The 144,179-nt window shown below is 44.2% G+C and overlaps 1 protein-coding gene and 1 long non-coding RNA gene across 4 annotated transcripts; both read left to right on the forward strand.

The window, feature by feature from the left end:
• Window positions 1-11,874: 11,874 nt before the first annotated feature.
• Window positions 11,875-100,097, forward strand: VWCE (von Willebrand factor C and EGF domains). 3 transcript variants are annotated; one of them, XM_040410485.1, is made up of 28 exons: window positions 11,875-11,984; window positions 12,284-12,483; window positions 25,400-25,494; window positions 33,895-33,984; window positions 34,069-34,104; window positions 46,317-46,436; window positions 47,849-48,004; window positions 68,665-68,790; window positions 68,869-68,985; window positions 71,449-71,571; window positions 76,521-76,649; window positions 80,331-80,450; window positions 80,542-80,951; window positions 81,028-81,118; window positions 81,286-81,368; window positions 86,279-86,366; window positions 88,043-88,128; window positions 88,218-88,335; window positions 88,861-88,946; window positions 91,148-91,244; window positions 91,685-91,767; window positions 91,877-91,967; window positions 92,042-92,124; window positions 94,735-94,825; window positions 94,984-95,066; window positions 95,215-95,290; window positions 95,362-96,204; window positions 99,666-100,097. In XM_040410485.1, exons 2-28 carry the CDS (start codon window positions 12,353-12,355, stop codon window positions 99,788-99,790), a joined length of 3,777 nt encoding a protein of 1,258 aa, XP_040266419.1. In that variant the 5' UTR covers window positions 11,875-11,984; window positions 12,284-12,352; the 3' UTR covers window positions 99,791-100,097. The 3 variants fall into 3 exon arrangements, with proteins under 3 accessions (XP_040266419.1, XP_040266418.1, XP_040266420.1); XM_040410484.1 differs by lacking the exon at window positions 11,875-11,984 and having other exon boundaries at window positions 12,037-12,483; XM_040410486.1 differs by lacking the exon at window positions 11,875-11,984 and having other exon boundaries at window positions 12,037-12,483; window positions 95,362-96,015.
• Window positions 100,098-100,818: 721 nt separating this feature from the next.
• Window positions 100,819-104,919, forward strand: LOC120981030. Its single transcript, XR_005774608.1, has 4 exons — window positions 100,819-101,841; window positions 103,405-103,528; window positions 104,164-104,342; window positions 104,626-104,919. It is a non-coding gene; the product is annotated as an uncharacterized LOC120981030 (long non-coding RNA).
• The last annotated feature ends 39,260 nt before the right edge of the window (window positions 104,920-144,179 follow it).

Raw genomic sequence — 144,179 nt, forward strand, 5'->3', positions numbered from 1 at the left:
TACGGAACGCAAAAAACGGCCCGTAAACGGGGGGGAAAAAACGGTCGTGTGAAAGAGGCCTTAGAAAGTGTCTGAAGGTGTTCCATAGTGCATGGAATTGTAGGAGGACAGGACAGATTAAAAAATACCAAAAAAGTTAGAAGTCGGCTGTAGCTTTTGACCAGTGCTGGTCTGGTGTCCTCAGCTTCACAGCCGAGCCTGTGGACCCCTCTCTGGTACCGGACTTTGTGGAGGGATTAGCTGCCAATAGTAACATTCAGTGGATTCTAGACACAATGTAGATATGAGAGTGGAGAGAGAAATATCCTTTCTACATGTTTAGAGTAGAAGTATAATTTATCGTGATCTCACCGCATCCTGATCGTGTTTTGTTATGATTTGCGACAGGACATTAAACAGAGGATCAGAACAATGCTTAAAAGGACAAACTAATTGAAGAGCAAGATAAATGTACACGCCACAGTCCTCAGGGAACCCAGCAAAGAGAAACCACTCACAGATGGAATGGAACTAAGCACAACATAGAAAAATAACATGTCTACATATTATTAAAGATGTACACTAGGAGTACAGAGAGGCATTGGAGAGAATCCATTGTGTCCAAAACTGCCCTGCTAAGTTATTTTGCAGTTAATATCAGGAGAAGTAAAGATTTCTAAGACCACAAAACGCTCAAATGTGACATATCATCTATACACAAAGAGGTTCTGCAGAAGACGTGGTTGTGATGTGGTAAAACTGGAGCATGATTAGGCAAGGTCCCTGATGGTGACTGTCTGGCAGGGGGGATAGTTCTTAACACAGTAAAAAAAAAGGCTCATTGAGACGGCCGTATGCTGTCCGCAAAAATGCAGATCCGTTTTTTTGCAGATTAGATGCTGTCCCATTCACTTCTATGGGGCCCTTTTCTTCCATTGCAATGCTCAGCAAAAAAAATGAAACATGTCCTATACTTGTCAGTGAAAATCAGGACATGGCCCTATTGAAGTCTATGGATCAGCAAAAAAACTGAATGCAATATGTTTTTTTTTGCGGACATACTGAACTGTCCGCCAAAAAACGGATCCGCATTTTGAGGACAGCATACGGCCGTCTGAATAAGCCCGAACATAGTTCAGAAGGCTGAATAAAGACATCCGTCAATCCAGTTAGGTCGTCGTGCAGAGGCTCGTAACTCTGTACCCCAAAACCTCAATAACCTGATGGCTGCCCTTCAAGAAGAGTGGGGTGCCATGCCTCAGCAGACAATAAGTAGACTTGTGAACAGCATGAGACGTCGTTGTCAAGCTGTAATTGATGCTTAAGGCCACATGACAAGTTATTGAGACACTGACATTTTTGTGGCGGTATACCCAGCACTGGTGTTGGCTTTTGTTTCAATACATTTTTTGAGATGAGGAAATCACCATTGCTGCTTCTACTCAAATGCCGGACTTTCATGATATAATATCACTAGAGCGTGAACTTTTTACGTTTTCCATAAATTTCACCCAAAAGCCAAATATCCCTAACTTTTTGTGAGTACTGTATATTGAAGAGAATAGGGCCCAATACTTACCCCTGAGGTACCCCACTAGTGACAGTGACCCAATCTGAGTGTGTACCGCTAATAACCACCCTCTGTTTTCTATCACTCAGCCAGTTACTTACCCACTTACAGACGTTTTCTCCCAGTCCGAGCATTCTCATTTTATATACTAACCTTTTATCTGCTTTGGAGAAGTCCAGATATACGACATCCATTGACTTACCCTGGTCAACTAAGCAACTAAGACCCAAGCACAGCTCAGTTCTTCAACTCAGCTCACTTTTACTCCAAGGAGCAAGGTGGTTACTCACAAAGGAAGGATATGCTTATTGGTTTCACAATGGGGAGAATTCTTGGTTGTAGGTTCTTGCAAACACCTAAAGTGGTTGGCTGTGGTGTCCTCCCCTTTAAATGGCTCTCTCGCAGTCTCTGGCTGCAGCTTGTCAATACCCAATACTCACAGACAGGGGTTTGATGACTCACTTACACCCAGCATGGTATCACCTTGAGTCTTGTTAATGACTTCAGCTTCCTTCAGTCTGTGTCTTAGGTCACACAGCCTTCCTTACACTACTGCGGCCTCAGATGTCTTGGCCCACTCCTGGCATGTTCACCTGACAACACTTTACAGTCTTTGCTACTTCTCTGGATCAGCACAATGCACCCCAACCTGCTGCCACCTGGTCTGCATCACAGCTACTCCCTGACCCAGCTGCTACAGAGGCTGCTTTCCACCGCATGTATAGGACCAGTCATGTCTGGCACCAAGGGCATCTGCTTTTGTAAACTACAGTTGGTCTTGTCTCCTGAATATGCAAATGTGATGTCCTCTTGTCTGAAAACTCCACACAAAGTATACAATGCTGCTTCAGAAATGCATATAGGGCCATTGGCAAGAGACAACCACCCCAGGCTGTCTACAGCAGCATGCCCTGTGTCTCTCTCACTTCAGGACCTCTTGAGGAAGAACATATGTAGTGCCCTGGAGCAAGGGTACTTTGAAGTATGGACATTTGCTTATTTTCCCTGTGCAAAGTCATCAACTCCTAACTTTATTTCACTTTAACGTCTTAACCTGCATTGACTTATACTATGTAATATAGGTCAATGCTGAATTTTATATGTATGTTGTGATATATATCCTGTTCATTTGCACTGTATTTGCGAGGCTCTGTGGAAAGAGTTAATGAACACTGAGAGACTTTTGGGACTTTCTAGCTAATAATGAGACGCTAGTAATTTTCCACAGCTACCATAGGGTTTAAAAAAGAGCATGTTTTGGAGGAAAAAAGCCAGACTTGTTTACCACCAAAGTCTCGTTTAGCTATATTTTTGTGTCTGAAAACTTGTTTGTGTCTGGAAAAACTGCTGTGTCATTGTCACTGAGTATCATTGAAGCTCTAATGTAAGCCTATGAGAGACAGAAAGTGTAACAATGTATCTGTTTGTGCTGAGTTTCTCCACTCCTCCCACTAGAAGAGTCTAGTTCAGCCAGAAAGTTTATATAAGGAGAGCAGTCAGAGCCCCTAGTGTTCTGCAGTTATTGATTAGTGCTTGGAGGGGAAGACTCTGCCAATCTGCATAAGTAACTTGAAGAAGACTCTGAGATGGGGACACTGAGCCACAGACCATGGGTCACCAACCCTGTGACCAAGGAGCCACCTGGACTACTGAGGTACAGACCGTGGGCCTCCAGCCTTTGGCCAGGGTACCAACCTTCTGAAAGAGAAAGAGGGACAGCTAGCTCAGACCTTTCCCCAGCATCAAACCTTTCTTCTGCCCGGGAGGAGACTGGAGAAGCCAGCCCTGTGCCTCGCCTGGATTGCTTTGCACCTGAATTCCTCCAACATAGAAGCACACTAGTTTACTGCAAACCCTAACTCTCTGGGCTTATTTCCCATTGGGATGCACAGTGCTTTACCGTCCCTTCCGGAGAGCAGCAACACATGGTGACACCTCAACGGTGTCGGGGGGACCCAGCGTAGCGTTGGGGCCACCGCAAACCTCGCCACTGGACATGTAACCACAGGTCCTGAAGCATATGACACAATAGTATCACATCTAAACATGCAATGCAACAGGGGCATCTAGTGGCCAAAGTGAAACACTGCAGCACATACAAGCATCAGCATTATTAAAAGGAGTCTGTCACCAACCTGACCAGTTTTAAACCAATCACATAGTTCAGTGGGACACAAAGACATGACACAGATGTTACCTTTGTTTAGTTTTTCAGATCCTCCACATTGCCAAAAAAGTAATTTTTATCATATGCTAATGAGCCATCGCAAGTGCCCAGGGGCAGAGATTTTGCTGCAAGTGCCCAGCCCTGTGTCTGTGTGACATCATATTTCCCTGTAGCCCCTTCACGCATCACCCCCGGGCCCGGTTATGCAGTGCACATGTGCCAGTTACTGATGCAAATTTGGAGTGACAGAAGTGGTGCAGCACGAGCAGACAGCGGTAACCAGCGCATGCGCACTGCATATCTCTGTGCCTCTGTCCACAGTGGGCAGTGCACTGCGCATGCCTGGGCCTGGCCGTGATGCACAAAGGGGTTATAGGGAAATATGATGTCACACAGACACAGGGCGGGCCGGAGAACACTGAGGGGTGGAGATAGGCACGAATAAGGCAGGGGTGCACTTGCAGCAAACTCTCTGCCCCTGAGCACCTGCGATTTGGAGGATTTGAAAACCTAAATGGCAACATCTGTGTCATGTCTTTTTGTCCCTTGAACTATGTGATCGGTTTAAAACTGGTCAGGTTGGTGACAGACTCCCTTTAAGCTCTTTTGCTGAAGCAAAATAAAGGGGTTAAAGGGGTATGCTGGCTGTCTGAAGTTTTCCCCTACCCACAGCACAGGGGATAACTAGGTGCATGGAGGGGGCGATGCAAGCATTTTTTAGCGGGCATCTCGTTCTCCCTGGCTGTGAGCTATCCAATCATAGCGGACCGCGTCACAGCCAAGAAGAAGGTGAGCTGTTTTTTTCTTAATGGTTTTGACGTGGCCCACTGTGATAGGATAGCTCACAGCATCCGACAGAATTCATATACTCCCCAAAAGGCATTTGGGGGGCATGTAAATTTATTAGTGCTCCTAAGGGCTCATGCACACGAACGTATTTTTTTTCCGTGTCCGTTCCGTTTTTTTTCAATGGGTCCGCAAAAAAACCGGAAGTTACTCTGTGTGCATTCCGTTTCCGTATGTCCGTATTTCCGTTCCGCATTATGGACAAAGATAATACAGTTCTATGAAGGGCCAGCTGTTCCGTTCCGCAGACCGCAAAATACATACGGTCGTGTGCATAAGCCCTAACACAGTATTGCTTATTTATGCCACAAAAAGTTTACTGTTTTTATCACATTAAACTAGTCTCTTGGGGCTAATGGGTTGCAAGAAGGGGCCCTCCCCTCTATTTATACCCCTAAACAAAAGGTAATACATATGCATTTAAACCAATAATTACATTTTAATATATATACACATGGGAAGAGTTATCAATGCTTTTACACTACGACAGTGGTGCACAAAAAAGTCACAAATTATATTTGCTGCATAATTTGTGAGATTTTGAGCTTCTCGACACTTTTTAATAGTGTTGTGGAAAGGTGCAGGTCTACCACGGCCTGCCAGATTTACTATTAGTTACCCCAGAAACTGGCATAAATTGTAGCTTAAAGGGGTTATCCCATGATTAATGTAAAAAATGAGAATCAGATATCATACAGGGAGTGCAGAATTATTAGGCAAATGAGTATTTTGACCACATCATCCTCTTTATGCATGTTGTCTTACTCCAAGCTGTATAGGCTCGAAAGCCTACTACCAATTAAGCATATTAGGTGATGTGCATCTCTGTAATGAGAAGGGGTGTGGTCTAATGACATCAACACCCTATATTAGGTGTGCATAATTATTAGGCAACTTCCTTTCCTTTGGCAAAATGGGTCAAAAGAAGGACTTGACAGGCTCAGAAAAGTCAAAAATAGTGAGATATCTTGCAGAGGGATGCAGCACTCTTAAAATTGCAAAGCTTCTGAAGCGTGATCATCGAACAATCAAGAGTTTCATTCAAAATAGTCAACAGGGTCGCAAGAAGCGTGTGGAAAAACCAAGGTGCAAAATAACTGCCCATGAACTGAGAAAAGTCAAGCGTGCAGCTGCCAAGATGCCACTTGCCACCAGTTTGGCCATATTTCAGAGCTGCAACATCACTGGAGTGCCCAAAAGCACAAGGTGTGCAATACTCAGAGACATGGCCAAGGTAAGAAAGGCTGAAAGACGACCACCACTGAACAAGACACACAAGCTGAAACGTCAAGACTGGGCCAAGAAATATCTCAAGACTGATTTTTCTAAGGTTTTATGGACTGATGAAATGAGAGTGAGTCTTGATGGGCCAGATGGATGGGCCCGTGGCTGGATTGGTAAAGGGAAGAGAGCTCCAGTCCGACTCAGACGCCAGCAAGGTGGAGGTGGAGTACTGGTTTGGGCTGGTATCATCAAAGATGAGCTTGTGGGGCCTTTTCGGGTTGAGGATGGAGTCAAGCTCAACTCCCAGTCCTACTGCCAGTTTCTGGAAGACACCTTCTTCAAGCAGTGGTACAGGAAGAAGTCTGCATCCTTCAAGAAAAACATGATTTTCATGCAGGACAATGCTCCATCACACGCGTCCAAGTACTCCACAGCGTGGCTGGCAAGAAAGGGTATAAAAGAAGAAAATCTAATGACATGGCCTCCTTGTTCACCTGATCTGAACCCCATTGAGAACCTGTGGCCCATCATCAAATGTGAGATTTACAAGGAGATAAACAGTACACCTCTCTGAACAGTGTCTGGGAGGCTGTGGTTGCTGCTGCATGCAATGTTGATGGTGAACAGATCAAAACACTGATAGAATCCATGGATGGCAGGCTTTTGAGTGTCCTTGCAAAGAAAGGTGGCTATATTGGTCACGGATTTGTTTTTGTTTTGTTTTTGAATGTCAGAAATGTATATTTGTGAATGTTGAGATGTTATATTGGTTTCACTGGTAAAAATAAATAATTGAAATGGGTATATATTTGTTTTGTTAAGTTGCCTAATAATTATGCACAGTAATAGTCACCTGCACACACAGATATCCCCCTAAAATAGCTAAAACTAAAAACAAACTAAAAACTACTTCCAAAAATATTCAGCTTTGATATTAATGAGTTTTTTGGGTTCATTGAGAACATGGTTGTTGTTCAATAATAAAATTAATCCTCAAAAATACAACTTGCCTAATAATTCTGCACTCCCTGTATAGTACATAATGATCTCTTTCTACAAAGCTAGAACCAGCCCTGTACCTCACACGGATCCAGAGATCTCCTCATTCATTGCTCCAATTTCTCTGCTAGATTTATTCCATGCTGGCAGTTCAGGTATTGTGCACTTTTTCAGGGGGTTTATCCTGTCTGATGGAGCTGGTGGCAGTAAAAGGATGGAGCGGAGCATGTGTGTCCACCTCAGGAAGGTGGACAGAGTAATGAGGAAAAGAGCCAACAACAGTTGGCGCTATACAGATAGATTTCATTGAATAACTGTCACGGCGCCGTCTAGGAGGCGGGCACGTCCGGAGCGCGCGCGCATCATCAGTGCGTCCAGCGTCACCCGCGCTCCTGATAATACTATGTGTGCATCTATCTGCATTCATGCTAATGGTTTTAGGACTGAGCACCGAGCTGATCACTCGGTGCTCGGCTGTGTTGTCTGTGTGGAGTCATGTGACGCTGGCCACGTCACATGACCCTCACTCCCCACTATAAATACAGGCAGCCTGCTGGCCACAGATTGCCTGTTATTTAGGTTCCACCTGCGATTTTGTCTTTCCTGGCGTACTTGCCTCCTGCTGAATTCCTGACGATCCTCTGCCTGCTCCTTGTGTACTTTGCTGCTCTCCTGGTATTCTGACCCCGGCCTCCTCCTGACGATCCTCTGCTGACTCCTTTGGTACTTCACGACTCTCCTGGTATTTATGACCCCGGCTTCTCCTGACAATTCTCTGCTTGCTACATTTGTACTTTGTAGCTTTCCTGGTATTGACTCGGTCCGTTCACGTTCTGTTGTTTGTCTGTCTGTCATCCCTGCACTTATTCCAAGCTAGGGATTGCCGTCCAGTTGTCCCCTGTCATTAGGACTCGCGAGGCAAGTAGGCAGGGCCAGGGGTAAGGGTGGAGCGCAGTGGTCACTTCCCTGCCCCTGTGTGTGTGTGTGTACGTGACCGTTACAATAACTCAGTGGCTATGCTACATTTCTAATCACATGCAAGCATTCCTTCCCAACAATCTGCTGATCACTAGCGGAGAAGACCACTGCATTTACATGCAACAATCTCCTCCAGCTCCTCCAAAGTATGGGGAGGAGCGATCGCTACAGACATACAGACTCATTGTTTCCTGGCAGCAGGTCATGTTTACACAGCATGATCTCCCACCTGGAAGCAAGGATTTTTTGTGCACAAACGATCCAATTACCCAATGAACGAGCGTTTCACTCGTTCATCGCGTAATCGACTGTGCATTTACACCGCCAGATCATCGCTAACGAGCGTACTATGATCTGTTCAATTCTCGTCCTGTGTAAAGGGCCCTTTAGGGATAGTTAGTTAACATAAACAAAGCCATTGTTCTGGGTCAGATAACCACCAGGCCACATTCCAGAGTGGTTAACTCAAAAGACATGCATACTCCACACTGGACATCCTTAGGAGGAGGGGCTATAAGGTGTAAACCTTTGTGCCCAAAGACAAAGAACTCAGCTCCAATGAGAACATCCTCCAGGTAGGATGTTGTAGGTCACTATCTCTCTCTTGTATTACCATGGGACATCAGCCATGTATTACGTGGATAACGTGGCGATAAGAGCTCCCCCATTGTGTTGCAAAGCCAGGTGATTGATTCTTATTCACCTTTACTATTCTGTATGTGATTTGTCTGTTTTATATATTTAACCAAACTTAGTAAATATTTTTATCACTTAGCCTGTCTAAGCCTATTTATTTTCAAATCCTCAAATCCATGTTAAAACAGTACATGGTCCCATTCATTTCTGTGGGTCAGCAAAAAACATGGACAGCACACGGATATCACTCATGTGCTGACCACATCTGTGTGGCCATTCTGAAAAATATAGAAAATATCTTTTTTTTAGGAAAAATAGCCAGTTCTAAGGAAGGGAGTTGGAAAATGGTGGCATGCATCCGTATTTTGCAGAAATGGCTTGTGGACCGCAAAACAGATATGGTCGTGTGCATCTAGCCTTAGGCATATATCAGGTAAAAACAGCTATGTGTGCATCTTAAAGTCCACAGCACACATAACCGGTCTGCAATCCTACACGTGAACTCAGCCTTTTCCATGTCTTGGCTTTCTTTCTTCAGTTATAGATAATGAGACCCTTTTATTGCTTTTTTTTTTTTCCCTAAAGACATCTGCAAAACATTCTCAGCATGCTTACCCAGAGATACAGCACCCATTTTGTCTGTCTATATGGATACCGCCATACAATCGAGGTTTTGTATTGTGTGTATGTGTGTAATTGGAGGGGAAGGGGGGGTGCAAAGCCGGAAGGCCGAAAATAGGTTTAGTTAAAAGCCTCTTGTGTGGACACTGCGTGATCCACACACTGAGAGCAAGGACTGGGCTGGAGTTCATTTTACCAGTTGAGTGAAATGGGGTCTGCAACAAGTACAAAGGATAATGCCTGGAGCAACGGCCTGCTGATTCCTTCCAGATGTGTTCCCAAGCAAACAAATAGTAAAAAGTGATCATGGTAGTAAGTGCAGAGAGATGGGGGGAGGGGATGACTTCTCTCTCTACCATAACAAACCTTACAGCCAAGTGCAGATAGCGTCGGAGCCCTTGAGACCTGGCAGAACATCATAACCTTATAGGATGCAGCATGACCATGAACACAAATATGGCTCTTCGTATTGTGCATCTACTATGAGCTGAAATAGCTTCAGGGACCACATAACTCAAAGATTTCAGCAATTTAGGATGATCTCAGATCACTCAGTCATTTCTATCTCACACGTATGGGCAGGGTTCTTTTCTAATGTTTCAAGCCTACGACGTAGGTCAGGGCCAGATGTCAAATGTAGACATACAGTACATTCGTGCATCGACCAAGTGATGTCAGGCTGGACTTTTTTCAGGTTTCAGGTTCAGGTTTCCATCATTTGGCAATTTGTGCAAGCCCACCGTGTTGGTTTTTTGGCCGATCATAATCTTTTATGGAAAATAAATAGGTTGAATCAATAGATGACTTAAAGGTGTTATCCCATGATTAATGCAAAAAAAATTAAAATCCGACATCATACAGCACATGACTATCTCTTTCTAACAAAGCTAGAACCAGCCCTGTACCTCACATGGATCCAGAGATCTCCCCATTCATAGCACCATTTGAGGTGCTAGGTTTATTTCAGGTTGGCAGCTCAGGGGGTGTGGCCTGTCTCAGGGGACATGTTCTATGCTGCAGCTCTTTCCCTATCATAGCTCATCCAAACATGTTGGACTTTGTCGTAAGTCGCATGTTGCCCGCGACATTTACTCCATTGACTTCAATATAAGTCACGTGTGGCATGCAACTCACCTGCGACATGCCTGCAACTTGCACGTGACAGCAAGCCGAAGACAAGTCGCACATACTTTTGTGTCGTGTAGGGCTGTGTAGCCCCAGCTTGTCACAACATCTAACGGAAGACATGGCTGGTGGCAGTGACGAATGAAACTGAGCATGTGCGACCACTTCAGTAGTGGACAGAGAAATACAGAAAAGAATAAACAGTAGGTGGCACTGGCACTATACAGTTGCATTTCATAGAATTAATGAATGGCTATACTAAGTTTTTAATTACATTCTAATACAAAAAGTGTTCAGATCCAGATGCAGGTTTAAAAAAATATAATATTTTTTTGGGGGACAACCCCCTTAGGCCTCTTTCACACGACAGTATGGGTTTTTCAGTGTTTTGCGGTCCGTTTTAAACGGATCCGTTGTTCCGTTTTTTGTTTCCGTTGTGTTTCCGTTTCCATTCCGTTTTTCCGTATGGCATATACAGTATACAGTAATTTCATAGAAAAAATTGGGCTGGGCATAACATTTTCAATAGATGGTTCCGCAAAAAACGGAACGTATACGGAAGACATACGGATGCATTTCCGTATGCATTCCGTTTTTTTGCGGACCCATAGACTTTAATGGAGCCACGGAACGTGATTTGCGGCAAAATATAGGACATGTTCTATCTTTCAACGGAACGGAAAAACGGAAATACGGAAACGGAATGCATACGGAACACATTCCGTTTTTTTTGCGGAACCATTGAAATGAATGGTTCCGTATACGGACTGCAAAAAACGGCCCGCAAAACGAAAAAAAAAAATGGTCGTGTGAAAGAGGCCTTAAAGGGATATTCTCATCTCATACATTTGAAACATATCCACAGGATATGCCTTAAATGTCCGACAGCTGCGGGCCCCAATTATGGGATCTGTACCTACCTCAAGAACGGGGCTCCGTCTTTTGGTCTCGCTGACATATGAGGCCGTCTAAACAGATTCTGTATGGGGACAAATGATGGCATTAGCGATCGCTCCTCCCCATACCGTGGAGGAGACCTCTGCATGTAAATGAGGCTGTCTTCTCCACTGACGAACAGGCGCTGGCCGGGAAGGAATCGCCTGCTAAATTGACCTTTATTTAGCATTATCAATGGGGGACAAAACTGAACTGAACGAAATGGAGAGCACCAGTACGTACGAACGCGCTGTAAAATGCCCTACGCCCCAAGAAGTACAGGAGCTTCTTTGGGGACGTATGGTCGCGCGTTCCCGTACATAGACTTCCGGGAACGCGCGACAATGGGCGTTTGCTTGTTGCCGGCCTCGAATAGGAACGCCCGATAAACTCGTGCATACAGAGCGCTCCATACAGTACGCTCAGGTGTGAACCCAGCGTAAAACATAATAAAGAGGATAGGTCATCGGTAGAAAAAACTCTCCGAAAATCCCTTTAAACTCGAGCAATTACTATTTAGCAACAAGAAAGCAACCTCTAACCATTTTTGTTTCTCTGCAGGAGGTAACTTTTTAGGTTTTCAGTGTTAAGGATACTTGTTTGTGTTACATTAGTTCAGTGATGGAAAGTTTCGAGGGGGGATACAAAGTCGCACACAATCATTTCTAAACACGCACTACATAGAAGCACAAACACACACACACTTGCGCAGAACAGATAGAGACACACGCAATCTTGGCACATCGGAGAGTGTGACATCTGGGAGCGGAGAGAGAGATCTGCATCTGGCAAAGCTTTCTATCCGTTCCCAGATGTCACTGTGGGGCCACTTCCTTCTTACTATGATGTGAGGGGCTCCTATCCCATCAAATTCATCAGCAGCAGAGCAGAGAGAGGGAGAAAGTGAGTCAAAGGAGGGAGAGCTGAAGAGAGGGGAGGATGGAGAGTTTTCGAAGGTGATAGTTTGGGATGGGACGCCGCTAAGGACACGCATTAGGGAAAAAGGGAGGCTAGAAGAAAAAAAATATCTAATTAGAGATAGAGAGAAGACAGAAGGTGGCTGAGAGAAGGCCAGAGTCAGGACCGAGTCAGGACACAGGAAAGGGGTCAAGGAAGCTCAAGCAAGAAGCAGAAGTTCTGTAGGTTTCAGAGAGTGGACAGAAGTTTTTTTTTTTTTTCCTTTTTTGTTTTTTGGAGTAAAGGTGACAGACCCAGAAAAGAGAGGAGAGACAGCGGACGGAGATCCCACTCACTATTGGTCTCTGCTGGATATGGGGCTGGTTCGAGGGCTCATCATGATCCCATTTTGGATGAGGCTGTCCTGCATACTCCTCCTAACTGCTGGAAAAGAAGGGAGAATTTACAACGGGAGGAAGAAGCCGCCAGCACTGACAGCACAGAGGTATATTGACACAGCAAGACTGACTCAGAGAAATTCTGAGACGAGTATCCCCGGGCATGCGCAGAGACCGAGGGGGGCTGCATTACATGAGGATGGTGCTTTCCACTCGTGCAGTGCACTACACCCAGACATGGCTGCGCTAAGGGCATTGTACCTCACTGGAACCATCCATGGTATTATAATACATTGCATCATGTACAGAAAAACGACATTACAGGATGATGGGAGCAGGAGACCTTCTACCATATAAATTCCTGTGACTGCTTGTGTTATGGGGGGACTCTGGCTTGCACAATGTACTGTAGCTGCTACTGTGACTAGGGGTGCTGTGTTCTGGCATTGCTATCCTTGCAGGCACTGTTTTGGGGCCACTGCAATGAGGACACTGTAGCCGATACTGTATAAAGAGCTCTGTTATTGGGTGCACGATAGGTGACTCTTTGGAGGGGGCTATATTGCACTGTGGCTGATGCTATAGCAAGGTAAACTGTGGCTGCAATGTTACTAAGCATGGTAGCTGGTTCGGTGGCTGTGACCAGCTGCTGCTGTTATGGGGCACTGTGGTTGGTACTGTTATGGGGGTACTATGTCTGGTAATAGCATTTAAGCACAATGACTGGGACCTTAGCAAGAGGAAATGTGGGTGCAATGTTAGGCGCTTTTCACACGGACGAGAATTCCGCACTGGTGCAATGCGTGAGGTGAACGCATTGCACCCGCACTGAATCCATACTCATTCACTTCAATGGGGCTGTGCACATGAGCGGTGATTTTCACGCATCTCTTTGCGTGAAAATCGCAGCAAGCTCTATATTGTGCGTTTTTCACGCAACGCAGGCCCCATAGAAGTGAATGGGGCTGCGTGAAAATCGCAAGCCTCCACAAGCAAGTGCGGATGCGGTGTGATTTTCACTCATGGTTACTAGATGACGATGGGATGGGGACCAGATCTGTATTATTTTCCCTTATAACATGGTTATAAGGGAAAATAATAGCATTCTTAAAACAGAAAGTAAATTAGGGATGGAGGGGTTAAAAAAAATAAAAAATAATTAAACTCGCCTTATCCGCTTGTTCGCGCAGCCCAGCTTGTCGTCTTTCTTTTTCTTTGAGGACCTGGGAAAAAAGGACCTTTGGTAACGTCACTGCACTCATCACATGGTCCATCACCATGGTGATGGACCATGTGATGAGTGCAGTGACGTCACCAAAGGTCCTTTTCTCCCAGGTCCTCAAAGAAAAAGAAAGACAAGCCAGGCTGCGCGAACAAGTGGATGAGGTGAGTTTAAAATAAAAAAAATTTTTAACCCCTCCATCCCTAATTTACTCTGTATTAAGAATGCTATTATTTTCCCATATAACCATGAAAATAATAAAATCTGCACAACACCGATCCCAAACCCGAACTTCTGTGAAGAAGTCCGGGTTCGGGTACCAAACATGCCGATTTTTCTCGCATAAAAACGCTTTGCACTCGTGCGGAAAAATCGCGCATTTTTCCCCGACCGTGTGAAAGAGGCCTTACAAAGCATGGTACCTGGTGCTGTGGCTGTAACTATTAGGAAGTACAGCTGCTGCTGCTATGGGGCACTGTGGTTGGTACTGTTATGAGGGTACTATGTCTGGTAATAGCATTTAAGCACTGTGGCTGAGATTTTAGCAAAAAAATGTGTCTGCAATGGGGCTTGTTATCTGGCTTGTGTTAGGTACTGTAACTGTTCCTATTGTGGGGTGCAACGGCTGTTCTTATGGGGCACTGTGAATCAGACTTTTATGGCAGCACTGTTATCTGCGCTGTTACAGGGGCACTGTGGCTGCCACTGCCATGTACCACCGTAGCTGGCAATATTAGGGAGCAATGGATGGATGCACAGTGCATGGCCCAGTCATGAGAGCTATCTAGCTGGCATGTTAGGAGCAGTACTGTGGCAATGTTATCTGGGCACTTTTGCTGGCTTTCATATTATCACTGTATATGCAGGGGTGCACCACCAATGAGGCCAGGTGAGGCGATCGCCTCAGGCCGCACCAGGTAGTGTTACGGCTGAGGGTGGGGGAAACCCTCAGCCGTGCGGTATCAAAGATAAGGGTAGCTGCTTGGCCAGGACGACAGGATCAGGTCACCTCCTAACGCGTCCCTAATTCTGACCCTGACTCCTAACTGTATGAGCCGACCCTGATGGTAGGAGGGCTCATACTCCGGAACCTAGGGTCCCTACTAGCCCTCAGGATAGCCCTGTGCTCGGAGCAGGGTAAGACAACCTGTTCCTCCTAGGCACGGACGAACAGGTGTCTCACTGGCCAAGCTGCACAGGAAAGGGGAAACATAAACAGCATATGGCAATGGCAGGTAGTCAAACTAGTACCACAGCTACCTGCCACAGACACACAGCCTGGAACCCATGCATAAGTGCTGCAGTCCACAACAACATAAACGGACACAGCACACACCACACATCACACAGGAAGCCAGGACCATAAGCTGCAATAAACATAAAGACACCACAAGACATAGCATAACATCAGAACATCTATGCCTAGACATACTTATAACCACAAGGGTGGCCCTCACTGGACAGGTGGAGTAATACCAGGAGGATGACTTCAGCAAACAGCATAGGTGGAGTACCCCTCAGCTACTGGCATCCAGCAGGAGCTAAATAGCCCCAAGTAGCCACACCCACACACAGACACACCCAGTGTTCACACACAAAGAAGGGAGTTAACCCTTCCTACACCAGGCAAGGAACAGAAAGCACTTAAAGGGAAAAACACCCATAAACCACACAGACAAAAAGCACACCTACAAAGACAGGTTGCCAGGAGCAACCTCGTGCACTTCACAGCAAGCTGCCTAGCAACAGCTCAGGCTGCTATGCTGGGAATAAAATCATGTTGCCAGCGGCAACCACACGTGAGGCAAGATACTAGGAGCCCTCACCATGTGGTTGACAAGAAAACCAAAACCGCAGGCAACTGCATGCGGGTCCAGGAGTCACGACCATGACCATGGTCGTGACAGGTAGGGGCAAGAGGGGGGCAGCTGAATGGCCATGGACTGAAGGGAAGGGGTTAGTTAAAGGAATTGGCATTGGGAAGGGGAAGGGGAGGCACCATTTCAGTTTTTGCCTCAGGCAGCAGAAAGGCTAGGTGCACCTCTGTGTATATGCCACTACAATTAGGGCACTGCGCCTGGCATTTATACAGGACACCATGGAGACACCATGGCTGAGGATATTACAGGTGTTTTGGGGCAGGCATTGTATACAGGTGCAATGTGTACGTCTGCAATGTTATGAGGGCACTGTGGCTGTATAGGAGCACTTGTTTACTGCTGTGAATAACTCTGGCTGGCACTGTAATGGGCACTGTAGCTGATTCTGTAGGGAGACTGTGGCTTGCATGGTGCACAGGGACAGGCTGTGATAGCTGAAAAAATGCTATAGTGCACCTCCAGTAAATTTCCAGTAGCAATGATGTCCTCCACTAAGTCCTACTACATGCATGGAACTATACCTATACTGCCATATACATACCTATTACTACAGACTGGTGCATACATACAACCAGGCACTGTATAGACACTACCCTACAGCTGCCCATACACAGGAGATTTTGATTAATTGTGGTTGGCATCATTTGTACAACCAACTTCATCAGCAATATTAAAAACGGGGGTGCTGTCATCATGCCATACACTTCAACCGTCTAGGGACGAAATTTCCAGCCTGACAAATTAAAGGGGTTTTTCGGGATTCATATGCTGATGGCTTATCCTCAGGATAAGTCATCAATATCTGATTGGTGAAGGGGTCCAACTCCTGGCACGCCTGCCAATCAGTTGTTTGAAGAGGCCACGGCCTCTTCCTAGGCCAGTGGCATCACATTTTTTGGTCACATGGTCTATGTGCAGCCCAGTCCCATTTAAAGGACTTGTGTCAGGAAAAAAAATCTTCTACATTTTTCAAACCAGCACCTGGATCTGTGAGCGCTGTATCCCTTCCAAATAGCTGATCGGCAAGGGTGCTGGGAGTCTTACCCTCACCGATATTATGTTGATGATCTACTCTGAGGATAGGCCATCAGTATTGTATTCTCGGAAAACCTCTTTACATTTTGGCAGACAGAAAACAATGGTTAAAGATAGCCCACCAAAATGTCCAAAATCATCTGACTTTTATCTCATGTGTATAGAAAACTTAAAAATGTCATTGTAATCAGGTCTATACGTACCACATTGTGTGGAAGATATGAGTTTGCTTTTCAAAGTACGGCACAATCCAAAGTCAAAGATCTTGCAATGCACGGTGTGGCCGTGGCTTAAAGCTGCTGCTCGACGATCCTCAGTGGTGCTTCCCAATGAAATAAATAGGAGTCTGAAAGGACGCGGCCACCGGTGAATTTAAGCACAGCGGTCCGTGACAGAATTCCGCTGGAAAATCGTCGTATGATCGTCTCCTAACAATTCACATCGCAAGCATGGCGCAAAATGACGCATCTCCAGTCGTGTCCCTTTTACCACCCCTTTTCTGCTGAGCCACTCCCCCTCGGTAGTAACACTATATGATACACAATACTACACATTATACACCTATATATAATACATAGTAACATAGTTTATAAGGTTGAAAAAAGACATTTGTCCATCCAGTTCGGCCTGTTATCCTGCAAGTTGATCCAGAGGAAGGCAAAAACCCTGTGAGGTAGAAGACAATTTTTCTCCCTTTAAGGCTGGGTTCACACGAGCGGATGCCGTGCGTGCCATCCGCTCCGTGAAAGAGTTCCAAGACCCGATGCAGACTGCAGAGGCACGGAGCATTAACATGACTGATAATGCTCTGTGCCTCTCTGTGATCTCTTTACTACGAAATCACAGTGAGATAAAGTTGTCACTGTGATTTCGTAGTAAAGAGATCACAGAGAGGCACAGAGCATTATCAGTCATGTTAATGCTCCGTGCCTCTGCAGTCTGCATCGGGTCTTGGAACTCTTTCACGGAGCGGATGCCACGCACGGCATCCGCTCGTGTGAACCCAGCCTTAAAGGGAGAAAAATTGTCTTCTACCTCACAGGGTTTTTGCCTTCCTCTGGATCAACTTGCAGAATAACAGGCCGAACTGGATGGACAGATGTCTTTTTTTTAGTCAGGCATCAGACTAACTCCCTGGATCAACGACCCCTCTCTAGTAGCTATAGCTATAGTAATATTACACTCCAGAAATACATCCAGGCCCCTCTTGAATTCCTTTATTGTACTCACCATCACCACCTCCTCAGGCAGAGAGTTCCATAGTCTCACTGCTCTTACCGTAAAGAATCCTCTTCTATGTTTGTGTACATAATACTGTACATCTTTAAATACACATACACATGTAGTACACACTCATACATACTCACTGAACTAGAGATGAGCAAATCAATTCTAACGCATCATCTCTACACATGACACACATATACACTCACCTAAAGAATTATTAGGAACACCTGTTCTATTTCTCATGAATGCAATTATCTAGTCAACCAATCACATGGCAGTTGCTTCGATGCATTTAGGGGGGTGCTCCTGGTCAAGACAATCTCCTGAACTCCAAACTGAATGTCAGAATGGGAAAGAAAGGTGATTTAAGCAGTTTTGAGCTTGGCATGGTTGTTGGTGCCAGACGGGCCGGTCTGAGTATTTCACAATCTGCTCAGTTACTGGGATTTTCACGCACAACCATTTCTAGGGTTTACAAAGAATGGTGTGAAAAGGGAAAAACATCCAGTATGCGGCAGTCCTGTGGGCAAAAATGCCTTGTGGATGCTAGAGGTCAGAGGAGAATGGGCCGACTGATTCAAGCTGATAGAAGAGCAACGTTGACTGAAATAACCACTCGTTACAACCGAGGTATGCAGCAAAGCATTTGTGAAGCCACAACACGCACAACCTTGAGGCGGATGGGCTACAACAGCAGAAGACCCCACCGGGTACCACTCATCTCCACTACAAATAGGAAAAAGAGGCTACAATTTGCACGAGCTCACCAAAATTGGACTGTTGAAGACTGGAAAAATGTTGCCTGGTCTGATGAGTCTCGATTTCTGTTGAGACATTCAAATGGTAGAGTCCGAATTTGGCGTAAACAGAATGAGAACATGTATCCATCCTCTGATGGCTACTTCCAGCAGGATAATGCACCATGTCACAAAGCTCGAATCATTTCAAATTGGTTTCTTGAACATGACAATGAGTTCACTGTACTAAAATGGCCCCCACAGTCACCAGATCTCAACCCAATAGAGCATCTTTGGGATGTGGTGGAACGGGAGCTTCGTGCCCTGGATGTGCATCCCTCAAATCTCCATCAACTGCAAGATGCTATCCTATCAATATGGGCCAACATTTCTAAAGAATGCTATCAGCACCTTGTGGAATCAATGCCACGTAGAATTAAGGCAGCTCTGAAGGCAAAAGGGGGTCCAACACCGTATTAGTATGGTGTTCCTAATAATTCTTTAGGTGAGTGTATATACACATTACACATACATATACAGTAGAAACACATCACACATACTTACCTTACCTGTCACAGTGGGGAGGAATCTATGGTGAGCAGATCAAAGCCCACTTCCTGCCGGAGCTGCTCTCTGCACCTCCCCCTCCCTCTCCTGTCTGTTACAACAGAGCTGCTGCAAAAATCAAGTTACAACAGCCGGTAAGATGCTCTGGCAGAAGAGGAAGGAGAAGAAGGGGGAAGGCAGGAATTTCAGACAACTTCATCCTGTGCTCCTCTCTATATCCCTACCTCACTATGTCCAGGGCTAATGCCCAGCCTGGCCCTTCCCCCTTGGTATGTGTCTGCCCAGTGGTCATGCTGATCATATTAATAGCGTTAATACGGAGTGTCTACTGTTTGGGTCTTTCGGCTTCTCAAAAGCACATAGGACGGTTTCTTTCTTTTTGTTGATGACATTTTAAATGGAGGCCTCCTCCCCAAATATCATTAATCAGATAATTTTTATTAAAACATTTTACAATGAACACAATTCTCCCTTTAAACATACAGTATATAGTTAATATAGCGTTGACATATTTTGCAGCGTTTTACAGACATTTCATCAATTGCTGTCTTCATTTGAGCTCACCATCTAAGTTCTCTATCAGTATGTCTTTGGAATGTGGAAGGAAACTCATGCAAAGACCTCTTTCAGACGGTCAGTATTTTTCCATCAGTATTTGTAAGCCAAAAACAGGAGTGGGTCCAAAACACAGAAGAGGCACAAATATTTCTATTATACCTTTTCTCTGTAGGTTCCACTCCTGGTTTTAGCTTACAAATACTGATGCAAAATACTGACGGTGTGAAAGAGGCCAATCACTGGGAGAACGTTGTGTTGGATTTGAACCTAGGACACCAGCACGGCAGGGCACTAGTGTTAACTACTGAGCCTCCTTGTTGATATACTGTATATGTATTAGATATAATGTTAAAACCGCTGACTGGTAAAGTAACATTGATTATCTTTTGACAGTCAGCTATTGAAGTTGATGTTTTGGAAGTAGGAAAAATGGGCAATCGTAAGGATCTGAGCAACTTTGGCAAGGGCTAAATTGTAATGGCTAGACTTGGTCTGAGTACCTACAAGATGGCAAGATTTGTCAGCGGTTCCTAGTACCTTCCAAAGCTGTTCAATGAAGTACAATCTGTGAACAAGTGACAGGGTCATGGGCACCCAAGGCTTATTATTGTGTGAATCATATGAATCAATCCGTCTCATCAACAAGAGTTCTTCACCTAAAAAGAGCTGTTACCACGGGTGAAGAAGCTTCCGCTTGATTGACAGGACCAGACATCCTGTCCAGCCCTGAAAATCGGGCTCCTGCGTAAAGCGACCTGAAGGGGAAGGATGGGAGGAGTGGTCGTGGCTATAATGGTGGTAGTAGTAATCATGGTGGCAGTCCTCACCCTAGCCATGCAGTGAATGGAGAGCGCCATCTTTCTTCCCTCAGGGCACACCTTTGACTTGGGGTTCCTCCTCGGTGTAAGGTGAGGTGCCCTTGATGATGAACGGTTGGCAGGGTTCAAAAGGGTACGTGTAGGGCTGGCAGATGGTGGAGGCAATGACCAGACCCAGTTTAGTGATAACAAAGAACAATGTCTTTACTGAGGATGATGAGAGTTGCAGTACAGATAGCACTAGCAGCAACAAGCACAATTGTGAGGTTTGACACAGAGCTTACTTTTCCCAATGGCTGTGTACAGGCAACAGCAATGATGGTAGTAGTAGTCACTGAGTCTTTCTATAAACGCTTTACAATCTTCCCAAATTACAACAGGTGCGATATTCGGTTCATGTTAACCCTTTCTGCAGTTCCCAGGCTGAGAGGTGCAGCATTTAGATCCAGATGGCCAGTATGTCTCAAAGTGTGGTGACGGTGGCAATATATACCCTTTCCACAGCAGTAAAGTCTTTCTGTCATAAACAAGCAAATACCTTGCTGTCCTTGTCGTATCCTTGTATAACCCTTATGGCTCTGGACCCTCTAAGTCTCTTTCCTCCAGGGGTACTCTGATAAAGTTGCTTCTTTGGCAGCTAGAATCTCAGAGAGAAGGGTTCTCCCAACTTAGGCCTTGGGTCTGCAAGAGCCTTCTCATGAAGATCTTGTCTATAGCTCTGCTAAAACTCTCCTTACTTGCCCCCAGGAGGACCTGGTCTATCACCCTGTTAACCTAACTAGTCTGAGAGTATTAACCATAAATTGCCCATGCATTGCTATTTAGGATACACAGTACATAAAGAAAGAAGTACTTCAACAACAAATCACAACATTTGAAGAGCACTTGTCAGCAGGATCCACTCTATTAAGCCAGGCATACTATCTTGTAGGGTTGATTCTGCTGATTAAAATGATACAAGTCTTCTGAAAATCGATTGTGGCATCCCCCCAAAAAATACTTTTATGCTTTATGCAAATAAAGTGCACTTAGGGGAGTGGTCTAGTACCAGCTCCTCAGATTTGCAATGTTGGCCACCCCCTTGGTGCATTGAAGCCCTCATTTGCATAAGGAATAAAAGTCTTTTTTTTTTTTCTTGGGAAGCCTCAACCGATTTTCACAAGACAGGTATCATTTTAATCAGCAGGATCAACTCTACCAGGCAGTATGCCTAGTTTAAAAGGATTGATCCTGCTGACTGAAGCAACATTAAAGTACCTCTGCTTAACCCTATCCATTGCTGTATACATTGGTTCTTGCCGGAACCCAGCACTCATGTTAGAAAGCGGTTAGCAACAATATCCAACTACACCAGATACGGTGGACTCTGGCAGTCTTTTTTCTGCCAGATCAGTTAAAGGGAGTTGTGACCCTAACCCAGTGGCATAGCTAGAAATGACTGGGCCCCACAGTATATTTTTGAATGGGGCCCCCCCAGGGATGGACTGGGACAATAAAGTGGCCCTGGACTTCAGCCAGACCGGCCCACTTTATTTTTCCCAAACACACTCAAAAAAGGGGTTATGTCTCTTCAGCAAGTGGCATTTATCTTGTAGAGAAAGTTAATACAAGGCACTTACTAATGTATTGTGATTGTCCATATTGCTTCCTTTGCTGGCGGGAGTCATTTTTCCATCACATTATGCACTGCTCGTTTCCATGGTTTTGACCACCCTGTAATCCAGCAGCGGTGGTCATGCTTGCACACTATAGGAGTAGCCGGGATTGTGGGAGTGCACATAGTTTGGTGCTTTTTTCGACCACCAATGCTGGATTACAGGGAGGTCGTAACCATGATGACGAGCCATGTATAATGTGCTGGGAGACATTTTGTCTCTATGGCACTATCTGCCCTAATAGTGATACAGTGCCCACATAGAGCACGATAGTGCCCTCCTATTCACAGAAAAATAGCGCATTTGTACCCATATAGTACCTACCTAGGTGCATAGAAAGTGCCATACTTTGGCTCTATGTCGGCACTGTATGACTGTGGCCAAAGTACTGTAGGTTTTCACTTTAGGTAGGTACTGTATGGCACCATAAGCAAGAAATACACCATTTATCTGTGCATAACATGGCGCTATCTGAGCACTGTATGACCGTGGGAAGACCTGGGCATACTATGCTCAGATAAGTTGTGTATTTAGTGTCTACAGTGCCCACAAAGTGCCATATCATACCTACCTAGAGCTAAAACGTGGGCAGAAAGTGCCATACTTTGCCTATAATTATACTCTGTCTACACAAGTATGGCGCTTTCCGAGTATGGGTTCTATATGGCACTATGTGGGCACGACAGGCACTAAATGCGCCATTTATCTGTGGATAGTATGGCACTATCTGCCCACAATCATACAGTGCCCACATAGAACCAAATATCGCTGTACCCACACTATTATATGGCAGTGCCTAGAGCGCCATATGTTGACTATGTGGGCAGATAGTGCCCTACTATGCCCAGATAAATAGTGCCCTTAGTGACTGCAGTGCCACACTGTACCCACCTAGAGCCAATCTGTGCACAGAAAGTGCCATACTTTGTCCACAGTGACAAAGTGCCCTTTCTGTGCACAGTCTGGCTCCAGGTAGGTATTCTACTACACGTGGGGGCACAGCGCTCATCTCTTTAGTAAAGAGTCTTTACTACCTTACATTCAGCTCCCGCCTCCAGCCTCCAGTAACAAGTGCGGGCGGCAGCGCTCACTCACTGACGTCACGCGCCTGCGCCGCCTAGTGGGAGGAGCAGGCGTGTGACGTCAGTGAGTGAGCGCCGCCCCCACACTGCCTGCTGTTACTGGAGCTTTACCCCCCTGATGGCGGCCCTGGCCGGCCCATAATTCGATCGGCCCACCGGTATTCTCCCGGTACTCCCGATGGCCAGTCCATCGCTGGGCCCCCCTCCCCAGGAATTTTTTTCGCAACTCCTTCCTTTCATGCCGCCCCATTCCTGTGGCTAGTAAAGATCGCTCTCTCAGACCAGGCCCGGCAGCTGTTCCATCCGTTTTATACACTGTCTATACTTTTATTGCGTAATACTGTTGAGGGGGCCCTGACAAAATCTTTTTAGTCCTCCTCCTCCTGGATGGGCCCTTTTGGGGTCAGGGCCCCAAAGCAGCTGCTTCCCCTGCTTCCCCTATAGTTACGCCCCTGCCCTAACCCTAATGGACACGTGAGTATCCGTTTCTGGACCATACAGCAGTGGAAGAAGGTGAGCTGTTCTGATAAATCATGTTTTCTTCTTCATGATGTCGACAGCTGGGTGCATGTGCATCACTTTACTGGAGAAGAGTTGGCACCAGAATGTACTATGGAAGGAAATGTTCAGTTAAAGGGGTTGTCCGAGTTATTTTTTTGTTCTTTATATGCTCCTAACTAGGCAAATATAACAACTTTACAATTAACTCACTTTATCTGCCGTGCCTGGTTTATCAGATTTGACTGAGGGTCACATGACCTGTGATGTCAGCATCTCTCCCTGCTCTGATAAAGTTTGTTTACAAGCCTCTAAATGAGACATCACTGTGCTGGCCACGCGCCCCTTCACTGCCGGGCTGTCTGTTCTCTCCTAGGATTCTTAACCCCTTCAGCTGCACAGACTGTGTAGCTGCAGGCAGTGACAATTCTGGGCACAGGAGCTGACAGACTAGAGAGAGCATTGCACAAGAAGGTAGGGGGAAGATCCTGTGTGTATTAGCAGTGTCATTATACAGATGGGACATGTAGTTCTACACTTACAAGTTGCTGTTGATTCTCCCAGCACTCAGGACAGCTCTTGTATCCACTCCCTCAGCACTGTAATTATACAGCTGGGACTTGTAATCCTACACATACAACATGCTGCTGATTCTCCCAGCAGGCAGAAATGTCACTCAGGGCAGCTCTTGTATTCACTCCCTTAGCAGAGCAGGGGGAGGGGCAGAGATTGTTTTTATTGCATGTAAACAAGGGCCAGAAAAGAACCAGGGAAATGAGGAAATATATTTTTTTTTTTGCATAAAACTTGCTTAGCTTAGTTATATATTGCTGCCCATCAGATTTTCAGTACTATATATATATTTTTTTTATAACCCTGTCAACCCCTTTAAGAATCCATGGATCCTGGCTCCACATAGATGTTGCTTTGACCCAGCTCCAATGCCCTTCAGAAATGGAGTATTGTGGATGTTTGGTAGCTTGCTTGTCAGTGATAGTCTGCATACTACAGTTCACATTGCCACACTTTTAGAAATCTATGGTTTGTCTATTGCTTATTGATATTACTTTTTGAGTGTGTTATACTTTATATCTGTGTGACCATATAATCACCATGACCAGAGCTTGAAAGGCTAGCACATTAACAAAGAATACCAGCATTGACTGTCATGATCACATGGGTTAAAGGCTATGTCGCAAACAAATTCTTATTATCGTCCCAATGCATCTAAATTGAAACATGCAGCAACTTTACAAGAGGTTTTAAGTAAAAATTATCCATTGTTTTGTTTTATTTCTAGATTCACTATTGTTTTGTTTCCACGCCCCTCTGCAGACCTATGTGTCTCCACGGTAACAGACAACAAACAAACCTGGTAGTCTGATCCTGTAGACATAGTCACTTCCATCGGTTCTCTACTTCTACCTAACATACTAAATGTCAAAAAAATGTTGGCAACAGATGGAAGGGAGTATAATCTCAGGACTAGTAGCATGTTAGCTAGGAGATACATAGTTCTGCAGAAGAGCTGTAGCAACAAAACAATAGTAGATTTAGAAAACCTATTGCAAATTTGATTTATGCTTTCATTTTAGATGCATTGGGGCAATACAAGATTGGCTTATGAAGGTAGACATGTCCTTTCAGGAAGACATATCAAGTAGCTAAAGTAAAAAATATTTTTCTAATAAAAATTCATATCTGTTTTTTTTACAACTATTTTATTTCTTCCTCTATTCTACAGAATGCGTTCTGGACCTCATGTGTGTTTCTCAGCTATGGGAAGTGGGTGTTGTCCAGGTTGGACATTATCTCCAGGCAATGGACTTTGCCTCCAGCGTAAGTCTCCTGCGATTCAAGATCACTAAATGTTTTGTCAAAGATATATATTTATAGTTCAAGAAAAATGGCGGCACTGGTTTAAATGAATGCAAAAATAGGGTGCACGTCCCAAGGGGAGTAGGCTTCTTCCCCTAAAGTACAAATCCGGAAAAACGAGCGGCACTCCAATAGATGTAAGTAAGTGAACCTTTATTCACCCAGGTGGTGCAACGTTGATTGGAGAGCCGAAACGTTGCACCACCTGGGTGAATAAAGGTTCACTTACTTACATCTATTGGAGTGCCGCTCGTTTTTCCGGATTTATATATATATATATATATATATATATATATATATATATATATAAAATGTAAAAACGGGCAGCACTCCAGGAGATAAAAAATAGAAAAATACTTTATTTACCCACAAAGCTCATGCAACGTTTCGACTCTATACAGGAGGAAGGCTCCTGTATAGAGCCGAAACGTCGCATGACCTTTGTGGGTAAATAAAGTATTTTTCTATTTTTTATCTCCTGGAGTGCTGCCCGTTTTTACATTATATATATATATATATATATATATATATACAGTACAGACCAAACATTTGGACACACCTTCTCATTCAAAGAGTTTTCTTTATTTTCATGACTATGAAAATTGTAGATTCACACTGAAGGCATCAATACTATGAATTAACACATGTGGAATTATATTCATAACAAACAAGTGTGAAACAATTGAAAATATGTCATATTCTAGGTTCTTCAAAGTAGCCACCTTTTGCTTTGATTACTGCTTTGCACACTCTTGGCATTCTCTTGATGAGCTTCAAGAGGTAGTCCCCTGAAATGGTTTTCACTTCACAGATGTGCCCTGTCAGGTTTAATAAGTGGGATTTCTTGCCTTATAAATGGGGTTGGGACCATCAGTTGCGTTGAGGAGAAGTCAGGTGGATACACAGCTGATAGTCCTACTGAATAGACTGTTAGAATTTGTATTATGGCAAGAAAAAAGCAGCTAAGTAAAGAAAAATCAGTGGCCATCATTACTTTAAGAAATGAAGGTCAGTCAGTCAGCCGAAAAATTGGGAAAACTTTGAAAGTAAGGGCTATTTGACCATGAAGGAGAGTGATGGGGTGCTGCGCCAGATGACCTGACCTCCACAGTCACCGGACCTGAACCCAATCGAGATTGTTTGGGGTGAGCTGGACCGCAGAGTGAAGGCAAAAGGGCCAACAAGTGCTAAGCATCTCTGGGAACTCCTTCAAGACTGTTGGAAGACCATTTCAGGGGACTACCTCTTGAAGCTCATCAAGAGAATGCCAAGAGTGTGCAAAGCAGTAATCAAAGCAAAAGGTAGCTACTTTGAAGAACCTAGAATATGACATATTTTCAGTTGTTTCACACTCGTTTGTTATGTATATAATTCCACATGTGTTAATTCATAGTTTTGATGCCTTCATAGTCATGAAAATAAAGAAAACTCTTTGAATGAGAAGGTGTGTCCAAACTTTTGGTCTGTACTGTATATATATATGTGTAAAAACGGGCAGCACTCCAGGAGATAAAAAATAAAAAAATACTTTATTTACCCACAAAGGTCATGCAACGTTTCGGCTCTATACAGGAGCCTTCCTCCTGTATAGAGTCGAAACGTCGCATGACCTTTGTGGGTAAATAAAGTATTTTTCTATTTTTTATCTCCTGGAGTGCTGCCCGTTTTTACATTTTTGTTTATCTGGATTGGCTTATATCCATATTGGGCCCGTGCACCCTTTACATGTTTACACCAAGCACGGTGCTTTTTATTATATATATATATATATATATATATATATACACTGCTCAAAAAAAAAAAGGGAACACAGAAATAACACATCCTAGATCTGAATTAATTAAATATTCTTCTGAAATACTTTGTTCTTTACATAGTTGAATGTGCTGACAACAAAATCACACAAAAATTTTAAAATGGAAATCAAATTTTTCAGCCCATGGAGGTCTGGATTTGGAGTCACACTCAAAATTAAAGTGGAAAAACACACTACAGGCTGATCCAACTTTGATGTAATGTCCTTAAAACAAGTCAAAATGAGGCTCAGTAGTGTGTGTGGCCTCCACGTGCCTGTATGACCTCCATACAACGCCTGTGCATGCTCCTGATGAGGTGGCAGACGGTCTGCTGAGGGATCTCCTCCCAGACCTGGACTAAAGCATCTGCCAACTCCTGGACAGTCTGTGGTGCAACGTGACGTTGGTGGATAGAGCGAGACATGATGTCCCAGATGTGCTCAATTGGATTCAGGTCTGGGGAACGGGCGGGCCAGTCCATAGCATCAATGCCTTCGTCTTGCAAGAACTGCTGACACACTCCAGCCACATGAGGTCTAGCATTGTCTTGCATTAGGAGGAACCCAGGGCCAACCGCACCAGCATATGGTCTCACAAGGGGTCTGAGGATCTCATCTCGGTACCTAATGGCAGTCAGGCTACCTCTGGTGAGCACATGGAGGGCTGTGCGGCCCTCCAAAGAAATGCCACCTCACACCATTACTGACCCACTGCCAAACCGGTCATGCTGGAGGATTTTGCAGGCAGCAGAACGCTCTCCACAGCGTCTCAAGACTCTGTCACGTCTGTCACATGTGCTCAGTGTGAACCTGCTTTCATCTGTGAAGAGCACAGGGCGCCAGTGGCAAATTTGCCAATCTTGGTGTTCTCTGGCAAATGCCAAACGTCCTGCACGTTGTTGGGCTGTAAGCACAACCCCCACCTGTGGACGTCGGGCCCTCATATCACCCTCATGGAGTCTGTTTCTGACCATTTGAGCAGACACATGCACATTTGTGGCCTGCTGGAGGTCATTTTGCAGGGCTCTGGCAGTGCTCCTCCTGTTCCTCCTTGCACAAAGGTGGAGGTAGCGGTCCTGCTGCTGGGTTGTTGCCCTCCTACGGCCTCCTCCACGTCTCCTGATGTACTGGCCTGTCTCCTGGTAGCGCCTCCATACTCTGGACACTACGCTGACAGACACAGCAAACCTTCTTGCCACAGCTCGCATTGATGTTCCATCCTGGATAAGCTGCACTACCTGAGCCACTTGTGTGGGTTGTAGACTCCGTCTCATGCTACCACTAGAGTGAAAGCACCGCCAGCATTCAAAAGTGACCAAAACATCAGCCAGGAAGCATAGGAACTGAGAAGTGGTCTGTTGTCACCACCTGCAGAACCACTCCTTTATTGGGGGTGTCTTGCTAATTGCCTATAATTTCCACCTGTTGTCTATCCCATTTGCACAACAGCATGTGAAATTGATTGTCACTCAGTGTTGCTTCCTAAGTGGACAGTTTGATTTCACAGAAGTGTGATTGACTTGGAGTTACATTGTGTTGTTTAAGTGTTCCCTTTATTTTTTTGAGCAGTGTATATATATATATATATATATATATATATATATATATATATATATATACAGTCCTGATCAAAAGTTTAAGACCACTTGAAAAATGGCAAAAAATCATATTTTACATTGTTGGATCTTAACAAGGTTCCAAGTAGAGCTTCAACATGCAACAAGAAGAAATGAGAGTGAGACAAAACATTTTTTGAGCATTCAATTAATTGAAAAATTGAAAATAACGATTAAACTGAAACAGGCTGTTTTTCAGCTGATCAAAAGTTTAGGACCACATGCCTTTAAATGGCCAAATCTGTGCAAAGATGTGGATTCATTGTCCTTTTCTGTCAGGTAGTCACACATTGTGATGGCAAAGGCAAAAACACTCTCCCTTTTTGAACGTGGTCAGTAGTGTTGATCACGAATATTCGAATTGCGAATTTTAATCGCGAATATCGGCACTTTGAGAATTCGCAAATATTTTGAATATCGCAAAATATATTCGTAATCGCGAATATTCGATTTTTAAAAAAATACCAGTTCTTAGTACCAGAGTTTTATGCGAATTTTCGCAATCAAGAAAATAATGCCTGGAGATCATGAATTCGCGAATTCTCGAATATATTTGGCGAATATTCGCCCAACTATTCGCGAAATATCGCGAATTCGAATATTGCCCCTGCCGCTCATCACTAGTGGTCAGGTTGTTGAACTGCATAAGCAGGGTCTCTCACAGCACGCCATCGCTGCTGAGGTGGGACGCAGTAAGACAGTCATTTGGAATTTCTTAAATGATCCTGACGGTTATGGAACATAAAATTCAAGTGGAAGACCCAAAAAAATTTCACCAGCACTGAGCCGGAGGATCCAATTGGCTGTCCGTCAAGACACTGGACGATCCTCGACCCAAATTAAGGCCCTTACTGGTGCTGACTGCAGCCCCATAACCATCAGATGGCATCTAAGACTGAAGGGCTTCAAAAACAAAAAACGTCTTCAAAGACCTCGTCTCCTTGAACGCCACAGAACTGCTCGTTTGGACTTTGCAAGAGAGCACCAAACATGGGACATTCAAAGGTGGAAGGAAGTTTTATTCTCTGATGAGAAAAAATTTAACCTTGATGGTCCTGATGGTTTCCAACGTTACTGGCATGACAAGCAGATCCCACCTGAGATGATTTCTACGTGCACAGTGGAGGGGGCGGCATAATGGTCTGGGGTGCTTTTTCCTTCAGTGGAACAATGGAGCTTCAGGAAGTGCAGGGGTGTCAAACGGCCGCTGGCTATGTCCAGATGTTGCAGAGAGCATTCCTCATGACTGAGGGCCCTCGTCTGTGTGGTAACGCCTGGGTTTTTCAACAGGACAACGCTACAGTACACAATGCCCGCAGGACAAGGGACTTCTTCCAGGAGAATAACATGACTCTTTTGGCCCATCCTGCGTGTTCCCCTGATCTAAATCCAATTGAGAACCTTTGGGGATGGATGGCAAGGGAAGTTTACGAAAATGGACAACAGTTCCAGACAGTAGATGGCCTTCTTGCGGCTGTCTTCACCACTTGGAGAAATGTTCCCACTCACCTCATGGAAACGCTTGTATCAAGCATGCCGAAACAAATTTTTGAAGTGATCAACAATAACGGCGGAGCTACTCATTACTGAGTTCATATTTGGAAGTTGGATTTCTGTTTTGGGGTTTTTTTTTTTTTTTTGGAGGTGTGGTCCTAAACTTTTGATCAGCTGAAAAACAGCCTGTTTCCGTTTATTCGTTGTTTTCATTAAATTGAATGCTCAAATTTTTTTTTTGTCTCACTCCCATTTCTTCTTGTTGCATGTTGAAGCTCTACTTGGAACCTTGTTAAGATCCAGCCATGCTAAATATGATTTTTTGCCATTTTTCAAGTGGTCTTAAACTTTTGATCAGGACTGTATATATATATATATATATATATATATATATATATATATACACACACACACAATTTTCAATATATTTAATTCTATGTGTATATATATATATATATATATATATATACACTGCTCAAAAAAATAAAGGGAACACTTAAACAACACAATGTAACTCCAAGTCAATCACACTTCTGTGAAATCAAACTGTCCACTTAGGAAGCAACACTGAGTGACAATCAATTTCACATGCTGTTGTGCAAATGGGATAGACAACAGGTGGAAATTATAGGCAATTAGCAAGACACCCCCAATAAAGGAGTGGTTCTGCAGGTGGTGACCACAGATCACTTCTCAGTTCCTATGCTTCCTGGCTGATGTTTTGGTCACTTTTGAATGCTGGCAGTGCTTTCACTCAAGTGGTAGCATGAGACGGAGTCTACAACCCACACAAGTGGCTCAGGTAGTGCAGCTTATCCAGGATGGCACATTAATGCCAGCTGTGGCAAGAAGGTTTGCTGTGTCTGTCAGCGTAGTGTCCAGAGCATGGAGGCGCTACCAGGAGACAGGCCAGTACATCAGGAGACGTGGAGGAGGCCGTAGGAGGGCAACAACCCAGCAGCAGGACCGCTACCTCCGCCTTTGTGCAAGGAGGAACAGAAGGAGCACTGCCAGAGCCCTGCAAAATGACCTCCAGCAGGCCACAAATGTGCATGTGTCTGCTCAAACGGTCAGAAACAGACTCCATGAGGGTGATATGAGGGCCCGACGTCCACAGGTGGGGGTTGTGCTTACAGCCCAACACCGTGCAGGACGTTTGGCATTTTCCAGAGAACACCAATATTGGCAAATTCGCCACTGGCGCCCTGTGCTCTTCACAGATGAAAGCAGGTTCACACTGAGCACATGTGACAGACGTGACAGAGTCTGGAGACGCCGTGGAGAACGTTCTGCTGCCTGCAACATCCTCCAGCATGACCGGTTTGGCATTGGGTCAGTAATGGTGTGGGGTGGCATTTCTTTGGAGGGCCGCACAGCCCTCCATGTGCTCGCCAGAGGTAGCCTGACTGCCATTAGGTACCGAGATTAGATCCTCAGACCCCTTGTGAGACCATATGCTGGTGCGGTTGGCCCTGGGTTCCTCCTAATGCAAGACAATGCTAGACCTCATGTGGCTGGAGTGTGTCAGCAGTTCCTGCAAGACGAAGGCATTGATGCTATGGACTGGCCCGCCCGTTCCCCAGACCTGAATCCAATTGAGCACATCTGGGACATCATGTCTCGCTCTATCCACCAACGTCACGTTGCACCACAGACTGTCCAGGAGTTGGCAGATGCTTTAGTCCAGGTCTGGGAAGAGATCCCTCAGGAGACCGTCCGCCACCTCATCAGAAGCATGCACAGGCATTGTAGGGAGGTCATACAGGCACGTGGAGGCCACACACACTACTGAGCCTCATTTTGACTTGTTTTAAGGACATTACATCAAAGTTGGATCAGCCTGTAGTGTGTTTTTCCACTTTAATTTTGAGGGTGACTCCAAATCCAGACCTCCATGGGTTGAAAAATTTGATTTCCATTTTTTTATTTTTGTGTGATTTTGTTGTCAGTACATTCAACTATGTAAAGAACAAAGTATTTCAGAAGAATATTTAATTAATTAGTGATCTAGGATGTGTTATTTTTGTGTTCCCTTTATTTTTTTGAGCAGTGTATATATAATATATATATTATGGTCATGCAGGTGGAATACTGGTGGAAGGAAGGTATATTTCACCCAGATTTCTCACCTGGGTGAAGTAAGTGTAATCTAGGAAGTGCTGTGGCCTGAACAAACTTAGTTGTTTAGGCAGGATTTTTTCTGAAAATACTTGGGGCCTGGATTATGCGGAACGATTGATAAGGTTGGTAGTGGGAGCAACCGTTCCCTCCCTTCCAGGCCAGCTTGTTGGTGTTCCCTGAAACACCTGAAAGCAGTTAACCTTGTTAGGTTGCTATATAAAGGGTTATGTAGCTCACTTAGGAGAGGCCTGCAAGGAGAGCACATGGTGCTAGGACTACTGAGGACCAGTGAGCAAACCACATGCCGTGGGAACGACAGCGTAACAGCTGTAGCCTAGGTGAGACAAACTCTTTATGTTAGTAGTTAGTCCTAGATGGGAAGGTTTTTGTTTTTGTGATTTGTTACTGAAATACTGGAATTCCTGGGTTCCACTAAAGAAAGCATGTGTTGATTTAAACCTCATGAAACTGGATCCTAATAAAAGTGACATGGACTTTATGCCATCTGTACCTCTGTGAGTGTTCGTAACCATACGCTACCCCCCACAGGCTTACAATATATAATTGCTGTTTGCTCATTTTGTAATAAAAGTAATTTTATTTCAATTGGCCTTTATTAAAAATGTTCAGACCTTTTTTAGGTACAGGGGTTAAAAAATCAGTCTACATTGTATCACTTCTAAGTCCCAGACATCATATGTGAAACCTTATCTTTGATCTCCTCACCTTATAAACACTAATTGAATCCATATTCTCATCAGTTTCATAAGAGTTTAGCGATAATGAATGTTTATGAGGTCAGGAGATCAAATATATGGATTAACATAAGCCATCAACTGACAAATAACAGGACTGATAAATGAGACTCTGCAAACAGACAGATTTTTTTTTTTTAACCCTTGTATCTCAAACATGGCTGAACACTTTTCATAAAGACCAATTGAAAAATTAATTTTAGCGCAAAATTAGTAAAAGGCAGCCATAAAAAAATTGCCTAAAGTTGTCCATAACCTTTAATGTGTGGCCACCTTAATATGTATACATAGAGGGTGTGGGGGAGGAGGGGGATGCAACTGCATTTTTTCTGTCTCTGTGTGTGTGTGAGAGTTGATGGGGTGGAGGGGGAGATAAAAGGAGACATCTGACTGGTTCACAGTGCTGAGCTCGGCACTAGCATCACACCAGGGTAAGCCCACCCACTCAGCGGGCCAGGAAGGAAAGAAGTGGTCATTTCCAAAGTATATGCAGAAGAATAGAAAGACTCAAAACATAGATTAGACCAAAATTTGCATTCTTAGATCATCAAAATAACAGTGACTTATTTTTATCCTGTAGCTCTGTGTGCTTACGGCTGTGGCAGCGGGTTCTGTATCGCCCCCAATGTGTGTTCCTGCAGAGATGGCCATCAAGGCATCACCTGTACTGGTAATGAATGTATTACTTATACCAACGTGTATTCTGTCTAGCCACTAAGCAGACCAAAACCTTTAAAGTAATGTCTCATTTCAGATCATTATATCATTGAACGGGAACTGGAAGATAAAGGTATGTGGCACACCTAAAATAGTGAAAAATAGGAACTCCCATCTAAAAAAACTGTATAGAAACTATAATGTTAGATTATTGTTTGCATGGACACGTGTAAGAAGGCTTGGTTGGCCAGCCTAAGCGCTGCTTCCTGATCCACCACTAATCCAGTAACTATCAAAAGTGATTTCAATAAGGTTCTTTATACATGGTAGCTCAAATACAAAAAGTAAAAATGGGAAAAAGGTGGAATATACATGTTAATTATATATATATATATATATATATATATATATATATATATATATAAAAAACACATAATAGGAAAAAAAGAGAACATGAACACCAATTATAGGTGCAAGAAATACCCACGGCCCAACCAGCTATATGTTAGGAGGCAAGTAAGTTGTCCAATATGACATGGTGCTGCAATATCCAAAAAGAAGAACCACAGAGCAAAGAAAAATATGTGAAAAATCTATTTTAGTTATAGATACAAGAAAATGAGGTCCCTTAAAGAGGACCTTTCACTAGAATAAAAAATGTAAACTTAGTATACAGACATGGAGAGCGGTGCCCAGGGATCTCCCTGCACTTACTATTATCCCTGGGCGCGGCTCCGTTCTACCGGTATAGGCCCCCGTAGCTTCATAGTTAGGCTCCACTGGGTGAAGCCTGCCGGCGTCTCCTTCTCCCAGGCTGTAGCGCTGGCCAAACGCAGCGCTCAGCTCATAGCCTGAGAGAAAAAAACACCTCTCAGGCTATGAGCTGAGCGCTGCGATTGGCCAGCGCTACAGCCTGGGAGAAGGAGACGCCGGCAGGCTCCACCCAGTTGAGCCGAACATATGAAGATACCGGAGCCTATACCAGGTGAAAGGAGCGGCGCCCAGGGATAATAGTAAGTGCAGGGAGATCACTGGGCGCCGCTCTCCATGTCTGTATGCTTAGTTTACATTTTCTATTCTAGTGAAAGGTCCTCTTTAAGGCCTAGTTCACACAATCTTTTTTCTTTTGCGAGTGTACGGGATGTTTTTTTGTGTTCCGTGTACAGAACCTTTCATTTTAATGGTTCCGCAAAAAAAACGGAATGTACTCTGTATGCATTCCGTTTCTCTCCTTGGGAGAACTACAGGCGGTCGCGCAGGAGGCTCGGGCCTCTTCGGCGCCCGGACCGGATGGGCTCCCGTATGGCATATACAAGAGCCACGCGGGGGTCCTCCTGCCCGGGCTGCTACAGGTCCTGAATGAATCTAGTAAAGGTGGAAAGCTGCCCCCGTCTTTGACGGAGGCAACTATCACGCTTATTCTGAAAAAGGGGAAAAATGGAAATAAAGTTGAAGCCTACCGCCCTATATCACTGCTCAATGCAGATTATAAAATAATTGCAAAAGTTCTGGCCAACAGGCTAAAAAAAGTAATAGCTGGCCTAGTTCATACAGATCAGACAGGGTTTATCCCCGGGCGACAGATCCAGACCAATATACGTCGAACCATTCTCAATATCCAGATTTGGGGGGGGAGAGGACCGCTCCATCCTCTCTTTGGACGCCGCTAAGGCATTTGACCGGGTGGAGTGGTCCTTCCTCTGGCGGGTCATGCATAGGATGAACCTGGGTCAAAAATTTATTGCATGGGTCAAATTGCTATATAGTGGGCCGACGGCCAGAATTAATATTAATGGGGGTCTTACCCCTGCCTTTTCCCTAAGGCGGGGGACACGACAGGGGTGCCCACTCTCTCCACTCCTCTTTTCAATCTTTATGGAACCGCTTGCTTGTAGGATACGGGCCGAGCCTAGTATCGTGGGATTCGGTGGCAGGGGGATGGACGACAAGATCTGCCTGTATGCAGATGACGTATTGCTCTATCTGAATGACGGGTGGCGAAGCGTCCCTGCCGTTATGCGAATAATAGAGGAGTTTGGTAGCGTCGCCGGGTATGAGATTAATTGGGCAAAGTCCGTCCTCTTCCCCCTTAACCGGATGCCTCCCGTAGGCGGCCTCAAGGTCAGAATCATTGCCCCAACGGACCACCTAGAATATCTAGGGATAAAAATTGGTAGTACCATTGGGGATTACAACTCATTAAACATCACTCCCCTAGTGGGGAAAATAAGGGAGAAGATTAGGGTTTGGCAGAAACTCCCGCTTTCCCAGATCAACATGATTGCGCTGATTAAAATGGTGCTGTTGCCCTGGATATTATATACGGTCAGCTCTTGCCCTGCTTGGATTGAAGATAGTGTTTTTAATCTGATTGATCGATTGATTAATGACCTGATATGGGGCAGGAAAAGGGTCCGCATTAAGCTACAATATTTACGACTGGCTGTAAGTAATGGTGGCCTTGGCCTGCCTCATTTTCAGAGTTATTACCTGTGCTCACAACTACAGTGGTGTATCAATATGGGGGATGGAGTATTAATAGCTCATATTATAGGAGAATGTCAGCAGTCCACATATAACATATTTAGCATATTGGAATCCGGACTCCTGCAGCGTATGGACCAGTCTTGTCCTATTGGTTCAGCGCTGCAGAAGGTCTGGAATAAAACCAAGGAACTTTCCCAGGCTCCTCAAATTTTGGAGTTTACTCCGCTATGGGACAACCCTGCACTAACAGAGTTTTTTGCCCTTAATGAAAAGGAATATTGGACTCGGAGAGGCATTACGCTATTTTCACATATATGCACCAAAGGGAAAATTAAACCGATAGGGGAAATGTTTCCTCATACATCAATTACAGCATTAGAACATTATAGATATTTTCAATTACAACATGCATTCGCATGCACGCTTAAAAAAATGCACTGGGAAACAAGCACCCAGAGATTCTCACTATTTTGTTATAACACAGTTGGGAAAAAAGTTAGGGTCTCACTACTTTATAGGAGATTTATAGAGGAATTAAGCACGCTCACTAAATTCAAAAGTGTAGATAAATGGAACGCAGATATAGGGGAATGTAATTCTTCACAATGGCGGGAAATATATCAAAATATTAAAAAGGCCTCCCTCTCACGACAGCACCGTTTGACTCAATTTAAAATAATACACCGATTATATGTTACTCCGAGTCTCCTATCCAAAATATACAGTAATAAGGGACAAGAATTCAGTTGCTTGAAATGCTCTCTTGCAGCCGCAGGGTATGTACATATGTTGTGGGACTGCCCAGTTATTAAGAACTTTTGGGATAGTATATTTCAAGAGTTGGTGGCACTAACTGGGAACAACCCCCCTCTAACTGCTCAAGTAGCGATACTTGGACTGCTTCCCCATCAATACAAAAATAAAACTCCTAAAAGTGAGCAGGGCTACTGGCTGAAGGGACTTCTATTGGCCAAGGTAATAATTCTGAGGCATTGGGTGAAAGATAGTCCACCAACAAAATATGAATGGCAACGCTTGATGGCAAGAGTAACAGATTTTGAATGTATGAAACGGCGAGGGGTGAAATTCACAACAGGAATAGGTGTATAGATAGGAGATATGATTGAAAGAGATCCATTACCGGACTGGAACTGATGACCCACCACTTCGTACTTCTTAAATTTAACCTCCCACATCAACAAATAAATTTTCAATAATCTTTAAATAACAAAATAGAATTATAATTCGCAAAAATCAAATAGGAATTGGTCCTATGATTGTCTGGGAAATACCCTCTTAGAGGGGTGTGAGCAGCCCGCCGCCCCTTGTCGTGGCGGCCGTACCAGGCCAGGTACGTTGGGGGGGGGGGGGGGGATGGGTGAGGGGGGGAGCTTTTGGGGGGGGGGCGGTTTTCTACTTTGATATGAGTGACAGAGAATTGGGATTAAACCGGAGTGTTTTTTTTTTATATTGAAGTCTATATGTATATATACACAGCTCGCTATCAAGGGAAATACTGCATAAATGTATCTGTCGTGTGTACCCATTCTCTGTGACCAGATACTTTTTTTATATTGCTTTGTTCTAAGAAAAAAATTAATAAAGATATTTAAAAAAAAAAAAGATAGAACACGTCCTATTATTGCCCGCAAATCACGTTCTGTGGCTCCATTCAAGTCAATGGGTCCACAAAAAAACAGAACACATATGGAATGTACTCCATATGTCTTCCGTATCCGTTCCGTTTTTGCGGAACGATCTATTGAAAATTTTATGCCCAGCCAAATTTTTTCTATGTAATTACTGTATACTGTATATGCCATACGGAAAAACGGAACAGAAACAGAAACAACGGAAACAAAAAACTGAACAACCGATCCGTGAAAAACGGACCGCAAAAAACTATAAAAGCCATACGTTCGTGTGAACTAGACCTAAGTCTGGGTCCACTGGTACCCCCACACATATCACATACTCCCCAGCTTCTTAAGGACTTCTTATGTAGGACAACATGATTTTAAACAGCCTTTGTGTGTTAGGCCTATCACCCAGTTAAGCCAATACTCTCTGCTCTGCACCTATGATGGGCAATCACCCCGAAACAGCTGTCCGCAGATGAGATGCTGGTTTATTTAATATCCGACTTAATATCTCAAGGCCTGTTTAAAGGTTCAAACATTGACTTATAGGATATCTGCCTTACATCTAGTGGCATTAGAGGCAGAGCTTGTTAAGAGCTCATTTCCATCCCTTTCTTTCCAGAATTCCAGAGGAGCATGTATGGCCTATAAGTCTCCTCACACCGATTAAGGCTCTCACTTCCTAAGGAGAGATATTACACCCCAATTCCTAGCATTTGCAATGGTCTGAGTTCTGTGACTGATACCCAGGGCCAGTGCAAGGATTTTTGCCAATTCAAGCGAAGCTACATTTTGCCCCCCCCACCGCAGCTCACCTGGCCCTGGTCCTGTCTGCAGCAGCTGGCTTCTCCTCTGTGTGGTCCTGGTATTTTCACTCTGCTTCAGACAATCGCTGGTTTGAGGACTGTATTTTTTGCCCTATAAGACCCACCGGCCCATAAGACACGCCTAGGTTTTAGAGGAGGATAATAAGAAAAAAATATTTTCCATTACACCTCAGGTCAGACCAGCAATCAGACCCCCAATGTTAATTAAACTTCAGCTCACAGCCCTAATCAGACCCCCAATGTTAATCAGACCTCAGATCAGACCCCCAATGCCTCAGATCAGTCCCCCATGTGTCACGACTGTGACTGATCCAGACAGGTCTGGGAGGAGAAGGTCGCAGCGACTTGCTACTCGCGATAGCTTGTGAGTTTGCTCCGTGGTTCAGGGTATGTCATCTGGGTTTTGCCTTGTGAACCTTTTTGTCCTGACTGGGAGTTTGTAGGCATCCTTCTCAGGTGAGTCCTGTCTGCCACTCCCAGCTACTATATTAGTTTCACTTTCACTTGCAGTCATTGCCAGATATAGTCCTTACTACCAGTGCTACTCTGACCTTGGAAGGAGATCGTTTGATGGTGTTGCTGTGGAGCTCTTGTCCGGCGTGGACTGTCGTGTTTGGGATCGCCTTCTCTGCTCGTGACTGGATAAGTCTATCACTGCCATAGTTTGTTTGTTGCTGCCTTCCCCTGTTGTTTTCCTAGACGTGAGTGATGGTGACTAGCGCTCCCATCGGCCTTTCCCCAGTCCAGTCTAGTTAGGGCGACTGAGGGTTTTAGGCATCCTGCTCGCCGCACGGGTTCACACCCCGTCTAGGGTATCAGGGCAGACAGGTGCCAGCTGAGGGTTAGTCAGGGGTGGCCATTCTATTTCCCATCCGTAGATAAGGGTCCCCCTTCCCCTCTGTCTGGTGCGACACGACTGCTGCTGGGATAGCGGTCGTGACAGTATATCTGGCCTTTTAAAAAAAAATGTGACCTTTCTTTCTTTTTTTTTTTTTTTTTTTTTCTGCTTGCTGTTTTGCTTTGTATTTTGTCTGTTCCACTATGGATCCGGTTTCGGTTTTGGCGAAACAATTACAGGGGTTATCCCTTGAAGTGGCAGGATTAAAAGCAACAGTGCTGCAGCAGCAATCCTTGGGTTCCACCGTTGCTATGGGTAACCAAGGTACTCCTGATCCAAAAGTGGCTTTACCTGATAGGTTCTCAGGAGGGAGAGACCAATTTGTAACCTTCAGAGAAGCTTGCAAATTGTTCTTCAGGTTACGCCCTAGATCCTCCGGCGGTGAGGAACAACGGGTGGGCATTGTAATTTCTCTCCTGCAAGGAGATCCGCAGGCTTGGGCTTTCTCCCTACCATCAGACTCTCCGGCCTTACGATCAGTGGAGGAGTTTTTTGAAGCCCTGGGTCTCGTATATGATGACCTGGACAGGGTCTCACTGGCTGAGTCTAAGCTACGTAGACTTCGGCAAGAGAACTGGTCTGCTGAACTATATTGTTCCGAATTCCGTAGGTGGGCTACTGATACTTTATGGAACGACTCGGCCCTTAGGAGTCAGTTCTGCCAGGGGTTGTCTGAAAAATTAAAAGACGCGCTGGCGGTATACGAGGTCCCTGGGTCTCTTGAGGCTGCTATGTCTCTGTCCATAAGAATCGACAGACGACTCAGGGAGAGACTATAAAATTTTACGGAGGCCTCTATAGGGCAGGGATGGGTCTGTTATGGTCCAGTCGAACCAATGCAAATAGGGGGCGCCACTAGACGGGTGAATCCTCCTAAGTTCCGCCGTAGGTCAGAGGTTTGTTTTCGTTGTGGGGGGAGGGGTCATTTTGTAAAGGTTTGTCCCTCAGAACCCAAGAGACCACAAACTAAGGAGCCGCCGGAAATCTAGAGTCCCCAGATTGTGCGGAGGAGAACAGTCTGGGCGTATTCGTTTCCTCCATACGCATGTCTCAGTTTTTGTTGTCCGCTACCGTTGAGGCGGGCAATAAGACTGAGATCTGTTCCGTTTTCTTGGACAGTGGGGCGGGGGTCAACTTGGTGGATTCACTGTTTGCTCAGGCTCTGGGTTTAACTCCGGAACCGGTATGCAGAACTATTCCTGTGTTTGCCATCGACTCCTTCCCTCTTACTCAGAGAGAGTTAACTCAGATCATCCATAATATCCATCTGCAGGTAGGGGACCTCCATAAAGAGCATATCTCTTGTTATGTCCTGGACGGTCTTCCGGCTCCTATGGTATTGGGGCTTCCCTGGCTGGTGACTCACAATCCAGTGGTGGATTGGCAGGCCGGGGAGATTGTGGAGTGGAGTGAACATTGTAAGGACAACTGCTTGAGTAGTAGGTGCTCTACACTCTCTGTAACATCTTTACCTGCCTTTCTGTCAGATTTTATGGATGTGTTCTCTGAGAAGGGTTGTCAGGGGTTACCACCTTATCGTCCATATGATTGCCCGATTAATCTATTACCTGGGGCAAAACTACCTAAAACCCAGTTATACAATCTTTCCGGCCCGGAGAGGAAGGCTATGAAAGATTATATTTCGGAGAGTTTGGCTAAGGGACACATCAGACCCTCTTCTTCACCTGTGGCTGCAGGGTTCTTTTTCGTTAAAAAGAAAGATGGGGGCCTACGTCCTTGCCTGGATTTCCGGGAATTAAACCGGATAACTATCCGAGATCCCTATCCTCTTCCTCTCATTCCCGACCTCTTTAATCAGGTTGCTGGTGCTAAATGGTTCTCCAAAATGGATCTCAGAGGAGCCTATAACCTGGTTCGCATCAAAGAGGGGGATGAGTGGAAGACGGCTTTTAATACTCCGGAAGGGCATTATGAAAATCTGGTCATGCCATTTGGTCTTACTAATGCGCCTGCGGTATTCCAACATTTTGTCAACGATATTTTTAGTCACCTTATCGGGAGATTTGTTGTGATATATCTTGATGACATCCTGGTCTATTCCCCGGATCTGGATACACATAAGGTCCATGTGAGACAAGTGCTGCAGATATTAAGGGCCAACAAATTGTTTGCTAAGTTAGAAAAATGTGTGTTCGCTGTAAAAGAACTGCCATTTCTGGGGTATGTGTTGTCAGATTCAGGTTTCCGCATGGATCCAGAGAAAGTCCGGGCGATTATAGACTGGGATCTGCCTGAGAACCTGAAGGCATTGCAACGCTTCCTGGGGTTTGCCAATTTTTATAGAAAGTTTATAAAGAACTATTCCTTGGTGGTCAAACCACTGACGGACATGACCCGAAAGGGATCCGATTTTTCCAAATGGTCACATGCAGCCAAAACTGCCTTTGCATCTCTGAAGGAGAGATTCACCTCGGCCCCTATTCTCGTACAGCCAGATGTCTCGCTTCCTTTTATTGTAGAGGTTGACGCATCAGAGGTGGAGGTGGGAGCGGTACTATCTCAGGGCCCGTCCCCTGGTGAATGGCGTCCGTGTGCTTTCTTTTCGAAGAAATTGTCTACTGCAGAAAGGAACTATGATATTGGCAACAGGGAACTTTTGGCTATTAAGTTGGCTTTTGAGGAGTGGCGTCATTTTTTGGAGGGGGCGGTTCATCCCGTCACGGTGATTACTGATCACAAAAACTTATTGTATCTGGAGTCTGCTAAACGTCTCACCCCTAGACAGGCTCGGTGGTCGTTATTTTTTACTAGGTTTAATTTTGTAATAACCTATCGCCCGGGGGCAGAAAAATACTAAGGCGGATGCATTGTCTCGAAGTTTTCCTGGAGGGGGTGATGTTGAGGTACCAGAGCCCATTTTGCAAAAGGGGGTGGTAGTCTCTGCATTACACTCAGGTTTGGAGGGGAGGGTGTTGGAAGCTCAGGGGGACGCCCCGGCCTCCTGCCCCTCGGGTAAACTGTTTGTGCCAGAAAATTTACGACTGGAGATACTAAAAGAACACCATAACTCCACACTGGCAGGACACCCAGGTAGTAGGGCAACCTCTGAGTTAGTGTCTCGTCGGTTCTGGTGGCCTAAATGGCGCCAGGAGGTGTTGAATTTTGTGTCTGCATGTGCTACCTGTGCTCGTTCTAAGGTAGATCATACTCGTCCGGCAGGGCGTCTTTTACCTCTGGCCATCCCCAACAGGCCTTGGACGCACCTGTCAATGGATTTCATTACGGATCTACCAGTATCAGCGGGGAAGACTGTTATTCTTGTAGTTGTTGACAGATTCAGCAAAATGGTGCACTTTATTGCTCTTGCCGCATTGCCTAATGCTAACACACTGGCTCAGGTTTTTATTGACCACATCGTGAAGCTTCACGGGGTCCCTTCCGATATTGTTTCGGATCGTGGTACCCAATTCGTTTCTAAATTTTGGAAAGCTTTTTGTTCTCGTTTAGGGGTTCATCTGTCGTTTTCTTCATCTTTCCATCCACAGTCCAACGGTCAGACTGAACGTACCAATCAAAACCTAGAGACATATTTGAGATGCTTTGTTTCCGAAAATCAGGAGGAATGGTCATCTTATTTACCGTTAGCCGAGTTTGCCATTAATAATCGTCGTCAAGAATCCACCGATAAGTCACCATTTTTTGGTGCGTATGGTTTCCATCCTCAGTTTTATACGTTTAGTGAGGGGGGGCTGTCTGGGATTCCCGAGGAGGAACAATTTGCGTCTTCACTTTCTTCAGTGTGGCAGAGTGTGCAAGAAAGTTTGAAGAGAATTGGTGGTAGATACAAACGTGCGGCTGATAGGAAGCGCTCTGAAGGTCCGGACCTTGGGGTGAATGACTTGGTGTGGTTGTCTACCAGAAATATCAAGTTGAAGGTTCCCTCGTGGAAATTAGGTCCGAGATTTATTGGTCCTTATAGGGTAATTAAGATCATTAACCCGGTGGCTTTTCGTCTGGAGCTACCTCAGACTCTAAGGATCCATAACGTCTTCCACAGATCTCTGCTTAAGAGATATGTAGAACCTCCTGAACTATTGCCACTACCGCCTCCACCGGTGGTTGTTGATGGCAGTCTTGAGTTTCAGGTAGAAAAGATTGTTGATTCACGATATGTTCGCCGCTCTCTTCAGTACCTGGTGCACTGGAAAGGTTATGGTTCCGAAGAGAGAATGTGGGTTCCAGCATCAGAGATAAAAGCGGACAGACTCATTCGGGCTTTTAATAGCTCCCATCCGGAGAGGCCTGGTCTTGAGGGTCCAGGGGCCCCTCGTAGAAAGGGGCGTACTGTCACGACTGTGACTGATCCAGACAGGTCTGGGAGGAGAAGGTCGCAGCGACTTGCTACTCGCGATAGCTTGTGAGTTTGCTCCGTGGTTCAGGGTATGTCATCTGGGTTTTGCCTTGTGAACCTTTTTGTCCTGACTGGGAGTTTGTAGGCATCCTCCTCAGGTGAGTCCTGTCTGCCACTCCCAGCTACTATATTAGTTTCACTTTCACTTGCAGTCATTGCCAGATATAGTCCTTACTACCAGTGCTACTCTGACCTTGGAAGGAGATCGTTTGATGGTGTTGCTGTGGAGCTCTTGTCCGGCGTGGACTGTCGTGTTTGGGATCGCCTTCTCTGCTCGTGACTGGATAAGTCTATCACTGCCATAGATTGTTTGTTGCTGCCTTCCCCTGTTTTCCTAGACGTGAGTGATGGTGACTAGCGCTCCCATCGGCCTTTCCCCAGTCCAGTCTAGTTAGGGCGACTGAGGGTTTTAGGCATCCTGCTCGCCGCACGGGTTCACACCCCGTCTAGGGTATCAGGGCAGACAGGTGCCAGCTGAGGGTTAGTCAGGGGTGGCCATTCTATTTCCTATCCGTAGATAAGGGTCCCCCTTCCCCTCTGTCTGGCGCGACACGACTGCTGCTGGGATAGCGGTCGTGACACCATGTCAGCCATCATGCCCCCCATGTCAGCCATCATGCCCCCTATGTCAGCCTTCATGCCCCCCATGTCCCATTTTTTTCCCCCTCCATGTCAAATCACCCCCTATGTCACATTTCTCCCCCCTCCATGTCACATTTCTCCCCCTCAAGGCCTCAATGTCACACATTTCTCCCCCCTCCATGTCACATTTCTCCCCCCTCCATGTCACATTTCTCTCCCTCCATGTCAAATCACCTATGTCACATCATCCCCCCCCCCCATGGCACATTTCTCCCCCTCAATGGCATTGCCACTGGCACAGACTATTCCTCCCCCATTAATGTTGTGTAAGTAAAGTAAGTTAATAAACATTATGCGCTCTGCGTGCCTGCGCTCACCTACCACTCGAGTCGGCAGTCTGGCTGTGTGTGACTCACGGACTCACAGCATGAGTCACCACCAGCTCCCTCCAGTCCCTGCTGTTGCCCGCCACCACGGGCCGCGGTGCCACTCGCCATGCCAGTCACACCCCGTGACCGGGCGTGCTCACTCACGTGCTGCGCCTGCTCTGTGAGTGAGAGCTGCCGCCGGGGCCGCACACACGGCACACATGCACGCAGCGCAGGCTGGGGTGGGCACCCTGCGGTGCAAGAGCTACTCGGACCCAGAGTACTTGCACGCAAGTGAATTGCCTTATGGTAGCGCCGGCCTGGTGATACCCAGGGAAAGAACCACCTGGATGTCACAATTCACCTACTGCACCCCGCTTTTCTGTGAACTAAGGGTAAGATAAATTAGGTTTCATGGGTAGATCTTTGCCCAAAATGAGCGCCAGTGATGATATAGCATGTCAATTGCTGCTCGTTTAGCTCCATTTACATGGAGCAACCGTTGGCACTGTACGTGCCCTAACAATTGTCTGGGCAACAGAGTTCCATAATTGTGGACAGCACATTCCTGTCTACACATAGCGAAGTTTTTCCAAAAACCGAAGAATTTTAATGCCGCCTAAAAGATGCAGTCTCCTAGTTATATGCCTTTAATATCTGTGATAAAACAATCCATTTAGGTGACAGATGAGTGAATTTCCTAAAATCCATTTTGGGTCTGATTCAGTGGAATTGGCTGTCAGATACCATTTGAATAAATTTGGCTTGAGTCAAAGTGCCCCATTGTCCAGAAAAGTCATGTATGTTAACGCCAAGACAGTATAAGGGCTTGTTCACGCGACCGTAAGTATTTTACGGTCTACAAAAAAATGGATCCGCAAAAAATACGGATGACGTCCGTGTACATTCTGTATTTTGCGGAACAGAACAGCTGGCCCCTAATAGAACAGTCCTATCCTTGTCTGTAATGCAGACAATAATAGGACATGTTTGCAGAACGGAAATACAGACATACGGAAACGGAATGCATACGGAGTACCTCTTTTTTTTTTTTTGCGACCCTATTGAAATTAATGGTTTCGTATATATTTGGCTAGTAGTTGACACGAAGTCTTGATCGCATGTGAGCTACTCTTTGGATTCTATGACCCAAACATTTCTTACCTTCCAGGTTATTCCCTTACCTGTCTATCTGCAATGTGTGAACAAGGCTGTGCAGTTATCAATGGCGCCACTGTGTGTAGCTGCTTTCATGGTTACTCTCTTGGAAAAGATGGTAAAAGCTGTTATGGTAGGTTCTTTCATTTTACTGAAAATAGTGAATTATCTGTCAGCAGATTTGTACCTATGACACTGGCTGACCTGTTACATGTGCGCTTGGCAGCTGAAGACATCTGTGTTGTTCCCATGTTCATATGTGTCCGCACTGCTGAGAAAAATGATATAAAGAATATAAAACTACCAAACAACTCATTTTAATATGTACAAGCAAACAGACTTGTAACAGTCACATAACAGATACTGTAAAATCAGAAACCAAGTCAGATCTCAGCTCAATATTTTAAAGTAAAATAGGGAACATATAGGGACGGGCAGAAGGTAGGCTAAGAAAAGGAAAGTGTAAAGATCCCTGTCAGATCCAATTATAGTCAAGGCTAGTCTTGAACTGGTGAATGGTGAACTCCAGCAGAACAGTCACCATTTAAGGCAAGTATGATCCTACCCTTAGTCATCCATTACTTCATTCTGAAGAAAAATTACTTTTAATCCATAAACAAACGAACAGTTAAAGGGGTTGTCCCACGAAAAATATTCTGCAGTTTTTAAACCACCAGCTGGATCGGAATGCTTTTGTAACTGTATATAATTAAAAATGTAGTATAGCTACTGAGTTATTCAATAAAATGTATCTCTATAGCGCCACCGGCTGTTTATTCATTTTCTTATTTCTCTGTCCATCTCAGTGAGGTGAACACACATGGTTAGTTCCATCCTTCCACTGTTTCCTGAGCTGTGATAGGGAAAGCTGTAGCAGAAAGGATATGCCCCTGAGCTGCCAGCTTGATAGAACATCAGTCAATGGGGGGATCTCTGGATCCACGTGAGGTACAGGACTGGATCTAGCTTATTTTTTACATTAATCATGGGATGACCCCTTTAAGTGCACCAAAGACAGACCCACGCCTTTGCTCCTCCTACCTCTCCTTCTTGATTAATAGGCCCAGGAACAGGTGACAAGAAAAATGGTGACACCCAGTTATCCATGTATTCATACCTTACCAGGAGGAATAAAAGAAACACAAAAGGGCTCATTCATCAAACTGGTGTAAAGTAGAACTGGCTTAGTTGCCCATATCAACCAATCAGATTCCACCTTTTATTTTTGACAGCTCCTTTGGAAAATGAAAGGTGGAATTTGATTGGTTACTATGGGCAACTAATGCAGTTCTACTTTACACTAGTTTGATAAATGACTCCCTCAATCTCCGAATGGTTGGAGGTTTTTAGGTATTCTTAGAACTTATTCTAGTAAACTGTTCCTCCATGACCCCAAATGTTCTAGGAAAAATGCTCCTGAATTATTATTTTATGGACAATTCAAGTTTTCACTAAGACAGACATGTCGGAAAGCTGACAGATCATCATGATCCTTGTTGTATGTTCTTATGATTTATATCAATTTACTGTTTGCTTTTGTGTCAGATGTTGATGAATGTTCTCGACCTCAAGCCTCAAGTCTTTGCCAACAGCAATGTAAGAACAACGTAGGAAGCTACAGATGTCTGTGCTATTATGGATATCAGATTTCTCCCAATGGCCGCTCATGCGTGCCTATAAAGCACCCCAACACAATTGCTGGTAAGACTTATGAGTTCAACTAATATTAGACGTTTTAATGCAGCGTATTATTACTGCAAGTTATGGAATTATTGATCTTGGCAAAATGTGAGAGTTCTGGGGGTCATTTATCAAACTGGTGTAAAGTAGAACTGGCTTAGTAGCCCATAGCAACGAATCAGATTCCTCATTTCATTTTACAAAGGGGCTGACCAAAATGAAAGGTGGGATCCGATTGGTTGCTATGGGCTATAAGCTACTTTACACCAGTTTGATAAATGACTCCCTCTATCTCCGAATGGTTGGAGGTTTTTAGCTATTCTTAGAACTTATTCTAGTAAACTGTTCCTCCATGCTACTCATCACAATCACATCCTAGTATATCTGGTGAAGCACTTTGATGTTAAAGGGGTTGTCTAACAAAAGATGTTCTACAGTTTTGTAAACCAGCGCCTGGATCTGAATACTTTTATAATTGCATGTAATTAAAAATGTATTATAGCCACTGAATTATTCAATACAAACTGTATCTGTATAGCGCCACCTGCTGTTTGCTTTTTTCTTATTTCTTTGTCCTGCTCACTGAGATGTCCGCACATGCTCAGTTTCAACCAACTTGTGATAGGGAGAGAGCTGCAGCTGAATGGACACCCCCCTGAGCTGCAGCTGAATGGACACACCCCCTGAGCTGCAGATAGTTAGTGGTAGATAGTGTAGGTTAGTTAGTGTAGCTGATATCTTCCAGTGTAGGGTGTTAGGTACATTAGTTAGTTAGCTCAGTCATATAAATACACTCACCTAAAGAATTATTAGGAACACCATACTAATACGGTGTTGGACCCCCTTTTGCCTTCAGAACTGCCTTAATTCTACGTGGCATTGATTCCACAAGGTGCTGATAGCATTCTCTAGAAATGTTGGCCCATATTGATAGGATAGCATCTTGCAGTTGATGGAGATTTGAGGGATGCACATCCAGGGCACGAAGCTCCCGTTCCACCACATCCCAAAGATGCTCTATTGGGTTGAGATCTGGTGACTGTGGGGGCCATTTTAGTACTGTAAACTCATTGTCATGTTCAAGAAACCAATTTGAAATGATTCGAGCTTTGTGACATGGTGCATTATCCTGCTGGAAGTAGCCATCAGAGGATGGAAACATGTTCTCATTCTGTTTACGCCAAATTCGGACTCTACCATTTGAATGTCTCAACAGAAATCGAGACTCATCAGACCAGGCAACATTTTTCCAGTCTTCAACAGTCCAATTTTGGTGAGCTCGTGCAAATTGTAGCCTCTTTTTCCTATTTGTAGTGGAGATGAGTGGTACCCGGTGGGGTCTTCTGCTGTTGTAGCCCATCCGCCTCAAGGTTGTGCGTGTTGTGGCTTCACAAATGCTTTGCTGCATACCTCGGTTGTAACGAGTGGTTATTTCAGTCAACGTTGCTCTTCTATCAGCTTGAATCAGTCGGCCCATTCTCCTCTGACCTCTAGCATCCACAAGGCATTTTTGCCCACAGGACTGCCGCATACTGGATGTTTTTCCCTTTTCACACCATTCTTTGTAAACCCTAGAAATGGTTGTGCGTGAAAATCCCAGTAACTGAGCAGATTGTGAAATACTCAGACCGGCCCGTCTGGCACCAACAACCATGCCACGCTCAAAATTGCTTAAATCACCTTTCTTTCCCATTCTGACATTCAGTTTGGAGTTCAGGAGATTGTCTTGACCAGTACAACACCCCTAAATGCATTGAAGCAACTGCCATGTGATTGGTTGACTAGATAATTGCATTAATGAGAAATAGAACAGGTGTTCCTAATAATTCTTTAGGTGAGTGTATATGTATATAATCCAGATAGTTAGTGGGAGATAGTGTGGGTTAGTTAGTGAATAGTGTAGCTGATAGGTTTCAGTGCAGGGTGTAGTGTAGGTTAGATAGAGATATAGTATAGTGTAGCCTTTTGCTGTCTGTTTAGTCTGTGGAAAAAAAACAAACAGAAAAAAAAAAAAAAAAGGCTTTGCCTGTGTTTTAGTGTAACAGTTTTAGGGTTTTGTTTGTTAGGGAGGAATTATTGTCTGCATCTTTTGTCTGTGAAAAAAACAAAAAAAAAAAAAAAGTTTTAGTGTTACTGTTTTAGTTTTTTTTGTACTAGGGAGGGATTATTGTCTGCGTGTTTTGTTATTGAAAAAAACAAGAAATAAACAAAAAAAAATACATTTTTGCCTGTGATTTAGGGTTTCGTGTCTATTTTATTTAAGTTTTGCCCCATTGTCCTCAAGCCAATAAAGTTTGGCCAAACTCCCTCATTATTTTCTTTCTCTATTTTTTTTTTTTGTGTTGTTTAAAAACTTTTTGGTTTATTGTAAATTATTAGTCAAAATCATGAGTGGCTGTGGTCGTTCCGGCAGCTGTGTTCGTGGTAGGAGAGTTGGTTCTAGTGCTGGACCGCTGCCAGCATGGGGCCGCTCCTCTACCCACGGAGTGGTGGGCGCCGGTGGCAAGGGTGTCCGCCTGATCCGTGATTTTTTTGGGGCGTGGCAGCCACCCCATTTTACCTCAGGACGCCGAGGCTGTGGTCTCATTTGTGACCCAAGCCAGTGGCACGGAGTCCTCTGCCCCGTCTCTCAGCTCGCCGCCTCCTGCAGGACCAGCCCCCAGCCCCCGATGCTGTTTGACTGCGACAGTGAGAGGTACATCTTGGCGGTGGTAATGCAGGAGAGTGAGCTAGAGCTTGGTCTGGATGGTCAGGACCTTTTGGAAGGGATGGAGAAGAAGGAGGGGGTACCGCCCATCAGTGCCCCAGTGGCATCACTTCCAACTGGTGCGGGTGGTATCAGCCACAGAACCCCCACACCTAGTCAGACCCAGTCGTCAGTGAGGGGGACAGCGGAGCCAGGTCAGGGGCTCCACGTCTGCTGTTCCCCTCAGTCAACCACTGGTCGACCTTGGGTCTGACATTACAGGTGATGAAGAGGAGGGTGATTTTGAATAGGTGCCACCTCCCTTGTCAGGTGATGGCAGCACTGATGAGGAAGGTAGGCACCCAAGGCAAATGGTGCGCGAGGGCACCAGGGAGCTCAGTGGCAGGGGCTCCACTGGTAATGGCAGCAGGAGGTGGCAGCAGCAGGTGCCGGCTCCACATGTGCGCACCAAGCCCGAACAGGCGCAAGCCAGCACCACCCCATCTGACAGGAGGTCGGTGCGTAAGTCGCCTGTTTGGGCTTACTTCACCTTGGCAACAGACAATGTGACAATTGCCATCTGTCAGCTGTGCCATGCCAGGGTAAGGAGAGGGAGGTCTGTTGCTCGGCTGGGTACCACTGCCCTTACTCAGCACCTGAGAGTCAACCATTGGCGGGAGTGGGAACAGATGCAGGGTGGTCGTAGCAGCGCCAGCAGCAGTGCGCAGGGGACAGCAGCTCCTGCCACTGTCCTGCAGCCACCCCACCTCCTTCCAACAATGCATTTCCACTCCCCTACTCCCTCTCCTATAGGTACTGGTACCGGCAGCCAGACCTCTGCCTCCTCTGCACCCTCCTCTACCGCCTCCACTGCCTTCCAGCGCCAGCCGTCGGTTGCTGATGCATTTGAACGCAACGCGCCCTACGCCCCCGGGGACCGACGCTTGCGTTCACTCAATAGGCTTCTGGCAACATCTCGCCCAACATCTGCTGCCCTTAAATATTGTGGACTGCAATCCATTCCGGCAGTCCGGAGCAGGCCCAACCCAGGTGGCGTGTCCCCAGCTGCCATTTCTTTGCCAGGACCGGCATCCCTGCCCTACACCAGCACATTGTGCAGAATGTATCCCTGTCGCTGGATCACGCTGTCAGCGACAGGGTGCATCTGACAATGGATGCTTGGACCAGCAGACATGGGCAGGGACGATATATAAGCTTTACTGCCCATTGGGTGTCCCTCCTACGCGCCGGGGAGGGATCATCAGATGTGGCGGCATCTCAGTTTGTGGTGCCAACCGGGGTGTCCAGGGGAGAACTGCTGCTCTCCCTCAAGCCACTGTCTCCACCGCTGCTGAGCCCGCCAGCAAGCGTCCCCGTAGCTATGCTAGTTTGGGGCACGTCCGCTGCCAGGCCGTGCTCCAGCTTGTGAGCTTAGGGAAATGGAGACACACTGGACCTGATGTTCTGGCCGTCCTCCAGGCTCAGGTCCACAAGTGGCTGACACCCCGAAGGCTCCAGGCAGGTATGGTTGTCTGTGACAATGGCAGCAACCTTCTCGCTGCCCTCCATGCTGGCAGTCTAACACATTTGGCCTGCATGGCACATGTCCTCACCCTTGTGGTACAGAAGTTCCTACGCACATACCCAAGGTTGAGCGACATCGTGCCAAGGGTACATAGGATTGCCACCTCCGACGCTCCCCAACCGCGTCCCTGTCCAAACTGCAGCAAGACAACAGTCTGCCACCTCACAGGCTGATTGTGGACAGCGTGACGCGGTGGAACTCCACCCTCCACATGCTGGAGAGGTTGTGGGAGCAGCGATGGGTGGTGAAAGAATACCTGCTGGACCAAGGCACTTCTGGGCCATCACACCCACTCCCCTACATCACCAATGCAGAGTGGGGCAGATACATCAGGTCTGCCACGTGTTGGCCCCATTCGAGCAGGCAACCAAGATGGTCAGCTGGGAGCATGTCAGCCTCAATGACGTGCTCCCCATAGTGTTCCTGCTGGACAAGACAATAGATCACCTGCTCGAGGCTGGGGAGAGTGCCTTGGCGGAGCAAGTAGAGGCAACAATGCTCCACCAAGACCAGGCCTAGGACGAGGAAGAATTTGTTGAGGAGTTTGCCGACGTCCAGGAGTCTGGGCCTGGTCAGGAGGGAGAGCCGGTGCGGGGGGCACCGTTAGTCCAGGGGTGTTCCGGGCAGCCAAGAAGAGTCACAGCGGGCCGTCCTCTTCCCCATGGCTGCCCACATGCTGCGAAGCCTCAGGAGGGACCCCCGGATCAGAAAAATTAAGGAGATGGATGAGTTTTGGTTGGCCACCCTTTTAGACCCTTGCTGCAAGGGGAAACTGGAGCAGTTCATCCCAGCCAGCTGGAGGGAGGCCCATATGCAAAACCTGCTCCTCCAGCTGGAGCAGGCAAGCCCTCATCCTCATGCTCCAGTTCTCCCTGCCCATCTCACCCAGCCCATCTCACCCAGCAGGTGGCTGGCCCAAGCAGCTCCAGCCGAGCAGGTGATCTTATGGGTGAGATGAGGTTGTTCTACCACTCTGCGCGATCCAGCAGCAGCAGCAGCAGTCACCACCTCCAGCTGGCCCGCATGGTGCCAGACTAAATGGGGTCTGTCGGTGCTTCCGACAGCATGAGCACCAACGACCCCATGGAGTACTGGGTTGCCAGGCTGGACACCTGCCGTGAGCTCGCTCAGTATGCGCTGGAAGTACTGTCTTGCCCCCCCCTTCCAGCGTACTGTCTGAGCGGACATTCAGCATGGCAGGTGGGGTGGTCACAGACAAGCGGACCCGTCTGTCCACTGACTCCGTGGACAGACTGACATTTATCAAAATGAATGAGTCCTGGATCAAAAGCAACGTCTTGGACCCCGCTGTCAGTTCCGGGCGCTGAAGGGTCCCTTGTCAATCCCTCTCCTTGGCTTTCCCTCCCAAACTTTGTTGTTTTTTAACTTTTGTATATATTTCTTGATGATTTTAATTATTTATGTATAGATGAAATTTTTTATATATTTATTTATTGATAACTTTTTTATATATATTTCTGTATTGATGAATTTACTTATGTATTTATTGATGATTTTATTTATTATTTATTTATGGATGAATTTTTTAATATATATGTATTTATTGATGAATTTATTTATGTATTTATTTATTGATGACTTTATATATTTCTCTATTGTTGAATTTCTTTAAATATTTTTTTGACGACCAATTTTAAAAAAAAAATCTAATCTTTCAGTTTATTTATCTTTTTTTTCATTAATTTATTAACCTCTTATTTATTCATTCATTCATTCGTTCATTCATTTAACTAATTTTAGAAATATATATGTATATATACTACACATTAAGCCCGTTTGAATAACGGGCGCTAGAACAGTAGTGCATAAACATTAGTAGGAACATTATATCTTAAATGTCAAGGGAACTTTACCACATTGACTTTTTGTGTCGAATAACTCAATTCAATTGATTAATCTTTTCAGCCCTAATATAGTGTAACCCTTAGTCCTCTGTGTGATCTCTGGACACTGCCCTCCATACATAAACCATATTGGAAAATAGACCTCTCAGATACCAATTGGCACACAGCGCTCCACACACTGCCCACTCCAGTCCGCTCTCAGTTTCCATATCAGGCACATCGAGTCTAGAGAAGAACACTGCGGTAACGCAGCCTGCCACGCCGTGTGCTGATTCCTCCAAGCCAGAGGGCAGCAGGACTGGAGTGGTTTAGCAGTGGCTCTCTCATCCTCCTTTTGTCTGTGAAGAGTCATGGTTACAGACGCTCGCACAACCCATACATGATCAGCCCCACAAACACACCGGGTTCCAGCCATCGGCAGCACCCAGCCGTCCTCTGCCCGTCAGAGCACAGAAGCCAGTGAGGAACCAGCTTGCCTCAGCCCGGGAGTGGATGTGTCCCCAGCTCTGCGGCCGGCATCAGTTGAACCGAAAAAAATCATGTTTTAGTGTCTCCAAGTTCTGAGAGCCATATTTGTGTTTTTTTTGGACGATTGTCTTAGGTAGGGGCAAATTTTTTGCGTGATGAGGTGACGGTTAGAGTGGTACTATTTTGGGGGTCATACACCTTTTTGATCGCTTGGTGCTGCACTTGGTGCCAAAAAAATGGTTTATTTAGCACAGTTTTTTTATTTTTATTTTTTTACGGTGTTCACCTGAGGTTAGGTCATGTGACATTTTTATAGAGCCATTCGATATGGATGCGGCGATACATAATATGTCTACCTTTTGGGAAAAGGACGCTTTATTTTTACATTTTTCTAATTTTTTGGGAAACCTTTAATTTTTTTAGCTTTTTTTTCTGTTTATTTTTTGTCCCCCTCTGGGGCTTAAACTTTTGGGGGTCTGATCCCCTTTACAGTGCATTACAATACTTCTGTATTGTAATGCACTGGCTGTGAGTGTATTACCAGTGTAATACAGGGGGCTGGATCTCACAGGCCCTCCCGGAAGGCATCGGGCTACCTTCCCTTCCATGTTTGAAGCTTACACGTGCCGCGGTCAGCGCTGACCGCGGCCGTGCAGGGGTTAATTTGCCGGCATTGGTGATTTCATCGATGCCGGCGCATACAGCAGTCGTCCGGCTATCAGTGACTTCCGGACCCCTGCCCCCGATCGGGTGGGTGCAGCTCCTGCACCCGCCCGATCACCATGCAGTACATTTACGTCACTGGGATGTAAGTCACATCCAGATCTGACGTACATGTACGTCATCAGGCGTTAAGGAGTTAAGTGTGTGATGTATCTAATGTAATGATGTACGGGGCCTTTTACTGGAATACAGAATGATGATTGCAGTTTATGTATATATATATATATATATATATATATATATACACTCAACTAAAGAATTATTAGGAACACCTGTTCTATTTCTCATTAATGCAATTATCTAGTCAACCAATCACATGGCAGTTGCTTCAATGCATTTAGGGGGGTGGTCCTGGTCAAGACGATCTCCTGAACTCCAAACTGAATGTCAGAATGGGAAAGAAAGGTGATTTAAGCAATTTTGAGCGTGGCATGGTTGTTGGTGCCAGACGGGCCGGTCTGAGTATTTCACAATCTGCTCAGTTACTGGGATTTTCACGCACAACCATTTCTAGGGTTTACAAAGAATGGTGTGAAAAGGGAAAAACATCCAGTATGCGGCAGTCCTGTGGGCAAAAATGCCTTGTGGATGCTGGAGGTCAGAGGAGAATGGGCCGACTGATTCAAGCTGATAGAAGAGCAACGTTGACTGAAATAACCACTCGTTACAACTAGGGGTGCACCGAAATTTCGGCAGCCGAAAATATCGGCCGAAAATGCACCTAATCCACTTCGGCCGATATTGTTACATATCGGCCGAAAATATGGGGTGTGGGATTTGTCACCCACCATCTGCGGGCGGGCGCCGGGCGGGCGGTTTACTTTGTCACTGCATCTTTATTTTACCTTACAATCGTGAGGCTCCAGTAACTAACAACTCTGCAGGCAGAGCGGAGGCCGGCGTAACGTCACTTACTCACGTGACGCGCCTGCTCCGCCTCCTTCATTCATAAAGTGGGCGGAGCAGGTGCGTCACGTGAGTAAGTGACGTTACGCCGCCCTCCGCTCTGCCTGCAGAGTTGTTAGTTACTGGAGCCTCACGATTGTAAGGTAAAATAAAGATGCTGTGAGCAGCAGGGCCGGGGCTGTTATGGGTAGGGGGGATCGGTCTATGGAACTGCTATGGGGAGGGGGGATCTGTGCACTGCTATGGGGAGGGGGGGATCTGTGCACTGCTATGGGGAGGGGGGATCTGTGCACTGCTATGGGGAGGGGGGATCTGTGCACTGTTATGGGGAAAGGGATCTGTGCACTGTTATGGGGAAAGGGATCTGTGCACTGTTATGCCCATAACAGTGCACAGATCCCCCTCTCCATAACAGCGCCACCCACAGATCCCCCTCTCCATAACAGCGCCACCCACAGATCCCCCTCTCCATAACAGCGCCACCCACAGATGAATTTCATTCATGAAAAAGAATTATTAATAAAATCATTAAAAAAAAAGTATTTTAAAAGTATTTGGGCAAAAAGGCAGTTTCGGTTTCGGTTTCGGTTTTCGGTCAAGGGCATCCTGAATTTTCGGTTTCGGTTTCGGACCAGAATTTTCATTTCGGTGCACCCCTAGTTACAACCGAGGTATGCAGCAAAGCATTTGTGAAGCCACAACACGCACAACCTTGAGGCGGATGGGCTACAACAGCAGAAGACCCCACTGGGTACCACTCATCTCCACTACAAATAGGAAAAAGAGGCTACAATTTGCACAAGCTCACCAAAATTGGACTGTTGAAGACTGGAAAAATGTTGCCTGGTCTGAGTCTCGATTTCTGTTGAGACATTCAAATGGTAGAGTCCGAATTTGGCGTAAACAGAATGAGAACATGTATCCATCCTCTGATGGCTACTTCCAGCAGGATAATGCACCATGTCACAAAGCTCGAATCATTTCAAATTGGTTTCTTGAACATGACAATGAGTTCACTGTACTAAAATGGCCTCCACAGTCACCAGATCTCAACCCAATAGAGCATCTTTGGGATGTGGTGGAACGGGAGCTTCGTGCCCTGGATGTGCATCCCTCAAATCTCCATCAACTGCAAGATGCTATCCTATCAATATGGGCCAACATTTCTAAAGAATGCTATCAGCACCTTGTTGAATCAATGCCACGTAGAATTAAGGCAGTTCTGAAGGCAAAAGGGGGTCCAACACCGTATTAGTATGGTGTTCCTAATAATTCTTTAGGTGAGTGTATATAAATATACTCACACACACATACAGTACAGACCAAAAGTTTGGACACACCTTCTCATTCAAAGAGTTTTCTTTATTTTCATGACTATGAAGGCATCAAAACTATGAATTAACACATGTGGAATTATATACATAACAAACAAGTGTGAAACAACTGAAAATATGTCATATTCTAGGTTCTTCAAAGTAGCCACCTTTTGCTTTGATTACTGCTTTGCACACTCTTGGCATTCTCTTGATGAGCTTCAAGAGGTAGTCCCCTGAAATGGTCTTCCAACAGTCTTGAAGGAGTTCCCAGAGATGCTTAGCACTTGTTGGCCCTTTTGCCTTCACTCTGCGGTCCAGCTCACCCCAAACCATCTCGATTGGGTTCAGGTCCGGTGACTGTCGAGGCCAGGTCATCTGGCGCAGCACCCCATCACTCTCCTTCATGGTCAAATAGCCCTTACTTTCAAAGTTTTCCCAATTTTTTCGGCTGACTGACTGACCTTCATTTCTTAAAGTAATGATGGCCACTCGTTTTTCTTTACTTAGCTGCTTGTTTCTTGCCATAATACAAATTCTAACAGTCTATTCAGTAGGACTATCAGCTGTGTATCCACCTGACTTCTCCTCAATGCAACTGATGGTCCCAACCCCATTTATAAGGCAAGAAATCCCACTTATTAAACCTGACAGGGCACACCTATGAAGTGAAAACCATTTCAGGGGACTACCTCTTGAAGCTCATCAAGAGAATGCCAAGAGTGTGCAAAGCAGTAATCAAAGCAAAAGGTGGCTACTTTGAAGAACCTAGAATATGACATATTTTCAGTTGTTTCCCACTTGTTTGTTATGTATATAATTCCACATGTGTTAATTCATAGTTTTGATGCCTTCAGTGTGAATCTACAATTTTCATAGTCATGAAAATAAAGAAAACTCTTTGAATGAGAAGGTGTGTCCAAACTTTTGGTCTGTACTGTATATATATTTCTGTGTGTAAAATACACAAAATCAGCTGGTTACATCATACATCTGTACCTCGCTGTGTGCATAAATATATATATATATACTCGCAAGGTAGAGATGTATGATGTAACCGGCTGATTTGCTACATGTCACACCAGTTAATAAGTAATCATTTGTAAAGGGATTAAATACTTATTTTCATAACTGTATATATACATTACAGAATGTTGGAGAGAGATACAAAAGTAATTTAAGCATTGTACCTGGGCATATTCTGTCCCGGATCTCTCTGATCCGATCCAAGTTCCGACGCTTCAAATCGGACCATTTTTTCAATATGGCCATCGGAGGGTTATGGACCTTAAATTTTCTTTTCAGCTTGGGCCGGATCTCACTCACAATGGCCTGCTTCTCTGCGTTGGCCCGGCTCTGGTCATAGCCCCACTCCAATATGCGCTGCAGGATAAAGACGAAGAATATAATCCCAATTTTTTAAAATAATAAGTATTGAAAATAATGTCCTCAACAAAACATCAAAAAGTATTTAAGTCTTTGAACGGGAAATATTAGATTTAATGTTACCGTTATAAGATCGGATTGTATTGCGATTGTATGTGTGTGGGGTCTGAGCAATCGGATATTGGCCAGCTGAGCAGAGATGTACCTGTCTAGTGAAGTGACGGTATGGTATGGGGTGTACAGCTGGTTCGCCTCCCCGTGGTGCACCCTGGGTAACTCTAAAGGAACCAGCAAATACTGGCGGTAATACAAAGAAAGCTTCTCCTGAGTCCTGACCAACAGGACACAAACACTAATCTATAGACTGTGTTTGTGTGAGTGTGTGTGGGTATATAGTGTGCAGCAGGAAAATGGATGTGCAATGTGCATGTGAGAGATATTTCTATGCTGTCCATACATACATGCTACAGACATAGTGGTGTGATGTCACAACAATACTTAGTGCACCAATCAGCAATATCTACTTAGACCTGATAAAATGTGAAGTTGTATGTATTGCGAAAAAACATTCGCATCATAATTGGCGATTTTCGCAATTCTGAATATTTTATAACACTCTATCTGCATATAAAGCGATTGTTCTGACATGCTTGTGAAATGTAATCAAATACACTGCTGTAATGTCAAATTACTTACAGTGATCATTAGTTCTTCCTCACTGTCGCGAAAATTGCTTCCCACCATCTTTTCCAATCTTTTCAAACTTCGGGTAGTTTGAAAACAGTTGCGGAATTAGGCCACGCCCCTTGTGAATGCGCATTAAGCGAATTTTAGTGTACGAAGATAGCGAATTCGCGAATATATGACAAATATTCACCCATATATTAGTGAAATATCGCAAAATCGAATATTGCCCCTGCCGCTCATCACTAATAGACACATGCTGTGGTTCACCTCACTGAAAACCCTTTTTTTTCTTTTGTTGATCCAAGGCTCCATTCCCGAGTTATGGCACTAGTTCTAAAAATGCAAATTATGCCTTTGGTGCAATGAGGGTGTCATTATTGGCCTTGTTGCACCCAAGCTCTGCTCCTTTATCTGGCCTGCCCCTCCCGCGCTGCTTTGTCACTGCCTGGCCCTGTCATTCAAAACTGCAAGTGAGGGGCCTGGTCACAGAAATGAGTAGAGCTTGGGTGTAACAAGAGCAATGGTGATGCCCTCAAGGCCTAATTTTTTTTGCAGTGCGGAGGCACGGGGAGAAACCCCACAGAAGAGCCTGTAGTGCTTCCGTGGGATTCCGTGCCTCCGTTCCGTACCACAACTTCTGGATTGCTGACTCATTCAAGTGAATGGGTCCGCATTCGTGATGCAGTGCAAAAATGGCCGGGGCCCGTATATTGCGGATCCACTGTTCGTGTGCATAACCCTAATTGTGATGCATCTGTGCAGATCCATGTGCCAGAAGTGAAATCTAGTTTTCCGCTGCACTTCTCTCCCTACCCCACTTTTTTATGGTGATCACTGAGTAAAACCATAAAAAGACTTACAAACATTGTACAAGCATTTTTGTGCAAGTTGGGGTTTATGCAAAAATACGTGTCTTTTTGATACCAGAAAACTGGAATGATAAATGTACCCCTATGTATTCCAACGTCCACCCCCCTACAAGTGGAAAAATGCCAATTCCAGGTCCTTATCCATTCCTATTTCTTGGCCTTAGATCGATATAATCCTGCCACTAATATTTATGTTCCAGGTCAACATCGTAGGTGTGATAGATATAAGCCATAAGGCTACTTTTACACTAGCGTTTTTCTTTTCCGGCGCTGAGTTCCGTCCTAGGGGCTCAAACCCGGAAAATAACTGATCAGTTTTATCCTAATGCATTCTGAATGGAGAGTAATCCGTTCAGGATGCATCAGGATGTCTTCACTTCAGTCTTTTTGACTGATCAGGCTTTTCAGAAAACCGTAGCATGTTGTATTTTTACCTCCGGACAAAAATCCTGAACATTTTGACTGAACGCCGGATCCGGTCTTTTTCCCATTGACATGCATTAACGCCGGATCCGGCGCTGTGTGTTCAGTCAAACCGGATCCGGCTTTTGCATGTTAAACCCGAAAAATGTGAAAAAAAAGTTAAAGTCCATAAATGGCGGATCCGTTTTTTCCAATGCATTTTTTCATTGTGATCAAAATCCTGATCAGGATTCAAATGTTATCCGTTTTCACACGTTTTTCCGGATCCGGCGGACAGTTCCGGTGTCGGAATTTAACGCCGGATTAAAACAACGCTATTGTGAAAGTAGCCTAAGTGTGTATAGTTTCTGGCTCTATAGGTTCTGGCACCTTCAAAATACTAAAGAACAGGTAGTTTTGGGACTTTCTAAACCACTGATTAGTATACATAACCATAAATACACTTAAATATTAATTTTATAGATTTTATAAATAAAGAAAATAACCTCTTTCTTATAGTTTTATCAATTTGAGCAGAGCAATATCAAAGGAATCCAATAAATTTCCTTACCCAGACATTTTGGACATTTACCTGTTTCTCTCTTTCCTATACCATAGAGGAACTTTTTTGAAAGCTATAATCTGTGATTTATCATGAACTGAGTTGTTTTGTGAGAATAGATCCTGGCCAAATGAATGGCTCTACTATAGATCTTCACCCATTGTGATTTAGTGATATCTCCAAGGTCTAATTTCAATTTTTCCTGGGAGTTAAATGTGATCCCCCCCCCCCCCCCCCCCCATTCACCTCTAAGCAAATTTTGGAGATAAACTCTTTGCCCTTGGGCACAAGGTTATCAAGTCTATTGTTTTATTAAAATTGTAAAAATAATTTGGAAAGTGACAAGGAAATTAAGAGTCTGCACTCTGAAATTTAACCCCTGTAACAAAAACTGCTGAAAAGTCTTAATAAGGACCAACTGCAAAAATGATTTTTAGCCTAAATGAGTAGAATGCAATAATAAAAAAAAATAATTGCCCCCGAAGGTGTGTATAGCTTTTAGGTGTAGGGTGATCCTGTAGTCATATACACTTCCATCTATCACCTACTTTGTGATAACCTACCAAATGTAAATTAGAAAGAATTGGGGGACAATGTAAGGACACGATACTACAGGATCAGACTATACTGTGCTTATGTGTAGTTTATAACCACGGAGACACCTTGGTCTGCATTGGAGCTGTATGCACAAAATAGGATATTCTTAATCAAGACTTTTTGAAAAGGACACAAGAATACAGGATCAGACTACACTGTGATTGTGTGTAGTCTGTAACCATGGAAACACCGTGGTCTGCTGTATACACAAAACAGAATACTTTTAATCAAGACTTTTTGAAAAGTTACTTTTTTATATATATAATTTAGAGGCTCTTGAACAAGACAGCATTTAATATTGTATCTAGTTTAAGAGACCAGTCACTGTCTTTGCTGCAATTTATTGTTCAAGATGTTGCATGTCAAGACAAACTTTCAGGTCCTAAAGAGCAGTGTAAATGTGTATCTTTACATCTGATAAAAGGAGGAAACCAGAACGTTCTGCAAACATCTGTATCCTGGGGGCACTGGTTCCCTGGTGGAGAGCAGATGTGCACGAGTGCTACGAGATGTCTCCTAATGTCAGACATTAAAGACCAGGCTCTGGATAATTCTTTTCAGCTTTAGCTGATAGCGGAGAAGGAATGTGAACACATACATATGTCCAGCATCAGTCTAGTATCACAGTCACTGTCATGTAGAGGAAGACGTTAAAAATAACATAATGTTTTGTCATTATCTCACAGCGAGACAAATGTGTTTATCCCCAAGTCTGTCAATCTTCATATGTAATCTCTACCCCCCCCCCACTCTTTCTATGTATTAATTATAGTCAGATGTGATACAAAGCAGCAATGAGCTTGTTTTCTATTATAGAACATAGCTTTTATTTGCATCCAGATTAGAGTTGTCCAGTTAAAGGGACACTTTATAAAGCACTCTATACAGGACCCCCATCAGTTACATATATCGTCTCTCACTATGGAGGACCAGTCCTGTAATGCATTAAGCAGACAACCCTTTCATTTGGATGGACATTGAGTAATGCTTCATTTCCCCTGTGGTGGTGCTGCAGGAAAATTGAATACTGGAGTTCCCAACAAGTTAAAAGCTATGTAAACCCTTGGGGGCATAAAAATATTGAGCCGTTCTGTCACAACAGGTTACTTGTTTTTCTAGCTGTGTGAATCATACTTTTTACTTTCATTTTGTGTCGGTCATCTAATAAACCTTATCTCTAAATTACTAAAAGGTCATAAAGACTTATTTAAGCCACATTTTTATCAGTAAGATAGAAAATTAACTATAATAAGTGTTTATAAGGTTAGAAATCAGACATAAGGAGCCATCAGCTCAGCTGTCTGACAGAACAGAGTGAAAATTCGGATCTTGCTACTAGATAAATTAAGCCCTGTACAAAGAAAGGGGCTCCAGATTTTTTTATAAAGACCAATTGAAAAAATGATTTTTAGCTCAAGATGAGTACATGTCACGGATGTACCGAGACATACGGATGTCCCCGTGACAGTGAGTGGCAGGAGATCTTTGAGACTGGCAACACGTGGATTGATTTGACATGTTTACCTTGTGAATCAATAGGCGTCTGTGTTGTTTCTGGTACTGGCCTCACCCTTAACCTCCAGGTGTTGCTATTGTGGTCATTTAACTTTCCATATTTATAGTTGTTTCTCCCACAATGCTGTGCAGTTTATAGCTTAATTTGGACCTGTGGATAGCTGGTGATTGGATCTCGGGTGAGATCCTGGTGCTTCCATAGCTTCTTGGAAGTTAAGTGTTACCATACCCCTTTGTATTTTGGCTTTTGTGTGGTGCATTTCCCTGTTGTTTTGTATTAGGCCTTAGGGAGACTCATGTTCATCCTTCCTTTTGGAGGAACAGGATGTCTAATACCAGTCATTAGTACCAGGGTCCTTTAGGGATAGATAGAACTTTAGGTATTCCTGTGTATGAACTCACCTCCCTCGGGGGTCTGTTCATACTGGTAGTTAGTCCGGCCTTTGATTAGGGTTTTCACTATGATTTGTCTATCTTCCTTCCCTAGTTTTCAGGCCTTATTTCCTTTCCCCCTTTGCCTCCTATGTTCGGTGTGGGGTTTCCCTCCCACACTAGAGCGTGACAGTACAAAGGTGTACACAGCCTTTAAAGTCGATCTCTTTCTGAAGGACCTTTCTGAAAATTAGGGGCTGTCCAAAGCTGAGAACCTCTTTAAAAATTGAAAGGATTTCAGCTGAAGGGAAAATTCACAACCATATGTATAGTTCAAAGAAGGGGTGCACAACCAGTTCTGGTCGGAGGACTACACGCTCACTTTGAACCACTCCCAAGGGTTTCAATAAAACTTAAAGGTTAAGAAGGCTTTCTGGGTCAATTTTGTTTTTTATTGCATTCTACTCATTTTGGACTGCAATTAATTTTTTTAAATGGTGTTTATTAAAAATGTTCAGCCCTTTTCTCTATACAGATGCCAGTCTCTGTGTATTTGCAGAGTAGCGGGCTCTCTGTTCACAGTGAGCCCTGTCAGATAGAAGCCTTGACGTTTCATGTGTATCTTTGAATTCCTGACAGCTCACAAACACTCTTTTAAGCCATATTCGTATCAGGTTGATAAGAAGTTAGCTTTAATGAGTGTTTATGACCTGTCAGTATTTCAGACATAAGGGCTACAGAGCAAGCCGTCATCTGAAAGGACTCAGTGTAAAACAGACAGTGACAGTCTGCATATAGACTAAAACTCAACCCTGTAGCACAAAAACTGCCTAACCTCCAATCAGCAGTCCAGAAAGGAGGAAACCTTAAGGCTAGGGCTACATGGTGACAGCTGTTGCAGCCAGCATCTGAGTAGGGGTGATCCCATAGAAATTAATGGGGTTGCCGCTACAGTCGCAAGGAATCCAACACTATGATCTATGGGATCACTGCTACTCAGCGATCCTGGCCGCGACAGCTGTTGTTCGACCAGTGTTGCTTTGTAGCCCTAGCCTTATGAAAGTGGGCTAATGTTTCACAACCCCCATTTGCAATAGTTAGAGCTGCATGCATAGAAAGCTCCCTTAAAAGGAAGCTGTCACCGGGATTTTGTGTATAGAGCTGAGGAGATGGGATGCTAGATGGCCGCTAGCACATCTGCAATATCCAGTCCCCATAGTTCTGTGTAAAAAACCTAACCTACATATGCAAAAAAAAATTAGATGAGTCAGAGCTTGTAAATATGACTCTTCTCTGGTCACACAAGTAAGATATGACTCTTTTATGTTAATTTGCATATGTATCAAATCTGATTTTTTACACAATAAAAGCACACACAGCTATGGGGACTGGATATTGCGGATGTGCTAGCGGCCATCTAGCAACCCATGTCCTCAGCTCTATACCCAAAATCCCGGTGACAGGTTCCCTTTAAACTCATGCTCCTTGTAGTGCCAAGAATAGGTCAGGGGGTCCCATTCTCCAGATATATGGAGGACTCAAGATGGCCACACAGTACACCATTAGTAATTATTGCCCCTGCTCCTAAACTCTGACTTGGAAAGTAGGCACACACATAGACATGCATTTCTGGATCCAGATTGTGCATCCCTGGTCTAAGGCATAGACCAACAGCTATGTCATATTCTACCAGCATGTGGCATCTAGAGAGAAATTCCTTACTTTTAGGCCTTGTTCACATTTCCGTTTTTCATTGATATGTGCTGTCCACATTTTCTACAGACAGTATACGTACTCATTGAGTTTAATACTTTTTTTCACATGTCAGTATTTTTTTTACTGACCACGGGTCAGTGAAAATAATCACGGAGATATGCACTACTTTGGTCCGTGATGTGGACCAAACACTGAAGTCTATGGATCCATGAAAATCAAAGAGACAACGTGAATGGCATCTGCGTTTGGTCCGTTTTGCACTGACCACTGGTAGGAGATGCTTTTGAAATTAGTGTCCATGGAATACGGATGACATACGGCGTGCAAAAAATGGACACACCAACCAAGCACAGATTCTTCACGGCCATCTTCATGGATGGACTGATTTTTTCATGGATGTCAAAGGGACATGGGGATGTGAACAAGGCCTTATGAATATTTTCCCAGGGCTGGCCTCAGTTTAGAGCACCTTCAGTACAATCTAATGAAGCCCTCTTCATATAGCATACCATATCATCTCGAAATCACATATTATAGAGCGCTCAAAGGACATGGTTTAAAGTGTCTAAATAAAAATACCCCATCAATATACTATGGAACAAAGCTCCACCCTGTGTCGCTGCCCTTCCATGGGTTCAGACTCAAGTGTGGGATCATAGGTACAAACTCTGGGTGACCAAACCATCAAAACCAGTATTATCCCCCTCAGTAAGGACAGGTGATGCACCCTGTGTGACAGCACAGGCCATTTACCAATCTGGCTGGCTCCGATGCTACAACAGGTCTTCCATACTGATCTTGAAAGAAATACAAATTCTGACCACAAGGGGTCAGTGCACACTAGCTTTAGATTTACATTCACATAATCAAAAGCTTAACATATAGTTACATAGTAATACAAACGCCTGCTACTATATACCAATAATATTGTTTCAATTATGTTATAGTATTTGCAAAATACACTACTCACAAAAAGTTAAGGATATTTGGCTTTCAGGTGAAAATAATGGAAAAGGTAAAAAGTTCACACTACAGTGATATTATATCATGAAAGTCGGGCATTTAAGTAGAAGCAGCAATGGTGATTTCCTCATCTCAAACTATTTATTGTGGTGGGTATACCCGCACAAAAATGTCAGTGTCTCAATAACTTGTCATGTGGCCTTGAGCATCAATTACAATTTGACAACGACGTCTCATGCTGTTCACAAGTCAACTTTTTGTCTGCTGAGGCATGGCTTCCCACTCTTGAAAGGCAGCTCTCAGGTCATTGAGGTTCTGGGGTGCAGAGTTACGAGCCTCTACACGGCGACTCAGCTGATCCCATAGGTTTTCAATGGGATTCTGGTCTGGAGAAAGTGCAGGCCACTCCATTTGAGGTCCCCCAGTCACCAGCAGCCGTTCCCTAATGTTGCGACCTCGGATGAGCTGGTGCATTGTCATCCATGAAGATGAAATTAGGCCTGTGTTGTCCATGCAGAGGCACAATGACTGGATTAATGATGGTATTCCAGTAGTATGGTCTTGTCACTGTACCATTCACAAAGTGTAGGGCAGTTCTGTATTGACTAGACACACCTGCCCACATTGTAACACCACCACCACCAAAGGCTCGTCTGGTGACAACAGTGGCTGATGCATAGGGCTCTCTTTGATGTCTCCAACATTGTTGGCGTCCATCATTTCTGCTCAGCGTGAATCGACTTTCATCAGTGAACAGCACTGAGGCCCACTGGTCCCTTGTCCAGCGTAGATGCTCCCTGGCCCATACAAGACGATGATGCCTGTACCTGGTGGTGTGGTCAGGTACCCTTGCAGGTCATCTAGCACACAGACCGTGCTGATGTAAATGGTTTTGAATGGTCTGACGTGACACTTTGGTGCCTCTCACCTCTCTTAAATGTTCCTGGAGTTGTGTAGCATTCCTCATCCGTGTGGGATGTGGCCAAAGGACGTCCACTTCTATGCCTTTCTGTGACACTTCCAGTCTCTCTGTATCTCTAATACAACCTGCTGATGACACTCTCTGACATTCTACGCTCAGTGGCCACTTCCATCTGAGAACATCCTGCTTGAAGCCTCGCAATGGCAAGGTAATGTTCATCAATTGTTAGGTGTCATCTTGGTCTCATGATGTCAATATGTGAAAACCATGATGAGGAGGACTGTTTAAATACCAATTCTAATTGAACCAGGAAATTTATTGGGCGATTCATGGATGAAACACCTGTTGTGAATTTTGCTATTAAGCTCCTTGTTAAAGAACAGCAAGTTGTGCAAAAAGTACTGAAACACTGAACAGCCGAACATGTGCATTCAAAGGTTTAGAGAAGGTCACATTTAGTTCACCTGTAAAGATTAGAGTGCATTTTAGGTTCATCCTGAAATTTCTCCCACAAGGCAAACATCCTTAACTTTTTGTAAGTAGTGTATATACAGTATATAGCTGAAACAGCCTCTTTAAGAACAAACTGCTCTGTAGTTTCTTTTTTTAAAATGGCCAGAAAAATGTTCACTTTTTGGCAGCAAATGCCTGCAGGTGTGTGTACACATATACACACACAACGCCTGGGGTCACCTGATCCTTCTTCTTTATCTCTCCAGTCTTCAGGTGTGAAAAATGGCTCAAGCCATTTTGAGAAATTACCCGCATACAAATGCCCAAAATTCTGATTTGGTCCTAATTTTTTGAAAAGTCGTATTGAATTTGATTAGTTTAGAACTGATTCACTCATCTCTAATATTAGCTAATTAGAACCAAATTGTGTATTCAGTGTGAATTCCCAAAAGCCGGGCAGTTGTGTGAGTTGCCATTAATAATGAATACTGAGCAAACAATTATGTTCTAATTAATTAAAATTCTTCTGCAGCTTATATGGCCACACTGTGCATCCCAACTGCAGCACGGCGGCGCCATGTTGCTGTTCCCATTTGCCCATCTAACCATACTGCTCCTGCAAGATATTCACCTTGTATCCCTGCATCTTCCTCAGTGATCAGATCTTGCTTCTTATTCCTTTTTATTACAGCTTCTGCCCCATGCGGAGAATACGGCTGTGAGTTAAGTTGTAACGATGGCGGCTGTGAACACATCTCCAGGGTTTGTCCTATTGGATTCAGAATGACAGAGACAGCTAATGGAGTGACCTGCACAGGTAACCCAGAGTCCCTTTCTATACATGTGTATGAAGCTTGTGGGCACCTGTTTTATCGTTCAATCATGTTTCATCCAGACATTGACGAATGTGCAGCGTCTTCCTGTAAAGGGACATGTCTCAATACTGAAGGCGGGTACATGTGTGACTGCAGTCCCGGGCTAAAGCTGGCTGCTGATAGGAGCACTTGTATAGGTAAGAAATTATGTGAAAGTGACAATATAAGTAACGGCCATCACATGGCAAATTTTTACAACCAATGAAAGTCTACAAGGCTATTCAAATGACAACTTTTTTAAAAGCTATGTACACCATCTTGCATTTTACTCAGTTTGGGCTAAAAATCATTTATTCAATTGGTCTTTATTAAAATTCATTTTAATGGGTTCGCGATCCGGCCGTTCTGCAAAAAGATAGGACATGTTCTATCTTTTTGCAGGAACGGAAGTACGGGACGAAACCCCATGGAAGCACTCCGTAGTGCTTCCGTAGGGTTCCGTTCCATGCTTCCGTTCCGCACCATTCCGCATTTCCGGATTTGCGGACCCATTGAAGTGAATGCGGAATGCACACAGAACGGTTTCCGTGTATTGCGGATCCGCAAATGCGGTCCGCAATGCGGCAACGGAGCGTGTGCAGGAGGCCTTACTTTGTATCATCTAATAATCTCTAAATTACTAAAAGGTCATAAACACTTATTTAAAGGGTTTCTGTCACCAGAAATACCTAAATTAGACTGGCTGACATTAAACTAGCCTATTCCTAGTTTTATCCATGCTTCCGTTATTCCATAACTGTAACTTATAATATAATACGCAATTTAGCCTCTAGGAGCAAGGGGGGGGGGGGGGGGGGGGGCGTTGCTCCTGCTCCTAGAGGCTCAGTTCTCCCACCTCTGTCACCTCCTTCCAAGTCTTGATTGACAGGGCCGGGCAGCGTTCACATCCTCCTGCCGGCCCTGAGTGCATGGTAAATCTAGGCGCCGTGCCTTTAGTATTCGCCGCAGGCATAGTGAAGGAAGGACGCTCACTGGCTGCCGACTTCCTTACTGCGCCTGCGCTGAATACTGAACGGCACGGCGCAGGCGCGAGATTTACCATGCACTCAGGGCCAGCAGGAGGATGCGAGCGCTGCCTGGCCCTGTCAATCAAGACTTGGAGGCAGGTGACAAAGGTGGGAGAACGGAGCCTCTAGGAGCAGGAGCAAAGCCCCCCCCCCCCCCTGCTCCTAGAGACAAATTTTCATATATGTAAAAGTTAGTTATGGAATAACGGGGGCATGGCTAAAACTAGGAATAGGCTAGTTAGATTCAACTGACATTAGCACATCGCTAATGTCAGCCAGTTTAATTTAGGTAATTCTGGTGACAGAAACCCTTTAAGCCAGATCCTTATCAGTAAGATAAGAATTGAGCTATAGTGAGTGTTTATGAGGTCAGAGATAAAGAGCTGTCATGTGAGTTGCCTGACAGGAAACAGCAAAAATACAGATCCTGCTATTCGAGAATCTCAAGGCTGTACAGAGAAAAGGGCTTAAATATTTTAATAAAGAAATGATAAATGATTTTTAGCTCAACATGAGTACAATGCAATAATAATAAAAAATGCCCACAAAGGTGAACATAGGCTTTAAGGACCAGTGAATAGCTGCCGTCAAAATATAGGACATGTCCTATTTTTGGCCGTTTTCAAGGCTAAATGGACCCCATTGAAATCAGTGCAACCGTTAAAAATGAATACTAGGGAAAAAAATGGCCCTTCAGAGGTTAAAATAGAATTTAAAAAAACTCACCTCAATCACCTGCATGTGCGGGGACACTTGCTCTTCACCGGATGCAGCAGGACCTGTGCTCCCAGCGTGATGGCGTCACTATGCTGGGAGTGTCAGGTCCTGCTGTGGAGCTTCAATTTATAACACTGATCCATTAGCCACCAGCGGTACCATTATTAACCCACTAGATACCAGGGACAACAGTAGAGACTATTATTTCTTCTACTATTCTTCTTATTGCTATTTCCATAATCATTAATATCATAATAATACAGTATTATTTACCCACTAGACACCAGGGATATGAATGCACCCTACTGGACCTTGGGGATACCATAGATTATAAATCAGTAGTTTTTCTCTATTACTATGGCATTACCATTACTTCTAATTCTTTGTCTGACGTTCTAACTAGGGATGAGCGAATCGACTTCGGATGAAACATCCGAAGTCGATTCGCATAAAACTTCGTTCTAATACCGTACGGAGCAGGAGCTCCATACAGTATTAGAATGTATTGGCTCCTATGAGCTGAAGGTATTGCTTTGCGAAGTAAAAAAACTGTTGGAACCGAACCAGAGTTCGGGAAATGTTTTTTTACAGTACAAATTAATTTATGAAGTTATTATCCGATGTCTCGCGAGACTTTGCAAAGCAATAACTTCGGCTCATCTGAGCCAATACATTCTAACACTGTACGGAGCTCCTGCTCCGTGCAGTATTAGAACAAAGTTTTATGCGAATCGACTTCGGATGTTTCATCCGAAGTCGATTCGCTCATCCCTAGTTCTAACCCAAATGTGTGTTTGCAATGTGCTGTAATAACGCTGAATCATGTATGTACTCTCAGCAGTCGCCTGATAGTCGCCTGTTCTTCCATGCTTCCAGATATTGATGAGTGTTCGGTTCATAGATCTATTTGTCAGCACAGATGTAAAAATGTTCACGGGAGTTACAGGTGCTTGTGTGGAGCTGGGTTCACCCTACTGAGCAATGGACACACCTGTGCAGGTAATCTCATAGATTTTATATATATATTCCTTGTACTGACATTACGTAACATTCCTTGATGTTTCAGTGTCTCCCTATAATACATTTTAGTGATTTTCTTCATGTTAAGGGTCCATTTACACATCCGTGTATGTTTTGCGGATCCACGGATCCGCGGATCCGCAAAACACGGACAGCGGCAATGTGTGTTCCTCATTTTGCGGACCGCACATTGCCGGCACTAAGAGAATATGCCTATTCTTGTCCGCTGTTGCGGACAAGAATAGGACATGCTCTATTTTTTTCAGGATCGGAATTGCGGACCCGGAAGTGCGGATCCGCAATTCCGGATCGGGGCCTCACGTCGTGCGGCCCCATAGAAATGTATGGGTCCGCAATTCCGTTCCGCAAAATGCGGAATGGAATTGGGGATGTGTGAATGGAGCCTAAAGCTAATATCAGACACTGAACAGTAATTGTTGGTAAAGTTAATTCTCCCACTGCATTACTGGAGGTCAGCTTAGGCTACTTTCACACTCGCGTTTTGGGCAGATCCGTCATGGATCTGCAAAAATGGATTAGTTACAATAATACAACCGCATGCATCCGTCACGAACTGATCCGTTTGTATTTTCTGTAGCATAGCCAAGACGGATCCGTCATGGACTCCATTGAAAGTCAATAGGAGACGGATCCGTTTTCTATTGTGCCAGATTGTGTCAGAGAAAACGGATCTGTCCCCATTGATTTACATTGTGTGTCAGGACGGATCCGTTTGGCTCAGTCTAGTCAAGCGGACAGCAAAACCCTGCAGGCAGCGTTTTGGTGTCCGCCTCCAGAGCGGAACGGAGACTGATCGGAGGCAAACTGATGCATTTTCCATCCTGATCCTTTTCCATTCAGAATGCATTAGGGCAAAATTGATCCGTTTTGGACCGCTTGTGAAAGCCCTTGACGGATCTCACAAACGGAAAGCCAAAACGCGAGTGTGAAAGTAGCCTTAGCCGTTACAGGATTAGTGATATGTATTTGCAAGCAGGGGCGGATTGGCCATAGATCCTACGGGGAAATTTCCCGGTGGCGAGCCACCCAGGCCCTTCTCATGGCCGCCAGCCAAGTACATAAGGATGTGATTCTCTGCTATGCAAGTAGGCCAGTAGCCGCAGGTGCCGTCCTGAATTCAACTGTATTGACGTCCACAGGATAGTGATACAGTTGAATACTGTGGGGCAGGTGTCCGTCTTTTGTGCTGCACTGTGGTATTCGGTTCAGCTGGGGTGGTATATTGCTCTGCACTATGGTATTGTTGGCACTGCCTAATTATGTTGCCCTGCCTTCTGTCAATTTAGACCTGCCTGCACATGGGGCCATTTTTGTACATGCTCTGCCATTTTTGTCCCTCACTGGAGCAGAAAAACTAAAATAATGGAGTGCTGGATCCTTTCTATAATGGACACCAGTAACACCCGGCAGATAATGGGTCTGTTGGGTTTCCAACGGAAAGAATAACACTGAACGCTGAGCAGTTTTTTCCCGGTAAATATAATGGGAGTTCCGACAGAGGTTCCTGAACTAAGCCTTTCTGATACACAAAGGCCTTGATTTATCCTGACAGGTGTGTGCTGAGCTGGTCTTGATAGGGCCTGTGCCGCTGGAGTAGTATCAAACTACTGTAAAGTAGAACTGGCTAAGTTGCCCATAGCAACCAGATTCCACCTTTCATTTTTCACAGCTCCTTTGGAAAATGAAAGGTGGGATCTGATTGGTTGCTATGGGCAACTAAGCCAGTTCTACTTTACACCAGTTTGATAAATCACCCCATTCATTTAAGACAAGGTGCAGACCTCGTTATAAATTAAATGCGTCCTCCTGGAGTCCCTGCTCCAGACTGTAATCTATGGCAACTCGGAGCTACCGTAGATTTCAGTAATTATTTACGCCAGTTTCTGATAAATATGTCAGGACTGATGTCCCCGCCCATACCCCACCCTTGCCACACTTCCTTTTTTGGAAACTGGCGAGGGTGGTGTCAAGATGGAAGTTGCAACTAAAAAGTCACTTTTTAAGGCCTCATGCACACGACCGTGCTGTTTTTTGCGGTCCGCAAACCGCTGATCCGCAAAAAACAGAAGCCGCCCGTGTGCCTTCTGCAATTTGCGGAACGGGCGTCCCATTGTAGACATGCCTATTCTTGTCCGCAAAACGGACAAGAATAGGACATGCTATATTTTTTTTGCGGGGCCTCAGAATGAAGCAACGAAGTGCTGTCCGCATCTTTTGCGGCCCCATTAAAGTAAATGGGTCCCCACCCAAGCCGCAAAAACTGCGGCTCGGATGTGGACCCGAACAACGGTCGTGTGCATGAGGCCTAACTCCAGTTTCTGGCATAGGGGGAATGATCAATTCCCCCTAAAGTCTCTTCGACTATCCCGTAAAAACTAAAAAAGTCCGCGCTGCAGACATTGACAGATTCCTAGCCGGCTGTCATATGTCCTATACCAGTGGTGGCGAACCTATGGCACGGGTGCCAGAGGCGGCACTCAGAGCCCTCTTTGTGGGCACCCGCACCCTGGAAAAAGTCTCTAAGGTGTACCAATATGCCTTAGACCTTTCCTGCCATTCATCAGCGCAGGGCGCACTATGAACAGCACAGGCAGCTCATTGAATGCAGTCAGGCTATTATAGCTACTACATGATAAAGTACATGGAAAATATACTATATTGGACTGTAGTATTCAGATTAAAGGGGTTATTCCCATTTTAACCAAGGCAGCCCCCCTGACTTGAGCATCGGAGCAGTTCATGCTCCTCTGCTCTCCTTTGCCCTGTGCTCAATCGCGCAGGGAAAAGGCATTTTGTGGAGTTCCAGTGACGAACCGAGCTCTCCATAGGGCTGCAGGCGGAGGCTTCTGCCCAGCAGTGAGCCTGGTGACATAACCGGCACTGATGGGCTGGCTTAAGCGCTTCCCTAGCCTGTAAAACGGTTAGGGCAGCACTTAAGCCCGCCCATCAGAGCCGGTGACATCACCGAACACACTGCTGGGCTGAAGCCTCCGCCCGGCTGTGTGTTATTGTAAATAAAAGAGCCCTTGCCCTGCGCGATCCAGCGCAGGGCAAGGGAGAGCATCGGAGCAGGAACTGCTCCAATGCTCAAGTCAGGGGGGCTGCCTTGGTGAAATTATGGGTATGTCCAGGGTCAGCTCTGAACCCGGACAACCCCTTTAAATTGCCGTGTCGGCACTTTGCGATAAATAAGGGGGTTTTGGGTTGCGGTTTGGGCACTCAGTCTCTAAAAGGTTCGCCACCACTGTCCTATACTGTAGCTCTGCTATTACCCGCATTATAGGTATATGTTCATGCTGTTCTTGCTGAGTAATAAGTCGTATTCCAACTTGGGTAACTCAGTATATCAGTTCCAAAACCTCTTCGTTCCATAAAGAAAAACAGAAAACCAAAAAGTTTTATATAATTATCATATCTTTAAATTAGGTTTAGCTAAAGTGTAAAAATCGGTTTATGGGTTTCCATATTATATATTTAACTGCTCTGCTGCCTGGAGATTTCCACACTTATAGCAAACACAAATAAAACCTAAACCTTAAAACTGAAAAAAAAGGAAGGGTTGGGGTGCCTCCACCAATCAATTAGAGTAGGTCATCAATATTTAAGTCCCAGACAACCCCTTTAATTTGATAGCAAACTCTAAGCTCATAATACCTGGGATGCGACAAGTCACAACTCACGATGTATTACATTGGTCCTTGGCGCTGAAAGGGTTAAATGGGTTTTGTCCCATGAAAAATATTCGAAAAAATATTTTCAAACCTGGGTCTGAATACTTTTGTATTTTCATCTAATTTAAAATTTAGCATAGCCACTGAGCAATTCAATAAAATGTATCTGTATAGCGCCACCTGCTGTTTGCCCTTTTACCCAAATTCTCTGTTCAGCTCACTGAGGTGGACGCACATGCTCAGTTCCATCCTTCAACAGCCACCAGCTTCAGCAGAAGGAACACTCGCCCTGAGAAGGTGCACACCCCCTGAGCTGCCAGCTTGAAATAAATCTAGCAGAGCAATTGGAGCAATGAATGTGGAGATCTCTGGATCCATGTGAGGTACAGGGCTGGTTCTAGCTTTGTTAGAAAGAGATGGTCATGTACTAGATGATGTACTCATCGGATTAAGACAATCACTTTGTAAAAGGAAGACGCCCCCAATGATCAGCTGATCACAATAGATCTAAGAATGTATTACTGATAGGCTACTTTCACATCTGCGTCTTCCTTTCCGTTTTTGAGATCCGTCAGAGGAGGAAAATACTTCAGTATTGTTCCCATTTATTGTCAATAGGGAAAAAAACGAACAAACCGGAACAGAGAGCACCAGAATGCATTTCGTTCCGTTTTGTTGCGCTCCCATGCCAGATGCCTGTCTCGTCTAAGTCTTCCAAAGAAGGGGCCATTAGGATGACCCCCTCTTCTATAATTTACATACACCCTCCTAGAACAAAAGTTTAGACCAGGCAGCCTCAAACTGCGGCCCTCCAGCTGTTGTAAAACTACAACTCCCACAATGCCCTGCTGTAGGCTGATACCTGTAGGCTGTTCGGGCATGCTGGTAGTTGTAGTTTTGCAACAGCTGGAGGGCCGCAGTTTGAGGATGCCTGGTTTAGACAATTCCTCCAGTTCCTACAAGTACATAGTAAATCCAGTCGGCACTCAATCGAACTACAGGTTGCAGTGGGAAGGAGCAAACTCCACGTGGAATATATGAAGAAATCTCGGCAACCGAATCTTGCTTCAATCGTGTTCTTTTATTATTCTTATTTATTAAAGAACACGATTGAAGCAAGATTCGGTTGCCAGGATTTCTTCATATATCCTACAAGAACATAGACAGTCTGTTCTGGGTTTTGTATTCATATGCTCATTAAGATAACACTGTTGTAATCTTTTGGTTCCTTTCAAGACATCAATGAATGTCGCCGACCAGGAACTTCCCATCTTTGTCAACACTTCTGCCACAACACACAAGGAAGTTTCTTCTGTTCCTGCCAAAGTGGCTTTGCTCTTAGTTTGGACAGAATGTCTTGTGTTGGTAAGTAATTTGTGGGAAAAGTCATGTTTAGGGCTCTACTAGATCATGATTATTTATGCTGAAAGTGGTTGACTTATTGCAACATTGTGTTTGTGAATTATACCGCCTGCAGTGCAACTTACCTTTGTAATGACACATTACATAAATATGTAACTGCCAAAAACCATAGGGATATTGGGTTGGAAACCTTTTAAGACTTCATCTGTCACTTCTAGATCTGGAAACCATCCCTTTAGTTTTAAAGAAGATCCATCACAAGGAAATTCAATGTTAAACCAGGCACAATGGGGGTCATTTACCCTTTTCATATGTACATTAATAATAATAAATAATAATAATAATTTACTAAGGTCCCTATGTGCGTTATTAGCACCAAAAAAGTCAAAAGACTTGTTTTTTCAGACTTTTTTATATGCCCATACAACGATATTTTGTTGCATGGGGATTTTTTAAGCTGTCCTCGTCACTTGCGGGCGTGGTGGGGACCCGGGGCTGGGAGATCAGAAGTAAAAGTTGGCAAAAAACTATTAGGCCTCTTTCAGACGGGCGTTGCGGGAAAATGTGCGGGTGCGTTACGGGAACACCCCTGATTTTTCCGCGCGAGTGCAAAACATTGTAATGCGTTTTGCACTCGCATGAGAAAAATCGCGTGTGTTTGGTACCCAAACTCGGACTTCTTCACAGAAGTTCGGGCTTGGGATCGGTGTTCTGTAGATTGTATTATTTTCCCTTGTAACATGGTTATAAGGGAAAATAATAGCATTCTGAATACAGAATGCATAGTAAAACAGCGCTGGAGGGGTTAAAAAAATAAAATAATTTAACTCACCTTAGTCCACTTGATCGCGTAGCCGGCATCTCCTTCTGTCTTCATCTTAGCTCTGTGGAGCAACAGGACCTGTGGTGACGTCACTCCGGTCATCACATGATCCATCACCATGGTAAAAGATCATGTGATGGATCATGTGATGACCGGAGTGACGTCACCACAGGTCCTATTGCTGCACAGAGATCAGATGAAGACATTTAAATTTTTATTTTTTAATCCCTCCAGCGATGTTTTACTAAGCATTCTGTATTCAGAATGCTATTATTTTCCCTTATAACAATGTTATAAGGGAAAATAATAATGATCGGATCTCCATCCCGATCATCTCCTAGCAACCGTGCGTGAAAATCGCACCGCATCCGCACTTGCTTGCAGATGCTTGCGATTTTCACGCAACCCCATTCATTTCTATGGGGCCTGCGTTAAGTGAAAAACGCACAAAGAGGAGCATGCTGCGATTTTCACGCAATGCACAAGTGATGCGTGAAAATCACCGCTCATGTGAACAGCCCCATAGAAATTAATGGGTCGGTATTCAGTGCGGGTGCAATGCGTTCACCTCCCGCATCGCATCCGCGCGGAATACTCGCTCGTGTGAAAGGGGCCTTACACTCACAGTTTTTAATTTCAGGTGCATGGACTACCGGAGGATGCACCTAATTTATGATGCGTTGTGCGTCTCATCATAAACTAGGCACATCCTCCGGCAGTACAGAAAGGAATCGAAGATCATTGTGGTGTTTGTAAATGACCCCAAATGTCATGCATGGGCTAGTTCAGCTGAATGTAATGATACATTTCACTTAGTGATCCATTGCTTCATACCAAGGTGGACTCTGCACCATTTTTCTTCCTGCTTCCTTTGTCAGCCCTTCCTTCTCCTTCTTGATTGACAGGGTCCTGGCAAGATGACTATGTAGTAACCTGGCCTGGTCAATCAGGAAGGAGAGGGAATTACTGGTAGAGAAAGCAGGAGCAGCAGGGGTGCACATAGCGGCTTGGGCTCGTCCTCAGTGCACTTAAGTGCTCATTTGCATATGATTAAAAGTTATTTTTTTCAGAATGAAAAAAGGATCACTGTAAAAGGTATTTTTAGGTTTAGCTGAGCTGGCCCTACAAGGCATTGCACCTGGTTTAAGAATTAATTTCTTATTATTTCTAATTACCCTACCATGATTAAAGCCTCTAGGCTAGCCATTTGAAAAAGCTGGACATCACCAATATACTAGAGTGAAACCTTTCTAAAGGGCCACCACTTTGAGAAGACAACCAGTTCAGTAAGACTACATTTCCTACGACAGGTTTTCAGTTCCATCATATCCTATCTATACATATTCTTTGAGAGGATGGAGTGAGCTCCTGAGGAACTGGTGCAGAGGATGGGAGTGGTAGTGGTCCTGATGAGATGTGTCATGGTGTACTCCATCAGGCCATTGCTCCCTGGGGTTCAGTGCAGCTAAAGTGTAGATTGTCGAATCAGACCAGAAGTAAACGTATAACAGTCTCTCTTTACTTAGAGCAAAATGTAACCTGTGGCACATCCAGCAGCAACAAATACAAAGTGCAGTTTCTCTAGCTCCAGATGTGGAGGTATGGTGGCTGGTTGGAGGGCACTACCAAGCACTTGTGGATTTAGGTGTCCACTGTAGTATAGGCTTAAGGTTAGTCTGGCCTAGTGATGGTTTAGGTAGGTGGTGGTGTCTGAGCTGTTGTCCCTTACTTTGCACTAGTGTCTGTAAGGGTGGGTTCAGATCAAGTCCGGTAAAAAAACATATAGGTTTTTGTGTGGATGCCAATGTATGGCATCAGTCTGAAGCATCCATTTAACGTATACGTTAAACAGATGGGGAAAAAAGTGATGTGAACCCACCCTAAAGCTATATTTTGCTGATCACTCTGCTGTCTCTCAAGTGTTTTCTTGAGGCAGGATTAAGTCCTTCTCAGGGGAGAAGAATATCTGGTACCTCAGTTTCCCTGTGGAATGTTGGTCTCACAGGGGAATAAGATACGGTTGCTGAAAGTGGAAGCTCTGTCATGTGCTTCCTCACGCCCCCCCTAATCAGAACAGGAATTGTCTATTTTCTCCTCTCTTTGTCCCATTAGACTAGAACTCACACTTCTGGCAGGAAGCAGGACCCGCCGACTCGTACCGAGGGGGAGGAACCGAGTGGTTAGCCCTGTTCCTGCCAACCATGACCCCCTCTGCTGGAATAACTAGTATAAACATAAAAATACAATACATTACATATGAAACATTAAACAACTGCAGACACCCCCAGGCCTGGCGTACTTCGGGACCACACCGCTAGAAGACCAGGTTCCAAATAAACCTCACTTGTCTAATGAGTATCCGCAGAGTGAACAGATGTAAGGGCATGTTGTGTCTATAACTAGACGTATGAACTAAATTAAAGAGGACATGTGACCTCTCCTGACATATATGGAACATCTATTCTTATGACTCTATTATGTGTCATTCCTTTAATATTTCTGCTAGAAGTTATAAATGAATTACCACCAGTTTGCAATGAAGGTCCAGATGGGTGTTACCAGTTGGCAGTGTGTCCCTGCATAGTTTGACACTATCAAATCAGTGCTACCATTGTCAGACTGTGCAGGGACACACACCCAACTGGTAACACCCATCTGGACCTTCATTTCCAGCTAGTAGTAATTCATTCATAACTTCTAGCAGGAATAATAAAGAAATGGCACATCATAGAGTCATAAGAATAGATGCTCCAGAATTGTTATTACATGGAGAATGTAAGTAGGTAATAAAAGAGGCAAGTCAGGAGAGGTGACAGGTCCTCTTTAACATGGTATATGAGTACTGTATGTTTGTCTCCTAGATGTGAATGAATGCCTGCAGAATACCACCCTTTGCTCCTCTGGCAGCTGCATCAATACTCTAGGGTCTTATATCTGCTCCTGTCCTGCTGGGTTTCTGTCCATCAATGGTGGTTGTACAGGTAACACCTTCTATTAGAACAGTTTACCTTGACCAAATCAATATCTGTGAAGGTGAAATATGGTAATATTTTGTCTCTCTATATGCTTCAGCAATTGAAGTGCAGACGGTTGGCTTTCTACAGGCAGTGCACAATTTTCCACAGATTAAGCCAACATACCCATCACCAATAAGCCTTGGCACACCTGTAATCACTGCCCCCCAGACTACCATAGCCACCACTATCCTAGCAGAGACCACCACCACAATGCCTACCTCAAAACCACAAGCTGCAACAGAAAATCTGGATCCTTTGCCGCCACCTCAACATCTCAAAACGGGTCATTCGCCATTAGCTCAAAAATCCTCAGGGATCTCTCATATGCCAATGCAAGAACATATAGTATTCCCGACTGGAGCTCCAACTACCCTGCAGACAAATCTACACTGCTGGCACAACAAAGAATTACAACAGACGGGAAGCTCATGGACCGAGGAAAAATGTATGGATTGCACTTGCCAGGTAGGTGCCACAGTTTGCAGATTTTGTCTTCTAGTGCAGTTCATAGAATTATGGTCTCAAATAATGTATGTTGCAGGAAGGTACCGTATCCTGTGAAAGAAGAATATGTAGCCCAAACTGCTCACATCCAGTCCTGCACCCAGACAGCTGCTGTCCGACATGTGATGGTGAGAAGACGTAGAGCTCATTAAAGTCAGATCTTTCCGATGTGCTCAGTAATTGATCCATGTTATAAGATTTTCTTTGTCTTGAGGCAGCTAGTATAAATTTGATTAAACCTTCTAAGACTTGGACTGTTGACCATCATACATGGAATTTTTGTGGTCTGTTACAGGGTGCTTCTTTGAAGGGTCCTCAAGAGCAGATGGAGAACTGTTCCCCAACTCCTCTGATAACTGTACAATATGTATTTGTTTGGTAAGTTATTGAGAAGAAAAGCGCCAACAAAAAGTGTTAAATGTTCTTTCCTGGACGCCCTACGGCACCACAACTTTCGTGACTGTGCTGCCTATGGACTACAGGAAATGGGAAATTTCAGGTAAATAAATGTTCATTTTCCTGGACATCCTACTGCAGCATAGTCACAAAAGTTGTGCTGCCTAGAGACTATAGGAAATGAAAACTTCAGGTAAATAAATTTTCGTTCTCTTCTTGATACTTTCATGCTTTTACTTACCTAACTTCTAATCTCCCTATCCATTTTACACTCTATAATTGACTTCATAAATGTCAATAGAAGGAAACCTTCAATCTATCATTAGACTACAAGTAGGTTTGGTTTCAGTACTATCTCTATACTGACAACACCCAGAGTTGGACAAGATTTGACAATATGTACACCTTTGGGGGCATTTTTTTTTAAATTACTGCATTGTACTCCTTTTGAGCTAAATAAATGGGGACATCCTAAAACATTTAATGTACCATAATGTGTGTAAACCTCAATCAATTGCCTACGTTCCCAGCTTCCCAAACCTACCCTGGAAGTTTCATGGATTTTGGCTACCCACAAGGCAAATGAGTGACATTAAGCTTGTTTTTTAGGGAGCTTAATGTGGCTTAACGTACAAAAAACAACTCAGATGTTCACCAATTTCCCCCAAACTTCCCATCCTACTAGATCCTCTCTATGCCAACATATTCTGAAGATTTGGGGTCATTTGATAAAACATACCAAAAGTTATTCACATGAAACTATTTTATTTCTTTTTGAAAACATTTAGCTTAATGTAAAAAGAGCTTAATGTACCATAATGTGCATAAACCTCAATCAATTGCCTTGAAACGTTGCACAACCTAAGATCTCAGCTTCCCAAACGTATCCTGGAAGTTTCATGGATTTTGGTTACCCACAAGGCAAATGAGTGACATTAAAGGGGTATTCCTATCTCAGACAATGGGAGCATATCACTAGAATATGCCCCCATTGTCTGATAGGCGAGGGTCCCACCACTGGGACCTGCACATACAACGAGAACGAAGCTTGTTTTTTAGGGAGCTTAATGTGGCTTAAAAAACAACTAAGATGTATAGGAGCACAGGCTGACACTGGGTATTAGAGCAACAGCTGAATAGTGATAGGCATGAGATCTTCAGTAGGAGAAACACCAGACTTGCTCCTGAGTTTCATTTTTAGTACCATGTACCTTCGGTAAACATCCAGGTTCTCTGGTCATCCTCCTCAATCAGCATGTGAGGCCTCCTGTAGGCTTCAGTGCTAGTCAAACTTTTCCTACACTTGAGCATTCCCATCCTCAGACCAAACCTGGAGAGAGATTGAACTAAGACCTGGAAAAAGATGGTAATCGCATAAATATATATTATAACTAGCCTTGGTAGCAGGGTGCACATGGGAAGGCTTACAACAATAGAAAACACTAAAAATCCCCAGCACACCTGCCAGCTGGCCTGCAACAAAACAAATTACCCTGTCTAACAGTATACATTAAAAGCTGAGGTTTTAGTTGCACAAACCTTTGGCCAAAAATATGTAGAAGCCACACTGCCACCATCAAGGCACCTAGGTAAAGTGTGGTCCTAGCTCTATTTATATGAGTCTCCAAATGGGAGCATATTGATTCAGTCAATAAATTAAATGCAGGTGTACCTGTAGGTAGCCTACTTCTCCTCACAAGGTGCAGGGACTTATTGGAGGCCCAGCAACCACAGATGCATGCTGGGATCCCCAATGCGTCACCTCATCCAAGATAGACTAAGACCTGAGCCAGAGCTATGGCTAATCCTGCGGCTACCTTTGTGAATAACCCTTTACATTTCTAATAGCCGCTGCACAAAAGGTACGGTTAGTAGGGGCTATGCGAGCCTAACGTCGATTAATAAGAGAACTTAGGTTGTGCAAATTTTGAAGGCAATTAATTGAGGTTTATGTACATTATGGTACATTAAGCTCTTTTTACATTGAAGGGATTCTGTCACCAGGATTAACGATATGGAGATATTTATATGTGCCCATTAGTCTTAATGCAGTGTTTCCAATCACCCCTTTGTTTATGACCTGTGTGCCTTATATTCCTATAAAAATCGATCTTATTCATGTCAATCACCTCTGTCAGGAGCCCAAGAGGTTGTCCCACGATCTCCTGGAGCCCAGCACCGCCCATCGATCCGGAGCCCAGCACCGCCTACTACTTTATATTCACTGCACTATCCTGACGTCATGTTATCTCTGCGCCGTAGTCTCGCGCAGGCGCAGTGGACATTGTAGTCTGCGCCCGTGCGGACTACTGGCATCGGCTTCCACTTGTCCACTGCGCATGCACTTGTCCACTGGGCACATATAAATATCTCCATATCGTTAATCCTGGTGACAGAATCCCTTTAAGCTGTTCACATTAAATGTTTTAGGATGGTAATAAAATAGTTTAATGTGAATAACTTTTGGTATGTTTTCTAAAATGACCCAAAGTCTTCAGAATATGTTGGGATAAAGAGAGTCTTGTAGTATAGGAAGTTTGGGGGAAATCGGTTAACATCGAAGTTGTTTTTTGTACGTTAAGCCACATTAAGGTTTGGGAAGCTGAGCTCTTAGGTTGTGCAAAGTTTCAAGGCAATTGATTGAGGTTTAGGCACAATATGGTACATTAAGCTCTTTTTACATTAAGCTAAATGTTTTTGAAAAGGAATTAAATAGTTTAATGTGAATAACTTTTGGTATGTTTTATCAAATGACCCAAAATCTTTAGAATATGTTGGCGTAGAGAGAATATAGTAGGATGGGAAGTTTAGGGGAAATTGGTGAACATCTGAGTTGTTTGTTGTACGTTAAGCCACATTAAGCTCCCCAAAAAACAAGCTTAATGTCACTCATTTGCCTTGTGGGTAGCCAAAATCCATGAAACTTCCAGGATAGGTTTAGGAAGCTGGGAACTTAGGTTGTGCAAAGTTTCAAGGCAATTTATTGAGGTTTAGGTGCATTATGGTACATTAAGCTACATTAAGCCATTTTCCATTATTTGTTTTAGGATGTCCCAATGAATGTTTTTTTTTTTATTGGTCTTTATTAGAAATGTGGAGCCCTTTTCTCTGTACATGGCTGAGTTTCTCTAGTAGCAGGATTAGTGTTGAGCGAACTTGTGGTTTCAAGTTCGGCATACAAGGTTCAGGTTATCTAAGAATTCCGTTATAGATTCCGCTACCACGGACCATAAGTTATGGTCCGTGGTAGCAGAATCCATAACGAAATTCTTATATAACCCGAACCCGAACTTTGTACGCCGAACTTGAAACAACAAGTTCACTCAACACTAGGCAGGATCTGAATTTTCTCTCTGCCCAGTCAGCCAGCTCACCTGACGGGCTCCTTATCTATGATCTCTGACCTCCTAAACACTCATTATAGCTCAGTTCTCATCTTACTGATAGTAGTGTGGCTTAAACAACTGTTTATGACCTTTTAGTAATTTAGAGATGATGTTTATTAGATGACCGCACAAGGTAAAAGTGAAAGTACAATACACACAGCTAGACAAACGGCTAACCCTTTGTGACAGAATGGCTCAATATTTTTAATGCCAATTGAAACAATTATTTTTAACCCAAAATGAGTCAAATGCAATCATTTAAATTAAAATGCCTCTGAAGGTGTACATAGCCTTTAAGGTCCTATATACACAGATGGTGGGCCCTCAGAATCATTGGGCCCAAGAGACTTCAGTCTAATGCTGATGACATACCTCATCCTGTAACATCCCTCCTGCAGTACATCAAGACACTCGTGATTGTCTGTCCGCTCTCTCTAACATCAAGTCCTCTCTCTATCTGAAACTGAATCTTTCAAAAACTGAACTACTGTTTTTTTCTCGTCTACTAACCTACCTAAACTTGATGTTTCCATCTCAGCGTGGCACTATCATAAGACCTAGGCAGCACACCTGCTGAATTCACTTTAAGCAAATCTTTCAATAACCCTCTACATTCAATCATTCGCCTGTTCATGCCGCCTACACCTCAAAAACATCTCTAGAATCCGTCCTTTTCCTTAACCCCTTCCCGACATCCAAGGTACATGTGTGGTCGATGTTGGGTCTTTAAAGATGGCGTCTACTGCGATCTGGGGCACTTTAGAAAATGAAAGGTGGAATCTGATTGGTTACTATAGGCAACTAAACCAGTTTTCCTTTACACCAGTTTCAATAAATCTTCCCCTAGATGTCTCCTGGTTAACGGAAATGTGTCACCAATAAAAAAAAAAATTCTGCCATTTAAAACCAGATAGTAACACATCTCCTTTTTTCCAAATTCTTTTTATTTTCTGATGGCAGATTTTTTATTCTATTTTCTGAACATGATTAAGGGGGCGGCCATCTTGCCTGGGCTGTTATTAACAGCATTTAGAAAGCATTAAGAAAATTTCTTTACAGCAGCCCCATGTTCCATAGACACAATGGTCAGGAGGGGACCTCAGTGACTTCTAAGGGAGAGTTTTCTAGGCATACACCTGTGACCTGTGCAGAGGTCATTGTACAAGGAAACAACAGATAAACTGTGACTAACACCTATTGTGAATGGTGGATCCTGTCTTATCTATACACAGAGGTGATATCAATACAGGCAGGATTACAATGACAGATGAGCAAGTAACTGCAGTAAAGTGATTTCTACAGACCAAGAAGTGACGTCTATTTTTTAGGCTTAGTGGCCAGTGCGAAAACTGCAGGAGTTTTTGCCTAAATATAGATATTGACATGGAAAATGAAAAATAACATCACCAAATATTCTTTAACAATATATTAAACATAAAAATGTGATTTAAACAATCACTCATTTCTCTGATGACACATTCTCTGTAATGACTGTTATTATTGCAGGCTGGAAATATCACCTGTATTCCTCCCGTGTGTCCACCTGTTTTATGCGCTGAGCCTTTCATGTCAGATTGCTGCTTGCAGTGCCCAGGTTTGTACCAGGTTGTATATAACAGTATAACTGGGAGGGTAAAAATCTGTACAGTCAGGGTTCATATGCATACGAAAAGAAACTATGACCTGTGGGAACTAATCATAAGCTGGCTGAACTTTACATGGGTTTTTTGACCCATTCCGTAGACTGTCCCTAATTTTCAGAAACAGTCCCCACAAATTTGGATTGTCATGGGCCAAATATGAGTGGGGCTTGTGTAAGCGCCACCCATACACGAGTGGTCTCCTGTTACGGGTTTTCCCATTTTGGGGCTTACATGTTACCTACATGTCCCAAATTTACCGACTGCTGATATTGCAACTGAACCTCATACACTTGAAAGGGGATTAGCTGTAATACCAGATACAGCCAATAGAAAAGAATGGCGCTGTTTCTGAAAAAAAAAAAAAACCTAGACCCTTATTTTTGAACTCGACAAGCCCTTTACAGGGGTTGTCCCATGAAAACAACTTATTCCATGTACACAGGATAGGGCATAAGTGTCTAATTAGTGGGGTTCTGATCACTGGGGCCCCCACAATCACTACTACAGGAGTCTGTTTCCTGTTTGAATGGAGCGCAGCCATGCAGGTGCTGTGACACCAATTGTTTTATGTAATGTTATTTGTATTTTATATTGTGATGTAATGTACAGTATATCAGCAATGATAAGAAATGGTTTGTATTAGGAATGGAACTTAACATTCCATTCCTCCCCTCTTGGTTGGCTGGTCCAACCTTCTGCCAGAAGGGGGAGCTCTAGAGAGTTCCAGAGAGAGCTAGCTCGGCTAGTGAGGAGTGAGGAAGCATGAACATCTGCTCCTGCTCCATGGTTCTTGAGGGCCACAGAATCAGCTTAACTATTAGGAACACTGCTCCAGTGAGACTAAAGACAAAGGACCATGGAAATTCTTCACAGCTACATTCAGTGGGGTGACCAGAAACTATAGCTTTACTGATCCTGCTGCAAGTGAGGAACAACACATTAAGACACCCATCACCATAGCACAGCTCGGGCATACTCAAAAGCCACAGATGCCAGTTTATAGCTGTAGTAAAGGGAAATCAGGAGAGGGAGAAGAGTACCCTACAGTTCTATTATCTACCATCTTGCCTACCACCATATCTCATCAGTTGGGGATAGAGATATTGCACCTGGTACAGATGAAAGCTGTACTGTAATTCACCCTTTGCACTTAGTAAAGAAAAAAAACCTTGTTGTTCTTCTACATCTACCTGATTCTTTCACACAACCTTTTCACTGCACCAAAGCCCAGGGGTGACAGCCTGAGGGAGTATACCATGACACAACATCTCATCAGGGCCACTACCACTCCCATTCTCTGCACTGGCTGCTCAGTGGCTTGCTGCACATGCCATTCAACTCTATGGAGCTGGTGGAGCTAGCCAAGTACAACCGCCAAGCTAAAGCTGAATGGATGCATGCACATGTGTGTTTGCTGCTCCATTTAAATGAGAACCATGGGCCCCCATTCAAATGATCAGCAGGGAGCCCGGCAGTCATTCCCCACGGAGCAGGCAGTTATCCCCTCTCCTGTGTATAGGGGATAAGTTGTCATAGGACAACCCCTTTAAACATAAGACAATCTGAACACTGTTAGAGTCCTTCTATCTTATACAGTGACCACTGTCTTGCATACTGTACTTTGTAGATGGGTGTGAATTCCAAGGAAACTTTTATCCGCACGGTGCCAAGTTTAGCCGGGATGAGAATGGATGCACCTCCTGTGTGTGCCAGGTCTGTACAAACACTATTCTTTTTCCTATGTGCATATTCTTCATTGTAAATATTGCCTAATGTCTTTTATTACATCTATTTTTCTTTAGAATGGAGCAGTAGAGTGCTCATTTGTCCCGTGTCCCAGCTTAGAATGCCCGAGAGAGGATTGGGTGCTGGAGGCTGGAGAGTGCTGCTTCAAATGCCAGGAGCTGCTACAACACACAGGTATGGGGCATTCAGGAGAGAAAGGAGGGAGAAGCCGCAGAAGGAGGACCCCAAGATATCTCAGTTTTGTTAGCAATACATATTTGTGGCTCATAATAGGCCCTCAGGATAGGCCATCACTATCCAATTGATGGAGGCTCCAAAACCCCATGCCCCACTGTTCTGCATTAGCTCCGCCACTGGAAGTCATTGCCTAGACTACTCGGCTCCGTTCATTGTGCAGTGGCTGGAGCTGGTTAATGCAGTGGTGCTCCGTTCACTTCAATGATGGCAGCGATGTAGTAACCAGCTGTGTCCACTGTGCAACAAAGATGTGTAGTCCGATGCTGGGGCTACTGCAGAACAGCTGATCGTCAGGGGTGTGGAGTGTCAAACCCCTACCAATCTGATTGTAAAGCCCTATCCTGACGAAAGTCCATCACTTGTAAAAGAGTGGATATCTCCTTTAAAGTCTATACTGCACTTAGGACCTTTTGTACAGTGTATAGGAATGCTTATTGTGTAACTCCACCGCTGTATCTATAGGATGCCCATTTGATGATAATGGAATTGAGATTCCTATCGGGCAGATCTGGTCCCCTGGAGATCCCTGTTCCATCTGCATTTGCCAGGTAAGTTCAAACACCGTCTTGTGGGCAGCACAGTGGTTTAATAATCAGCATGGTTGCCCTTTAGTGCTTTGGCTCTTGAAGGAAACATCTACATGGAGTTTATACAATACATTTGGAAAGACTCTTCCACGTTTTCACATTTTGTTATGTTGCAGTCTTGAACTGAATTAAAATCCCATTTAGAAAACATTGCTAATTTATTAAAAAGGAAAAACTAAAATCTCGCATTAACATAAGTGTTCAGACCCTTCATTCAGGACTTGAAGCATCTTTGTTGGTGATTACAGTCTTCAGTCTTATTGAGGATGATGCCACAAGGTTTTCACACCTGGATTTGGAGATTTTCTGCCATTCTTCTCTGTAGATCCTTTGTAGATCAAGCTCTGTCAGGCTTAATGAGGACTGGACAGCCATTTTTAGATGTTCAATTGGGTTAAAGTCAGGGCTCTGGCGGGGCCACTCAAGGACATTCACAGTTGTCCCCAAGCTACTCCTGTGTTGTCTTGGCTGTGTGCTTAGGGTCATTGTCTTGTTGGAAGGTGAACCATCGGCCCAGTCTGAGGTCCAGAGCAATCTGGATCAGGTTTTCATGAAGAATATCTCTTTGCTTTGCTCCATTCAGATTTCTCTCAACTCTGACCAGTCTCCTTGTCCTTGCCTCTGAAAAATACCCTTACAGTATGATGCTGTCATCACCATACTTCACTGTAATGTTAATACTGGGCAGGTGACAAGCAGTGCCTGGTTTCCTCCAGACATGACGTTTAAAATTGAGGCCAAAAAGTTCAGTCTTGTTCCATCAGACTAGAGAATCTTATTTTTCACCTTTAGGTAGTTTTTTATTGTGCAAACTTTCATGTGTCTTTTACTGAGAAGAGGCTTTTTTTTCTGGCCAATCTGCAATAAAGCCCAGATTGGTGGAATGCTGCAGTGATGGTTGACCTTCATCTTGATCTGCACACAGGATCTTTGGAGCTCAGCCAGAGTGACCATTAGGTTTTCAGTGACCTCTCTTACCAAGGCCCTTCTTCCCCAAATACTTAGTTTAGAGGGACGGCCAGCTCTAGGAAGAGTCCTGTTTGTTCTTGAGAACTTTCAGTGCAGCAGAAATGTTTTTGTACCCTCCTCTAGATCTGTCCTCCACACAATCCTGTCCTCCTCATGGCTTGGTTTTTTGCTTTGATATGCATTCTCAGCTGTGAGACCTTATGTAGATGGGGCTGTGTCTTTCCAAATCATGTCCGCTCAACTGAATTTACCACAGGTGGACTCAAATGAAGGTGTAGAAACATCTCAAAGATGATCATGAGAAATGGGTGGCCCCCAGAGCTAAATTTCAAGTGTCATAACATAGCCTCTAAATTCTTACTGTACGTCCATGCAAAATGTAAGTTTTTAATTTCTAACCAATTCACAAAAAATTCAAAAATTCTGTTTTCGCTTTCTCATTATGGGTATTGAGTGTCGGAAAATGTGATTTTTTTATTTTTCTTTACATATTTTTTTTATTATAGCACAAGACTGCAACATAAGAAAAAGTGAAAGGGTCTGAAGACTTTCTGCTTGCACTGTATGTTCTCTTTGGCCACTTTCAGATGAGCGTGTGTCACGCTCCGGACTCGCAACACAGCACCCGTCCTGAACTTGCAGCACTGCCAGGATCACATAGCATTATATTTATTTATGATGCCATGTAACCCTTACAGCTCTGGAATGTATTGGATAACACTGACATAATGCTGTCAGTGTTATCCAATACATTCCAGAACTGCCAAGGTTACATAGCATCATAAATCAATATAATGCTATCTTACCCTGGCAGTGCTGGAAGTTCAGGATGGGTGCTGTGCTGAGAGTCCGGAGCGTGACACTCGCTCGTCTGAAAGCGTCCTTAGCCTGGATTTCTTCCTAGTTCTCCTAGTTCATTCCACACTCCAAAACCGTACTGACACCTTGATTGGTTTCCTATAAAATTTGCCCCATTTTGTGTTTGAGATAGGGAAATTAAGTTGTGATGACAATCTCTGTACAGCTCTACAAAATATGTTGGCGCTAAACAAGCAACCGCTATAAATGAATTAATCTGATAGTGGTATGTTACAGTATTACTGCTGTTTCATTTCTCATTTATTGTTTTTATGCAATGATCTTGGAGAAGAATGTCCACCACATACAGTCATTTCTGTTTTGCTTGGATCTAGGCAGACGGCTCCATTGTGTGCAAGAAGACAGATTGTGTGGAAACATGTCCTCACCCTATCATGGTACCAGGACAGTGCTGCCCTGACTGTTCAGCAGGTAACATGCATAATTTCTTGGTGTCCAATAAAGCACCTAAAGAGTAATGGCAATCTGTTGCCCAGGAACAATGCAGCTGTATGAGGATGAGTGATCACAGTAGTCATACTGTGGAGCTGATCGCTGCATGTAAATGCAGTACTTCACCCCACTGAACAAGCAGACGACTGTCGGGAAGGAACGTTTTCTCCAAGGCAATCGTCCGCTTCTCGCCCCATGTAAACTCACCATTAAAGTTGCCGATCTGAATAAGAGCATATACACAAATGGAAGAGCTCTTTAGTCAAGACTGTTGATAAAGTGCCTTCATTTTTTATTTCACACGCACTGGAGCCATAAAAACTGTTGCCTGGATCTCAACAATTAATGTTTTTTGGTTTCCTATATTATACAGAATCATGTTAAATAATATATTTTTCTTACAAATTTTTTTTTCAAAGGTTGCTCTTACGGAAGGAAGACCTATAGGAATAACGAAAGCTTCCCTTCATACTCGAATCCCTGCCTTACGTGTATTTGTTTGGTAAGAAGCCTTGGGGTAGTAATAATAATACGTTCTTAGAGTGGATGAATGTGTGTATTGGAATTCACAATCCTAGGATGGTATGAAAACAGGTACATTATCTTTATAGGTGGGTACTGTTGCTTGCTCGCCTATTGAATGTGCGCCCACCTGCACTTACCCCTTCCATGATGAAGGAGAATGCTGCCCTGTATGTCGAGGTAAGAACTATCTTCTACCTTCTGTCTCTTATCTGCTTTGGGTCCATGACATGAACCTGTTCGTACCCATGCAGATTGCACATACGATGGAAGGAAAGTACTAAACAGGCAGACTTTTTCACTGGAAAGCGAACCTTGTACCAAGTGCACTTGTCAGGTGAGTCGTTGTTTTATTAGATATTCACCAAACTTGAAGTCAATCAAGTAGCTGAACACTCATTCATTGGACAGCTATCACACCCAGTCCCCTCATACCCCTTCCATCTCAGGTTGGCCAAGCAAGCATGTGTTCTCAGTAGGAAATGGAGAAAGAAGCCACTGCCGGACTCCTCTGGCAGCAGCTTATCTCTCTGAAAACAAAATAAACTGCTCAATCTCATATATTGGTGGTATATGGTGGCATATGCCAGATAGGTTTGCGTCTCAAGCCTGGTACCCGCTCCTATCTCCAGAACAGACCTCCCCCCCCCCCCAAAATGAATGCAAGTGCACCACTCATGCATGGCGTGCTCTCCATTGACTTCTATGAAAGTTCCGAAAATAGCCAAATCAGCTATATTTTTGGAACTTCCATAGAAGTAAATGAAGAGCGCACCACGCATGCATGGCCACCTCTCCATATGCCTTTATGAGACTGCTAGAAATAGCCAAGCCAGTGCTCAGCTATTTTCAGAACTCCTATAGAAGCGAATGGAGGGTGGACACGCTTGCACTCTCACAGTGTGGGACCCACACCTATCTGACATTGCAGGCATACCCTTTCAATATGCCACCAATGTATCAGATCAGACAACCCCTTTAAGTCCCTCAACATCTGGTAGAGGGGGAGACTCAGAAGGCCACCATGCAAATTAGATGGTTGCCCAATCCCGTGGAAATTGGAAAGTTCAGCTGACATACATCTAATGTGTATGACCACCTTAAGCTGCTGTGGCAATCCGTCCAACATCAATAGTATAAGTGGGTATGTCAGTAAATTCGACATCACAAATATACGCTGGTATGCCAATAAATCCTATATACAGGGAGTGCAGAATTATTAGGCAAGTTGTATTTTTGAGGATTAATTTTATTATTGAACAACAACCATGTTCTAAATGAACCCAAAAAACTCATTAATATCAAAGCTGAATATTTTTGGAAGTAGTTTTTAGTTTGTTTTTAGTTTTAGCTATTTTAGTGGGATATCTGTGTGTGCAGGTGACTATTACTGTGCATAATTATTAGGCAACTTAACAAAAAACAAATATATACCCATTTCAATTATTTATTTTTACCAGTGAAACCAATATAACATCTCAACATTCACAAATATACATTTCTGACATTCAAAAACAAAACAAAAACAAATCAGTGACCAATATAGCCACCTTTCTTTGCAAGGACACTCAAAAGCCTGCCATCCATGGATTCTGTCAGTGTTTTGATCTGTTCACCATCAACATTGCGTGCAGCAGCAACCACAGCCTCCCAGACACTGTTCAGAGAGGTGTACTGTTTTCCCTCCTTGTAAATCTCACATTTGATGATGGACCACAGGTTCTCAATGGGGTTCAGATCAGGTGAACAAGGAGGCCATGTCATTAGATTTTCTTCTTTTATACCCTTTCTTGCCAGCCACGCTGTGGAGTACTTGGACGCGTGTGATGGAGCATTGTCCTGCATGAAAATCATGTTTTTCTTGAAGGATGCAGACTTCTTCCTGTACCACTGCTTGAAGAAGGTGTCTTCCAGAAACTGGCAGTAGGACTGGGAGTTGAGCTTGACTCCATCCTCAACCCGAAAAGGCCCCACAAGCTCATCTTTGATGATACCAGCCCAAACCAGTACTCCACCTCCACCTTGCTGGCGTCTGAGTCGGACTGGAGCTCTCTGCCCTTTACCAATCCAGCCACGGGCCCATCCATCTGGCCCATCAAGACTCACTCTCATTTCATCAGTCCATAAAACCTTAGAAAAATCAGTCTTGAGATATTTCTTGGCCCAGTCTTGACGTTTCAGCTTGTGTGTCTTGTTCAGTGGTGGTCGTCTTTCAGCCTTTCTTACCTTGGCCATGTCTCTGAGTATTGCACACCTTGTGCTTTTGGGCACTCCAGTGATGTTGCAGCTCTGAAATATGGCCAAACTGGTGGCAAGTGGCATCTTGGCAGCTGCACGCTTGACTTTTCTCAGTTCATGGGCAGTTATTTTGCGCCTTGGTTTTTCCACACGCTTCTTGCGACCCTGTTGACTATTTTGAATGAAACGCTTGATTGTTCGATGATCACGCTTCAGAAGCTTTGCAATTTTAAGAGTACTGCATCCCTCTGCAAGATATCTCACTATTTTTGACTTTTCTGAGCCTGTCAAGTCCTTCTTTTGACCCATTTTGCCAAAGGAAAGGAAGTTGCCTAATAATTATGCACACCTGATATAGGGTGTTGATGTCATTAGACCACACCCCTTCTCATTACAGAGATGCACATCACCTAATATGCTTAATTGGTAGTAGGCTTTCGAGCCTATACAGCTTGGAGTAAGACAACATGCATAAAGAGGATGATGTGGTCAAAATACTCATTTGCCTAATAATTCTGCACTCCCTGTACATAAAATAAGTAGGTATGCCTACAGTAAGTAAGTATACCAATCCTTTCAACATAGTTAATATTAGTGGGTATATTAATACATCCAACATCGATAGGAATTACAAGTGGGTCATACATGAAAAAAATATGTAAGGATAAAGTAATTTTTCTAAAACATTTTTCTTTTTTTTTTCCACGAGGACGGTGAGGTACAATGTGAGTCCATCTCCTGTTCCATCTCCTGCTCCCATCCGTATACTTTTCCTGGAGAATGCTGTGCAACCTGTGAAGGTACGGACTGTTAAGTGCCACTTTTAAAGTTCTGTCCGTATGTTCTGTGATAGATTTGCTGTACTGTCTTGTGGTTTATATATGCTATACTACTTTATATACATGATCTTCATGCTGGAGAAATAGGCACTAGTGAAATTATAATTTCTCTCTATCAGAATGCGCCTTTGAAGAACATGTTCTGGAGAATGGAGGATCCTACATGCTGAAGGTTGATCCATGTGTTGTATGTGATTGTTTTGTAAGTATTCAGCATTTTCCATCAAAGTTCATGAAAGTTTCAATACTCATAGGTTGGACCAAACCATTTAGTCTTAGTCTTAGACAAATTACATCCTGCATAGTCATGAATAGGATATAGTGATGGTTATACTGCATTTCTTCACTAGGCTGGAAATGTTCATTGTGAAGAAAGGGAAGGTTCTTGCACACCATGTGACCAGAAGTTTCAGGATTGTCTGAATGGTATGTCAACTTTGACAAGAATTTTATGTAAGTTTCTAGATAGTCTATGATAATGTATTTTTCTTTCCTAGAAGTCCCAGGCTCTTTCCACGTTAAGCAGTTGCAATTCTCCCAGCAAGATACAATAGTACGAAAAGACAACTTTCCAGTGAAGTTACTGAGTGTGACCGACCCACCCCCACCTAGCCGACTGTCCTTAAGCTTAAAACTGATGTCAAGGAGGAGCTCCATAACTGCATCCACCGCCACGGCTCTTTCCAGTTTTGTTTCTCAAACAGAGGTCCCAAGTCAACACTCTTTTTATCATAAAAAACAGAATGACCATGACAAACCTCCTCAAAACCTCAAATCAATGTCTCTACAATCTGAACTAAAATCAGATGTTGAGCCAGATACAAAGGTTGAACCAATATCTCATGGTGACCTCATGAAAACTAATTATGTGTCTGTTTCTACCTCAGCTGTATTTTCTACTCAGCCTGTTGCCTTCTCAGGTACCACCAGAAGACCTTTGCTTTCAGCAAGTCACTTTACCTCAAAGATTTATGATCACATTGTTACCATTCTACACCCTAATGGCCTGTCTCAAGGATCTTCTGAGCCATCTGTTTTACCATCATCTTCCACTAGTTCCTTTCAACAATCAGCACAGGTTTCCATGCTTACAACCTACTCTGGAGCTTCTGTCAGAGAAGAAGAGCTTCGTGAATCTTCACATAATTTTGGTAGGTCATTATCTTTGACGGATAACACTGATATGGCTTCAGTTACTTCAAAACCTCCAAGTGGCATTGTCTTTACATCAACTCATTCTGGTAATCTTCAACATTGGACATATAGCACAAGGCTTAAGCTTTCACTTCCAGATTTGGAAGAAACCAAGCTGACATTTTACGAGACTGAACAACCTGGAGGTAAAATATATTGCAGAATTTTACATTTGTTGATGTTTAATAGTATAATTATCCTATAGAAAAAAGTGCTATGTGGAATAAGTAGTACTAATAAAATTATAGGGGTGGATAATTAATAAAGAAGCTCATCATTAATTGGCATATTCACAGCGAGTTCTCTTCTATCAGGACAAGGATCTGATGCTCAGTGACATCACACATGAGTCACATGGTGATGTTCGCATGCATAGCAACACATTAGAGCACAGTCTCAGGTCCGAGAGCATGACCTCTCATGCATGTGCACACATGAGTCATAAATCATAATGAGAAGCACCAATCCACTAGAGGGCAGCACAACCATAAAACAGATTTACATCAATAATTAGCAGATTCATGCAGAGGCCATGATTAATAGAAAAATATGGTAGACAACACAAAAATAAATAGAGAGATACTATGATAAATAATAGAGAATATGAAATCTAATGTCCAAATAATAAAATATATGAATATAAGTTGATAAATGAAAAAGAAAAATGAATAAAAAAGAAATAAAATAAATAATAATAGTAAGTAAAAAGTGTAAACTTGTTTAACGAACGTGAAAAAATTGATGTAAAAATGTGCAAAAATATATACAACAAAATGTAAAAATAAAATATGAAACCTAGGATGAATGTGACCAAAAATGTAGGGAAAAATACAAAAGTGACAAAATAAATAAGTAAAAAAAAAAATGAAAAATTCCAAATAGAAAGAATATGAAAAAGAATATGAAAAAGTCAAGTGAAATGAGCGTAAAAAATATAATTATAAAAATAAGTGTGAAAAGGAAAAAAGAAAAAACTATTAAAATCATGAAAATTTAAAATAACAAATATGAAGCACCAAAATCCATATGTGCTAACTTATCAAAGGGATGCCGCATGCCGCAAAGCCCAGACCCTCATTTAGACAAGTGTTTGTTGGTGCCTGACCCATTTAGCCTCATCTTTGTAAAAGTTAAAGGGTTTATCCAAAATCTATAATGCCATCCATATGCCTGGGCCCCTCACAGAGGTTGTACTTACCTCGCTCCCTGGCACCCGCGTCGCTTCTGATACCGACACAGCCACTGCTGCATCACCCGCGATGCTAGAGAGGCTTGGTGAGATGCAGCAGCGGCCGTGCCGGTATGAGAAGCAACGTGGGTGCCCAGGCATATGGGGGGGGGGGGGGCTCTTGGATAACCCCTTTAACGCTTGCCACTTTATTATTTACTTGCACTAGCATACTGGGTTTACATGAACTGTGATTGTGCATCTTTCTATTTCAACCTTTGCTTGCACCATGTATTCAGCAGCCATCTGCACTTTACACTTTATTATTTACTTGCACTAGCATACTGGGTTTACATGAACTGTGTTGTGTATTTGTATGTGATGTGAGACAGTGACAGGAAGAGTGATTGATGGCAGGTATTTTCCCCCCAGAATCCTGTCATATGCAGCTTAAGCTCCAGGTAATGCCCAGTATGTAGTGGAAAGCCCAAGCTTTCCTGAGGTGGCTTTGTAGAAAAGGGCCTGGAGTTTTGGATTGGGGAAGAGTTGGGCGGGTTCCCCAATCCACAGTCATCTTCTGGTACAGATCTAGCCCTCTGCCTGAGAGTCTGGGCCTGGGAGCTGGATTATACAGTGCTGCCCATAATTATTCATACCCCTGGCAAATTTTGACTTAAAGTTACTTTTATTCAACCAGCAAGTAATCTGTGGAGGGAGCTAAAGATCAGGGTGATGGCAAGAAGACCCTCCAACCTGAAAGATTTGGAGCTCATTGCTAAAGATGAATGGGCAAAAATACCTGTGGAGACCTGCAAAAAGCTGGTCTGCAATTATAGGAAGCGTTTGATTGCCGTATAAAGGCTTTTCTATTGATTATTGAGAAGGGTGTGAATAATTTTGCACTGGACACTTTTTGCTCAAATGTAAATAAAAGTTGAGAAATGTTTTTTCCCCCACAATAATGCCTCTTGTACATCGTCTTATTATCTTTTGGGAGACACCTATGTCATTTCTCGTCAAAAAATTACTTGCTGGTTGAATAAAAGTAACTTTAAGTCAAAATTTGTCAGGGGTATGAATAATTATGGGCATGGAACTGATATGCTGGTGCTTGTGATTAGCTTGCTGTGGTGAACTTCAGTGCAGACAGTACCGTATCTAGGACAGTTAGTGAAACACTCTGTAGTTAGTGCTCAGACGAGCAGGATTTGTTTTGTGTTTTGCCTGAAATGTAAAGGCCCTTTATTTTTTCTTGAAACCACAAAGTGGAACTTTGTCAGGACTTCATCCCGTGTGTCACTGTCTCTGACTGTCCGCAAGCCGGCCAATCCTTCCTCTATCAGAGCTAAATCCCACAGTGGATATATGCACTTTTGCCTATTATGAATTAGAATTTTTTTGTATTTGTTCTTTGATATCCCATTTACATGTTTTTTTTTTAATGGTGTTAGGGGGAGGGGTCTCTGTCTGGTTTTACTGGGTTTTATTTCCTGAATTCTGCACTTTTTTTTTAATGTTTTTAATATTATGCATTATAAAGAATATAATTTTATTGGTATTACTTGTTCCACGTAGCACGTTTTTAAAATATGTAGGATAGGTATTCGTGGTATTACCTGCCATTTTACCAATAGATACAATTGGTAATTTTGATGTTTAGGGTTCTTTTGGTCAAATTGTTTTTTTTTGGTAGTGTTAATGGTATAATGGTGGCAGTAGATTTGATGCATTATATCCCTATTGAGGCAAGTATTGAGTAAGGAACGTTGAAAAAAATATGTAAGTGGACTGAAACCCTGTTAAGATCCTCCACATACATACTCACTGACCGCCCCTAAACAACCGCTATGTGGGTACAGCCACACGGTCAGGTTTTCTGATGCAGTTTTAAAAGCCAAAGGAGTGGATCATAAAAGGAGAGAAAATACAAAGGACAGATACAACTTCTCTTTTTTGAATTCACTCCCATACTTAACAATGTTTTAGCTGGTAAAATAAGGTCATCTAACGCAGTGTTTCCCAACCAGTGTGCCTCCAGCTGTTGCAAAACGACACCTCCCAGCCAAAGGCTGTCCGGGCATGCTGGGAGTTGTAGTTTTGCAACAGCTGGAGGCACACTGGTTGGGAAACACTGATTCTAACGCCCCAACCCCCGCAATGGATCGCCCATTTGTGGGCATGGTTTATGTTAGCCCCAGCCATTTTGGGCCCAGGACAGCACAGATTTGTAAGAACTGTCTCTGAAAATCCGGCCGTACCCTTAGAAAAAACCTTATTGTGAAAATTTTGTGAAATATATGTTCCATGTACTTTACAGGTTTCAACCTTCTGTTCTTCCTTGTACTTATATGTATTACAACAATTCGTACTGCTTGTGTGCGTATTCACGGAAATTTTGAAGACTGAGTGCAAATCATGTTTTTTCTTTTCTTTCCTCAGATTGCTTGCTAAATTACCGAATATTCACCAATGGCTCTGTCTACATTGCTGACTTGGACTACTGCCTGCATTGTGAATGTCTGGTAAAACTCAGCCTACAAAGAGGCTCCAATAATCAACCATAATGGCAGAGACATAACTTCATGGGTTCTCCCAGTGCAGTACTATTGTCCCTGGTATCTAGTGGGTTAATAATGCTATCTCTGGTGCCCAGGGGTATACCTTGAAGCTACAGGGCCCCAATGCAAAGCCAGTAGCAGGGAGCCCCTCACATAGCATGTGTTTGGTGTCTTCATATGTCGTAGCATGGTCTTTACGCCCAGATGCAATAGCCACCACATCTCCCCCTATAGATACGCCCTACATACCGGTCCATAAACAAACAAATTAATCAGTCTCAAGACTAGGGATCAAACATCATGTGTGCTTGTGTCTGAATGTTAATGTTACTTACAAACTTTAATTGTTATCTAGGCAAGACGTTCAGCTTCAGGGAAATGTTGTATTACTTGGCAGCTTATAAAGTGGCTCTGGCTTATAGCATGGCTCTATTCTGGTCCTAAACCTTCTGGGTGGAAATTCTCTGATTGGGTTGTCCACTTTGTACAAGAAGAAGTCGCAAAATATGGACCATATCACTGCTAAGATCCCCAATGATCAGTTCCAATCTGTGAAGAACCTGACAGCAAGTGTCCCCTTCCCCTGCAGCACCACCATAGGAGATAAGAAGAAATACACAGTTTACATCTAAAACCATGGGCTGTATGTCTTATAGGAAACCATCTTTGTATCTACTCTCTGATGAGGTTCCTAATTAGACAAAACTCCCTCTTAACTCCGAATTCACTAATATAGTGTTTGACGTGTATTTCTAAAGAAGACAGCCTCTTTACTGATCCATTCACAAAGCATTTGGGTCCAAAGTTTAGGAAAACTTAGATTCGCAACTAATCCAAATTTCAGAATTTTGAGTTTCAGCTTTTCCTAAAATGGCAGCTGCATGTTACAAAGTGAAAGTAAGAAGCCTGGGAACCTGAGATCCCCCATAATGCCATGCAGCCAGCCAATCCACAAATAGCTAGCCCCTGTGATGTCACAGCCCTATAAAACCCTCATCCCGCACGGTCTCCACCATTGTCCTGTGGGATGAGCATAGGGAGAGACGTGGCAGCGCTCATGCACAAGGGACAGTGCTGTTGAAAATAATTAATAGAAGAATATTGGAGAAGGGAGAGTGCAGGGAGAGTACAGGGAGACTACAGGGAGAGCGCAGAAGAGTGCATGGAGACTTATTCTGCATCTGTTTTATTTATTTATTCCTACATCAGCCGTAAATGTAATTGAAAACCAATAAGATGCAAGCCTTTATTATTCTGGTGCCAGCATGCCAACCAATACCACCCAGTCTGCACCCCTTAGAGGGGCCAGGTCTTAATGATGACCATCCTCATCTTTTGATGGCTTTACTTCTTCAAAATTATCCTTCAAACTCTCCATGTCCTATAAAAGTCAGCAAGATGCAGAGAAAGGAGGAGCTGGATGTTCCTGATGACAAATTCTCATCGATATTAGATGAGGTGGAAAAGGAGGAAAAGCAGATGTATTAAAGAAGGGCTCCCCCCTGTAGGACAGGAGAGCGGTGGGGTTGGAGAAGTGGGTATGCCACAGCTGATTAATATTCTGTGTTTACTTCAAATAAATTGCAGGTGCTTGCAGGCAAGAATAGCAATAATATGCATATCGTGCCCTCACCTAACCAGCCAAACCTGTTTAAAGGTGCCGTGCGGCCATTAACAATGAAGGACTATACAGTGCGGTCTTCATTATTAAATGAAATTGATCATTGGCCGCACAATTCTTCACCGCAGCATGGCTGCAACCCCCGCCCACAGTATGGCCACTCCGTGTGCCTGTGCCCAGCTACCAGGCGCACAAACAACAGGTCAGCCAGTTCCATAGGTACAAATCTACTGACAGATGCCCTTTAATACTCCACCTATGGGTGCATATAATGGTCATATTGTTTTATCAATAGCTAACTTTAAGATGCAGTTTTCCGGTTCCCTTTCAGAAGGAGGAAATCTTTTGCAATGCACCAACATATTTGTCCAGCGGGCTGTGCTGTCAGGGCTGTGATAACATCCCAGTGGATTCCTGCTCTAAAGAAACAAACCAGGTAACTGCCCTCTTTTAGATTATGATGATAATGAGAGGAGTGGTGCTTTCATCTATAACTGAATAAAGTATGCGAATATATGAGATTGTCATCTTCTGTAAAGATTAGACTGATTTCTCTTAGCATAAAATTATTATTATTCTGAAGGAGTATTTGCACTGAGGAAATAATCAGGGAGCGACCATACATATTGTGCAATTAAACCATAAACCATAAAGAAAGTTGTATGTCTCATAAATTAATTAAAATAGCTCTACCTTTGGACATAGCTATAGGGTTCAATTGTAGTAGTCATGCTCAGGCTCTGGTAACTGAAGGAACCTAAGGATCCCATCTGCCACATATGAAGTTGTCGGTATTATACATTGGTATGATGGTAGATGAGAAATTCAAGTTACACTTCTACCACTTTATTACCGTAAGTGTATCCTCATTGCCAAAGTAATCACTGTAATTAAGAGTGCGAATAGATAATGATATAGTCTGATGAAAGCACGTTGGTGCTAAAACGCGTCACTATGCTGTAATATGTGACCAATACATTTACTGTACTAAAGATATCTACTGTGAAGTGCCGTTTTTTTTTTTTTTTTGCAACATTGTAATTAAGAGTGGTCACCTAAACTTTCTATGTGAGTTGGTATGGGCTTCCAATAAGGAAAAAGAATAGTAGATGCTTGTGAACAGCATCTGACTGATGTCCCCTGGGCCTATACACCTCTTTGTATACAGGACCTTAAGAGCCCTTTTTTATTAAGGGTATATTATTGTCAGAGCTTGGGCCCACTGGAGGATCCTCAGGTACTCTGGTGGGCCAGTCCAACCCTGCTTGTGACACACTTATTGGAGATGACTGGGTACGTTGAGCCCTCCTTGCACATGTGCACCATAGTATCCCCATGATCTACACTTCTGATCAGTGGATTGCTGTCACGGATGTAGTAGGGGAGAACACCAAAAGACAACAAGAAGGAAGGGGAAAGACACTAGGCCTCACCGCTAGGGAAGGAAAAGGGTCACCACCTATAAAACCCTGCTCCTGGCCCTAACTCCTATCCGTATGGGCACCTCTCGATGGTAGAGATACCCATACACAGGAACCTAGAAAACCCTGGTGACCCTCAGATGCCCTAAAGATAATGACAGGGCTGAGACCACCCGTTCCTTCCCTGGTGAAGGAACTAGCGTCTCACTAAGGCCTAGTAAACAACCGGGGGCGGGGGGATACAAAACACGACAAGCGGAACACTTAACTTCAGAGGATGATGGATGAACAGGACTCCAGCTCTTCCAAGACCAAATTAAGCTATCCCAAGCAAGGAGTGATGGGTAAAGTCAGACTAAATAGGGTGAGGTAAAGGTCACATGATCCACACCTGAACAGTAGGTGTGGACATACCAGCAACACACAGACAAAGTGAAACCGAAAGAGGCTGTCAGATCACTAATGCGTAGATAATCTTTCAGACCTTCTGAGACCTGTCACAGATGTGACAATTGCATTGGCTAGATTATATGTCTTTGAGTAGCATTACGCATGTCCATCATATTGTTCTTCTGCAGATTCAGACAGAACGAGGGGAAGGATTTGAGTTCTGTAAATGTCAAGAAGTAGCCCTTCAATGCCACTCATGTTCCTCCAAACATGGATGCGGCAGGGAAGCCACCTCACAAAGTTCAGAGTCAGGTAAGTGCACACATTATTAGCAAAATTGTAATCCTGTTTTTAAGGTCATAACAGAATATGTAGTGCAATGAATGCTAGGAGGTAATGTGATCAAAGAGTAAAATGTTTGAGTTGGGTTCTTCATAGAATTGATAATATCCTAACATCACTTAAAAGAGCTTTTTAAAGATGTATGAAAGTCATAGATCATATTGGACACCCAACAGGAACACTCACAAAGGTACGCAATTTATTGCTGTGCCCCAATGTATAGGAAAAAGCAGTATGCAGCAAGTACAAAAAAGGTATACTGATGTATATCGTCCCACCAAGGGAATCAAAATATGGAAGTGTTTGACATATATGCTGGGAATTTTTCCTGGCACATACCCCAAACATAGTGCTCTGTGCACAGAGCCTAACACATTACCTTTAGCAGAAATAGCTTCGACAAAACATATATTTCTCAACAGAATGCGAAAAACATACAAGTGGCTGTAATATTATAATTCCAAAATGTCTGGCATGTCTGTGTATTGGTCTAAGTAATAGTAACATACAAGTTGGTTTACATAAAGGAGATACTAGTCAGTTATGACTGGGATATTTGGTGATCTCATGGTTGAAACAGCTGACCATTTTAACTTTGCTTTCAGATCAAAACCCTACAAACCCGAGGAACTGGGTACCGTTAGTTATTTTTAACAAGCCTAAGATTGTGGATGAGAATTTGAGGCCTTGAGAACTTGACGTTTAGAAGATCCAGGATTAAATATACCAGACCTGTTATTAACTTCTGATGTCAGCTTCTTGAAGGTTCTTCGTCATTCCAAAGGTGAGATCATCTGAAAAATGACCATGCCTACCTGATGTTAGTATCTGCAGTTTCCAACCCAAAGCTTATTAGATGTTTAGGTAGTTACTAGCAGCCATGTGAATTACCTATAACCAGTGTTTTTCAGGATTTATCCTACCTCTCCTCTTCCTTCCTTGTCCTTATTATGAAGACGTCATGTATATATTAGTTGCCCTACTTGATGGATATGTGTCTTTTTTCTAGTTTTGTTTAGTACCTACTGTCTATCTACACATTTCTATTCTTTTTTGTTTTTGAACAGTTCTCAGAAGTACAAAGCATGGTTGACAGTACATACGACATGTCCCGTCCCAATAACACAGCTGACATTTACATAAGTACTACTGGAAAGCAGTTTATTATTTTGTTCATGACTGATACTTGATGTAAGAAGTTACTGCTGTGTCCTGGGTGAAGAAGATATACAAGGTAGTACTACTGGATGATGAGGACAAAAAAAGCCAAAAGCTTTCCATTGTTCGAAAATGGTTTCAGAGAGCACTTTTGAGTAGAGTTGAGCGAACCCAAACTGCAAAGTTCGGGTTCGTACCGAACTTTGCGAAATCGGGTACCCGGACCCGAACCCGGACTTTTTTACTGAAGTTCAGGTTGGGGTTCGGTGTTCGGGTGATTTTATTATTTTCCGTTGTAACATGGTTATAACGGAAAATAATAGCATTCTTAAAACAGAATGCTAAATAAAATTGTTTACTGGGGGCTAAAAATAAAAAATAACTCACCTCATCCACTTGATCGAGCAACCTGTATCTTCTTTTCTTCAGGACCTGCAAAAGGACCTGCGGTGATGTCACCGCACTCACCACATGGTGAGTGCGGTGACGTCACTGCAGGTCCTGCTGAATGAAGATAGAAGGACCTGCGGTGATGTCACCACGCTCACCCCGTGGTGAGCGCGGTGACGTCACCGCAGGTCCTTTTGCAGGTCCTGTAGAAAAGAAGATACGGGCTGCGCGATCAAGTGGATGAGGTGAGTTTTTTTTATTTTTAACCCCTCAGTAGACATTTAATTTAACATTCTGTTTTAAGAATGCTATTATTTTTCCTTATAACCATGTTATAACGGAAAATAATAAAGTGAAGTTCGGGTCCCCATAGACTTAAATTGACTTTCACCTGAAGTTCGGCCGAACCCGGCGAACCCGATATTCCACGGGTTCGTTTAACCCTACTCTTGAGTAAAGCTTCCAGACAAGGCCAGAGGGCAAAAGAAGCAACTGCCCAGGAATCTCCATCTCTCAATTTCCTTTAGTCACTTCCTAGACAAGTCATAGACGTTTGAAAACATTTCAGTATATGTGTCCAATCATATCAGCATTAAAGGGGTTGTGCAGCTGATTAGAATTTTTAAAAAAGGGTCAAAATGGTGTCAAATAATAAAACAAGTTCACCTTACCAATCCCTACCATTTCAGTTCTTATACGTTCCAGGCACCCACTGGTCTCTACTTCTCTACATTTTGGAAATAATCTCCCAGCCAAGTAGTGACCTGTTGCAGACAGTAAGTGGCTGAGCAGTCATTTCCTGTTTGTCAAGAGGGAGCTGGAAGTATAGACCAGCGGGGGACTTGGAAGTATCGGAATGGGAGCGATAGGGATACGTAAGGAAAGTATGAATTGTTTTTTTTATTTTACAACATTCTGAGCCTTTTTTTTTTAACAATTTTAATCAGCCAGACAGTCCTTTTTAATATGTACAGAAAAGATGGTGTGGATAAAATATCACCACACATTGATATGTACAGAGAAAAGTAAGGAGATGGAGAACTATCAAGTTAGGTAAGTATATTGAAAAGTAATTTTTGGATATTTTGCCCCAATAAAGTCACTTTGAATTCTAAAAAAAAACATTTAAAGAGGATTTGTATCAGCCCTAGTAAACTGGGCATACCTATTTGTTCCAAATCCATTGAGCCATTCTAGGGGGAAAAAAGCTTTATTTTATATGCAAATTAGATTTTTAGAGTACTGAGGGCAATCCTCTAGCCCCTTGGTGCACCTCAGCTTCTCGGCTGTCCAGCATTTGTCATGCCCCTTGACTGACAGGGCCAGGTATCATCATTTTCCTCTTGCTTGGCCCTGCAATCCTGTGCATGTGCTGTAGATTCTGTTATTGGAGCATGTTATTGGTAGATCTACTTCAGGTTTCCCTACTGCCAAGATGATCACTGGGCATGCGCTGACCATAGAGTCTATAGCACGTGCACAGGATTACAGAGCTAAGCATGAGGACAATGATGATGCTTGCCCCTTTCAGTCAAGGGGAGGGTGTGTGAAAATGTTGCTGAGCGGAGGAGCTGAGGAGCACCGAGGGTCTAGGGCACATCCCTTAGTGCACATAGGATAAAACTCTTTTTCTCTGATTTTGAGCGAGGAGGAAGAGCGCACTATGTGAGTGCTTCTCTCTCCTCAATCTAGCGATCAAAGGGGGTCTCGGAACCCCACAGATCAAATACTTTGATATGTTGCTATGACATGTCTAAAGTTTTTTAAAGTTATTTTTTTTTTGTTTGGTGACCCTTAACCACACAATATATGACATCTGAGAGGGATCCCCACCAATTTTTTTTGTAAAGGAGCTCCCAACAACCTTGATCTGACCTTGCTTCCAAAGGAAAAAAGTGACAACCTTCATGGTCACTGTGTTTCTGATCTGTTTTCATCTCACCAAAAGGCATTAGGATTAGTTTTGTGCACCATATTTATGTAAAAGTGGCCAGTATTTTCTGTATCTTCAACCACATGTGTCTTGCAGTCAGCTCTCCATGTTCTACCACTCTTCAGTAGATGCACTGACTTGACATGCGGAGCCACCTATAGTAAACATAGAGTAGTCCTAGTAAAGATTATAAAGTATATCTGCTGTATGGAAAAAAATGGATTTTTTTAAGTATACAAGTTATATGTGATGTGTATTAAGTGTTTGTAAAATAAAATTCATATTTGATAAGATAATAAAGCAAAACAATTACTTGTGTTTAAAAATAAATGAAAAAGATAAAATTTTAATGTTGGAAACATTTTAGTTTTGCATTTAGTGGACAGTATAAATAAAGATTTCCTATAGTTTGATATAAACAGGAATCAAATAGCACATAAAATAATATACACCAACATCTGATTATACAGCCCCCAGTAGCAAACGGTAGATGTACAGTATATTGTTGTTTTTTTTCTGCATGCTGCTTAAAGGGTTTCTATCACTTGGTATGACATAATTAGCTGTCAGACACTAGCGATCTGCTAGTGTCTGCTCTGGCCAACCATCCTACTATAATCACTTGTGGGGCAGCGGTTTTGCTAAAAAACTAACTTTTATAAATATGCTAATGAGCCTCTAGGTGCTATGTGGGCGTCATTAGCACCTAGAGGCTCCGTCTACCTTCATACACAGCCGCCGCCCAGCGTGTGCCTCCAGCCCGCCCATGTCCTCCTCCGTGTGATGCAGCGGACGAGTTCTCACGCATGCGCCGTGCGCGGCTGTATTCGGCGCATTTGAGATCTCAGCTCGGAGCGGTCAGACATTCAATGCGCATGCGCGGCTGTATTCGGCGCATGCGCATTGAATGTCTGACCGCTCCGAGCTGAGATCTCAAATGCGCCGAATACAGCCACGCACGGCGCATGCGCGAGAACTCGTCCGCTGCGTCACACGGAGGAGGACATGGGCGGGCTGGAGGGACGCGCTGGGCGGTGGCTGTGTATGAAGGTAGACGGAGCCTCTAGGTGCTAATGACGCCCACATAGCACCTAGAGGCTCATTAGCATATTTATAAAAGTTAGTTTTTTAGCAAAACCGCTGCCCCACAAGTGATTATAGTAGGATGGTTGGCCAGAGCAGACACTAGCAGATCGCTAGAGTCTGACAGCTAATTATGTCATACCAAGTGATAGAAACCCTTTAAAGGATTATTCCCATCTCAGACATTGTGGGCATATCGATATGCCCCCAATGTCTGATAGGTGCAGGTTCCATCTCTGGCAACCCCATCTCATGCTTAGAACGGAGCCCGCAAAGTCCCAGAGTGCAGTCACTGCAATGAAGAAGATGAAGAAGAAGATGAATATAGACCATTCCCATTTCCTGGAAGTTCCTCCTTCACCCAGGATCAGCGAGCAGGACTAGACATGATCATGTTCTTGTTTCCGCAGATACGGCTTTGGGAGTTCCTTAGTAGGTTGTAAGACATTATAATAACTTGCAAACAGCAAAAAGAAAGTGCCACTTTAAGCATCTAGGAAATGTAACATCTCTCAGCCGGGTCAACACCATTAGACCTGGCATACCGCCTGGTAAGGTTGATCCTGCTGACTAAAATTATACCTGTCTTGTGAAAATCAGTTGTGCCATTTCCAAGAAAGAAGACTTTTATTTTTTTTAAACAAGTTAGACTTTCAGTGCACTGGGGGGCATGGCCAACACTGGAAAGTGGAGGAGCTGAGTTGTACTGAGGGGTTATGTTAAAACTGTTTTTATTTAATGCTCATGCATGCAACATGTGAACATAGCATTTGTTCATACATGTGAATTGTATATATAACAATAACAATAAAATAAGTATATAATAACGGTACAGCCATATTCAAAAAAAAATGTGGTTCGGCCAGTCTTAGTCAGGGAGAACCGTGCTATAGAAGGGACAGATAGTGTAGGGAATTCAATTTTATTTTTTGGTTAGGCAGGGTTGGGGTTAGAGACCCAAAAGTCGTTTTAAGGACTATTATTGTATCTGGCAGCAATATATACTATTCGCGCAACCTGCGCTAAATTGCGTGCAATTGATAGAGACCCAAAAGTCCTTTTAAGGACTATTGTTGTATCTGGCAGCAATATATAATTTTAGCGCAACCTGCACTAAATAGCTTGCAATTGTTTGGCCGCTGCAGACAGCGACATTATCTGCGCTACATCTCCTGTGCGCAGCCTAAAAATATCTGTGACATCCAGTGTACTTTTTCCGTAGATGGTGTCCACTGCAGACAGTTACATTACCTGCACTACATCTCCTGTATAACGTGTGCGCATCCTAAAAATATCTGTGACATTCAGTGTACTTTTTCCGTAGACGCTGCGGACAGCGGCATTATCTGCGCTACATCTCCTGTTTAACGTGTGCGCATACAAAAAATATCTGTGACATCCAGTGTACTTTTTACGTAGACGGTGTCCGCTGCGGACAGTTACATTACCTGCGCTACATTTCCTGTATAACGTTTGCGCATCCCAAATAGCTGTTACATTCCCTGTAATTTTTTATTAGCCGCTGGTGACAGCAGCGACATTACCTTCGCTACATTTCCTGTATAACGTTTGCACATCCTAAATAGCAGTGACAATCAGTTTAATTTATTTGCGCATACACTTACAAAACCTGCGCTACTGTACGTGTGACATACTTGCAATCATATACAGTATACCATTTAATATGCAGAAGACGAACAGTAAGGGATGGGGAAGTGGCCGTGCTGCTGATGGTGCACGCAGAGGCCGTGGCCATGGGTGCGGTGAAACTGTACCTGCTGCCAGAGCACAAGAAACACACTCCACAATACCTAGCTTCATGTCCCAGTTTGCAGGGCGGCGCAGGACACCACTCTCAAAGTCAGACCAGTGCGACCAGTTGGTCGGTTTGATTGCAGCAGATAATGCTTCCAGTCGGTTAAGCACCACCCTGTCTTCCACAAAGTCCAGTCTCAGTAGCCAAGAATCTGGTCAACAGAATCCTCACCCTGATCTTCCTTCCTCCCACCATGGAGAGTCTTGGCAAACAAGTGATCCCACACTCGGATAGTCTGAGGAGCTCTTTTCATCTCCATTCCTTGATTTGGGCCTCTCGCCAAGGCCGCTTGAAGAGGGACATGAGGAGATTGTGTGAACCGACGCCTAAACTCTTGAGCATCCACAGTCACAAGAAGATGACGGTGGGGAACGGCAATTAGTGTTTCATGAGGTGGATGATGATGAGACACAGTTGCCAATAAGGCAACGGCAATAAGTGTCTCAAGAGGTTGATGATGAGGATGAGACACAGTTGTCAATAAGTGAGGTTGTTGTTAGGTCAATAAGTCAGGAGGATGACCAGAGTGAGGAAGTGGAAGAGAAGGTGGTGGACGATTAAATCACTGGGAAAGCGGCAAGCCTGGGAAAGTGGCAAGCCGAGCAAGGACAGCAGTACAGAGGGGGAGGGATCCGCAGCACCGCAACAGGCTGGAAGAGGCAGTGGGGTGGCAAATGGGAGAAGGCGAGCCACACCAAACAGGCCCGGAACTGTTCCCCGGAGCAGCCTCTTGCGGCAATCTCCCTTGCCAAGGGGTAGGTGTTCCACAGTCTGGCGCTTTTTTGAGGAAAGTGCGGACGATAAAAGAATTGTCCTTTGCAACCTGTGCCATACCAAAATGAGCAGGGGTGTGAACACTAGCAACCTCACCACCACATGATCCGCCACATGGCATCAAAGCCCCCTAATAGGTGGGCTGAACGCCTGGGTTCACAATTAGTGTCTGCGGGTCACACCACTGCCTCCTCTTCCCCTGTGTTACGTGCTGGCCAATCTCCTGTTCAAGACACAGACCCGGATGCCTCCCACCCTGCACCTGGACCTTTGCAAGCACCATCAGCTAGCACATCCACTTATGTGTCCTAGCGCAGTGTACAGATGTCCATACCCCAGGCCTTAGAACGAAAACACAAATACCCAGCCACCCACCCACAGGCCACAGCACTAAATGCGCACCTTTCAAATTGCTGGCCCTGGAAATGTTGCCATTTAGGCTTGTGGACACTGAGGCTTTCCACCACTATTTTTCACGGTGTGTCCCCGTTTTACACCAGCATGTGTCCTGCGACATCACCTGTGCCCTGACCAACGCAGTTATTGGGAAGGTCCACTTAATGACTGACACATGGACAAGTGCTTGTGGCCAGGGACGCTACATTTCCCTGAAGGCACACTGGGTGAACGTTGTGGAGGCCAGGAGCGAGTCGTACCCTGAGATGGCACAGGTGCCACTGATGCCAAAGATTGCGGGCCCCACTTCCATCAAGATTTATGGCACCACCTACTATAGTGGCTGCAACCCCCCTCTCCTCCTCCACCTCCTCCACCACTTCCACCTCTGAATTCTCATCTTGCAGAACCAGTCAGCCATCAGTCAGTAGCTTGAAGCAGTGTATCAACGCAGTGGGGAAGCGGCAACAGGCCAAGCTGAAACCAATATGTTTAGGTGACAAACAGCACACCGCCGCAGAGCTGTGGCAGGGTATAAGGGACCAGACTGAGCTGTGACTCTCGTCACTCAACCTAGAGCCAGGCATGGTTGTGTCTGATAATGGCCTTAACTTGGTGGCGGCTTTGGAGCTCGGCAAGCTCACACACATATAATGCCTAGCCCACGTGTTCAACTTAGTTGTTCAGTGGTTTCTCAACACCAACCCCAATTTGCCTGAGCTACTGGTGAAGGTGCGCCACGTGTGTGCCCATTTCCGAAAGTCATCTACAGCTGCCGCCGGTCTGGCAATGCTGCAGCAATGCTTGCAATTGCCAGCTCACCGACTGTTGTGTGACGTGAGCACGTGCTGGAACTCCACGTTCCACATGTTGGCCAGTCTTTGTGAGCAGCAGAGGGCAGTAGTGGAATACCAGCTGCAACATGGTCGTCGCCTTTCCAGTCAGCTTCCGCTCGTCACAAGCGACGAGTAGACATGGATGTCTGACCTCTGTGAGGTTTTACGCAACTTTGAGGAATCAACACAGATGGTGAGCACCGATGCCGCTATTATCAGCGTAACCATCCCACTTCTGTGTCTACTGAAAAGCTCGCTGCTCACAATGAAGGAGGACGCTTTGCATGTGGAAGAGGTGGAAATGGGGGAAGACAGTACACTGGGTCATAGCCAGACCACCCTCCGTTCGTCTTCTCAGCGCGAATTGGATGATGATGATGAGGAGGAGCAGGAGACGGTTGCCTCCGCTACAGAGGGTAGTACCCACAGCAGGTTTATTCCATCTGTTCAGCGTGGAAGAGGACGAAGAGGATGAGGAGATTGCAAGTCATCCTCCTGATGAAGACAGCGAAGTCTTGTCTGTTGGGACTCTGGCACACATGGCTGACTTTATGTTATGCTGCCTTTCCCGTGACCCTCGCGTTATACACATTTTGGCCAACACCGATTACTGGTTGTTCACCCTTCTCGACCCCTGCCACAAAGATAACTTCTCATCTCTCATTTTTGTGGTGGAGAGGACGAGCAAAATGGTGCAATACCAGAAGGTCCTTGTGGAAAAGTTGCTCCAAAAATTTCCAGCTGACAACGCTGGCCGCAGAGTACGTAGTTCCTTGGGCAACCAAGGAGGGGAGATGAGGGGAACACACAGCAGTTCCAACAGAGGCAAGGCAACACTCTCCAAGGCCTGGGACAGTTTCATGACACCCCGTCAGCACCCTCACCCTGATGCGCGGCCTAGTGTCACAAGGAGAGAAAAGTTTTGGAAGATGGTGAAGGAGTGCGTAGTAGACCGTGTCAGCGTCCTCAATGATCCCTCTGTGTCTTGCAACTATTAGGTGTCCAAGCTGGACACATGGCACGTGGAAGTGCTGGCCTGCCCTGCCGCCAGCGTTTTGTCAGAGCGGGTATTTAGTGCTGCTGGGGGCATAATAACTGATAAGCGCATACGACTGTCAACTGAAAATGCTGACAGGTTGACTCTTATCAAAAGGAACAAGGCCTGGATTGCCCCTGACTTCTGTACTCCACCAGAGGAAAGTGGCTGAACATAAAGGCACTTTAAATGTGGCTTTCATGGTGTATTGAATACACTGTATTCCCATGCACCCTTCCACCACAAAAAAGGGTATATGGTTCAATCTTCCTTTTCTCGTCCTCCTCCATCATATCAACATGGTTATTAGGCTGTCCTCGCTCCTAATGTTTTAGGGGGTCAGCTCAGCAGCAGGCCCTCAACCATAATTTTTTCCATGGTCAGCTCGGCAGCAGGCCCTCAACCATAATTTTTTCCATGGTCAGATCAGCAGCAGGCCCTCGCCCCTAATGTTTTAGAGAGTCAGCTCACCAGCAGACCCTCAACCATAATTTTTTTGATGGTCAGCTCAGCAGCAGGCCCTCACCCCTAATGTTTTAGATGGGCAGCTCAGCAGCAGACCCTCACCCCTAATGTTTTAGATGGTGAGATCAGCAGCAGGCCCTCGCCCCTAATGTTTTAGAGGGTCACCAGCAGGCCCGTACGCCTAATGTTTTTGAGGGTCACCAGCAGGCCATTAATCATAATTTTTCAAGGGTGTGCTTGATGCCCGCCTTTATGTGTAATAAAGGGTGTATTTGAGTGCCGGTTCCTTGTAATTCTTGGCAGCCCTTTGACTTAGTGCATAGACTTTATGAGTGTAGGAGTCCCACTACCTGAACAATTGTACCACAATGTGAATGAGGCCCTCCTTTATGTGTTATACAGGTTGTATCGGAGTGCCTCCTCCTTGCAATTTTTGGCAGCACTTGCACTTTATATACAAGTAAATATACATGAAAGAATGTTTCCTAACAATTTTTCCTCTAAAATCGATTTTATCTTCGGTTTTGTGCGTATTATTTTACAGTCTGTAAAAGTGGCGTACTACTCGGACAACATCGTTCCCAGCAGCGACCTGGGAGTCCAAGATGCATCCAGACATCCTCCCCATGCTGCTCCCGAACCATTTCAGTGGTGTTTCCATCTATTTCTGACCTTTTCCTGTGAACCAGACACCCTCCCCTCTTCAAAGCAGGGGGTGTCTGGTTTAATGCTCAGGTTCTCCCATTGACTTCCATTGTGCTCGGTAGAGCAGCGGAGCATCCCGAGGTGTTCTACTCGAGCACCCAAACACTTTGGTGCTCGATAAACACTACTCTTAGTAGTTTAGAGATATGGATTATTAGATGATCTGCACAAAGTGAAAGTGCCAGTTACACAGCTAGAAAAACAGTTAACCCTTTGTGACTGAACATCTCAATATTTTTAATAAAGGCAAATTGAAAAAATGATTTTTAGTCAAAAATGAGTAACATGCAATCATAAAAAAGATTTGCCGCTGAAGGTGTATATAGCCTTTAAATAAATAGAAGTCTTTTTTGTCAGGAATGCTGCAACCGTTTTTACAAGACAGGTATCATTTTAATCGGGCAGTATGCCTGGTTTAATAAGGTTGACAGTTGATCTTGAAGGGGCATTGCTGCACACAAAAAAGACTCCCAGCAGCTGCATATTTTGTAAAAAATAATAAAGCTTATACTCTTATCGTCTCTGCCATTCAGATTGGTTCCGTTTTCCCTGTTGCACAAATCCGCAGCCAGTGATTGGCAGGCATTTCCTGCCATGTAGAGACAGGAGTAATAAGTGGAGTGCAGCCGGGACCCGCGCACCTTCAGAACGCCAGGGGCAGGAAATAGGCAAGCTAATTATAAGTTTTGATATTTTTTTTAAACTTGGTGACAAGTGAAAATTTGAAAACACAAAAATAAACTGTTTGTGGTCCTGGACTGGGGTATTTCTGCTATCATTTTTCACGGGGAAAACAGAATCCCATTTTGCCAAATGCTTAAATGCTGACCGGCAACATGTGACACCAAGTCATCCTCTACTCTGTACACATCCTCCTCTACACCATTCTTTTTATTTCCTTTTCAGGATGTCTTATAATGGTTCTGCCTCTAGATTTCCCTGCCACAGGCAATCTGAAATTTTTCAAATCATCAAGCTTTCAAATTTTTATAGTTCATTTACTTCCTAAATGCAAAACAGAGCAACTTCCTAAGCAGTCGCCATTAAACATTCCTACCACTTTGCTTCTGTGGAGTGTGTGTACATCAGTCACCTAGCTGCTGCAGCTTCTGAATCTGATATAAACCCGTCAGGGCTCTGTCTATGATGTCTCTCTGCTCTTTTCCAAGAGGAAGACAGCAACATCCTGGAAACACAAATCTAGTATATATTACCAGGAGAGGAACATTCACAGGAATAGGTTGGCAACTGAGTATCAGAGTATCTAAAAATGAATATAGGAATGAAGATGCAGCCTGAAACTTAGTGAAACTTTTCCTTGTAAATTGTATCTATAGCTTTTCAGCAAACCACTAAATGTAAATGGAATGCATGCCTACATGTACAGTATTCAATAACCAAATATCAATAAATGCATACATATAAACAGTATGGCAACACATCCATATATAATGCAAATAATCTTTTTTTTTAGAAAAAATGCAATTTCACAAATGCTAAAAACTATAAAAAATTGCAATAATATGCCAAAAGAGAACTGATCCTGAATTATATAGGATTGGTGATCCTCACAGGGACTCCTCCTTATATGGCCAACATGAAACTCAGCCCAAAATGTGCCAACATACATATAATAATCCCCAAGAGAAGTTGTGCAGTACAAAAAATTATGGCTGCAGTAGTTCCCTGACAATCTATCTCTCATTGGCAGCAGTACTCTCCTCTGATATTTTCCTGTCTGAACCCTGCTACTCAGGGCACGTTTCTACAACGCTTTGACTAAAGATTCCTGCTCTATACCCTATCGCAGGTTAGCACCGGTGCACACTCACAGTTCTGTAGATAGCTGGGCCGAGATCGGTCATGTCACATTCTTCCATGAGGTACCTTCTTGTCTTGGTCTGGTACATAGGAGCAGGTGTCGTCTGGCTCCTGATACAGTCGCTTGCTTATCGCAGCGCGTTGTCTTTTCCTCTCTCCCTCTCTAGATTGCAGGTACAGAAATCCACATGAGTTCAGCTCTGCCAGAAGTCCCTCATCCTCTGCCACGGTCCCGCTAACCTATAGCACGTTAGCCAGTCCCGTGTCCTGTCACAAGTCTCTCAATTTGACGATATCGCTCTTCTCAGAATCACTTTTTAGTCTCTGTGGCTCTGTCCAACTGTAGCCAGACTCTCAGCTCACCACCAGCCAGGAAGACACACACCAGACAAAGCCCAGGAACTTGAAACTCCTCCTACATCCTCTGGAACAAACAACTTCATTTCTTTCTTACCCAAAGACACAGCGGCCTCTTGTGGCTGAAAGAAATTATCACAGTCTGTGTAAAACATTATCACTAGCAATTCAATGTAACTTGGTAATTCTAGGGCAGGGGTGGCCAACCCGCGGCTTGCGAGCCGCATGCGGCTCCTTGCGCCTTCATTTGCGGCTCACAGGAGAGTGGTGCGGCCAGCGATTACTCTCCTCTCTGCAGCGCGTAAGTGAAGCAGTGGAAGGTTGGAACAAGGCGGAAGAATGGAGAGAACTCAGAGCGCCGAGAGAGGGCATGTGACTGAGTCACTTACTGCAGCCCCGCCTCCTCCTCCGGCAGAGAAGGCGAAGCTGCAGTGCTTATCCCCGCCACCAGCCGCCGATGTGCCCATCCACGGCCCTACACCCCCATCTGTGAGTATGTTTGTGTGCAACCTAATGCCCGCCCCCAGTCTTCTCAGTGCCAGCCCAGCAGCAAGATTCATCAGACCGTATGAGTGTTCATCTGAGCATGGGGTGTCATCTGAGCATATGGGCGGTCATCTGAGCATATGGGAGGTCATCTGATCATATGGGCGGTCATCTGAGCATATGGTCGGTCATCTGAGCATAAAGCGGTCATCAGAGCACAAGGCGGTCATCTGAGCATGGGATGTTATCTGAGCATATGGGCTGTCATCTGAGCATATGGGCGGTCATCTGAGCATATGGGTGGTCATCTGAGCATGGGCGGTCATCTGAGTATGGGGCGGTCATCTGAGTATGGGGCGGTCATCTGAGCATGGGACAGTAATCTGAGCATGAGCGGTCATCTGAGCATGGGGTGCTCATCTGAGCATGAGCGGTCATCTGAGCATGGGCGGTCATCTGAGCATGGGCGGTCATCTGAGCATAAGGCGGTCATCTGAGCATAAGGCGGTCATCTGAGCATGGGGCGGTCATCTGAGCATAAGGCGGTCATCTGAGCATGGGGTGTTATCTGAGCATATGGGCTGTCATCTGAGCATATGGGCGGTCATCTGAGCATATGGGTGGTCATCTGAGCATATGGGCGGTCATCTGAGCATATGGGCGGTCATCTGAGCATGGGGCGGTCATCTGAGCATGGGGCAGTAATCTGAGCATGAGCGGTCATCTGAGCATGGGGCCCTCATCTGAGCATGAACGGTCATCTGAGCATGAGCGGTCATCTGAGCATGGGCGGTCATCTGAGCATGGGCGGTCATCTGAGCATAAGGCGGTCGTCTGAGTATAGGGCAGTCATCTGAGGGTGGGGCGGTCATCTGAGCATGGGGCGGTCATCTGTGCATGGGGTGTCATCTGAGAAATTTTGAAACACATTGTGAAAAACAAAGATTGCCAGAAGTCTCACTAAAGCGGTCTACACTACACGTAGGAAAGGTGGTTTAAATGCACTTTTAAATGTTTGATAACTCAATTGCAGTAATACTGTCGTGTGCACGCATATTTATGTAAACGGATTGCTTGTGGCTCCTGGCAGTCATACGATTTTTTTTTTGTGGCTCTTTGTGTCTGTAAGGTTGGCCACCCCTGTTCTAGGGGCTGACCCTCACAAGCCTCCCTACTTAACGGTGGCCGTCTTCGGCCTTGCTATATAGTCCATGAGAAAGGAATGGTTAATACAACTTCTAAACGGCAGTACAACATTGTCCACAATACATACAGGTGGACCAAACAAACTGATCGGCATCATACCTGTTTCGTGGAACCCCTGCAGTAAGCCTACTGGATCTCCGGAGGTCTAGACTATCTGTTAAGACCTGACTCTTCCCACTGGGAGCTGCCAACCTGAATTCATCCACTACAATAGGAGATTCTGATGTGGTCGAGGGTTCCTCCTCACTGCGAGCCGGTACTGGTTCTGTGGCAGGAGCTTCATCACTTGCGGCCGGGGAACTTTCCTTAGTGTTAGGAACGGTCCACCAGTCTTCACTATCATTTTCATTGGGGATAATAAGTTCTGAGGATTGGAGAGAAGGAGGTGTCCTCTGAGCAGGTGTGGGATCTTCAGACTGGCATGGCCATAGCATATTCCCATGTATAGTTCTTGAGGCAAGCTCCTAATTTTCAACCCATACTTCGTAGACCGGACCATTGGGGTACACTCTCTTGATTACTTTGTATGGCTGTACTTCCCAATGCTCGCTCAACTTGCCTCTGGGAGGTGGTGTTGCTAGCGGTCAGGTTCCTGACCCAGAGAGCGTTGAGGAGGACACCAGTGACTTGCAGACACTACTCGATGATGATGAAGCCGATCGCACTTGGTGAAGAAGGGGCTTTATCATCATCGGGAGAAGAGGGTGGCAGCTTGCCCACGAGGCAGCGGCTGAGTCAGCAATGTGGTAGCATGGCTGGGAGTCAGCAGGGGGGCATCAGTGGGAGGTCGGCAGCCAAAGGGGCCCGGGGTAGACCACCAGCTTCGCAGCAGCCTAGTTGCCCGGAAAGGAGTGGTGCACGGGTTCACGCAAGCAGAGGCACTAGCAGTCAGTCAGTGCGGATTGTTGGGGGGAAAATCAGCTACTCAGCGGTGTGGCAGTTTTTTGTCAAGACTCCGGAGGAGGTGAACATGGCCATATGTCGAATCTGTGGGCAGAAGGTGAGGCGAGGCCAGGGGGCCAATGTTGGCACCACTGCCCTGCGACAACATATGCAGCTACACCATAAAGTGGCCTGGGACAATCGTGGCTCTGATGTGGTGGTCCAGCCTGCCGCAGCCACCACTGCATCACCTAGTGGCACGCACCCCATTGCAGGCAGTCAAGGCTCCACCGGCTCAGCAGATGGGAGCTGTCTGTCTGTCCCATCGTCTGCTGGTCCTGAAGCTCCTGTTCCTCATCCTTCTACTCCTCATCAGTCATTCCGCCAGCAATCAATCACTGAAGCGATTGCCAAGAGACAGCAGTATGCATGCACGCATCCAAGAGCGCAGAAGCTGAATGTGCTCCTGGCCAAGTTGCTGGTGCTGCAGTCCCTCCCTTTCCAAGTAGTGGACTACACACCATTAATAGAACTGATGTCTTGTGCCGAGCCGAGGTGGAGAGTCCCAAGCCGTCATTTCTTTTCACAAAAGGCAGTACCAGCCCTGCACACGTATGTAGAACAGAAGGTGGGCCAGTCCTTGAGCCTGTCTGTGTCTGCCAAAGTGCACGGAAGCGCCGACGTGTGGAGCTGTAACTACGGTCAGGGACAATACATGTCCTTTACGGCCCACTGGGTGACTGTCGTTCCTGCACAGCCACACCAGCAACTTGGCCAGGTGACGCCGCTTCCGCCTCCACGTTGTCACACTATTTGTCCTGCGACAATGTCCACCTCTGCCTCCTCATCCTCCACCATGTCCTCAGCCTCCACTGCAGGGACAAGTCACAGTGCCCCTCCAGCCTACCACATGTGCAGGGCACGGCGGTGTCACGAGGTTCTGCACCTGGTTTGCCTGGGCGAACTGAGTCACACAGGGGAGGAACTGCTCCGTGTCCTTCAGAAAGAAATCGACTGCTGCCTTTCTCCGCGACAACTGAAAATCTGAACCATGGTGACCGACAACGGGAAGAACATGTTGTCGGCGCTGCGTCAAAAAAGGCTTAACCATGCACCCTGCATGGCACACGTGTTCAATCTGGTTGTCAAGCAGTTCCTGAAGTCTTCAACTCATCTGCAAGACATCTTAAAAATGGCCAGGAAACTTTGCATGCACTTCAGCCACTCATACACCACAAAGCACAACCTCCTTGAGCTGCAGCGGCAGAACGGCATCCCCCAACATAGGCTGATATGCGACGTTTCCACCCGTTGGAATTCCACCCTCCATATGTTGGACTGACTGTACGAACAGAGAAAGGCCATCAACGTTTTCTTGATGATCCAAGCGGATATGAGTACTCCCCTTTGTAACTTTTATGTCAGCCAGTGGCAGCTCATGTGTGACACCTGCCATTTGCTCATGCCCTTTGAGGAGGCCACGTTATTTGTCAGTCGCCAGGACTACGTGATGAACGCCGTCATTTCACTGCTTCATGTCCTGGTACAGATGCTGGTGAATATGGCTTGTCAGGGGACTGGAGACGTGGCACCTAGATCTCACGGCCACATGAGCCCTGTGGGAGCTGAACTGGAAGAAGAGGAGGGGGAGGAGGACATTGGAGCACAGGCAATATGTAGCCAATTGAGTGGTTTTTCTACTGCGGTGTCAGGAGAGGAAGAGCAGGAGCAGCCGGAGGAGCTACAGGGCAATGAGGACGACGAGACAGAGGACCCAGACACACCGTGGCAGTATGCAGTGGAGATGGATGCAGGGAATTCCTCAGAGTCACTTGCACAAATGGCCCGCTGCATGCTCACTTGTTTGCGTAGCGACAGCAGAATTGTCACCATTCGGCAGAGGGACGACTTCTGGCTCTCCATCATGTAGGACCTTCGCTACCATTCCAAAATGGGGGCCATTTTTAGACCCACTGAGAGGGAGGACAAACTGAAGTACTACAGAGACATCCTATGTCAAAAAAGTCAATGTGCATAACTATTCACCCCCCTAAAGTCAATACTTTGTAGAGCCACCTTTTCACACCAATCACAGCTCCAAGTCGCTTTGGATAAGTCTCTATGAGCTTGCTACAACTTACCACTGGGATTTCTGCCCATTCCTCCTTGCAAAACTGTTCCTGCTCCTTCAAGTCGGATGGTTTGCGCTTGTGAACAGCAATCTTTAAGTCTGACCACAGATTTTCTATTGGATTGAGATCTGGGCTTTGACTAGGCCATTCCAAAACAGTTACATGTTTCCCCTTAAACCACTGAAGTGTTGCCTTAGCAGTGTGTTTGGGGTCATTGTCCTGCTGGAAGGTGAACCTCCGTCCTAGCCTCAAATCACGCACAGAGTGGTACAGGTTTTGCTCAAGAATATCCCTGTATTTAGCACCATCCATCTTTCCCTCAACTCTGACCAGTTTCCCAGTCCCGGCTGCTGAAAAACATCCCCACAGCATGATGCTGCCACCAGCATGTTTCACTGAGGGGATGGTGTTCTTTGGGTGATGTGATGTGATGGGTTTGCGCCAGACATAGCGTTTTCTTTGATGGCCGAAAAGTTAAATTTTAGTCTCATCAGACCAGAGCACCTTCCTCCATACATTTTGGGAGTCTCCCACATGCCTTTTCGCAAACTCACAACGTGCCTTTTTGTTTTTAGCTGAAAGTAATGGCTTTCTTCTGGCCCCCCCGCCATAAAGCCCAACTCTATGGAGTGTACGGCTTATTGTCGTCCTATGTACAGATACTCCAGTCTCTGCTGTGGAACTCTGCAGCTCCTCCAGGGTTACCTTAGGTCTCTGTGCTGCCTCTCTGATTAATGCCCTCCTTGCCCGGTCCTTGAGTTTTGGTGGGCGGCCGTCTCTTGGCAGGTTTGCTGTTGTGCCATGTTTTTTCCATTTGGTTATGATAGATGTGATGGTGCACCTGGGGATCATCAAAGATTTGGATATTTTTTTATACCTAACCCTGACTTCTCAACAACATTGTCCCTAACTTGTTTGGAGAGTTCCTTGGTCTTCATGGCAGTGTTTGGTTAGTGATGCCTCTTGCTTAGGTGTTGCAGCCTTTGGGGCCTTTTAAAAAAGATGTGTATATGTAATGACAGATCATGTGACACTTAGATTACACACAGGTGACATCATTTCACTAATTATGTGACTTCTGAAGGTAATTGGTTGCACCAGAGCTTTTTATGGGCTTCCTAACAAAGGGGGTGAATACATACGCACATGCCAATTTTCTGTTTTCTATTTAACAATAGTTTTATTTATATATTTTTCTCATTTCACTTCACCAACTTAGACTATTGTGTTCTGATCCATGACATAACATTCAGATGAACAAAACATTGAACTTAAGACTGTAATGTAACAAAATAAAAAGGGGGTGAATACTTTTGCAAGGCACTGTAGATCATCCATCTCCACACCATGTCACCATGCCACTCTGTGTCCGCCTGATGCTTCCATCTCCACACTATGTCACCATGCCACTCTGTGGTATCATGCAGCTGCTGTTGCTGCCATCTCCACATTATGTCACCTTGCCACTCTGTGGAATCATGCTGCTGCTATTGCTGCCATCTCCACACTATGTCACCTTGCCACTCTGTGGAATCATGCTGCTGCTATTGCTGCCATCTCCACACTATGTCACCTTGCCACTCTGTGGTATCATGCTGCTGCTGTTGCTGCCATCTCCACGCTATGTCACTGTGCCACTCTGTGGTATCATGCTGCTGCTGTTGCTGCCATCTCAACACTATGTCACGTTGCCACATATTTTTATCATCATGCTGCTGCTTAAAAGGCCTTAGGCTGATCAACCACCCAACCATCCAATTTAGGTTTTGGAACCGACAAACCCAGCTTGCTTTTAAGGGGTGCATTAATCTGCAGGTTACCGTCGTACAGCTCTACAGATAACTTTCCATCTGCGTCTTTTTCAACAATCTGTGCCCTCAGTCTTTTATCCTGACTCTGTCATTGTGCCACTCTGTGGCCTCCTCATGCTGCCGCCACCTACAGACTCTGCCATTGTGCCACTCTGTGGCCTCCTCATGCTGCCGCCACCTACAGACTCTGCCATTGTGCCACTCTGTGGCCTCCTCATGCTGTCGCCAACTCCAGAATATGTCATTGAGCCACTCTGTAGCCTCCTGATGCTGTCGCCAACTCCAGACTCTTTCATTGTGTCACTCTGTGGCCTTCTCATACTGCTGCAAACTACACACTGTGTCATTGTGCCACTCTGTGGCCTCCTCATGCTGCCACCACCTCCAGACTCTGTCATTTTGCCACTCTGTAGCCTTCTTGACGCTAACATGGACCTGTAAGACTGAGTTAATACTTGAGTTATTTGGTCAGTTTTAGCCCCGTGACTGCCCAAATAAGTGAAGTGTGCAGTGATTCTAATAGCGACGCCTGTCATCTGTATGTCATCCTCACTGACAGTATTATTTCACAAAACCCAGCACACTCCCTATGCGTGTTACTGCAAGGCACAGTGTTCTACATCCATATAAAGGCTCTCTGCAGCCCGGTAATAGCCATTTTTTCAACGCGATTCGCCTCGAATAAATTCGGATCGAAGCAAATTTTTTTCAGGAAATTCGGCAAACCAGCCGAATCGAATTTTTTTGAAATTCGCTCATCTCTACAAATAATGTCAGCGTCACACTGACATATATAACTATGAGTAAATGCATGGTTGACAGTGTTAACAAACAGTGTCTAAAAATACACTGCATCGTCGCATGCATTATGCATTTTCATATTAGAAATCTTCTAAAAATTGTCCCTTATTGGGGGCAGATGGGGTTTAACCACTTCAGCCCCCCTAGCTTAAACCCCCTTAATGACCAGGCCACTTTTTACACTTCTGCACTACACTACATTCACCGTTTATTGTTCGGTCATGCAACTTACCACCCAAATGAATTTTACCTCCTTTTCTTCTCACTAATAGAGCTTTCATTTGGTGATATTTCATTGCTGCTGCCATTTTTACTTTTTTTGTTATTAATCGAAATTAAACTATATTTTTGCAAAAAAATGACATTTTTCACTTTCAGTTGTAATTTTTTTTAAAAAAAACGACATCCATATATAAACTTTTCTCTAAATTTATTGTTCTACATGTCTTTGATAAAAAAAAAATGTTTGGGCAAAAAAAAGAAGGTTTGGGTAAAAGTTATAGCGTTTACAAACTATGGTACAAAAATGTGAATTTCTGCTTTTTGAAGCAGCTCTGACTTTCTGAGCACCTGTCAGACAGTACAGACAAACACAGTACAAACACCCCACAAATGACCCCATTTCGGAAAGTAGACACCCTAAGGTATTCGTTGATGGGCATAGTGAGTTCATAGAACTTTTTATTTTTTGTCACAAGTTAGCGGAAAATGATTATTTTTTTTTTTTTTCCTTACAAAGTCTCATATTCCACTAACTTGTGACAAAAAATAAAAACTTCCATGAACTCACTATGCCCATCACAAAATACCTTGGGGTGTCTTCTTTCCAAAATGGGGTCACTTGTGGGGTAGTTATACTGCCCTGGCATTTTAGGGGCCCTAATGTGTGGTAAGTAGTTTGAAATCAAAATGTGTAAAAAATGACCTGTGAAATCCTAAAGGTGCTCTTTGGAATTTGGGCCCCTTTGCCCACCTAGGCTGCAAAAAAGTGTCACACATCTGGTATCGCCGTACTCAGGAGAAGTTGGGCAATGTGTTTTGGGGTGTCATTTTACATATACCCATGCTGGGTGAGATAAATATCTCGGCAAAAGACAACTTTTATACAAAGTTGGCATTTGACCGAGATGCGCAAAGGGGCCCAAATTCCTTTTATGAGGGCATTTTTAGACATTTGGATCCCAGACTTCTTCTCACGCTTTAGGGCCCTTAAAATGCCAGGGCAGTATAAATACCCCACATGTGACCCCATTTTGGAAAGAAGACACCCCAAGGTATTCAATGAGGGGCATGGCAAGTTCATCGAATTTTTTTTTTTTTTGGCACAAGTTAGCGGAAATTGATTTTTTTTTGTTTTTTCTCACAAAGTTTCCCTTTCTGCTAACTTGGGACAAAAATTTCAATCTTTCATGGACTCAATATGCCCCTCATGGAATACCTTGGGGTGTCTTCTTTCCGAAATGGGGTCACATGTGGGGTATTTATACTGCCCTGGCATTTTAGGGGCCCTAAAGAGTGAGAAGAAGTCTGGAATATAAATGTCTAAAAAATGTTACGCATTTGGATTCCGTGAGGGGTATGGTGAGTTCATGTGAGATTTTATTTTTTGACACAAGTTAGTGGAATATGAGACTTTGTAAAAAAAAAAAAAAAAAAAACAATTTCCGCTAACTTGGGCCCAAAAAATTTCTGAATGGAGCCTTACAGGGGGGTGATCAATGACAGGGGGGTGATCAGGGAGTGTATATGGGGTGATCACCCCCCTGTCATTGATCACCCCCCTGTAAGGCTCAATTCAGACGTCCGTATGTGTTTTGCGGATCCGATCCATGTATCCGTGGATCCGTAAAAAACATACGGACATCTGAATGGAGCGTTACAGGGGGGTGATCAATGACAGGGGGGTGATCAGGGAGTCTATATGGGGTGATCACCCCCGTCATAAATCACCCCCCTGTAAGGCTCCATTCAGACGTCCGTATGTGTTTTGAAGATCCGATCCATGTATCTGTGGATCCGTAAAAAACATACGGACGTCTGAATGGAGCCTTACAGGGGGGTGATCAATGACAGGGGGGTGATCAGGGAGTCTATATGGGGTGATCACCCCCCCGTCATTGATCACTCCCCTGTAAGGCTCCATTCAGACTTCTGTATGTGTTTTGCGGATCCGATCCATGTATCCGTGGATCCGTAAAAAACATACGGACGTCTGAATGGAGCCTTACAGGGGGGTGATCAATGACAGGGGGGTGATCAATGACAGGGGGGTGATCAGGGAGTCTATATGGGGTGATCACCCCCCTGTCATTGATTACCCCCCTGTAAGGCTCCATTCAGACATCCGTATGTGTTTTGCGGATCCGATCCATGTATCCGTGGATCCGTAAAAAACAAACGGACGTCTGAATGGAGCCTTACAAGGGGGTGATCAATGACAGGGGGGTGATCAGGGAGTCTATATGGGGTGATCAGGGGTGATCAGGGGTTAATAAGGGGTTAATAAGTGACAGGGGGGTGTAGTGTAGTGGTGTTTGGTGCTACTTATTACTGAGCTGCCTGTGTCCTCTGGTGGTCGATCCAAGCAAAGGGGACCACCAGAGGACCAGGTAGCAGGTATATTAGACGCTGTTATCAAAACAGCGTCTAATATACCTGTTAGGGGTTAAAAAAAATCGCATCACCAGCCTGCCAGCGAACGATCGCCGCTGGCAGGCTGGAGATCCACTCGCTTACCTTCCGATCCTGTGAACGCGCGCGCCTGTGTGCGCGCGTTCACAGGAAATCTCGCGTCTCGCGAGATGACGCATAGATGCGTGACTCTGCCTGGAGCTGCCGCCTCCAGGAACGCGATCCTGCGTTAGGCGGTCCAGAGGCGGTTAAGGACCAGGCCACTTTTTTGCATATCTGACATGTGTCACTTTATGTGGTGATAATTTTAAAACACTTTTACTTATCCAAGCCATTCTGAGATTTTTTTTCTCGTCACATATTGTACTTCATGACAGTTGTAAATTTGAGTCAAAATATTTCATTTTTATTTATAAAAAAAATACCAAATTCAGGCTACTTTCAGACTAGCATTTTTGCTGAATCCGGCAGGGTTCAGCAAAAACGCTTCCGTTACTGTTAATACAACCATCTGCATGCGTTATGAACGGATCTGGTTGTATTATCTTTAACATACCCAAGACGGATCCGTCATTCACTCCATTGAAAGTCAATGGGGGACGGATCAGTTTTCTATTGTGTCAGATTGTGTCAGAGAAAACGGATCCGTCCCCATTGACTTTCAATAGAGTTCATGACGGATCCGTCTTGCTCCACATCCCAGGATGGAAAGCAAACCGCAGCATGCGGTATGAGAACGGAGCATTTTGGAGCATTCCGTTCTGTTCAGTTACGTTTTGTCCCTATTGACAATGAATGGGGACAAAACGGAAGTGTTTTTTTCCGGTATTTAGACCCTATGACGGATCTCAATACCGGAAAATATTAACCATAGTGTGAAAGTAGCCTTACCAAGAATTTGGAAAAATTTGCAATTTTTTAAATTTCGATTTCTCTGTTTTTAAAACAGATAATGATACCTCCTAAAATAGTTATTACTTTACATTTCCTATATGTTTACTTCATGTTTGGATCATTTTGTAAATTACATTTTCTTTTTTTGGGGACGTTAGAAGGGTTAGAAGTTTAGAAGCAAATCTTAAAGTTTTTAAGAAAATTTCCAAAACCCAATTTTTAAGCGCCAGTTCAGTTTCTAGCTTACATAATAGAAACTGTGACGAATACCACCCCTCGTGCCCACTTGACGTCACCTACGTCGAGCTCACGAGAGGCAGTATGGTCACTTGTTACCAAAGCGTGGTACAGTTTACACAGACACCTCCTGTCCACGCGGGCACAGAGAGGCAACAAGCTGAGAGAGCCTTTTCACTGCCGCAGTGAAAACAGCGCTGTCTCAACCCGGGTATCTGCCACCAGCTTCTCGTTTGATATAAGCCCGGTCCGCTAACGGGATTATATAGGGCAGTGGCGGCGAACCCATGGCACGGGTGCCAGAGGCGGCACTCAGAGCCCTCTCTGTGGGCACCCGCACCCTAGAAAAAAGTCTAAGGTGTAACAATCTGCCTTAGAATTTTTCTGCCATTCATCAGCGCAGGGCGCACTATGAATGGCACAGGCAGCGCATTGAATGTGAGCAGACTATTATAGCTACATGATAAAGTACATGGAACATATACTATGCACTTTGCGATAAATAAGTGAGTTTTGGGTTGCATTTTGGGCACTCGGTCTTCAAAAGGTTCGCCATCACTGATATAGGGTGAGAAACCAACCCGGGGTAGCTTATAACTAGGCTGAAACACGGACGTGGGGATTTGTGATCGAGATACAAGATAGCACAAGATTAAATTATACATTTAATCGCCTTAAGGGCACACTAGATGACACAATATACACAGAGAATATATACAGTGGTCTGGGGTTACAGATACCTGTGATATAGGTACAACAGGGTTAAGCAGAGCAAAAATCTGTTACCGGGTAAGATGAAAGTTACTTTGGGTTATAATGGTGGAATAGTCCTTGGCTGCAGTCACGTGGGGGCAGTGATGTCAGCTGGTTCCCAGTCTCTCCAAACACATTGGCACGATGTGACCCCCTTCAGAAAAGACACGCCCGCTTGCTGGCGCAAGCCTTTTAACCTGTAGCCGGTCCCTCCCCTCCCGGCCTTTGGGAGAGGTCCACCCCCCCCCTCTTGCTGGGCTGGCAGCAAATGACCCACAAAACTCTTTAGGGTTCATAGCTCCAGGCCAGAAGGTCACAGGGGGATGGTTCTGGGACCAATGGATCTGCCTGGGTTCCGGCTACAAGTAGAGTCCAAGCATGGTACCGTTATTGGGTTTCTGTGGGGAGATATGTATATCTCCCCTCCCGGGCATCCTAGCATCAAGCCAGGACCACGTAGATGGTTGGCTTTGCCCCAGGATCGCAAAAATATAACCGAATTATGCCTGGGATGGACGGACGATTCATAATTCCTTATGAAATGTAGGTTACAACATGTCTGGGAGGTATGATTGATCCTGGGCAAGGGCTGAGAACTCCTGCTGGGGGTTTTCCTGCAGGATTAGCTTGCCTCCAACCTGGCTGGTTGAGGTGTGACTTTATCCACCTGGGGCCTCCTTGAAGCCTGGACCCCTGGGGCTTCCTCCCTTGCTAGCTGACATCAGATGGCTGGGGGGTGAGAACATATTTTGCATGTACACTGACTGTGTACATGCCAAAGGGTGAATCAAATGACAATCAGGGCTGCCAATAAATGATAATCCATATTCCTCACAGAAACCACCCATAAATGGCCCCATTTTAGAAACTACATCCCTCAAGATATTCAAAACTGATTTCACAAACTTTGTTAACTCGTTAGGTATTTCACAAGAATTAAAGGAAAATGTAGATGAAATTTCAGTTTTTTGGCAGATTTTCTTTTTTAATCAATATTTTTTTCTGCTAACAAGCAAGGGTTAACAGCCAAACAAAACTCAATATTTATTACCCTGATTCTGTAGTTTACAGAAACACCCCATTTGTGATCATAAACTGCTGTACGGGCACACGGTATGGCACAGAAGGAAAGGAAAGCCATATGGTTTTTGGAAGGCAGATTTCACTGGGATAATTTTAAATTGCCATGTTACATTTGAAGACCCCCTGATGCACCCCTAGAGTAGAAACTCCAAAAAAGTGACCCCATTTTGGTTGCTCTAAATTACACTTTTTGTGAGGTAAGGTAATAAAAAATAGCAAAAATAGTTTTGGCACAGTTTTTATTTTTTGTTTTTCACAATGTTCATCTGACAGGTTAGAACATGTGCTATTTTTATAGAGCAGGTTGTTACGGACGCAACAATACCAAATATGACAACTTTTTTTGGTTGTTTCAGTTTTACATAATAAAGCATTTTTGAAAAAAAAATATTTTTTAGTGTCTCCATATCCTGAAAGCCATAGTTTTTTTTGGGCGACTGTCCTATTTAGGGTCTCATTTTTTGCGGGATGAGATGACTGTTTGATTGGTACTATTTTAGGGTGCATATGACTTATTGATTGCTTGGTATTATACTTTTTGGGATGTAAGGTGACAAAAAATGGCTTTTTTGACACTGTTTTATTTTAATTTTTTGGGGGTTTGGGGTTTTGGGGGGTTAGGTAATGTGATATTTTTATACAGCAGGTTGTTATAGATGCGGCGATACCTAATTTTCCAATTTTATGTGTTTTATTTTGGAAAATAATTTATTTTTATTTTTTTACTTAAAACCTTATTTTTTTTATTATGAAAAACACATTTTTTTTTTACATTTTTTTTTGTCCCACTATGGGACTTTAACTGCTGGGGTCTGATCCCCTCTGCAATGTATTACAATACAACCTGTATTGCAATGCATTGGCTGTCAGCTTTTATGCTGACAGCCTGCCTGTGAGACCCAACCTAAGGGCTGGATCTCACAGGCTTCAACAGAAGGCAAGCCCCGATGACCTCAAAAAAGCGATTCACACCAGACATCCTAAGAATATTGCTGGTGTGTGTTTTCTATAGGGCAGGGCAGCTGTAACCAACACCTCCAATCTCATCTCATTGATTGGACTCCAGTTGGCTGACACCTCACTCCAATTAACTCTTGGAGATGTCATTAGTCTAGGGGTTCACATACTTTTTCCACCTGCACTGTGAATGTTTACATGGTGTGTTCAATAAAAACATGGTAGCATTTAATGCTTTGTGTGTTATTAGTTTAAGCAGACTGTGATTGTCTATTGTTGTGACTTAGATGAAGATCAGATCACATTTTATGACCAATTTGTGCAGAAATCCATATCATTCCAAAGCTTATAACTAGGCTGAAACACGGACGTGGGGATTTGTGATCGAGATACAAGATAGCACAAGATTAAATTATACATTTAATCGCCTTAAGGGCACACTAGATGACACAATATACACAGAGAATATATACAGTGGTCTGGGGTTACAGATACCTGTGATATAGGTACAACAGGGTTAAGCAGAGCAAAAATCTGTTACCGGGTAAGATGAAAGTTACTTTGGGTTATAATGGTGGAATAGTCCTTGGCTGCAGTCACGTGGGGGCAGTGATGTCAGCTGGTTCCCAGTCTCTCCAAACACATTGGCACGATGTGACCCCCTTCAGAAAAGACACGCCCGCTTGCTGGCGCAAGCCTTTTAACCTGTATCCGGTCCCTCCCCTCCCGGCCTTTGGGAGAGGTCCACCCCCCCTCTTGCTGGGCTGGCAGCAAATGACCCACAAAACTCTTTAGGGTTCATAGCTCCAGGCCAGAAGGTCACAGGGGGATGGTTCTGGGACTAACGGATCTGCCTGGGTTCCGGCTACAAGTAGAGTCCAAGCATGGTACCGTTATTGGGTTTCTGTGGGGAGATATGTATATCTCCCCTCCCGGGCATCCTAGCATCAAGCCAGGACCACGTAGATGGTTGGCTTTGCCCCAGGATCGCAAAAATATAACCGAATTATGCCTGGGATGGACGACGATTCATAATTCCTTATGAAATGTAGGTTACAACATGTCTGGGAGGTATGATTGATCCTGGGCAAGGGCTGAGAACTCCTGCTGGGGGTTTTCCTGCAGGATTAGCTTGCCTCCAACCTGGCTGGTTGAGGTGTGACTTTATCCACCTGGGGCCTCCTTGAAGCCTGGACCCCTGGGGCTTCCTCCCTTGCTAGCTGACATCAGATGGCTGGGGGGTGAGAACATATTTTGCATGTACACTGACTGTGTACATGCCAAAGGGTGAATCAAATGACAATCATGGCTGCCAATAAATGATAATCCATATTCCTCACAGAAACCACCCATAAATGGCCCCATTTTAGAAACTACATCCCTCAAGATATTCAAAACTGATTTCACAAACTTTGTTAACTCGTTAGGTATTTCACAAGAATTAAAGGAAAATGTAGATGAAATTTCAGTTTTTTGGCAGATTTTCTTTTTTAATCAATATTTTTTTCTGCTAACAAGCAAGGGTTAACAGCCAAACAAAACTCAATATTTATTACCCTGATTCTGTAGTTTACAGAAACACCCCATTTGTGATCATAAACTGCTGTACGGGCACACGGTATGGCACAGAAGGAAAGGAAAGCCATATGGTTTTTGGAAGGCAGATTTCACTGGGATAATTTTAAATTGCCATGTTACATTTGAAGACCCCCTGATGCACCCCTAGAGTAGAAACTCCAAAAAAGTGACCCCATTTTGGTTGCTCTAAATTACACTTTTTGTGAGGTAAGGTAATAAAAAATAGCAAAAATAGTTTTGGCACAGTTTTTATTTTTTGTTTTTCACAATGTTCATCTGACAGGTTAGAACATGTGCTATTTTTATAGAGCAGGTTGTTACGGACGCAACAATACCAAATATGACAACTTTTTTTGGTTGTTTCAGTTTTACATAATAAAGCATTTTTGAAAAAAAATTCTTTTTTAGTGTCTCCATATCCTGAAAGCCATAGTTTTTTTTGGGCGACTGTCCTATTCAGGGTCTCATTTTTTGCGGGATGAGATGACTGTTTGATTGGTACTATTTTAGGGTGCATATGACTTTTTGATTGCTTGGTATTATACTTTTTGGGATGTAAGGTGACAAAAAATGGCTTTTTTGACACTGTTTTATTTTTATTTTTTGGGGGTTTTGGGTTTTGGGGGGTTAGGTAATGTGATATTTTTATACAGCAGGTTGTTATAGATGCGGCGATACCTAATTTTCCAATTTTATGTGTTTTATTTTGGAAAATAATTTATTTTTATTTTTTTACTTAAAACTTTATTTTTTTTATTATGAAAAACACTTTTTTTTTACATTTTTTTTTGTCCCACTATGGGACTTTAACTGCTGGGGTCTGATCCCCTCTGCAATGTATTACAATACAACCTGTATTGCAATGCATTGGCTGTCAGCTTTTATGCTGACAGCCTGCCTGTGAGACCCAACCTAAGGGCTGGATCTCACAGGCTTCAACAGAAGGCAAGCCCCGATGACCTCAAAAAAGCGATTCACACCAGACATCCCAAGAATATTGCTGGTGTGTGTTTTCTATAGGGCAGGGCAGCTGTAACCAACACCTCCAATCTCATCTCATTGATTGGACTCCAGTTGGCTGACACCTCACTCCAATTAACTCTTGGAGATGTCATTAGTCTAGGGGTTCACATACTTTTTCCACCTGCACTGTGAATGTTTACATGGTGTGTTCAATAAAAACATGGTAGCATTTAATGCTTTGTGTGTTATTAGTTTAAGCAGACTGTGATTGTCTATTGTTGTGACTTAGATGAAGATCAGATCACATTTTATGACCAATTTGTGCAGAAATCCATATCATTCCAAAGGGTTCACATACTTTTTCTTGCAACTGTATAAGCTATAACTATGGTGATGGATCATGTGATGGACCATGTGATGAGCGCAGTGACGTTACCACAGGTCCTTTTCCTCACAGCAGTGATGGGAAGGGCACACCTGTTCTTCCCTTCAAGGTACTCTCTGGTTTAGAGGTCTTCCTGCCTGATATTGGTTGAGGTGCCCATGATGTTGATGGTTTTGAGGTACAAGGCAGGGTCTCTTGGTGGAGCTACGGATGTTGATATAGTATAGCGGTTCAGGAAATAATGAAGCAGAGCAGCAGAACGGCTCTTTACTGGAGGATTAGGTTGAAGCAGATCAGTTACAGTTCTCAGCATGCAATGGACTGGCAGGCATTACACAAATGCACTTTTCACAGTTCTTACAGGTAAGACGACTGCACAAGAACTTAACAGGCCAAGGTGTTCCTTTTAAAATTACCTTACATTGCACTTCTCTAGCTGACTTGTACATAAGCATCCAGGCATGAGTTAGAACACTTCTCTTTTAAGTAATGCAACCACAGAGTGGACCCTAAACATCTGGCTATGCTCCTCACCTTTTCAGAACAGGTTGCCGCACTTACAATGTACACATTCACAGTGTCCTCTGCATGATGTTGATTTTTTTATGCTGGTGATTAATTCTCTCTTGGTGTGTCCAGGCACTTGAAGAAAACTCCTGAACATGTGGCAACGAAGACTAAATGGTCCTTTTTATGACAGCTATTCTCCAAAAACTTTAGCACTAGATTCCCTCATCTCCCTCATCATCAGGCTGCTTTTCTAAGTAAAATTCTTTTCTGGTCTTGCCCTGGCTGGCACTTAGTTCAGGGCTGGCTGTTTGGTCTGCTATCCCATTTTGCATCTGCTTTCTCTGTTGATTAACGAGATGAGCGTATCAAATCCAACAAAGTGGATAAATTCTATTGGCCGCAAAGCAGAATTTCCTCATGCTTCATGGTAGCGAATCGATTTAACCTGAAATAGTGTAAAAAACAAAACAAAAAAATCATACTTACCTCCTCCATTTGCTCGCGATGGGACGGCGGCCTCCATCTTGATTGAAGATCTTGGCCAAAATCCTGTGCGTGGTGACATTACCACGCCGACCTCGCAAGATTTTGTGCGAGATCTTCAAGCAAGATAGCGGGGGCCAGCCCGTCGCGAGCAATTGGAGGTGGTAAGTATGATTTAAATTTTTTTCTTTTAATTTTAAACTGTATTATTAATCTCAGATGCCACGATCGTGTATGAATGCGGCATCTGAGGGGTGCAATTAAGGGGGGCGGCGCTATCGCAACTCTCTGTCATTGCACCCGCTACTTTACAAAAAAATGTGATTCGTGACAAAGTTATTCGTCATGAAGTGAATTTTTTTGTAAAATTCGGCAAAGCAGCCAAATCGAATTTTCCAAAGGTTCGCTCATCTCTATTGGCTAGGCTTAAACTGACTGACCTGTTTCTAAAATGTTCCTCCTCAATAAGGTGACACCAGCTCCATGTAGTGGTGGCTGTGAATATAGCCTATTAATATCTGGTGTAGAAATAAATATATATATATATATACACAAATGCATTTACAATACGAAAATATATTTTTGACCCCAATTTTGCAGTGTACCACTGCTCTGCAGTTGGACGCTGCATATTGTCTTAGAAAAAGTATACATGGGAAAATGCTAAAGCAAAACATGAATGCATTTCAGTGGGAAAATCTATCATATTGTTGGAAAAATCTGTCCTGATCGCAAAAGAAAATTGGTGTCAAATTAGTCAGAAAATCTTTACATAGAGTGCTGCCTTAAAAAAGTGCCATGGCCATTCCTCCTGCAGCTATGCTCTATGTATTACACAATAATCACTGTGATCTGTAGACCTGTGTGGGAGTTAAGCCTTAGGCTGGGTTCACACCTGAGCGTTTTACAGCGCGTTCCTACGCGCTGTAAAACGCTCAATAGGCAAGAACCAATGATTCCCTATGGGCATGGTTCTCACCTGAGCGTTTTACAGCGCGTACGAACGCGCTGTAAAATGTCCTACGCCCCAAGAAGTACAGGAGCTTCTTTGGGGCGTATTGTCGCGCGTTCCCGCCCATAGACTTCAGCGGGAACACGCCTAAATGGGCGTTTCTTGTTTGCTCATTTAAAAACGCGCGTACGTGCGCGCGTTTCATCCTTGACAACAGACCACTCCTAGGGCTGCACGATATATCGAAAAAATAATCGAATCACGATAATCGCCAAATTCGATATGGCGATTTGACCGACCCTAAAATGCTGCGATTATATATGAAGGGGCCCCGCGCACATAACTGGCTTTGTGTGTAAAGTATTTTACTACTGTCTGAAACAAGCTCTCTCCTATTGATAAAATGGCCAGCCTCTGTACTCACTTTCACTATGAATGCACTGCAGCGAGCGGCAGCGGGCTGGCCGGCCGGCGCGTGACTGACGTCACTTAGTAACGCTCCTGCTTCCTGAATTAAGTGGGAGGAGCGTTACTAAGTGACGTCAGTCACGCGCCGGCCGGCCAGCTCGCTGCCGCTCGCTGCAGTGCATTCATAGTGAAAGTGAGTACAGAGGCTGGCCATTTTATCAATAGGAGAGAGCTTGTTTCAGACAGTAGTAAAATACTTTACACACAAAGCCAGTTATGTGCGCAGTTTAGGACACATGAGGGGACACATAGGGCCATGAGAGGAACCAGCATAAGATGCTATATGTGTGTCTTATGCTGGCACCCCTCATGGCCCTATGTGTCATAGCACACATCCCCTATAACAGTGCCATCCACAGATCCACCCCATAACAGCGTCATCCACAGGTCCCCCATAACACTGTCCTCCACAGATCCCCCATAACACTGTCCTCCACAGATCCCCCATAACACTGTCCTCCACAGATCCCCCATAACAGTGTCCTCCACAGATCCCCCATAACTGTGTCCTCCACAGATCCCCCATAACTGTGTCCTCCACAGATCCCCATAACAGTGTCCTCCACAGATCCCCCATATAACAGCGTCATCCACAGATCCCCCACATAACAGCGTCATCCACAGATCCCCCACATAACAGCGTCATCCACAGATCCCCCACATTACAGCGTCATCCACTTCATTTTCATTGGATGCCTCTGTTGTCAATCACACAAACGCGCGTATTACGAGCGTTTCCTAAATACAAAAATGCCCCAAAATACGCCTCAAAAACGCCTGATAAAAACGCCTGTAAAATGCGCATACCCAATACGCTCAGGTGTGAACCCAGCCTTATGTTCTTAAGGCTGTTTTGTAGGTATGGATCAACGCTTTCTATTACAGCTTTCATCAATGGAGGTGGGAGGGGGAGGGCAAGATCAGGACTATCAGCAGTTGGGTTAATATCGGAAGAAGGGGTAGAGGGAAAAGTGCCAGGGAGGCTAGTCCTGAGCTGGAACGCCCTAGTAAATATGCCTGTTTGGCTGATATTAGGGATGAAAGCCCAGGGCCAGTACCACTGCAGCAGGGCATTTCTCCTAGCAACCAGGAGGATGACCGCTGCAGGAAGGATGGGAGAAGGAGGGCAACAAAGGTTAGACAGATGCTGGTGGCAGGGAATCTATTATTAGGAGGACAGACAGGGTCATCTGTCGCCGAGATCGTGAATGCCGAACAGTGTGTTGTCTTCCGGGTGCTCGGGTTTGGCATATTGCAGATTGGATTGACAGATTGCTGGGTGGGGCTGGGGAACACCCGGCGGTCATGGTACACATTGGCACCAATGACAAAGTCAGGGGGAGATGGAAGGTCCTTAAAAATGATTTTAGGGAACTAGGAGAGAAGCTCAATCCAGGACCTCCAAGGTAGTGTTTTCAGATATACTACCAGTGCCCCGAGCGGCACGAGAGAGACAACGGGAGCTTAGGGAGTTAAATAAGTGGCTCAGAAGCTGGTGCAGGAAGGAAGGGTTTGGGTTCATGGAGAACTGGGACGACTTCTCTGTCGGTTACAGGCTCTGCAGTAGGGATGGGCAGTACCTTAATGGAGAGGGTACAACTGCCCTGGAGCAAGGCTAAAGGAGCTTTTAAACTAGGATCTGGGGGAGGGTGGGTGGTCATACTAATAAGGGGGTAGATAGAGAGTGGGATATAGGAGGGGAGAGTGTGGATTTAGTGGGGGCTGGGGTTGGTGTGGAAAGTAGGGAGAAGACTGGGCAGAACTGTACACCAATGAAAAATAGAGCTGCTGGGAACAAGAACCTGTTACATACAAACATCAACCAAAACCCAAAAATCACAGATATTCACTTTACAGGTAATAGTCATTTAAAATGTATTTTCACAAATGCCAGAAGTCTAGCTAGCAAAATGGGGCAGCTGGAGGCTATGGTACTAGAAGAACACATAGATGTAGTTGGTGGGGCTGAGACATGGTTGGACTCTTCGCATGACTGGGCTGTTAATATTGAGGGTTTTACAATATTTAGCAAAGACTGGGTTAATAGAAAAGGCAGTGGCGTGTGCCTGTATGTGAGGAGTGATCTGAAGACAAGTGTGAAAGAGGCAATTGTGGGTGCGGATGGTGAGTGTGGAAACCTTATGGGTAGAAGTTCAAAGGGATATAAACACTGAAAAAATAATACTTGGTGTAATCTATAGACCCCCTAACATCACAGAAGAGATAGAAACGCAACTGTATAACCATAGAGTGGGCGGCACAGGCTGGTACAGTAGTCATAATGGGAGATTTTAACTTCCCAGACATTGACTGTGGACATGATTCTGCCTCAACCGCAAAGGGGAGAAGATTCCTCAACTTGCTGCAGGACAACTTTATGGGCCAGTTTGTAGAAGCCCCCACTAGGGGCAATGCTTTGTTGGATCTGGTAATTTCTAATGATGCAGAGCTTGTTGGAAATGTTATGGTTCGAGAAACACTAGGTAATAGTGACCACAATTAATTAATTAATTATATTCCCCCTACACTATACGAAGCAAACTCTGTCAGGCAGAGCAAAGACACTGAATTTTAAAAAGGCTCATTTCCCTGGGTTGAGGGCAGCATTTCAGGGAAAAGAATGGGAGCAGTTACTGTCACATAATAATGGGAGAGCTTTAAATCCACATTGAGTAATTGCACAAAAAAATGTATTCCTTTAGGTAACATGTATAAACGGCTAAAATTAAACCCCCATGGCTTATAGCTACTGTAAAAAGGGCAATAAAAGACAAAAAAGGGGATTTAAAAAATACAAATCTGAGGGGTCAGCTGTAGCGTTTGAAGATTACAAAGGGCTTAAGAAAATATGTAAAAAGGAGATAAAATTTGCAAAAATACAAAACGAACAGCAGGTGGCAAGAGAGAGCAAAACAAATCACAAAAAAATTATTGAAATATATAAACGCTAAACAAAACCAGGTCCGACCAGGTAGGTCCCCTAAATAATGGTAAAGAGGGGGTAGTCACTCAAGATAAGAAAAAGGCAGTGTTACTAAATGTTTTTTTTAGCTTTATATATACAAAAGAAGAGAAAGGAGCTGATATATGTGGTGCTGAGGCTGTTAGTACAATTGGCTAACTGTAGATATGGTCCAAGATAAGTTAAATAAGGTAAATGTGAACAAGGCTCTGGGTCCAGATGAAATGCACCCAAGAGTTCTTAAAGAGCTCAGTACAGTCATTACTGTGCGCCTGTTCATAATTTTAAAAGATTCTCTAGGTACTGGTTCAGTGCCAAGTGATTAGCGCAAGGCAAATGTGGTGCCCATACTCAAAAAAGGATCTAGGTCCTTCACAGGTAATTATAGACCAGTTAGTTTAACTTCTGTTGTGGGAAAAATGTTTGAAGGACTCTTAAGGGACTATATACAGGAGTATGTTACTGTAAATAATTGTATAAGTGATAACCAACATGGGTTTACCAAGGACAGAAGTTGTCAGACTAACCTGATTAGTTTTTATGAGGAGGTGAGTAGTAGACTGGACAGAGGGGCAGCTGTGGATGTAGTGTTTCTGGATTTTGCAAAGGCTTTTGATACTGTCCCTCACAGACGTTTAATAGGTAAAGTAAGGTCTATAGGCTAGGAAAGTATAGTTTGTAATTGAATTGAAAACGGGCTGAAGGACCGTGTCCAGAGAGTTGTGGTCAATGATTCCTATTTAGAATGGTCCCGATTATAAGTGGTGTACCCCAGGGTTCAGTGCTGGGCCCTCTATTATTTATTTAATTTATTAATGATATAGAGGACGGGATTAATAGCACCATATCTATTTTTGAAGATGACACTAAGCTATGTAGTACTGTACTGTAATATGTCCATAAACTACAAGCTGACTTGAAGACTCTGAGTGATTGGGCATCAACTTGGCAAATGAGGTTCAATGTGGACAAATGTAAAGTTATGCATCTTGGTAGTAATAATCTCCGTGCTTCATATGTCCTAGGTGATGTAACACTGGGAGAGTCACTTATGGAGAAGGATTTGGGTGTCCTTGTAGATGGTAGATTAAATAACAGCATACAATGTCAATCAGCTGCTTCTAAAGCCTCCAGGATACTGTCATGCATTAAACGAGGCATGGACTTGCGGGGCAGGGATGTGATATTAACACTTTACAAAGCGTTGGTGCAGCCTTATCTGGAACATGCAGTTCAGTTCTGGGCACCAGTCCATAGAAAGGACGCACTGCTGCTGGAAAAAGTACAGAGGAAAGCAACTAAACTGGTGAGGGGCATGGAGGGTTTTGGTTATGAAGAAAGATTAAAATAATTTAATGTATTTAGTCTTGAGAAGAGATGTCTAAAGGGGACATGATTAACCTATACAAATATATAAATGGACCATACAAAAAATACGGTGAAAAACTGTTCCATGTAAAATGCCCTCAAAAGACAAGGGGGCACTGCCTCCGACTGGAGAAGAAAAAGTTCAGTCTCCAGAAGCGTCAAAGCTTCTTTACTATAAGAACTGTAAATCGGTGGAATAGACTTCCTCAGGACATGGTCACAGCAGGAACAGTTGACAGTTTTAAAAAGGGTTTAGATGAGTTCTTAAAAGTAAACAACATTAATGTGCAAGCAACGGGCGCCTCCCCCCAGGGCCCCTTAAGAGAGAAAAGTACTTGTTTTTGTGACACCAGTTGCAGTGAAGCAACAAAGGCACAGGGCCCCTTTTAGTGATATGGTAGATGGTACCCAGGTGTAGGAATGCCAGAGTGGTGTAGGGTGGCATAAATGTCCCTTAATGTTGGTGCACGTGTCACGGCGCTCCTACATGGATACATTGGACCCCAGGCGTTGGCTTCGAAGCAATGAAAAGGGGGGTTGTTGATGAAGGGGATGATGAAATAAATTGAGTCCAGACCTTGTGATGAAGTTCAATAACAGCTTTACTTGAATACACAGTTCTCTACCAGTTTCAGGCTTTGTCTTAGTTTCCAGCAGGCTTTGACATTAACTGTGGTAGTCAAACTTCTCTCTGCTACACCTGTTTCTCTCTGGCTCTGCTGCACTGACAGGTTGGCTGTATACCTTTACTTTAGCTGTAGGCTGCAGCTTCTTTCTTTAGGCTGACTCTAGATTTGTTCAAGGAAAACTTTACTCCTGGCTTGTGGCCTCCATAACCAGCAGCGCTGAAGGTGCTCCACCTGGCCTAGACAGGGCTCATTCAGCAGGGACATGCACCTGCTGACTTCCTCTAGCAGGGGTTAAGCTAAACTGACTTCTAACTTGAACTCCACCCTCCCTGCAGTAAGTGGGACACGCCCACCACACCACAGAGGGGGGTGTTCGAATGGAAAAGAAAGCTCCATTCTATGTAACTATAGCTCTGCCTTATAGAATAAAATTAACTGGGCACTCTCAGGATATCTGAACCAATTGAAATTTATTAGCATATATTACAATAGCACTGAACAACAGTATATATTGGTGGTAATAATAAACACTATATAACAATATATTAAAAAACACACAACATGCAGTAATATCATGTAAAACAACTGGAAAATAGAGATCTAAAATGTGATAAAAATCGAGGAATAAAATTGGAATACTCGATAGTAAAATGATCGTATAAATATTCAGCCGAATATTTATATGGGAAAGTCACCTCGGATACTGGTCGCAATAAACGGTGTCCTCTAATATTGTCCTATTCGATTGAATCACAGGGGTATCCAAAACTACGGTCCCAATACGTGGTCCACTGAACCAACTTTAAGCGGCGTCCCGCTTATCACATCCACCAGCAGCGTCTCACTGGACTAAAAGTCATATGAATAAAATCGCTGGATAAAATCAAACGGTCTTACCGTCTCCCTTGATAGTTCAACGAAGGTAATAGTATGGTCCTCTGAGTCTGATCCTGGTTTTGGGAATAGCCTATTCACTATATAAGAAAAGACTAGCCTAGACAGGACCCCAGAAACTTGGACCGCTTGGGAATCTGGAGAATCTACTGGATATCTGTTAAGAAGGAATCGTCTGTCACACGAATGGCTCACTTGGAATACAACCTGTAAGGCCTGAGTCCATGTGGAAGGCCTGAGCACATGTGCCAAACAATTGCCAGTGTGCAAATCTATTGACGAACTATCGGACTACAGACTCAGAGGACCATACTATTACCTTTGTTGAACTATCAAGGGAGACGGTAAGACCGTTTGATTTTATCCAGCGATTTTATCCAGCACTTTTATTCATATGACTTTTAGTCCAGTGAGACGCTGCTGGTGGATGTGATAAGCGGGACACCGCTTAAAGTTGGTTCAGTGGACCACGTATTGGGACTGGACTTGGATACCCCTGTGATTCAATCGAATAGGACAATATTAGAGGACACCGTTTATTGCGACCAGTATCCGAGGTGACTTTTCCATATAAATATTCTATTTTCCAGTTGTTTTACATGATATTACTGCATGTTGTGTGTTTTTTAATATATTGTTATATAGTGTTTATTATTACCACCAATATATACTGTTGTTCAGTGCTATTGTAATATATGCTAATAAATTTCAATTGGTTCTGATATCCTGAGAGTCCCCAGTTAATTTTATTCTATATTTATTACTTCTGGGAGTGGACAGGGTGAGTCCACCCGGCTGAGTGCACCTCTTGGGGCTGTAGTTACTCTTGTGCGTTACATTTCTTTTTCTTTTTCTATAGCTCTGCCTTGTATGCTGCCATCTGCTGGTGAACCAGGCATATTACATGTGAATATAACAGTTAGATAACAGATTATAAATGCACATTGTACAGGACCTGGAAATAAATACAGAGGATGACATTAGGTTACCCATAGGAGATAGTAGTGAGGTGCAGAAGTGGTAATGCCATTCTGGGGCATTTCATACACCCTTACTTACAAACCAAGCCGCCCTCGGCTTGTGTTTAGGGTATATATGCTCTAAGGGTACCTGGGAAAAATGTAGTTCTGCATGAAAATACACAGACATAGACTGACATATAAGACAGCTACCTATGGATTCCTGCCTGAGTAGTGGGGCTAACCACATTTTTCGCTGTCAGAGTGAACCGAACAAATACTGCACTAAGCACTTAATACTCCACAACGTGGCCACAATCGTATATGGTGCATGGGGGTGTCATATACTGTAATCCCTCCACATGCTATGATACGCCTGCAAATAGAAGGGTGGCTTCAGCCTGTATTCTCTTCCTAGCACCAAGGTCTAGTCATGCTTTACGCTTCGTCACCTTGATGTCTGACCAGGTAGCTTTTCACACATTTTCCTAGGCTTGGCAATGCACAAGACCTAGGAATACATACAACCTTGGCAAAGCACAAGGCCCTAAAACATACAACAACCAGGAGGATGAGGCAGTGCTCTCCAATCTCTCCCGACATACACTCACCTAAAGAATTATTAGGAACACCATACTAATACGGTGTTGGACCCCCTTTTGCCTTCAGAACTGCCTTAATTCTACGTGGCATTGATTCAACAAAGTGCTGATAGCATTCTTTAGAAATGTTGGCCCATATTGATAGGATAGCATCTTGCAGTTGATGGAGATTTGAGGGATGCACATCCAGGGCACGAAGCTCCCGTTCCACCACATCCCAAAGATGCTCTATTAGTTTGAGATCTGGTGACTGTGGGGGCCATTTTAGTACAGTGAACTCATTGTCATGTTCAAGAAACCAATTTGAAATGATTCGAGCTTTGTGACATGGTGCATTATCCTGCTGGAGGTAGCCATCAGAGGATGGATACATGTTCTCATTCTGTTTACGCCAAATTCGGACTCCACCATTTAAATGTCTCAACACTAATCGAGACTCATCAGACCAGGCAACATTTTTCCAGTCTTCAACAGTCCAATTTTGGTGAGCTCGTGCAAATTGTAGCCTCTTTTTCCTATTTGTAGTGGAGATGAGTGGTACCCGGTGGGGTCTTCTGCTGTTGTAGCCCATCCGCCTCAAGGTTGTGCGTGTTGTGGCTTCACAAATGCTTTGCTGCATACCTCGGTTGTAACGAGTGGTTATTTCAGTCAACGTTGCTCTTCTATCAGCTTGAATCAGTCGGCCCATTCTCCTCTGACCTCTAGCATCCACAAGGTATTTTTGCCCACAGGACTGCCGCATACTGGATGTTTTTCCCTTTTCACACCATTCTTTGTAAACCCTAGAAATGGTTGTGCGTGAAAATCCCAGTAACTGAGCAGATTGTGAAATACTTAGACCAGCCCGTCTGGCACCAACAACCATGCCACGCTCAAAATTGCTTAAATCACCTTTCTTCCCATTCTGACATTCAGTTTGGAGTTCAGGAGATTGTCTTGACCAGGACCACACCCCTAAATGCATTGAAGCAACTGTCATGTGATTGGTTGACTAGATAATTACATTAATGAGAAATAGAACAGGTGTTTCTAATAATTCTTTAGGTGAGTGTATATTAGCAGTGGGTTACCCTTGAAGATCTGCTTGTGACTTACCACTTGGTTCCCCCTGTGTAGAAATACAATACCATGTATACCTAGGCTATCTAGCTAACACAAAGCAAAGTAATAACCATTAGTATTTAATGTCCTCAGATGCAGTCCATATGAGCAATAACAATGTTAG

This window comes from Bufo bufo, chromosome 10 (assembly GCF_905171765.1).
Source record: "Bufo bufo chromosome 10, aBufBuf1.1, whole genome shotgun sequence".
NCBI classification, from domain to species: Eukaryota; Metazoa; Chordata; class Amphibia; order Anura; family Bufonidae; genus Bufo; species Bufo bufo.

What these genes read in the sequence shown, in the direction of transcription:
- VWCE (XM_040410485.1), top strand. Translation starts at nt 12,353, where the DNA reads ATGGGGCTGGTTCGAGGGCTCATCATGATCCCATTTTGGATGAGGCTG. An exon ending in CCAGCACTGACAGCACAGAG is followed by an intron (nt 12,484 to 25,399) that starts GTATATTGACAC and finishes TCTATTCTACAG; the next exon opens with AATGCGTTCTGGACCTCATG. An exon ending in CAATGGACTTTGCCTCCAGC is followed by an intron (nt 25,495 to 33,894) that starts GTAAGTCTCCTG and finishes TTTATCCTGTAG; the next exon opens with CTCTGTGTGCTTACGGCTGT.